The following is a 117628-nucleotide window of genomic DNA, read 5'->3' as shown; positions in this document are numbered from 1 at the left end:
TTGTTCAAGTGACACATCTCTTCAAGTTGAGGCAGCGTGGGAAATGTACATCTAACTAGGATGATAAAAGTTATTCCACACAAAACAGATATAACAAGAGACATCATCTTTAGGGCACGGTCACACAATCCCGAGAATACGTCTAATAAGTAAACATATGTGAGAATATCTGCAGTATAGAAGCTGCAACTTTTATTGTTTAGATCAAATAAAAATTCAAAGGCCTTATTGGTATTTGTAAAAGCATTTGCATGTTTTGTTAACTCATAAATTTGTCAATTTGCGTTTGGTTGACTAAATGTCCAATGAATTATGTTATTAATCAAATTCTGTAGAAATATTGTTATACACATTCGCTCGACATAAACAAAAAAACGTAATCTTCAACTTCAAAAAAAAATAATCTATTTTTCTCTTCTTTACAAAATTGCATGAAGGAGGTGTATCTTTTTTATGTGTCTCAGAGGAGTCAGATGCTCTTCTCTCTGAGAATGAAATGCAAACAATCCAAACCATGATGAAGGTTTTCTTTACACACTCCCTGCACCTTCTAATGTAAGCACTGGAGCTATAGACGTTGTACTGAGGGAAAATGTTTCTGGTCTTCATACTGTCACTTCAAAAAGTTCACAAATGGCTGACAGGAGTGATCAAATGAAAAAAACAGCAAATCTATGATCTAAGAGAGTTTACAGCACAGATCCGAGTCACTTTAGAACACTTCAACTACCTAACAATGAAAAAAGAATGTATTACTGAAGCAAAAACTTAAAATGATCAGATGCATGTTTACTAATAATACAAATCTGTACATTAGTTTTTGATGGAGTATTTTCACCTCATTGTATTGTAACTTTTACTTAGCAGATCTAGAAATTTAAATGGTGTAATTTAAAGTAGTTAGGTTGCAATAAATAAGAGGACCTGCTGAAGTTATTTTTTTAATGCAAAGATAATTGTTAAACATTTCAAAGTTCGCTCGTCTCGACAGTGAGGACTTATAATTCCGTATTTTGACAGAGTGGAAGATGTATGCTTAAAGATCTTCTGGCTTTGTGATTAACAGCCAGATTTCTCCCACATCAGAACTGCTATATGCACAAACACATTTTGTGTGAACTGTGCATTGGCCACTTTTTTTTTTTTTTTTTTTTTTTTTACAGCTGATTAAAAAGGGGAAGGGAAAGGATTTTTTTTTTTTTTTTTTTTTTTTTTTTTTTTTTTTTTTTCAATGAAAATAAAGAAGTTAGTAAGGAAAGACAGAAAATGAAAACATGTTTAACTGATTCTGAGTAAGCTGTGGCAATCAGTGTTAAGTCCGGTGAAGAACCTTGTTTTCTGCATAACCCTTAGATTTAGATGACAAGGCCTCATGATCAATAGCTCACCCTGCAAAATTAGTTACACTCTACACATTGACATCCTAACTTCATGTGATTAATAGGTCCTGTGAAAGATGTTCTTGTTTTTGCTTTGTGCTCTTATTATTCATCTAAAAAAGGAAAAATATGTTGAACCTAATAGTCTGGGCAGGCCATGAAAAACCGAAGCAGATAAATTAACTGCATGACTCAGACGCCAGATGAGTTATATGTCCAGTGCAGCTTTTTATTACAGCCACTGGATGGTAGCAGTTCACTACTGGATCACTGGTTTCCCTCCAGTTTGACACTAACCACAGGAAATATCACCCCGTGATGCCTTGTATCTTAACCCAGCAGCCTATTAGTGTCTACACGGCTGTAATTCTGAATTAACAGAGTTCTCCTCTGTGTATCTAAATTGACTGTAATTTAGGAAATTATGTAAATATGTTCTGCACACAGGCAAAGCCATGTCACTTAAACAGGACCTGAGTGTCTGTAACACAAACAACAGCTTTTTCCAATCTGACATTTGGATCAGAGTCTCATTCATCATGTCCTAAACAAATATTCCTCTTTGGGAGCTGCACTTGGCTGAATTTCAACAAACACAGTTCATCTTCTTCCAAAAACCACAGTATGAGGCTGAGAGCAAATATTTCAGTCGCAAAAATTTTAAAGATAAATATGCAGAAGTAGCAACAATAGAGATGATTATATTGCATCAATACACAGTATTTCTCATCAACAAGTTCATCTGTCCACTGCCTGTTTTAAAAGTACACTCTGTGCTCACCCTGCAAACTAAGAGAATGTGGAACTAATCAGCAGATGGCATCAGCTCTCTTCCATTCGTCATGCTCAGACTTACATGCGATTTAAGGAAACACCCAAATGGGAGACAGAGAAGTTCCATTTTTAGATTTTTACATATTAAGTGCCTCTCTTGTAAATTCATTCTATGTATGTAATCTAATTTCCTGCTTTGGCCTGTGGTGTATTTGTACCGTGGCGTGTGTTTGTAGTAGTTCACGCACAGTAAAACGATATATGGGGTGTAGTCAGGGGTGAACTCATGGCTTGCTGGCTCTTTTCTGTATGCTCCCACCAATGAAGTGGTTTGCTGCTGAATAAAATTGAGTTGAACTGAATTGAAATGGATGAGTGGGTCAAAATATTATCATTATGAACATGAATACTATTATCACAAGTCACAGACATTCCCAGAAAGTGAAAGTACTGATTCTTGGTTGTAGTTTGGTACCGTCTGCTGCTGTAGGTTGGCTGAGAATGCTCCAGATGAGTCTGTGTTTGAAGACATTTCTTGTTGGAAAGTCACAAACTGGGGTCAGATCTTTTTTTTTCTCTCTCTCTATCCTCATTGTAGTGTTTTATATTCATTGTCTGCTCACCATTATTTGTTCATGTTGATCATTTTGCTTCACATATTACAGCTGCACAGCAAACTGAGGGTGCAGCTGTAAGTCAAGCTTCAGAAACACTGAATCCTACATTTCCCACAATACACCTCAACAGAACATTTTGATTGGTCAGGTTTTCTATAAAAATAAAAAAAAAAATCTGTTGTTTCCAGATAGATAATAATACACAGTGTCAGGGTTATTTTCTGAGCCTTCAGAAAGATCACTTCAAATTTACAATTTATATAACACTTCTATTAGGTAAAAAACATGTTTTTTTTTAAATTGTTGGAGTATCCCTTTAAGTTGCACAATTCCTGCTTTTGAAGGTTGTGTGGTTCACCATGTTTGTATTGTTTTGATATAAAAACCAAGCATTGTTTCTGAATTCCCCACATTTGCCTCTTTTTTTTCTAAAATCCTGGATCTATGTTCAAACACACATTTGTCTGTTTACATTTCAGCATGAACATCTGGGCAAAAAAAAAAAACGTTATTCCCATAAAGGCAGCAGCTGAGAAGTCTCTCTGAGGCTCTCTGTTGTATTTTACCTCAGGCAGAATTCGGTTTCAAACCCTTGGCCAAAAGTATACTGTGTGCTGCTGTACATGTATCCAAACCAGCACAGAGCATTCCTCAGAGCCCCACATCTAAACGAACTAATGTAACCATGAAAATCTCCTCTTACAGAGACCTCAGGAGACCGAGTCATATTCAAACTGCTATCAAATACAATGTGTTTCTAGTGCTGTCCATTTTAGATAACTTCATGGTCTTAGAGTTGTCGTGCATCCTCCAGGTCTGTGTTCGAGACACTTTTTTTTTTTTTTTTTTTTTTTTTTTATAACTCTTGCAATAAATAAGAGAAAAATGCTCCTGCTGCACATACTTCCTCCTGCCAAATAACATTCACCGTTCAGTCTAAAAAAAATATGAGGCTTCTGCAGGAGACTGGAGAGACGACAGGACAGGAGTGTGGAAATCATCTTGTTGCTCTGTGTGTGCACAAACAATCAAATCATCCCAATGCACTAACTGTGAAGCACATAGCGAAAAACTAATAATATTCTCATTTTTATGAGTTTAAAGTCTATATACCTTTTGCATACTTTGTATCTAATTACATGTTACACTCATTATACATCTTTTTGTAACAAACTAAGATGGAATGTGTTTTAAATTGTTGTGGATATTCAGTGTATGATAAGAGGAAAATAAGTAAATATACAAACACCAACAAGAATGTATAAAACTATAAACATTTCAATTTAAGCATTCTAATCAATATATTGTGAGTCGAGTAGGGGAACTCTTCCTCTGTAGCACCAGAGCCTTTTAACTGGTTTGTTGGAGGAAACACTTCACCTATTACCACTGCTGACGTCCCCCTGAGCAAGACTATTAACCCTTTTAAACTGCTGATGAAGGACACCTTAATTGATGCTGCTTAGAGAAGCAAGGAGAGCGGTAGCTTCAGGATACCAAAGAGCACCCTGCTGAGGTATTTTAACATGTACACACACGTTCATTAGATAGATAGATATATATACTTTATTAATCCCTCAGAGGGAAATTTTGTCCATTATTGATGGACAGAATAATTAAAGCATTACAAGTATCACATAGTTTATTCACGAACAATGTGTGCAAATGCGAGACTGTCCTCTTATAATAAAGCATTTGTTCAATCAGCTTACTATGACCCAGGGACCCACAGTTACATGTTAGTGTTGTGACATACAGCATGTTTACATTCAACATTGACGTCGCCCTCTAGTGGCCATATTACTTATGACGAGAGCAGAGTTGGAAGTGAGGTGTTAAAAAAGCCACAAAGTCTGAGTATGGCAGAGGTCTGGGTGGAACGATGTTTATTATTGTAACTATAACAATAAATGGCCTCTAACCTTAAAATAAACATTTGTCCTAACTTGAACCATGATATTTCCTAAAGCTAACCATGTTGTTTTTGTGCTTTAACCTAACCAAACCTTTTCCATTGCATTGCAACGTCATTAAAGTGTTATTAATTTTCAGTCTACTACCACTTTTACACTTCTATGGATTATATCTGATGGTAGGGACAAACACCTGTATGCCTGCTCATTTCAGGGGCTGTAATATTATTACCATAATTCATAGTAGGGAAATCTGTAGCAGAATGGGATGTTGAATGTGAGGCTGATTTTATCACGTGCGAGCTTTTAATGACATATAAACATTTGATGTTCCGATCAGATTTCAAATTTCACATTATGCACTCAACTTATTGTTTTTTACTTTATTACATTGTATTGAATCATTACATAATGTGTAGTTATTACATGATGAGGTTTTTTCACACCAGTAGATTTTCAGTGAACATCACACTCTTCCACATGCATAAACAGAATAGTCGACCGAGATCATCTGAGGTCATCAGTGGTTATAAGTCTCATCAGCCTTCATTTGCTACTGATTAGTGCTGCTGCAGCCGCAGCCACATATGCTGCTGTTTTCTTAATTTTCCACTGGATGGAACAACAGAATCAGCCGTCTGTTTTCGTCCTTCTATCTATCAAGAGCAGAAAATCTTCAGTCTGTTACACAACATTACAAAAGAGCGTAAAAATGTCACAAAAGTCTTCCGTGAGGCCTTGTCACGATGAAGTCATATGTTTCCTTTATAAAACTGAGGATGATATATTTCATCCTCAGTACTTAATTGCTCCCACATGTACAAAGTGAAGCAGACTCTTGTGAAGGTACAGTGAGGTTCTGGATTCACTTTTTTGCTAAAGTGCAGAACCAAGACAAGAACCTAAAAAAAACTCCCACAATGCAGCAGACTGTTACAGCAGAGAACCAAACACCCAAGTGCTTTGAAAAAAACTTTGTTTAAAACCCTTCAGAAAAAGCACTGTGGTCTTTAGTTTGTTAGATTTTGCTTGGATGCCTTGCCTAGTATTCATAACGTAATGCTGTACTGTCAAATAAAAAATAAGTAAATGTAAACATACAATCCTAAAGTTGATGTTAATGAAGGTCTTTTTTTCTCTTGCCCTTGGCTTTCCTTGAGGTAAATGACTCATTTAAATATTCTGTATTTAAACTGAAAATTCTGCTCCAAAAACTGTATCCAGACAGAAAAGCATACAAGCCAGCTGGTGTATTTTTTCTTTGTTTGTGTTCCCCTTTAATTGTTTTACGATGAAAATGTGGATGATTTAGCAGGACATAGACGTGGCAAGCACAACTGACCTCCAGAACTGCAACAACCGATTGTGAAAAGTGTTCTGGACGCACTCCAAAACACTGTAAAAAAGGCTGGGTTGAGATTTTGTATTACACTCAGAGCACAAGACAGTGAAGGAATTATTCATCTGAGTTCATCCTTGTTGTTTAAAGAGAGGCAAAAGGTTGAGAAAGGATCTGGCAGGATTGTCCAGAGACACTGAGATGGCAGTGGAGGATTACGTTGTAGCAGCAGGGGAGTTCCTCGACCTTGTCTGTACCTCCCTGTGATTACATCAGGAATTCACTGTCATAGCAAATTATACACTCGGGGCAGCAGTGAATTTCTGCGAGTACCTCCCTGTGAGAGCAGATTGAAAACAATGAGGAACGTTTGCAGCTGTTGTTTTAATTAATAATTGTTTTGTAATATAACCAAATAGTTTTAAAGCTGCACTCATCAATATTTATGTACAAACAATTGATAAAATGGCTAATTGTACTGTTGAAGGTGTAATTTTGATGACACCACCTAGAATTTTCTTCCAACTGAGTTTCAGAGAAATTTTCAGGATCTTTTAGCTATTTGTTTTGGTTCTATGGCTCACGACTTCACCATTTTGGTTCTCTCTCACTGGAGTTGTTTCCAGCTGAAGCAGGCAGCTTTTTTCAATGAAACAACATCTAAGAACACAGTCGACGGACAAAGTTTGCATCGAGCTGGTGGAGACAGTGAAACATTTAACAGCTGTAGAGCCAGATGTTTTTCCTAGGAGTTGCACTTACATTCACACATGATCACAAATAACATCACTATTTTTCAATTTCTGCTGGAAGTGCAAAAACGTAAACGTTTGCTAACATATTAGCCATATCAACCTCATAAGATGATGGTCTGATGGTTGTTGCACTTTGTCTAAGTGGCCAGAAATGTATTAATACACAATTAATAATGTTTTAAAGTTTTCTGTGATGGTCAAGCCTGCTGACACAGCTGATTTAAATGTCAGTAACCCTCCAACAGTTTACTTTTAACAGTTCAGGTCATTTCGTTTTTTCTTTTACATGGAACAGACATTAACAAATAACAAACACATAGCTTTTGTTTCATAAATCATACTCATAGCTTCTTCTTTTTTTTGCCAAGGTTTCAAATAATGAGCTAAAAGTTGTGTGTAAAAGCAGTTACTTTGAGAGATTCAAACTGTTGGTTTCCAGGGACACACCCATCCATCCACATTCAGTCTGTCCATACAATACATAAATATTCGGGGTTTTTTTTAAATATTGGTCTTTTTTTAAATTATTTAATTATTAAACATTATCATTATTAAAACAAACCACTGCATCAACATAAAATGGAAAAAAGAGATCTTTCCACTAATAATTTTCATGCTATTCTCTTAAAGGTCAAATTTTCACCATTATCTTAGATTAGACTTTTCATGGCATGCCACTTAAAATATTACTTTTCACATTTTTCAAATATTTGCGGTTGTTCAAATTATAGGCAGCTGTTTCCAATGTCTAAGAAGATTTCTTCAAAGTAGTAACTGCATGAACACACAGTCTTGATCCAGATTTCTAGATACATCAGGAGTTGACAGAGTAACCATGGGAATACAAATCAACAGCAGCACAGCTGGAACATGTTTCTGACTGGTCTCATTGGTTGAAACATCCCATTGTACCAAATATGAAAACCTCCTGAAGGCCTGGTAATAAAACTGATGACCTCATCGTGCTCTGAGCCACAACAGACCAGCTAAGCGCTGCAGGGTTTAAAACCAACTGGTTTGGTTCAAAAATAAACTGTGAGCTAACTCCTAACACAGGGAAAACATGTGCATTGTTAATTCTCTAAAAGGACCTAATCAGAATATATTACTGGTCAGCACAGCTTTAAAGATCTGAATGATGTGTTCCTGTAGCCTGCATAATAAACACTGATCTGCCGTGGGAGCCAATTGCAGTCAACTTGGTGAACCTATGTATTGTGAACTATAAGGTATACGATCAGTATATACAGTACGTCAGTCCTGCAAGTTTTCTGAAATCCAATGATGAAAAAAAATCTTACTTTTTGGTTTTTACCATCTGGCAACAATGATCGTCTTCGGTGGTAGCAGCTCCAATTAGTTCAGTTCTTCCCGCTCAGCCCTTGAATCAGCTGATTTACACCCTTACATCCATCTCTAATCTGATGTCAGTAGTGGATTCAGTTTTGCCAGACCTGAATTTGTTAGTTCCCTTAAAAGCTCATCGAAAAAAAAATTGTCGTTGTCAGCGGAGTAGATGACCCTCAAATGTGGCTCTGGACTCAGTTGCATTCACACGGCTAAATGTGTCCAAGACCAACAACGATTGTGGTTTGAGCAGATCTGACCTCAGTGCACCCTGGGTGCGTTCACACCTTCCTTTTCATTCATTCATTACCTGCATGCCTTTGGTATGTCAAAGAGTAAAGCAAAGGAAGTGTGAAAAAATAGTTATTGCTTCTTCTACAAATATTTATTTTAAAATGGGCTTGACAGAATTGTAGCCACTGCCAGAAAACTATTACGAATAAATGGGTTATAGTGATATTTTAAACATTAAATGAGCTAAAACATACAGTTCAGAGAAGCGCCTCTCAAACCTGAGACAGCTGCTGCAATTTGCTCAAGAAAAGTGGTCCAGAAGTAATTGGTTTGCAGTGATTGCTTCTGAAGGTCGTGAAACAAAACATTAGGGTGCCATTAATTTAGTCATTGCCCTTTTAACTTCTTTTATTATTTCATATATTCTGTTGAATCAAAAATCAAAAACCTAAATTTGATTGACATAGAATATAAAATAAACGACGATGGAGTTGGATTACTTTTGTCAGTTTCAAATTCGGGTTTCAATTTTTTTTTTTTTTTTTATGGAAGAGTACCAACAAATTCATCTACGACTGTATGTCCCCCTGAAAAATGTGAATTCCTGTTCCCGATATTCAGAAATGTGTAGTAGGGTGTTTAAACTAACAAGAACAAAGACCTTTTACTTTATGTAGATATGATGGCGTGCAATAGCAATCACAAGTTGAGAGAGAAAACCACAAAAAGACGGCCGTCCACATAAAATCAATATGAAATGGGACAAATCGAGCTTCTTGGGATTTTCTGTTATTTGTATATGATCATCATGTCAGAAGTCACTGTCTTTATACAAATGAAAAGCCCAGACTTCTAATATTTGGTGTTATTTCTGCTCCCCAGTTAAATTAACGTCAGACCTTGAGCACATACACACATCGCTGTCTCTTCCACAGCCTTTGTATCTAAGGTTGTCACTAAAGTTGGTCAGCCGGTTGCTGCTGTTGTCAACTTACATACTTCGGATGAGATTCGGTCTCAAACATGTTTTCGTATTTGAGATGTTGACATTTTGAGAAAATAATGAAAAAAACAATTGAAATCTGACTACGATTGTTTGTTTTTGTGGCTTCCGGTGCCAGCAGAAGTCCGCTGCAGGGAGGTGACCAATCAACAAACTGGAGTCAAAGTGTGTGTGTGTGTGTGTGTGGGCGGGGGGGGGGGGGGGGGGTGCTCTCAGCACGTCATGGGTGATCAAACAGGTGGCCAGCTTTAGGTACGTCAGTTCACACCCTGCATTGACATACAACTGAAGTGACCACTTGCGATTGGATTCACTTCCCCGCTCTCTTATGCAATGAAAGAGTACGTCATGTAATTACACAAGCAAATACGCACATAACCACTGACAGAAATGAGAGGAGAGGAGTTACAACAGAAGTAACCTCTTTGCTCACTGCAGCCTCATTTTAATGTGCCTTCAATGAAGATGTACGAAATGTTTCACATTTGTAAATGTCTGAACACAGTCCAGTGAGTTTTGTAATTCACAATCTGAACCATCAGGACCCGAACATGTCAGGTTCCACTAATTCTTCTCTGTTGGAATTTTGATGAGATAAACTAAAACAAAAAAAGCTAAACCCAAAAGAGGCATCAGGGAAACAAGCGTCATGCACTGCCTCTGTTTTTAAAAGTCATGAAACAGCTGCTTTATAACCACCAGTTCAGTTTGCTGGTAAATCAGCTGCACTCAGCAGAATCACGCAGGATATTTTTTTTCTGGTAAAAAAAATGAAATTAAAGCGCATCAATTGTAGTGATCAATTGGTGTAAAATGGATGGAGGGGGAAAAAAACATCCAAAACCATCGAACCTTCAATAACATGACAGTATCTTTATTGCTTATTCAGACAATATCAGCTGAGTAAGCGGCCCTCCAGTGTGACTCTGGACACAGTTGAATTTACACTGCTAAATGAATGTGATCATATGTGTCCGAGACCGGCAATGGTCATTTGTGCAGAGGTCCTAAGAGGCTGTTTGAAGGGCCAGAGAAAGATAAATGAGGAGTAGATGTCAGGATAGCTCAGCTTCTGCTGCTTCGATTTGGATAATTGTTTTTTACAGTATCTGTCTCTCTTACAAGTACCCTCAAACAATATACAGCAAATGATTGACACTATTTTTCTGGAGCACCCTTCTAACTGTCACATTTAGAAACTCCACCCAAAATCAAACTATAAAGTCCAGAACTAACAGCTATATGGTACGTTGTATATCAAAAAAAGAAAAAAACATGACAGATAGTGTTTGTAAAACAAAAAAAAGTGGAGCAATAAAGAAAAAGACGAGCAGTTTTTTAGATTTACTAAAAAAAAAAAAAAAAAAGAAAAAGCACAACTAGCTGCAGAGCAGAGAGCTCCAGACTTGGACTCAGCTGTAGCGAGCCACGTAGCTGGTTCTGCTGTGTGCCAGGGTCATGACATGGCGATGGTGAGAGGTAAGTGAAAGCAGATGAGAACACGCTAGCTATGCAAATAGCACTCTCATCTGACACTTCCACATGTCCTTCATGCCAGGAAATGAGAGAAAGTGTGTTTATATTTGTGCGTGTGTGTGTGTGTGTGTGTGTGTGTGTGTGTGTGTGTGTGGAGGGTGTTTGTGAATGCAGGGATGAGCAGGGAGGGATTGTTTCTCTTATTAAAGACGGGACTGTGAGTTGTAAGTCTTTCAACACTAACATTTCTGCCTTTTGAATCCAATAATCTTCTCTTTAAGTGCAAAAAAGGCTGTCTTAATACACTTTTTGTTAAAAATAACAAAAGACCTCACATCCTGCTCTGGAGATTTCTCTTATTCCAAACTAACTAAAAACAACTGTGGATTTGGGGTTATTTCCAAGACTGCCTGCAGTCAAAATCTGATAGTTTATTGAACCTGGGGATTCCTGCCAGCAGCACCAAGGATATTTTGCAGAGATGATTGCTGAATCTCTGCAGGTGGATCCGTTTAGCAGGCAGAGCTGTGTGCTTTTCCTCAAATGTCTCATGATTTTAGCCTCCTAAAGCCTCCCCTCTAAATTCTTCTGTCCTTATCAGAATTCTGGATAATGTAACCATCTCTGTATCTGCAGCTACAGTTCTTAATAAGTCTTCTAGAAGGGATTTCCAAAGATTAAATACTAAATACTTCACTAAATTAGCCTTTTACTAATACACTGCCAGAAACAGTGGGGATTCTGGGAGCAGACCTTTAGGAGGGCTTAGCCCCTCAGACAGTTTGTTCCCAAGCTTCATTTATTTATTGTCCATCAATGTACTGTAGATATAGCTTCAGACTGGTTCAGTGAGCTAACATCAGCCAATAATCTCTGAGCTAGCCACTTAGCAACTTCAGCTAACGTTCTTTGACACTATTCACAACTACAGCAAGACACGTTCTAAGCCACTGTGTGAAGAACCCAACATTTTCTGTCAGAACATTCAGGAGTTTTATTTCCTGACATTTCGATTCACTTGTGTTTTTTTAAGTGCCATAGATTTACCTTCTTATCAACATTAAAGGAGCATGTTTCCGCCTGCTGTGTCACATTGTGCAACATGGTATTATAAGGTATAAACCAATTGTTTGTCTCCTGTCTGAAACAGACAAGTTTGCAAAATCTAACGTTATATGGTTAAAAATCATTTCAGAAAATAACAATACTTAATAATTAAATTATAATGAGCAGTGGTGGGCTAAAACCTGGGTGTGTTTGAGCACCTCGAAAAAAAAAAGTCTAGGTGGGACTTAGTAGTCAGAGTCCAAAAATAGCAAAAACTGCTAAAAGTGACATTTGGGATTTTTTTTTTGTAATAATGTAGTTATAACCTCCTATTTATAGCCCCTGCTTTGTAAACAACAAAAAAGCCACATTGCTTTAATTTACACTCATTTTCCATGTCTGGAGTTGTGAAATTTCCCAACGAAATTTCTTTCCCGCTCCAGTTTGATAAGCATTAGTTTCCATTTCAGCATTACATTTTAAAAAGTAAATGTGTAGATTTTTACTCTTTCTTTAATGTGTTTTTCAAGCAATCTTTCACTGATTTTTGTGCATTAAATATGTAAAAATGTATGTGCAGTTGCCTTCGTGCAACCCATCTATTGCAAGACATTTAGGTAGGTTAGGTGAAAATATCATCCAAACAAAAACCGTGTGACTCTCTTCCCATGACAGTAGAATTGGATTAGATGGAATCTAACAGACGGACTTCGCTGCCGTCTACAGTTCAATTCAAGAAGCATGTTCTGGCTCTGCCCTGCCAATTAGCCTTGACAACATTTTTCCTGGTTCCAAACAAAGAGTCGAGCCACTTCTCTGCTTTTGGCTCGCAGATTTCATGGAACAAAGTGAGCTCTTATCAATGGATGTGAATTAGGGAGTTAACATTTTTCACGGCTATGAATCATTTCTGTCATCAGCCACGAATTTAACTTTGGGAGTCTCGGATCTTGTATTTGTTGGCACAGTCGAAGGGCACAGTGATGACACAGGACACATAGAACGGAAGCTCCACATCTGGTTTTTAGGCATTTTGGATCACACTGAGTGGATGTGGGACCGATGTCAAAGACAGTGTTGGCTGATTCCAGTCTGGTGAAGCTACAAGTGCTGGACAGACGGCTGTGAGGCGGAGAGATGCTGTGCTCTGAGTCATCGAGGGGAGGAGTGTTTGATAGCAAATGGAGTGTGATTGATGGCAGGGGAGGAGAAACAAGGATGGTTTTGTAAGTCGTGGTGGGTGAGATCTTTAACGATGAAGGTCAACACTTGTGGAAACAAGAGGGGAAAAATAAGGTTGTTTGTTTTTAGTCACGGTTGCCATAGTGTCCAGCGTCCAGTCATCTGTGCCTGAATAATATAATTCTGATGCTTTTGGGTCTTATTTTTGTAGTTTTGGCTACCGCTATAATAACATTGTACTCACTAATTGCAATGATGTGGTGATGTGGTGAAAAGGAAGAAACAAGAAGCATGAGCATTCAGACAAGCAAACAGGTTTTAAACAAACCTTCAGCTCAGCCAGAGACAACTTTCTGTTATAAACATCCATCAGGCTGATGCAAATCTGACCTACTGTACTTTAGGAAGTTGGGTCCACTATATTCATTCTGCAATGTGTCTTACCTACTCAGAATCATCATTACATGTGAACTCGGGTTGCATTTTGGACTGTTCTTCTCAGAAAAAAATCTGTTTCACTTGTTTCAGAAAATTCATACAACATTCAATATATACTGCTCAAAAAAAATAAAGGGAACACTTAAACAACACAATGTAACTCCAAGTCAATCACACTTCTGGGAAATCAACCTGTCCAGTTAGGAAGCAACACTGATTGTGAACCAATTTCACCTGCTGTTGTGCAAATGGAACAGACAACAGGTGGAAATGAGAGGCAATTAGCAAGACAACCCCTATAAAGGAACGGTTCTGCAGGTGGTGACCACAGACCATTTCTCTGTCCTCATCCTTTCTGGATGATTTTTGGTCACTTTTGCATTTTGCCAGTGCCCTCACCACTAGAGGTAGCATGAGGCGGTGTCTACAACCCACAGAAGTTGCTCAGGTAGTGCAGCTCATCCAGGATGGCACATCAATGCACGCTGTGGCAAGAAGGTTTGCTGTGTCTGTCAGCACAGTGTCAAGAGCACGGAGGAGATACCAGGAGACAGGCCGGTACACCAGGCGACGTGGAGGGGGCCGCAGGAGGACAACAACCCAGCAGCGGGACCGCTATCTGCTCCTTTGTGCAAGGAGGAACAGCAGGAGCACTGCCAGAGCCCTACAAAATGACCTCCAGCAGGCCACTAATGTGCATGTTTCTGCTCAAACTGTCAGAAATAGACTCCATGAGGGTGGCATGAGGGCCCAGCGTCCACAAGTGGGGCCTGTGCTTACAGCCCAACACCGTGCAGGGCGATTGGACTTTGCCAGAGAACACCAAGATTGGCAGCTTCTCCGTCAGCGCCCTGTGTTCTTCACGGATGAGAGCAGGTTCACACTGAGCACATGTGACAGACGTGACAGAGTCTGGAGACGCCGTGGAGAACGTTCTGCTGCCTGCAACATCCTCCAGCATGACCGGTTTGGCGGTGGGTCAGCGATGGTCTGGGGAGGTATTTTTTGGAGGGCTTCACAGCCCTCCATGTGCTAGCCAGAGGTACCCTGACTGCCATTAGGTACCGGGATGAGATCCTCAGACCCATTGTAAGACCAGATGCTGGTGCAGTGGGCCCTGGGTTCCTTCTGATGCATGACAATGATAGGCCTCATGTGGCTGGAGTGTGTCAGCAGTTCCTGCATGATGAAGGCATTGATGCTATGGACCGGCCTGCCCGTTCCCCAGACCTGAATCCAATCCAGCACATCTGGGACATCATGTCTCGTTCCATCCACCGACATCACGTCGCACCACAGACTGTCCAGGAGTTGACTGATGCTTTGATCCAGGTCTGGGAGGAGATCCCTCAGGAGAACATCCGTGGTCTCATCAGGAGCATGCCCAGGCTGTTGTAGGGAGTGATACAGGCACGTGGAGGCCACACACACTACTGAGCCTCATTTGGACTTGTCTTGAGGAATTTCCACAGAAGTTGGATCAGCCTGTGATCTGATTTTTCCACTTTTATTTTGAGTATGATTCTGAATCCAGACCTCCATGGGATAATGATTTTGATGTCCATTGATCATTCTTATGTTATTTTGTTCTCAACACATTCCACTATGTAATGAATAAAGATTTTCAACTGGAATATTTCATTCATTGAGATCTAGGATGTGTTGTTTAAGTGTTCCCTTTATTTTTTTGAGCAGTATATATATGTGTGTTCAAAGAACAATACCCTGTAGTGGCCATGCAAATTATGACTTCTGTCCATCAGTAGGGAGTGAGGAAGTTGGGGTGGATGGATGGATCAACAAAACATTACTAATGGTCAAGATTATTGTCCCCTAACCTTAGCACACGTTTTGATGTTGTGACCTTGACAACATTGGTCTCCTGACAAAGTATTTAAATCTAAACCATTTCCAAAGCACTAATTCCTCCAGCCTGATCTCATAGAAATACACTGAATGAGTTACAATCCAAAAGAGAAAAAAACTCAAGATGCAAATGTGAAACCACATCAACCCATTATGTACAGTTACAACAATAAACCCTTAACTACCTTCATATTTGTCCCTGGAATAATCTTTTATTTGCATAGTTAAGATAAGGATGATAAAGTAAGTGAAAAGCACAATACAGACAGATCCATTTCTCCAGATGACCATTAAACTCTTACTGCGTATAAGAACGATGAGGAAACACAACACACTTAAAAAACTGCCAGTTTGAATAAACGGGTGCTTCACTCCAAAGCAGGCCATTCAACCAGCGGCACTTGGAACAGATATGGATGTTTTTCCATGGCTCGTAAGAGGCTGCCTGCAAATTGTGAAAATCGTCAAATCCAGAGCGAGTGGACTGGCAGGTAATTATTTATTTTGCAGACACAAGTAATAAACCAGTGTTCTGGCTGCTATCTCAAACTGATTATCATGATATCATTAAAGTGAAACAAAATGGAAACGTGTGGCTGATTTATTTCATATACTAATACATCTATTGACAATACACTTTGTTATTTCTAGCCATACATTGACAAAGTATTGTAAATGGCCCACGAGCCCTCAGTGATTTTCTAATTGGCCTCCTTGCTACTGAAGTTGAATCGCCCTGCTGCAGACAATCGTCAGTGTTCTATTACATTACATTTCATTTAGCTGACGCTTTTATCCAAAGCGACTTACAATGAGTGCATTTCAACCATGAGGGTACAAAACCCAGAACAACAGGAATCAAGTAAATACAATTTCTTCAAGAAAGCCAAACTACAAAGTGCTATCAGTAAGTGTCATTTTAAGTGCTACTAAAGTTCTACTGTTCAAGGTAAAGTCTGAAGAGGTGTGTTTTTAGTTTGCGGTGGAAGATGTACAGAGTTTCTGCTGTCCTGATGTCGGTGGGGAGCTCATTCCACCATTTAGGAGCCAGGACAGCAAACAGTCGTAATTTTGTAGAGTGTTTAGCTCGCAGTGAGGGAGCAACAAGCCGATTGGTAGAAGCAGAGCGGAGGGAGCGGGCTGGGATGTAAGGTTTGACCATGTCCTGGATGTAGACTGGACCCGATCTGTTCGTAGCACGGTACGCAAGTACCAATGTTTTGAAATGGATGCGGGCAGCTACTGGTAACCAGTGAAGGGAGCGGAGGAGGAGCAGAGTAGTGTGAGTGAATTTCGGGAGGTTAAAGACCAGTCGAGCTGCAATCCAAATTGTTTTGAAATAAATTTTTCAAGTCAAGCCTGTCCTGATTGCAGCTGATGTGACATTATGAATTTGATAATAAGAATGAGTGTTGTAGCAGCTGGTTCCACAGGCATTTTATTGGTATGTTTAGAGGAGAATCTTCCCACAGTCTGAGCAGACAGTCAGAGGATTACTGAGGAAATACCAGCTACTGCACGGCACAGCAGGAGGTGGCCAGTCATTGTGTGTGTGTGTGTGTGTGTGTGTGTGTGTGTGTTATTTTGTGTTTCTAGCCTGATTTGTGAAGAACCAGAGGATATTCAAATATTTGTCAGAAACATATCTCTTTCAGTTTTTGAATTTTGAGGTGAATTTTCTTTATGAGGCCTCACTTGTCTGCTTCCTTATGACACCGTTTTTTTACACATTGCAGACATTTGAGAAAACACCTGTGTGTCAGTGGTACATTTCCTGATTTTGACACAGCCAGCTGAGGTCAGATAAGGTTTTATGCGCCAGTCAGTAAAGCACCACAGAAGTAAACACTCAACTGTTGCCATGGTAAACACAACCCAGCTTCAAATTTATAGATAGTGTTTCAAAATATATGGCCAAAAATGTTTCACCCTCTTTTGATTTGCTTTATTATCATTAAAGTTCATGTTTCCTTCAAATGAGTGAGAAGAAAATTCACATTTTATTTTGATACTTCAGCTGTCCAAATCTTATTAGGGCAGGTGTATGAACAGTATGTTGTAATTCTATCCCATAATATAAGTACAAGTAATAGAAGTGAGATGATTGTTCAGGACAACCTGGTTTTTCATGATCATATCCTCCATTGAAAATTACAATCAGACAAGTCAGACATAGAAACAGAAAATATTCTGAACAGAAACAACACAGATGAGCTGAATACATTATCTTCTGGCTTAATTGTTCATGTATTACTGTAATGTTTACATTTCTGTGTAACTACTGTATATATTTTGTATTTAACAGCATATATTTATCAAAAATAAAGAACACTGAGACACAGATTAAGAAGAGAAGTCTTTAAGCAGTGATTTGATTCTAAACATTTTCATCCTGTGTTCTCGCTGTTAAAAGGAAGAGGACATCAATAGTCTGAAGAAACAGGGAGGACCAGCTATGAACTGGATCATAACTCTGTGGGCTGGACGACCTCCTGAAAACCATTTCTGGTCGTGAAGGCAGAGCCAAAGCAAAGGAATGCTCACTGTGATTACAGGCTTTGGCTGAGGATTAATTATCACCCCATGAATAATTCTGGTGAATGCACTGACACCAGGCCAGGGATGGAGACTGTTGGTAATAGAGATTAGACGTAATTTATTTAATTAGATATTGCTTTACAAACTGCCCGAAGAGACAGACATTTTGCAAGCATTTTAAATATATCACAAGTTTTTGCTGAAGTGGATATGTTAAGGATTTGGGGGTTGGCAATTACAACACTTGAGCACATCAGATAACTCAGCAGAGTTTGGAATTTCAAAAAGTAAGCAGAAACACACTCTCAGCCTCTTTTTGAACCCTCAGGCTGGTACTACGGTATCCATGCTCTCTTCTGTGAATTATGCAGCACATTCAAAGCTGTCCAGCAATGCAAACCATGTGTTGATGTGATTTTATGAGGCTGGGTTTTTATATGAGCCTCTGAAATGTGCAAAGCAACCGAAAGTAAAAAACAATAAATTATCCGCTGCTTGTTGAATAACCTCGGACGACAAGTCAGTGAACGTTTTGGCACATTCACAGTGCAATGTCTGTTGTTGTGCTGTTGCTGAGCCCACTAATCTGGTTGTTTCCATTGGCCAGGCTTCAGGCTACGTGCCCACACCCCAAAAAATGATACAGACCCATGGACATTACCACTGATTCCCCACATGTTTTGAATCTGCTCAGGTTGAACACTGAGTAACGTTGAATCACAGAGTTCCACTATTATTGAATCTGACAAGTTTCACGAAGGTCACCCAGAGAGGCAGAGAAAAACACATCCTGTTGAAAAGAGAAAATAATTAAGAGAGAATGAGGAGAATGGAATTTTATGAGGGTGTTTACAGCAGCATAATGGATCTTCTGTCCTGTTTTTTCCTCTCTTTAGTTTGTTCTCTCTTCGCTGGACATCATGCCAGACTGCCAACCGCAGCTGCTGTTAGTGTCACACTAGCACTGAATGTTCAGGACTTAGAAATCCAATTAATCATTACAAATGAAAATAAAGGAAAATACAGCAGGAAAAATGAAAGATATTTCTATTGTAAAGTAAAAAAAAAAAAAAAAGTCATGCTATTTTTAATCAATTACCATGAGGACTATATTCACATGCGTGCAGTGACCCAGCTGCTGGCCACGGTCCAGTGAAGGAAAGTCTTATTCGGGTCAAGTTGTTTACATGAACCTTTGAGTTCATGCACTTGACTGCAGTTGCTTTGAATTAACCACTCAGTTATTGTGTACATGTGACTGTAGCTAACTTGTTTATATATCAATGAGGATTTATTGATTTTGTCATCTTTTAGCTCTATTTTGTAACCAAGATGAAATATCTAACTTATCACCAGCCACATGCTCCACTAGCTATTTGTTAACTTTGTCTGTCTGCTGGTGCTGAACGGGAAGCTCATCAGAGCTTTTTCACTGTAAACTGCTTCGTGCTGCATCTGGAAACAAGTCTGAGAGTGAACCAAACTGGAAACTTGTGGACATTAAAACTAAAACAATGAGCTGAAAGGTACTGAAATGCACCATAAAGCTAAGGGAATGTCTGTGAGTAATTTTATGTTCATTTGTCACCATGGGTGGTCTATTTGTTATTTGATTCAATATTAATATAAATACATATTAAGTACACAGCTTTAAACTTTTGGAAGTTTTAAATGATTTTGGAGTCATTGACTCAGTGACTGAAGATAGTACAATCCAGTAGTAAACCAAACCAAAAGCAGACACTTTTCTTAGCAAAACAAACCAAAAAAAAAACAGCCCATTGCAAGCAGGTTAAAGGTTGTGGTCATGGTTAAGGTTTTGGAAAAACGTCTTGCTGTTGGTAGGAAAGTGAAGCATTGTGTGTGAGAACATACCTTCCTGGTTTGGCACTGATCATACACAGAGGTCATTTTAAGATTTTACTGCGAACCTTGTAGATATTATCTATTTGCTTTGCAGACATGCTTGGTATTGGCTTATATGTGCTATATTCTTAGACTATCTGTGCAGCAGTGATGAGTATGCCATTTATTCAAAGACTGCATTGCTTTGCTGTGCATATAAAATAAGTTATTTTAAACAATAAACTATGACTACTACAATTAAGCATAACTATCAGGCTGCTGATGTGATTGAATAAGAAGAAATTGCTCCCATTTGTCTTAAAGGTCCCATATTATATATAGTGTGATTTCTATTTATTTATTTATTTATTTATTTTATATCTTATAGCAGGTCTAGATCCCATAAATACTGTGAAAGTGTCAATGGAGAAATTTGCACAGTCTCTTTTCAGCAAAGGTCAGAAACTCAGGCTCACGTTGTATGTCCGCCTTCAGTGCTTTCCCACCTTTTATTAAGAAGAAAACTCTGTGGAGTCATTTCATTGCTAAGTTGGGAAGCTTCAAGCCTAAAAAAACTTGTGGTTGGCCTGGATGTGAGTCAGAGAACAGAGTCAGCCAATCAGAAGCGAGGGTCAGTGGAGGTCCAGAGAGAAACTCTTTGGGCATTTCTGACTTTATTTGACAGGGACAGGGAGACAGGAGATGTGGGAAGAGAGCAGGAGAATGACATGTTGAAGGTTCGGCCAGCCTGTAATCGAACCAGCGACTTGCTGCTAAAAGAATATACACCCCCGGTACTCAGCTATCGGATTTGACCCTGTCTTCATTTATCTTCAAATAAAGGTTGGACCATGCTGCTAACATGTGGCTTTAAGGAGATTTTTGCAATTTCAAAAGGCTCCTCTGACTGATTTCTTTGTTCTTGTATGGTTTCACCGGGATTTAATTAAGTTTTAACTTTATACCAGTCCAGGGACAACGCAGCCTTTTCCAAAGCTGTGGTGTTCTGGGAAGTTTTATAAGAAGACTCATGATGCCAAAAACCTGGTCTTTGGAAGGCTCTGGTTTTTTTAAGTGTTAATCAGCACAGCACTTACTTCAGATTATTCCACTAAGTAACTTTAGCGTGAGGCATCTTTTATTTGCATAAATCACTCTTTTTGTGGTTTGTCTTGTTATATAGACATTATGGTGGAATTATGGTCTACCTGAGAAAAGTAATAGAAAAACAAAAAACATCCAAAGGTTGACGTCTCTGAGGTTCCAGTAACAATGGCTTTTGGGTGTAGGAAGAACTAAATCACCCCGCTAGTGCAGGAGAACATGCACTACATGGACCAGAATAAAACTGGCACTGCAGCAAGCTACCATCATACTAGATTTATGACTTGGCATATCAGTGATGTATTTATTATTATATCATTGCCACTGCAATTAAATGACGCCCATAGCGACACAAACAAGGCTGTTGCCAAAGGGGATGTGTGGACAAAGACACATTTTCCTCTCAAATCATCAGCTAATAAAAATCAGATCCAAGAGGTGCATGTTAGCAAGTCTGTGAGAATCGGGTACCTTTTCGAGAAAAGAAACAATTTCCCAAGTTCTTGAACGTGCTGACTAACAAGCATTGAAAAATTATTGTCACAAGAGCTGGCACACACTTACAGTGTCAAGGCCACTTAGGAGAAACAGTGGCTGAGAGGGTGGAACCTCAGCGGCTCAAAATAAAATAGGTCACACTTCTTATGGTTCAATGGGTTTACTTGACGTGCCAAAGAAACACAAAGAACATTGAGAGTGATGGCATTTATGTAATATTTGTAAAGATGGCAGTGCTTATCACTGTAACTCATGGAAAATAATAGTATACTGGAATTAACAGGGGACGGTGATTGCTTCAGGTCTGATTAGGCTTGACAACTGTGGAGGTCGTTATTCAAGTTTCGTTAATTTTAAAATTAATCTTAATTTTGGTTTTGTTTTATTAAAGTTCCATTAACTTGCCTTAAGCATGGTTAATGGAATAAAGGTTTTTATTGGTAGGCAGAGACACTATATTCCTATTTTGGAAAAGTAAATTATATTTATAAAAAAAAGTCATGGACATGCAGGCGGCTTTTCATTACTCACTAGGAAAGGTGGGATTTGGGAGTCTGGTTCTTTGGAAGATGACTTCTAACAGGCTTTTCCTGAGCAGCTTATCTTTTAACATTAGTTTTGGAAGCAATCCACAGTAATAATATCACCACGTTCTGAGGTCTCAACACTTCGGTGAGCGTAAGACATCCGAAGCAATACAAATGTTGGCCAAAATTGAAATCATCCTTGAGAAATTCCAGTTTAGCGCATTTACATTTCACGTATGATTACGGGCCAATCCTGGCGAGGCTAGTTAGATTTCGAACCACTACAAGCTACGGCTTCAGTTTTTGTTGGAGGGATTGTTGCCAGCAGTGATGCTAGCAGCATCGGCTTAGTTTCAGCACCCGGGCTCGGACCTGATTGCAGCTGACTCTGGGCATTCATAGAGAGTTTAGCAAGAATATCACAATCATACTTATGTCAAGTTGTTTCTTCTGGTCTTTAGGACAAATCCTGAGATGATTTTGAGGCCACACTTTTATGGGTACCTGAGCTGTTATTTTTTTTTAATTTGTCATGTTGTCTAGTTTATTACCCTGTTGAGGTATACATCTTGCACATTCATCTTCAAGGTCTGCCAGTTTTTCATGTTTAATAATAAGATTGTCTTTGTTTTTATTCTGTGCATTAGTGTATTGAATCATTTTGTGGTATGTATGGCTTATTTGTTGATAGTTGAATGTAATTAGCCTTATCTTCCTATATCTTTATGATACCCACTTTTTGTGATGAGTGTTAACAGAACTAAAGTCAAACTTGCTCTGACTTGCTGACACTAAATTGAACCGTCGTGTTGCCAGTACACTGGTTTCCCAGGAAAATCTTCCCAGGAAGATGCTCTACTATTAATGTTTTAACTTTCTTGATTCCAAGGTCAAGAGAATCCCTTGTGACAAAATGAGCTTTTTGTCTTCATTATATGTGGAGTGGAGAATTAATCATTAATTGTCAAAAAAAAAAAAAGGCAGAGTTCTTGAGAAAATGTCCCTCATCTCTGTGGAAGTTTATTCCTGTGAGTAAAAAGGAAGTGCGTCCCAAAAAGATCATGATTTAGTTCATGACGTCAAATCATCAATGAACTGTTAGTCTTCATTGACACTCCCTCCACATGCAGACTAAACTGCCGTTCAGTGACGCACTGAGCAGTTATCCTGGTCAGTCAGGAGCAGCGCGTCACAGATGATGCTGAACGCCTGCCAGTAACACTTTCACACAGGGGACTCTCTCCTCTCACAGACTCATTCATTTCATTTTTTTTTTCCACTGCTATCACCAAGAGGGGTGGCAGCCAACTCAAATACGACTCGCTGTCCAGGACAGCAGAACACCATGCACATGGAAATGTTTATGTTCACAAGGAAAAAGCCAAACATGATGAAGCCAATTGCGCATTAGTACTAAACCCTGGAAATACAACACTTTCCTCGCTTTGACAAACCATCCTGACTTCACTAATTAAATATTCTGTTCGATTAAAGATATTACACATAAAATCTGACACTAAATTCGCTGCATGTATTTAAAAAGCAGGACAATATTGGTTGAACATATCACAGGGTTAATGAGACAGAAGAGTGTCAAACTGCAGATCCAGTTAGATTTATTAGATTCTGTGGCCAACAATGGAGCAACACTGAAGAAGATTTGTCAATCATATCATGACAAATATTTGTATAAAAACCATGAGGTATACAGGATGACTCTCAGATAGTGACGTTAATACACATCATAATAAGTCATGGAAACCGAAGATGTCACCATAATATTTGTTCTAATGTCAGAGTTTGTAACATTACTCAGAACACTGGAGGAGAAGATTCCCCAGGAACAAGACTTTTTTTTTTTAAAAGATGAAGCATTAAAAGAAACTTTATTTGAACTTAAAAAAAAATGATAACTAAGCCAGGTCAAACTATTGTGTTGTACTAAAAATACAACAATATTTAATGGTTATAATCAGTAATCTGCCCAATTGCCAGTATATCATCATGCTACCTTTTTCTTTTCTTTTTTTTGCAATTTGGCATTTTTTAAGATAATGTAGTGTATTCAGACAGGAAATGTGGGGATAGAGAGCAGGAAATTGACATGCAGTAAAGGTCCCGCCGGCTGGGAATCAAAATGGGGACTCACTGCTGACAGCACTTGCACCTATCCGACCTAAATACTCGACTATCAGGTCACCCTTGCTGATTTTAACTTTTAACCTGAATAATTATATTTTAAAGTATTTCGAGAGCCCTTTATTGGTCAGTGAAAGTTGAGAGCTCATCGAAGCTGGAAGGGAGACTCTACATTTGTTAATTTTCTCATCAAATGTAGAAGGGTGTCATCAACCTGCCACCGTCTGAGTGTTTCAGTCGACGTCCAGCAATATACACACTGAAAATGGCAAGTTTGGATATGGATGTTAATGTCAGGGCTTTCAATGTGCAAATGCTCCACCAAAACAAGTTCCCCCCTCACACTGTTTTGCAAAGACACTGTCTCTGCATCCTCCGCTCAGTGAAACCCAAGACGATTGTGATTAATTTAAAGAAATACAAACAAGTGAGATTAATAAGTCGGTGCAGTCAGACCAGCGCTGGCACAGTGTAGCGCAGAAAGGTCTGGCTATGGGAGACTACTGTCAAACTGTCACGTATGTAAATTCCTTTTTCACCACATTGCATTCAGTAACGAGCATCAGTGAGGTGGAGCTGGGCAGCCACCCTTATGATGCTTTCTGTGCAGCGGACTGACTCCAGACATCAGCTGAGTCATACACACGTCTTGTCGTACAGTCACCTAACAAAACCAACCCCTGCGTCACAGGGGATTTGTAGTAACGTCACAGGTCTCCTAGCAACCATGTCTGACACCATCACAAAGGTCTGTTAGTGAAATGGCTTTGTCTCAAATAATGACCACGAGCAGTACATCACAATTCAAACATGACTTCAGGACGCTTCATGTTTTGACTAATGGGTGGATCCACCAAAGCCCGGCTGCACCGCCTGTCTCTTACAGCTTCAGTTTTCTTTGCTGTGAATACAGTCTGGTGACTCAGCTCACATTTGCTCAGCAGCTCTGAAGATCGGACCAATCAGTGACAGGTGTCGGTGGTTAACCGCATTTTTCCTGCCCCTCCATCACTGATTGGATGGCTGGTGACAGTGAGGAGCTCAGTGTTAAAATTTTGCAACTCTCAAAAACGCACAATGTGTAGCGCTCAATACAGAATAAACTCTCATCACATCGTCAGGCTACTGGGATTAATTAAAACAATCTAAAATATATGCTGCAATCAGGAAAAAACACTTTACTGGACACAGGCCGTGTCCAATAAAGTGTTTTCAACTTTTCACATTTTTGTAGGTAGTTGCAGCGGTGGAAGAGTTTCGTCACATGCTGATTGGTTAAAATGAACCATAGGTCGACGCCCAGTAGGATGGAATCACTGCAAACAATTCTCTGTGGAGGGTACACAGACCCGTATTTACGGTGTGAAATTGGGCCTGGTTTGCCTTATGTATTCTTTTTATTGAAATTTGAATACAATGTAAATATCTCCAAAGTAAAGCGCTGCTGTTTTATTTTAGCAGGCAGGTTGAGAGAAAAAAAAGGTGTATTGACTGCATGGGTATCTTACTGTATATGGTACATAAAATGTCTGAGAAATGGTTCTTTAAGAGCAGATCTCCATCACAGCCACTGTAGAATGTCTTACTTGAAATAAAAATTTATTTTTTTTGGTCTAAACTTGCAACAAGTACAAGAAAGATGCACTGGGTCTATTTAATTCAGATGAATCAGCAGCCTGAGTGTGTTTAGGGTGACCAGATCTCAACAAACCAGGTTACAGGTCAGGCTGTTAGCATGTGACAGATTAAACAAATGTATTACATTTGAATGGAACTTCCCAAACTCTCGAGTGAAGTAAATACAGTACGACTAAAAGGAAGGTGAAGTTTCACAGTAAATGGTTTCAAGTGTTGCCAGCTCACCACCACAGTCCGTTGACCTGTAAGGTTGAGATGCTGCACAGTGTGGTCAGCATGAATTCTTTCAGCTACTGTTTCCTGATCTTTCTGGGAATCATCTGTGGGTTTCAATGTATCCACAGTTTGGAACATCTCGTTTTGCACCACACATTCATAGTGAGACTCACTTGTACTGTGTCGCTTCACGACATGAATTTGAGACATAACTCAGGCAAAAAAAGTTTAAAAAAAAACCACACCTTCTACCATCTTCACCCAGTTAGAAGTAGTGTCCCAGCCGCTGAACTTCCTTTTCTTTCTGGTAGATTCTATCATAATCTGCAGTTTAGCTTGTGCCTCTGTGCTCACGTAATGATGGCAGCAAAGATGGTGACAGACTAACGTTCACTTGACCCACATATACATAGTTTGATGACATCAAACAGCCCCATGATAACAGCCTTCCCTGCTTTCTTCACAGCCTTTAGACAAAAGACAGATTTTAGGAAAGCTTCTGTCCAGCAGTGTTTACTAAAAATAAGAGACAATCAAAATGTGGGACACTGTCTTAATATGTGGGACATTGGACAAGGCATAAAAATGCTGTGCAGTCCCACATAAAGTGTGACACCTGGTAACACTAAGTGGAAGAAGGAAGAAAGAGGAAGGGACTGAGACCGACAGAGGGAGAGAAAGAGGTGTGTTACTCTATTGTTAACCAAACTCTAAAATCAGGAAAATATCTGAAAGTCACAAAGAACTGATGGAATAAAGAAACACTTGACTGCAGACCTAGAATGTGTTAATCTCCTGAGTCATAACTGTTAATGTTAATCAGTGTACATTGTTTCTCACCTGGGCCCGTTGCATTTATTACAGGGGCTCCAGTATCTTGAGATGTCCCAATATTGTCTGGTGCTGTGGGTCCATCATCTTCACTAGACATTGAATTGGAGATCCTGCAGCAGAAGGCAACACATTGTACCTGCACAGTTTGTTCAGTGCCCACAAACTGCAGGTATCTTTTCTTAGATGCAGGTTTCTGCAGCGTGTTTGGTTGCGTTGCTCTTCATGCTGTCTTGACAATGAACCTTGTTGTTGCGAGATGTTGTTGAGACCAGTTGGAAATGTTTTCTGACATTTATGAAGCCGTTCTTCTACTGTTCTGCTCTGATACTACTCTTCTGTGACATCATCAGATTCTCTTCTGTGACATCATCTGATTCTCTACCTTTAATTTCAGATGAACATTCTACTACAGAATGCTCTTTACAATTCCATGGTTTCTCCCAATACTTGAATAACACAACTGAATATGTGCACTTCACTGTGGATTACAATGTGTTTACAATGTGTTTGTAACACTAAGACGAGAAGAGACATACAACCTTTCATGTCCACATTCACACCTACAGGCAGTTCAGAGTCTCCAGTTAATCCACCCTGCATGTGTTTGGACTGTTGGGGGTCTGTGGCTCCATCTCTTCCTGCTTTTTCCTTGTGTGAAATTCAGAACCTTAATAAATGAGTAGACTCAGGCCTTACATGTGTTATGAGGTGGGTGTTTTACCAGGACCCAAATGCAGGCTCACAGACTCGGGTATCGGTTCCAAAATACAGTCTTTACTTCCATAAATAAAAACAAACAAACGAACAAACAAACCAAAAGGTGGCACCGACAGTGTCCACTTGCTTCCAAGTCGGGAGGGCAACTCCACCGACTGGTGACTCCGACAGGTAGCTCCGCAGGTGGAATGGGAGCCGGAGGAACGGGAACGGAACGGGAACGGAACGGAACGGGACGGACAGAGGACAGATGGCAGACAGACGGGTGACTAACTAATGAACCGACCACAAGAGGAGTGCAGGGGCAGGGTACATGCGTGTGTATATGCGTGTGTGCTTTCAGTTACATGATGTACAATATGTGGGACATTGTCGTAACAGGACGTAAAATGTTGTGTCGTCCCATATCACTAAGGTATACTCGGGTCGGCTCAGGCTGTTTTGGGGGTTTGAGCAGAAGAATCACTCAATGGAAGCACAGGATGAAAAGAGAAATAGACCTGTCTGTTTTAAATCAGCACATACTTTATTACTTTTTAACAAAGAGCCTATTTACTCTATTAATAATTGTATACATTTACTTTTAGTACTCATTATTCTATTCATGTATCTACTTTCAATCACTCTTTATCTCAGAGAGCCTTTTCATTATTTTAAGATCAAGACATTAAGTCTCGAGAGAGTTATTTTTCAGGAACCAAAACCAACAGCTCTGCTTTACTTCCATCTACATTTGCAGTTTTAAAATGCTTTGTGTAAACGACCATGAAAATAAAAATGTCTCAGCATTTTTATATCAAAATTATGATTTATAGGTAAAAGGATGGGTTTCCAAACATCTTACTTCCGTAAAAACAAGTGCAACCAGCTGAAACACAGGCTTCCTCTATTTAAACTAAGATGTCATTTCAGTTTTTAGCAAAATGTGTTGTTTGAATAGTAAAGCCTCACAGGCAGACAGCATTGAAATACAGTATGTTTGTCTTTGAGCTGGACCATCATACTGGGGAGTCCTATGAAGTTTGGATCAAACACAAAAGATGGATAATTACAGGTTTTGAGTTGCAAAAGTCAATGTGGAGTTCTTTTAAGTCTGAAAGTAAGTTATGTACATAATGTAACATATTTAACTTGCGCAACGTACTTTAAGTAAATTTGTGATGTTTTTAGTCCTTACCCCTGACATAACCGAGGTCAAATCACTTATTTCAACCCAAACCATGATGTTTTCCTAAACTTATCCATGTAGTTTTCGCTGCCTATACCTGGCACCTCACTTTTCACGTCTGGATGAGGCAAAACGTGACACTGACACTTTGTCCTCTAGTGGACTGACCGTGTATTGCACGCTCTGGCATTAAATTGGTTTGGATTTTTAATGGATTTAGAATTCTTAATCATATTAAAGATTACATACAGAAAATGGAAAATATAGTTTGTAATTATCCATCCACTATTCTGACAGTCCTGTTCCAAAATTCAATTCACCCTTTCTTTTATGAGTTTATGCTTTAAAAATCCTCTCTAAACACGTTAAGACATCTAAAAAATACTCTGACTGGAACAGAGGCGTGTCTGGTATGTTTTTTCTTCAAAAAAGGTTCCATTATCTCATCAAAATTCTGTAGATTAAGTCTACCTCCATCCAGTCCTCCATTCAAAGGAACTGTATATACCCATTAACCAGACAGCTGCTGAGTACTGAGGTCTGTCTAACCCAGCCAACTCTTGGAAGCCCACAGCAATCTCAGTCTCCTGTAGCCCTCAGATAGACGTGACAGCATAAATAGAAGGAAGTACTACCAGAAATCAATGTGTTTACCAGACTAGATGAGAACTAGCCTATACATTCAAACAGAGGATTACGTTTATGTAGAGGCTCAGAAGATGAGTTGTTAGAAAGCCACAAAGGTGTACTCTCAGCTTGTAACATGTATTATGAACACGTCACGACAAGTATAGGCTGGTAAAACAACAAATTACGTGCCACAATAATATTTAACAAACATCATTTTATTAAGTAATTTACTTGTCAGATCAAATTTACTGGACTTTAACGGTGCTATCATCAAGCTTTTATTGAAACAATTGATCAAATGACTTTGAATAAAGTGAAAGGTGTCAGTTGAAGATAAGAACCAACAGAGAATTATCACCCAAATCTGTAGTTCTTTTTGGAGGAAATGTGGCATCTTTCAGCTATTTGTTTTGGTTTTCCAATCTGTAGCTTTTTATATTTTGGTTCACTCAGGTCTAAAAACCTTTTGTACACTACCTGCCTGGCAGCAAACAGCATACACAGTTTGAACCTGGTGAACAAAGTGGAGCATTTCACTACAAAAACGCCTTATGGTTGGTAGTGACCAAAACAGAGCCCAAAAAAAAGTCAATATTTGACTTGGATTCATCAATTGGACAGACCCACCATTACAAATTCTGCTAGTTAAAAACAAATTCAGTTTTGTTTTTACTACTGAAGTGGACAAAAATTCAGTTCTTGTAATCATCAATGAAAAAGCAAAAAGGGTTCCTGTGAAGTTTCCTTGGGTGATTGTGTAGAGCGGCAGAAAGAACATTGCTCCTCAACTCTCATCTGGCTTCTACAAAGAGTTTAGATGACCAAAAAATTGAATCAGCAAAAAAATACAAAAGATTCATTTGGGAAAGTTAAATCACACCTTATAGCAGTTAATAAATGCCTCAAGATGAGAGAGCTGCAGCCTCCTGCCAGATGTGTTGCATTGAAAGGAAAATCACTGCTGTTTAACCAAAATGAAACTCCATAGTGTAGCTTAAAGTTTAATTCGCAGCATATAACATTTAGTTTTTCTGACATCAAGTTAGGTCTACTTTTAAAATTTTACAGCTGAAAAGCCAGAAGATATGTAGGTAGGTAGGTAGGTAGGTGGGTAGTTACTTTATTAATCCCCAAGGGGAATTTTTTTCCCCCTAGATAGATAGAAGATAGGTGAAAGGAAGACTTTTCCCAGAGGCTATTATTATTTTCACAAATTCTCCCTCCTTCTCCATTTCTTCAGGGACACTTCAGTATCCAAAAGTTGAAATGGTTGTGCAACACACTATCATAAATCCTTAAAATCCTCAAAATGCTCTTGAGTATAATCCAACTATTCAATCCAAGTATCTGTTTATATTCTTAGTGGGTTCAACAAGTCCTGCACAAAATCATTTCATTATCGATTCTGTTTTGCAGGTCGAACAATGATCCTCCCAACCTCCATCCCTTTACTATCACATCATTACATTACATTACATTACATTTCATTTAGCTGACGCTTTTATCCAAAGCGACTTACATAAGTGCATTTGAACCATGAGGGTACAAAACCCAGAACAACAGGAATCAAGAAAATACAATTTCTTCAAGAAAGCCAAACTACAAAGTGCTATCAATAAGTGCCATTTTAAGTGCTACTAAAGTTCTACTATTCAAGGTAAAATCATGCCACTTCCAGCATGACTTCACCATTCTTCTCCTGTGACATCAGTCTATTTGGGGTGTTCAAGCACAAGTCTGATTCTGCTTTACTTCACTGTGCTTCAACAAAGCCAAAGCTATTGCACAAGATTTCCATTTCATAATCCCCACTGACTGTTGTTGCTGCCACCTTTGAACCTGGTCGAATGTTTTTGTAAGAATACACCCATTTTATCAGCAAAGTAAAAGGAGATTAGGATTTATTTTTTTAGTCAAGCCGCCTACGTGCTTCTTTTTCTTCTTCTTGTCCTCTACCTTTTGTCTTCACAACTTCTAAAACCATTTATGTTGCATACACCATCAAATATATTAACATATTCATATTTAAATGCATTATTTTGATCATTATCCCTTAAATTGAACACAGAAGACCTGTTTCTGTATCTCCTCCAACTTTGCTGCTGCTGCTGCTATGTTTTTACTTTTGATAAATATAATACTTTTTAAGAAACATCCATTGTTTTTACTATTATGTAAAGTACAAACTCATTGATATTTCAATATGCTCCAATTGATCAACTGCACATGAGCTCATTATGATGACATGCAGTTATAGAATAAACTGAAGTCTATGGAGGCGCATTTATTCCCATTGTATTTATGATTTAGAGCCTGTACACAGAACAAAATCAAAATTTTCAAAATGCTTCACATTGTTTCACAATTTCACATTGATCAACTGCGTGTGAAGTCAATATAATGGCGTTATAAATTACTGCTCATTAAATAATTAACCAGATATCCAGTGTCACGTTTTAGCTACTGCCAGAAAAATATTACAAATAAATGGGTTATATTGATATTTTAAACATTATAATCAGAGAAGCGCCTCTCTAACCTGAGACAGCTGCTACAATTTGCTCAAGAAAAGTGGTCCAGAAGTAATTTGTTTGCAGCGATTGCTTCTGAAGGTCGTGAAACAAAACATTAGGGTGCCATTAATTTTGTCATTGCCCTTTTAATTTCTTTTATTATTTCATATATTCTGTTGAATCAAAAATCAAAAACTAAATTTGATTGGCATACAATATAGAAGAAACAATGATGGAGGTGGATTACTTTTGTCAGTTTCAAATGCAAAGGCATGAAAAGTTTAGGTTTAGGAAACAATTATGGTTTGGATTAAAATAAGTAATTTTACATAAGTACCGTTCTGTAAGTTTTGTTCCATAAGTTAAATTCATTACGTTACTTAAAAGAAATCTTCATTGACTTTTTCTTCCTCGTAGACTCAAATACCGGTCAGCCAGGTGAAAGTCCTGTGATTGTTCCATCCAACTACCCCAGACCTCCTCCTTGTGTGGACTTTTTCCCTCTGTACTTAGTCACATGACCTCCATACGGTGGAGCAGCAGGTGTAAATATTCACTTTTGCGTGATACCTAGCACACATGCACTCTCTTGTTTGCTTCCTCGTTCCACTAAGAAGCAAAACTTGGGTTGAAGGATTTCAATGTCAGAACAAATTCTCTGGCTGATAAAGTTTTTCAAACCTGGAAGATGTTCACACTGTATGTCTTAACTTTGATAAAATGATCACTCGAAAACATCTAGTCATGTTTTTTGATGGACCCTCTTATACATTGCAACATATTTTCAGCTTGGAGAAGTAATAAATGCATTCAGGGATGGGATAGGGGAGTATTTTGAAGATATTTAGACATTTTTGTATTTTTCATACTTGACTGAAATGTTAAGGAGGCACATTGCATTAACAAAGGAAAATTCATTCTTGGGCCATTATCTTTTAAGTGTTACATATTCTTTCATCATAATAACAAGGTATTATTTATCATAGTTACTGAAGATCCTGATCTTGTAAGGGGCACCACTGCTACCTGATTGACTGTAATAGATATGAGTTTGAATATAAATTTAAGGGTTTGGTTTTTTGTGCAATAAGTATTTTGGAAATTGTTACTTTAAAAGTCTTCACTTAGATAAAAAAAAAAAAGTACAATAAACTATAAGGTATAATGTTGCAGTGGATAAAGTGATAAGGTCACGTGATTTTTGTTTACCTTCGTACAGAGCGAGACAATCATCACTGAATTATTTTGACTCTGAAGAAATCATAAAAAAATGAATTGATAAAAGATGATTTTTTTTTTTCCGATTTTACTTTTTTCTTTTAAATATTAAGTAGTTTCTGTGCAATATAACCTGTTTTGTGTCTACATTCTCTACCCTTAATATTCCCTACAACTCACTTTTATATTCATTTGGTTTCAGTTAAAGTTTGTTGCTTTTGTATATAAAAAAAATATCTCAACACACTAAGATGAAATGAAAAACAGTTTCTTTACAGGTGTTACCAGCTGAATTACCAGCCTCCAGCTTTACATTGCATCACGATACTGAGTGACATATTGTGAGTGCTTCAATTGCAATTTTAGAGAAAAGCAACATTTATTGTCTGATGTGTTATAGGAGGCAAAATAAGTATATAATTCAATCTTTAATCTTCCCTCAAGTTTACATCCTTTGTAAGACTTTAACGCTGCCGGGATCAGAATTATGACCTCTGAGCTATGCAGCTGGAAGGAAACAGTTTCCGAACAGGGCCTGTGTCTGCAGGTTGCTTCCTTGCTGCTCATATTTGTTTTAAACTCATGCCATGACTAAAATTTATTCCAAAGCCTTCCCAGAAAGGTCTGTGACCAAATCTGAGTAGGTCTGAGCATTGGGGAGAAGGTTGTTTTACACACGGGGATTATGGGAAGGCCTTGCTGTGTGGGAAAGCCAAATCAGACCTCACAAATGAATTGTGTGCAAGTAAAGATTTGCGGGAATCTCAGCCACTTTCCCATTTCAATCCCACCATGGGTGCATGCTGTTTGTATTTGTTGCCGCTGGGGCTCTGGGGGTGAAACCTTCCAAGGAAACTAGCTTCCCCTAAAATGTATTGGTCGACAGATATGACTTCAGGCAGCTTGTTGTGAGTCAAATCCATTTATTTCCAATCAAGATGAGGCAAGAGAGAGATAAGATAAAACGTATTAATCCCACAGTGGGGAAATTTGTTCGTCACAGCAGCACAGAAACAGTTAGGAAAAAAAGGTCAGAATAAGAATACATTACAAATACTTATACAATAAAAATAAGATAGATACAAATATTTTCTTTAAGAAAAAAGTATGACCAATGAATAAATAGACACAAACTATATACACAAAAATAAATATCAGTAAGTATCAATATAGTTGTCCTCCCTCATCATGCCAAGCATTCTGTACAGTGCATTTTTATGAAGATGTATAGTATCCCAAGGACAACTTGTCTGAATCATGACACAACCTTTTACATGAACATGAACTCTACATGCACTGCAGTCATGGAAAAAAACCATTAATTAGTTCAAGACCTTCAACCTACCATCTCCACCACACGCACACACTCAGACACACACTCCAGACCAACAACAATAACACATCCAGAGTCAAATATAAGGTTTCCAGTGGAGTCTGTTGAACTGGAATATGAAAGCCACTGGTTCTCAGCAAAGAGCCTCTCTACATATGGACTCCTTTTCCTCTAAGTGTCATATGTTCTTGCACATGTGCACATAGCTATGCGTGGGACTGAACACTGCTCGGTCAAGGGTTACACAAATAGCCGTGCTGTATTTGAAGAGCCTACATATTTCAAAAGAGGGGATGGGAAACAGTTTAACATCCTCCAAAGCTGGGCTATTCAAACCTTGGCCCGTGGGTCAGATATGGCCACTTTGAAATGTACTATGGCCCACAAAAAGATGCCTGACTGGATAGTTTCCCTTTTTTCACCCTAAAACAAATATAAATATGAACCTGCTATAAGCACCTTAAGTCTGCTCGGAACTATTTTGCTAGCATCATAAACAGGCTTATACTGTTTTACTATGTCATATTTTGCTGTCTGTAATTGATACCATAAAAGAGATGCATGTAATTATTATATTCCATGTACTAATATATCTTTTAATCTATTTGGAGTTATTTGTAGCCATTAATTGACAAAATATTTACTGTGGTCCTCGAGCCCACAGATATCTTCCTATCTGGCCCTGTTGCTGAGATAGCAACCAAGTATAATGGTAAAATGTGAGATAGCCGCGCTTTGCACTGTCTAGGCGCGCAAGTTACACGTGGTGGTTTGGTGGACGAAAATGTCCTGCTGCATGCTTGGAGCCATTGGGTTTACAGGGAAATTAAACTTTTAGCAAAAACACATGGTTGGGGTCACTAAATAAGCACATGGCTGGGGTTAGGAGAAAGAACATGGTTGGGGTTATGGAAAATAAAAACATGTTAGGGGTTTGGAAACAAAACACAACTGAAGAAAAATGTTGCCACCTCATGAATTCAAACCTCATCATCCCACATGGCAGTCTGTGACTAATGCCACCAAGTCAACCCTCATGTTTGCTAATGCCGCCAGAAAATGTCCCTTGCACTTGGTCTCACTGCCTCTATTGTGGGACCCTGGTCACATGACATTTACGTGTGTAGGTTTTACACTTTCACGCCTCGACAGACATTCCTGTGTCTAAGTTTCACAGTAAAAAAAAAACTGTAAGTTTCTCGCCTAGACAACCCAAAGCGTGGCTACCTCACATTTTGCTGTGGTGGACCAGCATTTCTATTTCACACTCTGCCATGATACTGGGTTGGAGATGGAATAGTCCTGCGCTAAAATAAAGTACTGTTTAATAAGGTTATGTTTTTTTTTACAATATAGATCTTATTTTTAAGTTGTAACCATCAAACCAGTCAGCAAAAGTAGAATAATATCCTGTAAATAAACTTGATTGTTGGGATCTGACACCACCAGACCCTGGACTGTTGTTCGCTCGTGCAAAAATAAGATACAGGTTGTTAAAAAAAAACAAAGAAAAAAAGAAGAGGGTATAGTCTGATGTGACTCCAGCAAGCAGCATAAAAAAATAAACTGGTCAAATGTTATTATAAGTCGATGTTGACTTTTGTGTTCCATTGTGTAGAACAAAAGGCGCACAAAGAGGCGGAAATCGAGTGTGTGCATGCTCTGCAGCCAGAACATGGAAAGTGGAAAGAAAGAAAGTTGGCGATAACATTTTATAAAATGAAAAATGAATATGTGTGAGAGGGAGAGGAATAGGGTGACTGGTACCTACACCTGCCTTTAAGGGCTGTTTGTTCTTGTTTCTGGGGTCACAGGAATTTCAGGATTTTCCAGTCAGTGTGCCAAGATGGCCTCTTCAGGGGGGCAGTCACATTCACCACAGAAGCAGAGAGAACAGAAGAGGGGTGTTCCTGCCCATTCCTACATGTATCCATCTGTCACTGGGCAGTGGGCTTCTAGGTGGAACTGGGAACAGCGGAGAGGAAAGCTGAAAGGAAATGCTGGTGTAAGTGGCCTTCATAAAGAGACATTGGGGAGGCTGAGTTTGTGGTGCTACAAACACAATGAGATTTTCCTTGTTATCAATCTGTCAAGATCAGCGTTTTTGGGAAACAACGCACCAATTTAAAAAATTTCCCCTCGGGGATTAATAAAGTAAATACCTACCTACCTACCCTACCAAAAAAGAGCTACAGTCCTGTTCTTGTACAGGCATAATGCAAAAACGATCAAATAGTATTACTTTTCAGCGAGGAAGCAGAACGTTAAAGTGACTTCTACAAAGGTTCAAATTTTCAAGCCAGTATTTGAGAAAAATCACAATTATCAAAACATGAAGAAAAACATTGCTCTCATAAAGACACAAAACTGCAAGATTAAACTTTGCCAAGGAACATGAAAAAAAAGCCTAATGAATATTGGCAGCACATTCTTCGGTCAAATAAAAATAAATGGGGTCTAGCATGTTTGGTGTGGATTTGGCCAAGACCACCACTGAGACTAAACAATGCTGTCTGTATAACATGGTGGTGGGAGTGTGCTGATATGGGAGCAAAAGGTGTGGGGGAGATGACAGTTATGGATGGTACAATAGATGCAAGTTTTTATACTGTACCTGAATAATGACTTAAAAGACAAAATAAACTGGGCAGGAGAAGACTTTTCCAACATGATGAACACTGTACACCTTTATTAGGTGCTTTAAAGTGGATCGTTGAGTCCTCTGTGAGGAATAGCAGAACTTCTCTCCACAGATTTGGGACAATTTGTCATAAAAAATACCGACATATTAAATATTATAAAATAATTGAATGCCATTGATGATGCTGATTGTTGCATTGGTTCATAGATATGAGTCTTCCATTACACTTTAATCTGTTTAACACAATCAGCGTGTTGAATGAATGACATGAAAACACATGAATTTCTGGGTAAAATAAATTAAAGCTGCAGATATTTTGGCGGGTGATGTGTTCACATGCTGTGGTTATTTCCGGTGAGTGCAGAACGGCAGTGTGCAATTTGAAACAACACAGACCTGTAGAAATCACAGAACAAGTAAGAGTCCTAACATGTAAGAGCAATATTTGTTAGTGCACTAAGGAAAGTATGTCGTTTGGAACACAGCATTAGGCCGATGCATACATGCATGGAGGAAAATGTTGGAAAAACTGAGTGGTGACGGTACCAATGGTCAATCAGTCAATCATAAATCATTTATGTAATATATGTAAAGGAGTTGTATCAACCAATTGTCTACTGAGACCAAATTTCCACAAACTAATGTAGTAATGTCGCCATGTTTATTGTTTACATTATGCCAGACAAGAAGTTTAATTTATATGCTAACTGTAGCTGTCTGGTGTGCCCTGTAGTGGAATCACTGATGCATACTATGCTAGCATGTTTGTGGACACTAACGTCCATGATGCAGCCATCACAAACGCCTGGTTAACGACTAAATATCTCCACCCTCAGTAATGTTGTAGCAGAAAAACTGCTCAGTCTCTATGAAGGAGGACCATTGCATTGTTTCTTCCTTCCTGTAAAAATATGGATTCAAACTGGATAAAAATAGGACCATCCTTCTTCATGGTGTTTCTAAAGAGAGGAACAGCAAGAAAACCCTGAGGTAAGGTCTTAGCTGAGGCTCACGTAGCTTTATCTTTAGTGCTTAGCATCTGTCATCACTTTACAGTCTGTGTAAAAGGTTTCTTTATGTTGCACAGAACATGTGTCATAAACCACCTCCTTATTTTGCTCTTTTCTGAGACGTAACACTATAGCAGGAAATGGAGTGAATGGTGACATGTGCCAATAAATCAACATTTTGTCTGAACACACCCCTGCACTGTTTTCTGAGCCATAAATGAAAAAAAGACAATAAAACGCAACGTCTCGCTGTGATTTCCTGTTCAAGGAGGGAGTGATGGCACTGGGACAGGAACTCTGGTGTCTCTACGAGAACCTATTTGGCTCGTCCAATACTTTTCTCAAGAACACCCAGACGGAGGATAATCTGGCTTTATGTGAGGCGAGGCCTGTTCTGTTCAGGAGATTCCAGCAAGTAACTGTGGCACAAAGAGAGCGGCTGCAATATTCCACAAAATAGAGTAGTAGGGAATGCTACCTGGTTAAACATCCACCACAGTCCCATTATGCTTTGTCTGTTTTCTATCAAATATTACAGGGCCAGTGTTTCCAATCTAAATAAAAAATAAAAAAAATAAAAAAATGTAACCATTAACAATAACCAATCCCAAAACTGATTGTATTTTTAATGGTATCAGCCCTGATTATTCACAAATCGAAAGCACATAGTTTGATAGCTCGTAAAATTTGAGGGTAATGTTATAACAATACTACAAAAAAAAGCAACAGCAACAGTTCCTTATTTTTAAAGGTAGTTTAAGGGCACCTTAAAGGATTAAAGAGACAGTAGTTTCTTACCTTTTCTGTCGTCAATAAGAGCACATAAGTCAGCCAAAGTATGTAAAACCTCTGTCTGTCTACAAAAGGATGACTTGTCAGTGTCATGTTATGCCTCACCTTGGCAGGAAAATGACATGCAAATATGAATAAGGTCCTGTGATGGAGGTCATGTGACAAAAGTCATGTGACAGAGGTCAGTTTGATGGATCAAACCCAGGATTTTTACCCAGTAGACTATGATTTGGGTCCACGAGAAGCTGATGTGAATTTCTTTAACGAACTCTTTTCATAACTCTGACATAGTCATTTTTTCCTAGACTTAAATTACATGGTTTTTGTTGGCTAAACCTACAGTAAGACATTTTACTTTTCTAGCCTAAACGAGGCAAAAGGTGACACTGACACTGTTGTGGGATGTCAGTCCATTATCGTGTTTATCCAGTATCCTGTGTACACTATAGGGTATTATACACTATTTTATGATACCGGGTTGTATACAGTAGTGGTTGAATCACTATGTGCTACACTCTATTTCCACCATAGGAGTCACAAAATGCTTTCAAGCTTTGTCTTTTTTTGTAAAAAAGCGGGAATGAATATTTAGGGATTAAAACTGCATTCATCAATAGTTTTTTATGCTGACAATGGACAGACGACCACTCTGCTGTTCTTTCAGTTTATTTTAAAACATTTTTGTTGGGTTTCTTTTATGGCCCACACACATCCATTTGTTTTCAATGAGAAAAACAAAATAAATAATTGTGGATATGCATCAGAAGACCAAGGACCAATAATGGGACCCAAAATGTACCATTTAAACTGTATAAGGCGTTAGTATGTCAGTGTTGTGTTATAACTTGTTAGGCTGCCATGACATGGTTAAAATACTAAAATGATAAAGTGATGAAACTGAATAGTAAAGATTATGGAAAAATTGGTGTCATGGTTAAAACATACATTTTGGTCGTCAAAGTCACAGCATTCTTAATAAAGTTACACTATTTTGGCCTGTTGAACAGCAGTTGTAAGAACTCAACAGGAAAATATAAAAATAGGTCCTTTTAATTGATTTGTCAAGCGATCTTTTGTGTTTTCAAGGTGGAACAGTAGTGCAGCAGTGGACAAAAGGGTTGGGTTGTACTGTTTCAGAGAAAGTCTGTGTTGTCCAACTCCACCAGAAATCAGAAGTGTTTATAGTTGTTCCAAACAGCCACACATGTGGGGATCATTTGAAGACAGCGTCTCAGACAGTGTTGTCTCAGTTTTCACACAATCAAATTTATTTTTGGGTTACTATTATTAACTACTAAACCTTTAAAGTAAATTACGAAAACCTTCAGCTTGATTTATGCAGGAAATCCCAAGCTAGTTGTTTTCTTGCAATCATTTCTTGTGTTGAGATCAAAATGTCTTATAATCTCTGGTAGGGTTTCATTTCCAGAGCCAAACAAATCCATCAGTGTCAGTTTTACAAGAAACAAGAATGTTATCCTCATTGCTAAATCTGTTTTGTTTCACCATTTCAATTCCCTGTGCAAAAATAAAAATCTCCTTTTGATTATTAATATGATACTAAAATTGTCCTGCCAAATATAAATACAGCTTGTTCTTCTTTTGTCTTGTGTTTCGTTGTGTTTCAAGGTCCAAACAGAGCCAACTAGGAATGAAAACAAAGATGTTGAAGATGACAATGCTGTAATGCATTTTGCTTATTTAACCTGAAGGGGCATTTCCTGCCACTGAGGCGGTGGATCTACCCCCCCCCCCCCTCCCCCTCTGTACCTCAACAGAGGACATGATTTATGCTGTGAATATTTATCTGTGTGTCTCAGATGGTGAAACATAATATCCTCACAGCAAGTTCCTTACAGGTCAGCGAGGGTCAGAGAAGGAAAGCAAGAAACTTCCCTGCCTGAATTTCAAAACAATGTCTAGCTGAGTTTGGTTGGTTTGTTGGGTGGCCAGAATATTTTTGTGGAACATAAACCTGGAAATAGAACCTGATATGAACCTAGTGGTGCAACCTCTAGTGGCTTTATGACATGCGAGGGAGGAAGTCAGGTGATGCGATAAAAGCAAAGACCTTATGTAAAAGTGAACGTAGCTTCCAGCTATGAAAATTAAAATCAACGCCTTTAAGTGCTGTACCACTAAGGGCCACAAGGGGCTGCTATCAAAGAGCCTCCAGCTCCATAGATTTCTATTCAAACTTCTCATGAAATACAAAGTCGATTATTTTTTTCCACAAGTTATTAATGTGTCATTCGCTAAAGTCATCCTTCTGATAAGTTTTCTGCTGGTCCATCTGTAAATGATCCCATCATTAATTAGATATTAGGCCTCAAAAAGCAGTATGTTTGGGGGCATGCCTGGTTTGATTGACATGCCTGGGGGGCAGTCACGTTTTGGGAAGGCATGGTGTCCTGCAGTTCCCAATCAGATTGAGTCATATATCTATCACTAAGGAGACTGGTGTTTGTGTCCCGTTTGTATCCAATGTAAAAACAAAATGAACATTTCCTTTCTTTAAAGTGACATATGTAAGTTAACAGTTGGGATGATTTAAAGAAACCAAATGTTTTTCCCAAAACCAATCAAGTAGTTCTGAGCCTAGACCTAACCAAATTGTGACAATGTCACAATGTAAACAACATGTTTATTATTGTAGCCATGACAACAAAGGTCTGGTATGCCTGTTTCTGGTACTGTCCAACAGTCATATACACTATGTAATTGATAACTGTCTCCTGAACCAACCAGCACAGGTTTACTCAGCCTCTGCTGGCTCATATGTTTTGGACAGATTTGCGATGACAACCATCTATTCAATAGTCTGATAACATTCATAAAGCGTAACATATTGCTCCACTGTGTTGTTCTCAGTTGCCGCTGACAACATTTTCCCAATTTATTTTCTTTTAGAATTTGTTTAGTTAATTGTTTTTACATGCATCAAGAGGTGAAAAAAGTCTCTTATGGCACAATAGTACGAATCATAAACCACTGATCGTGACAGCACCAGATGGATTTTCCTGTTTTAATGCCATCATATCCTGTGAAAAAGTCCTGTTTTCACCACAATTACAAATAAATAACATCGTATGCCCCAAGTTAACAACTCAGATCTGGGAATGTAAAGACACCTAAGAGAAGTCCAACATGGCAAGAAACACAAGCAACAGGCAATTAGACAGAATAATTCAAATTTAAGGGTGCCCTGTGGAGATTTCTTGATAACAAACAGGTTTTATTTATGTTCGCTGTGTGTGTGTGTGTGTGTGTGTGTGTGTGTGTGTGTGTGTGTATGTGTGTGTGTGTGTGTGTGTGTGTGTGTGTGCGTGTGCGTGTGTGTGTGTGTGTGTGTGTGTGTGTGTGTGTGTATGTGTGTGTGTAGCAACAGAGCTCAGTCAATTCCTCTGGGATTGGGTGGTGCAGGACGACAGATAAACCAAAATGGCACGCCTATGTGTGTGTGTGTGTGTGTGTGTGTGTGTGTGTGTGTGTGTGTGTGTGTGTGTGTGTGTGTGTGTGTGTGTGTTTGCGTGTGGATAAAAGCGCCCACACACACTGTGCATATGTATTTGTGCAGACAGTTGATTTCTATGGCTTTTTGTGTTTCTGCATCTGCATGTGCAGTTATGATTATGTGCATGTCAGTGTCTGTGTGTGTGTGTGTGTGTGTGTGTGTGTGTGTGTGTGTGTGTGTGTGTGTGTGTGTGTGTGTGTGTGTGTGTGTGTGTGACTGGGTGTGTGTGAGGCCATGGGTGAATTAACCTCAGCTCCCCTTCCTTTCATCCTCATCTAGCACATGGAAACACCTCTTCTTTCCTCCTCTATGTCGCTGACGAATCCCATCAACCTGACTGCAGGTTGAAGGTTAGGATAACTCTGTTCATGTCAGAGCTCGAGTGGATGAGGAGGAGACGGGAGCGTGAGCTCAAAAGCTACTCCAGAGGAAAAAGCAATATCAGGACAGTCTCATAGGCAGGAAGCCTCTCAGGTCCAAGAGTCTTTCGTTTTTCCAAAGTGCAGGACAAACACTTTGGTGAGGCAGCTCTCACAAACAGTCGCTCGGAGGATCTGACAGTCTCATAGACAGGAAGCCTCTCAGGTCCAAGAGTCTTTCGTTTTTCCAAAGTGCAGGACAAACACTTTGGTGAGGCAGGTCTCACAAACAGTCGGTCGGAGGATCTGACAGTTGAAAGTGTTGACATCTTTGAATGCAAACTTTAACCCGACTTTTTCAGTCTGACCTTTGATAAGAATGTTTTATGTCCCATATTTAATCATTTATTGTATTGTATTCATGTTTTTTTTCCCTTCCTTGTCATTTATTTGCCATTGTCTTTTATTTAGTTATATTTTTATAGAATTCTTTAAATTTTGTCTTTATTTATTTCTTTAAACTTAAAAAAAAATGTCAGCCCTTTTTATTGATTTTATTTTTGTTGTTATTTTTTGTATGCATTAGTCTCAGATTGTTTCAGTGCTTTTCATTTGAGCTGTTATTATCTGCAGCTCAGTCCCCTGTAAAACACTTTGAACTCCTCTATAACCTGTGCAAAAGGTGCTATTTAAATAAAGTTTGGTTGGTTGATTGAATCTCTGGGAGCCAAAGAAACTGTTCATTATCATTACACTGAGGTTCTGTGATAAATAAGCTTTTTTTTTTTTTTTTTACAGTAAAATGCAATCTGGGTCAATTACATAAACATTTAAGTATTTATTTGAGTATTTATTTAAGCTGCTGCAAAAGACTGAGTAGACAACCATTTTCCTCTTAGTCAACTGGTTCTGCGCTTCTCTCTATTTTCGCTCTACTGTTGACTTTTGTTCAACATCAAACCGCATTTCGTTCAATGAATATATTATTTTAAAGGTAAAAAAAAAAAAAACTAGGCTAGTTCTTTGCTAACAAAGATACTAAAGTTAAGTTAACAAACGTTCTCCACCATGACAATAAATTCACACTGTTTCTTCAAAACACATTTGCAACAATGGCGACTGTCTCATAACTGTTGTACAAAAATGGTGTAGTTTACTCTGCCAGAGGAGGTTTGATTAAAGCAAATGGTGAAACAGGTCAAATAAATAATTAAGCTTCAGTAGCTTCCTACTCCTTTGTCTGTGTTACAGGTTAGAGCTGTAAAGTCCCAGACCGCGAGTCTTCTTCTGCACTTCAGGACATCAATTTAAATGAAAGCAATCAATACAACATTTAAGTATCAGCTTCAATGTGAGTAGCATTACATCAACAACTGTGTGTGCTTTTAACATATGGTGCCCAATTTGCAAAGACTCAAAAGTAATTGGACACTATTTACCAACTAAATATTTCTTGGGCATTTGGGTGTTATGAATACATAAAAGAGCTGCCTGTAAACCACTGATACATTGTAAAAACAGAAAAGGCCAGGTTGCAGTTGCAAAGAAAAAGGTTATGAAAAAAATGATATCTCCCACTCACTTTCTTTCTAATTGCAAATACAGTCTGGACTGCATATATTTCTATTATTTGCAGGACAAACAAGGACAAACTCATGTGAATTTTCTCCCCCAGTGAATCCACTTAATGTGTGACTCTGCTGGAAAGAATGAAAAACACTGCGATATCAGTCATTTTCATGGATGGTGTGACTGGTGATCTATTGTCTGTGTAAAAAATGAGCATAACTAGCTCTGGAATAACTACAACCACTTCACTGCTTCCAAAGCACGCATGATCTCAGCTTAGCTCGACAGCAGAAAACATGAAATATTGGTGATCTCATAGTTTTATACCACTCCCTACAATTTCTGTCAGTTTGTAAAGCCAGAAAATCCAAACTGTATTGTATCAGTGAAGCTCTTAAGCCCCATTATCAACACCTAAGAAGTTAAATTAGCTGTTAAAAAAAAAGAACTTTTTGCATTTGCATTTGTTTTTTAACTCAAGATGCCACCAAAGCGTGCAACACAGCTGTCAGTCCACTACAGCGTTCTGTGTCAGTGTTCACGTTTTACTTCGTCTTGATGTGAAAAATCACAGGGTGAATTAGGAAAATAAAAAACATGGTTAGGGTTGGTGAAAAAAACTAAAGAAACCACTTCTTTCTCTCGCAGACTCAAACCCTGTTCTCCTGGGTTAGAGTCCTTAACTACCGTCAACATACGTCCTTACTTGGACATCTGCACTGTGGTTCTTCGTCACGCAACTTCCGTCGTCAACCCCGCTCATACGTGCGTGTACTTTTCACGCCGAGGTGAGGCAAAGCGTTGCACTCCAGAAGACTGATGGGTACTACATGCTTTGGCGTGACACTGGCCTGATGTTTTGTTCTAGATTTAATTCTCTACACATGATATCAGACTCAGTTACAGGGTTGGCAGAGAAAAAAAAATCAGAGAAAAATGTGATTATAATGTTTTTACGATTGAACAGCAGAAGTTATGTAAAAGTGTAGGATAAAATATGTTGTGATTAGGTGGCAGTTTTTGGTGTAGCATGCGCAGTAACTTCTGTATAAGAACATCAGACTGGAAACATGATGACTGTGGAGGTGATTGCATATCACTTTTCCATTCAATAATCTGTGATTTCACCACATTGTTTCTTCTTCTCTTGCGCTTCATCAACAGGATACAGAAGTCCACCTCAACATTTAGCAGCAGTTACTGGCAGCAGGACATCAGCAAATCTTTCACAGTTCAGTTGAGGTCAAACAGATACACTGAGCAATGAAGTGATGCCAGAAGTACTCCGATCTTTTACTTGACTGTAAAACAACATACATACAACACTGTATACAACAGTGTAAAAGTACCCTGTTACAAATCCTGCATTTTAAATATCTCTTAAGTAAAAGAAGACAAATATTAGCAGCAGAATATACCCAAAGTATTAAAAGTAAAAGCAGAATTGACCATCTCAGAATATATAGCTTATATTATTGGATGCATTTAGACCTGGAACAATTAGCTGATTTATAGAAATGGAATGATTTGATTATTGGTTGATTATTCTAAGTAACCTCAAACATTAATCAAAATTTCCAAAAATGTATTTCACAAAACTGATGATTTGATGCATATGATGCCATTTAAGTAAACGTAATCACCCTGTGCTTTATACTGAACTGTTATACTGTGACATTTTACAGACAAAACATTAAGTTAAGAAAATAATAATTAGATGAATTGATAATGAAAATGATTTGTTACGGCCTATTGATGAACGTCTCTTTAATGAAGCAGCTGGGAAAGTTGTAGCTGGGTAGCCTCAACTCTATTATACAGTATATAACATATACTATGATTTATTATTTAAATTAGAATATGGTCTAAAAAAAAAATTATAGAGTTGTAAATCATACAAAAATATATATATTTTAGAATGTAGCATGAAATGAAAATACTCAAGTAATGCAGAAGTGCCTCAAAAGGTGATTTAAGTTCAGTATTTGAGTAAATCTGCTTGGTTAACTTCTACCAATGTTACAACTATTGAATTTAAAACAGGACTGTAGCGGGGATGTTGTTCATGGCATCGACACCAGACCTCGTCAAAGCGAGAGCATCACTCGGTTTGACTGTGAAAACACAGTAAAAGTCAAAGACTGGAAAGACCAGGCTTTGATTTAGAAGAAACAAAACTGTTTGGAGGAACATTTTGAACTCTGTCCTGAATAAGTTCGGTGTCGGGGATGAGAGATAAATATCAAACAAAAAATATTTACGGATACCAATTTTCCTGGTTTTTGTCGCCAAGTTGTCTCGTTAAGATTACAAAGAAGTGTGTGTCACTCTTGTTGGACCACATCCACTGCGAGGTGCCAAGGCAAAATCAAACATTCGCTACTCAAATAAAAACACTGCTGATTATTTTGTTTCTACAGCATGAACAAAGAATTCCCTTCCCTCTACGCCTTTGTCACATCCCCTCCACCCCATTCCATCCCACGACACCCCTTCATAAGGGCAAATATAGAGGCACTGAAACAGCGTTGAGCCTACCATCGCTGTGAATTATGGGTAATTCCCTTTGTCATATACGCCTCTTGTCAGTGTCAGTTTTCAGGATTCTGAATACAAATTCAGTTACATCTGAATTTCATTTCCTCATGATTGAGTAATAAATATATTTCATAACTTATTGCATCCACTGAGTCATAGTGTGTCACTTTAGGAGAAAATGAATCGGACGTGATCACATTCAAATCTGTCTGATCAAACCGCCACCTGGAATGTGTAACGGGCTCACATAATGTAATCAGGTTTTGTTTCTGCATCCTGTGAGTAGAAGGAAATCTGTTCAGCCCTCTTTTTCCTTTTTCCTCTTCAAACTCCAGGCACCCCACCCCACCCACCACCCTGCTAATCTGACTGTTAAATAGATTGGCCATAACTGACAATTGTGTCTTTACCGCTTCTGTAGTTATTTATGTACCTAAAGGATGTCCATTCACCTTCTAAGTCAGCATGAGTCAGCGTCTCTCCTGGAACGATGTCTTTGTGGAAGGAAATAGTGTTCCTATTATTAAGTACATTTTAAATTGTAAGACAGTTTTCACAAGGTAAAATTACTCAGGTAAAAATAAAACTCTCAAATTCAAAATTCTCTTTACTACTGTAGTGATTGGTCTTTTTATTTGGCCTCTAACATGCAGCAGCCAGCTGCTGATGCCAGCGTTCAGTTCATCTGCTTGTTTTGTTGGGAAAACATGCTGCCATCAAACGGAGCTTCTGAGCTCGTGGTAACGACATAGGGAGTCGTATGCTTGCCATTCAAAAGTCATAACAACACTGTTGCTAGGCAACAGCAAGTTAGCAGTTGGGTAACAAATGCAGTAATTCAAAAGCGTAATGACAGAAGCAAAAGCTGCGGCCGTTGGAACATTAAAACGGATACATATTAAGTCATGAAGAAGAACTTGGTATGACTCAAATTACAATATATTAATATCCAACAAAAAATAACTTTCATTTCTGCCGCCATTTCCATAAATGTCAGCAAATACATCACAATTTGGGATCTCTGAGTTTTCAATATTTCAGGATGTCATGAATACCACAAGAGGAGCGTGTTCATTTCAACACAACCCATTTGAACACAGCAACAGATGCTGTAAACAGTAAGAGTGAGGCTGAATCAAAACAGTAAAGTTTTGGGCTGTGAATCCAAAACGATGAGCTAAAAGGTGCAAAATCACTCCGCATAACTGAGGTTGGGCGATAAATTTCTGTCATTCTGAGCGACTGCTTTCACATTTCACTTAGTTAGTTGTTCATGTTAAAACACTGATCAATGCAGCTTTATGGTTTCAAAGGCTTTTTATAGAGTTCTGACAAAAGTTTGTATATATATATATATATATATTCTATATTGACAAACAACATGCAGTATCTTTCTTTGCTATTTAGAGGCTGTTATTTCTTGTAGCTCACAATAAGGCAGTTATATTGTATATGCTCAGTGAATGTGTAATCTCTAGCTGTGTAAGAAGCAGATTCAATTCTTTCCCTCTGGTAGAAATATAAAACTCAAATATGTGCAACTCCCTCAAAACTGTTTTCAGTACATTCCGGTTTTGTTACTTTGTTTCCAATATTCAACTTATTTTAATTGTTTCCATTTACTTTTTCTCTTCAGGTTATACAATCAACAGAAAAATAAATGAGGGTCGAGATAACGAGTAACACTGGAGAGAAATATGCAGATTAAAGTCAGATTAAAAAAACAAATGGAATAAAAATGTTCCGTACAAACAACTGGATCAAGATAAACAGGCACAAACTGATAGTAATCACCATGAGGAGACACTATAGAGCAGGGGTGTCAAACACATTTTAGTTAAGGGGCCACATACTGCCCACTTTGATCTCAAGTGGCCCAGACCAGTAAAATCATAGCATAATAACGCATACATAACGACAATATTTCTCTATGTTTAAATCATTGGTGAAGGTTTTTGGATGATAAACCCTATTTTAAGGTCTTTCTACAATAAACCAGAAACATAAAGACCAAAAACTCAGACATCAGCCCACTGTTTATCTGCCCCGGCTCTCCTCTGCAGATTTTCTGTAATTTTCACACTTAGCAAGGTCATCCAGCGTGCTAGCTGGACCCCCTGGCGGGCAGGATGCGGCCAGCGGGCCGTATGTTTGACACCCCTGCTATAGAGCATTTAGCAACAAAAAAAAAGTCCTGATGTTTTTTAAGGATGTGTAAATAATAATAATCGCTAATAATAATAATACTAATAGCAAGCATTATAGATGTGTATCTGTTTGGTGGAAGATGGATTTTGGCAGAGTTTTCTCCAGTGGGAATTCAACTTTAATTTTATCATGTAAGTGGAGACAAGGAAGAGCCACTCATGGGAGAGGATTGTGGGATTTGGTTCAACCTCCTCTCATTAAAAGGTCATGTCCCGCAAGCGCGTGTGTGCGTGTCCGTGTGTGTGTGTGTGTGTGTGTGTGTGTGTGTGTGTGTGTGTGTGTGTGTTTTGATGGGCCCATTTGTTTGATATAAGGCTGCTGGACAGCGTGGGGGTTGAGCAAGCAGACCGGGGCTTGAAAACATTGGCCAGGATGAAACTTCCTTCCTTGCCTGGACCAAGAGAAAAAGAAAAAAAAAAATCACTGCTCCTTTATAAATGAGAACTATGGTCAGCTTTCAGTCGCTGTATGAGCTTCGGATCGTCAAACACAGAGTTCTGTACCATCAGAGGTCCCAATCGGAAGCCTTTCTAACATCGACATCATGATTCCTCCGACACAAGCGCTGCTCTTTTGCTTGGTTTTCCTCTGCGGGCTGGAGGAAGCGGTCCTCTCCAGACACGGACGTTGCTCCGGAAATCTTTGCTCTTTCCATGTTCTCGGAGACTTCAAAAGCGCGAAGGAAACCTGCACAAAATCGGGCGGAAAGTTATTTCCGTTCAGCTCTTTAGAACAATTTAAGACATTAACGAATCTACTGGGCAATCTGAGCGGTAGATACTGGCTGCACAGCACCGACAGGACGACAAATAAAGCAGCGGAGGGTCTACAAAAGTGCCCCGCCGTCTCCGTGACGATGGGCCGGAACGTCACGGTTCTGTGGGAGCCGTGCCGAGGCAAACTGGACGGCTTTCTGTTCCAGTTCGATGAGAGTTGCAGTCCCATGCAGGCACACGGAGGGACACGGGTGACGTACACCACACCTGAGGGCTTTGAGCTGATCGACTCGGAGGCGATTCCATCGGGAACCTCCGCTTTGGCGGGAAATGCTAGCGCTAAATATCCGGACTCGATGCATCTGTGCGTCTCCACGGTCTGGCTTCGAGGTCCCTGGAACTGTGAGGTGCTGCGCGGCGGCTGCGAGTACAACTGCAGTTCAACAATAAACACCTGCATCTGTCCCGCCGGGGACCTCCTTCATCCCAACAACATCAGCTGCACCAGGAACCCGTGCGCCGACTGTACGCAAGGGTGCCAACAGGAGGGAGACACCTTCGCGTGCAAGTGCAACAAAGGCTACAGGCTGGCGCAGGACGGGAAGAACTGTGTGGCCGTGAATGAGTGTGAGGAGGAGTGCGTCAACATCCAGAAAGGATGCGAGTGCAAGTGCAAAGTTGGCTTCATTGAGGAGAAGGGAGAGTGTGTGGATGTTAGAATCTGTTTGGACTGCGAGCACAAGTGTGAGAGGTTCAATGGGGTGTACCAGTGTGTGTGCTGGAAGGGGTACAGGGTGTCAACCAAAAACCCCAACAAGTGTGAGCAACACTGCACCGAAAGAGTCTGTCCGGCCAGGTGCATCCCAAACCCGGAGCTGGAGAAGAAGGACATGCATCAGTGCAACTGCCCTGACGGCTACATCGTAGACATCAGGAACGGTACAGCCCGCTGCACTGACATAGATGAGTGTAAGAACCAGAGGATGTGTGAACACAAGTGTGAAAATTTATTCGGTGATTACAGGTGTTTGTGCAATGAAGGGTTCGAGCTTCAAGGCAAGGACAAATGTGTACCCTTGAAATGGCAGGATGAAGAGTATGGCTCGAGCTCATCTTCTTCACCCTTCACACCTGCCATCACGCCAGCCAGCCTGTATCCAGCTGCGATGCCCTCCTACATCAGGACCGGCAGCATCCTTGGCATCACCGTGTTCATGATGCTGTGTGCAGTGCTGCTGTTTTTCCTGGTCCAATACATGGTCAAACGTTGTGGCAGATTTGAGCTTTCCTCCTTCAAACACCCAGATATCGATATTTTCTACCTGCAGCAGGTGACCACAGAGACGTACAAGAGATTATCCTTCGACAAACAGTTTAAAAGTGACTCGCAGAGACTTTAATCACACCACTGAAGACACACAGTGTTTGTAAGCCGTCTTCTCATGTCTAATGCACTGGTTTTATCTCCATATACAGCTATTGAACTTCTTAAAGCTATGATAAATCTTACACTGTAAAGGCAGTACTCATCACTGTAGAAATAAAGATGTAAGACTTTTAATAGAGGTATACTCAGAATTATATTCAATAGCCTTTGCGTTGCGAAAGTAGAAACAAATCCTCCTAATTTAGACAAATTTGGTCTGTAATATATAAAAGAAAAAGATGCTGTTACACAGAAAAATTTAAAATTGTAAATATACTAAAAGTTAATGTTCTAATAGTGCAGTTTCCAACAAGCCCACAGCATAAGCCATATTTTTTCTACAGTGTCAGATTAATGACACAGATCAAATTTGCATTTCTCAAGTAATGTAATATTTCACATGTTGGTTGTCATTAATACTGTATGTGAACTAGTTAAGTTAAACCATTTTTATCCTCCAATACAGTCACATGTTAAATAGCCCATTAAAAAAGGAAGATAAGAACTAAAAAAAGTTTTCTTTAATCAAATGAACATTATTCATGGTATTACGTAATGATTCAGCATTTAATAAGAGACCGTGTCAGTGTCACGTTTTGCCTGCTCAAGTGTGAAAAGTACATGCACGTATGACCAGGGTCGACGAGTGAGGCCAAGTGACGAATTCAAAACAGTGATAAAGTCTGTGTGAGAGAGCGGTGAGGGTGATTGAATAGAACACACAAGGGACTCGGTTTTGAGTCTGCGAAGAAGCAAAATTCAACCTGATTTCTTCAAAGTGATGTATTTAAGTTGTATAGAATAACATACAATGTGTTTAACTTACTGTACTGAATGTACATTAAGTAACTAACTTGTAATATTATTTGCATAAAAGTACTTCTTTTTTTTTTTTTTTTTTTTTAACCCAAACCATCTTTTCCTGACCTCAACCAAGAAGTCCTGGAGCCTAAATGTAACCATGTGATTTTTTTTTTATGGCCAAAACCAAAGCCAACTCACTTTTCACACCTGGGCGAGGCAAAATGTGACACAGTATCCTGTAGTGGACAGAGGAGTGCATCACACACTTCGGCATGATACTGGGTTGCAGCTTTGCCATTGAAATATTCTCATGTTTTGTGTTTAAGACTTTTGAGACACACAGTATCTCATTTTAAAGATGACCCCAGCCAGCTGCTAAGTTTAACTATACTCTGACACCCCCCCCTCCTACCCACTCAAAAAAAAACTAAGAATAACTGCATGACATTAAAACAATCTGCAAGGCTCCCTTAAAATGGGTTGATTAAGAAAATACATTGTATAACAAACGATTGTTGTGAATAGTATATAAAAGAGATCATTGATATATTTAAGTGGAGTTTGTCTATATTCATCAGAGCACTTGTTCACTGATACTGCTGAGGTGTTATAACTGCTACCACTGACATGTACATGATGTTGTTAAATTTACTGTATAACAGGCTGATCTTGACTGATTCTTAACGTGAATGTAAAACTGTGCTGCTATGGTCTAACAATCTGTTGTGAAAACACATTTGCGCCTTGGTTCAACCACAGGCTGACTGCAAGTGTTCACTTGTTGCAGTGTATGAATTTTTTTGGCTGTTAAATATTAAATGATGATTTACAGTGTGTTTTTGTGCAGTATATTTGTCCCAAGTGCAAACGGGTTACTGTCAAATATCCCATATTTTTCACTTTTAAAGGCACTGGGCTTTAAAACAGCAATGTTTTTGTGCAGATTGCAGTGAAAGAAGTTAATGCAAAAAAAAAAATTCTGTTCCAGTTTGATTTCCTTTTGTCTATTTCCACTTAAACTGTAGAGTCGATGTGATACCAGCAAAATTCTCTTTTATCATATTTACATTTATTTTTCATACTAAGGCGTCTAGCAGGATCTATGTTGGAGTTGGAGTTTGGGATAGAAGTTGCACAGTGGTGTGCCAATATATATTCCTTTCTTTGCATTGTCTGTTTCCTCCTTTCTCCATGTTGTAACATCATATTCTTCAGTCATAGAGGTGGCTGCCTGTTACATGGCAATGGAAGTCACAGGAATTATTCATCTAAATATTAAAAAAAAAATAATAATTATAATTTCGTCAACATCCTAAAATATTTCTATTGCATTACATATTTCTTATTCTGCCTGTTTTGTGATGTAGTTGATGACATAAATGTGTAAAAACTCATTTTAAAGACCCTTCGAGGAACACAGAAGTCTGACCACAGGACTTGACTAGCGTAGAGTGGCGGTGGGAGGGGCTACTGCGAAAGATGGGTAAAAGCCCTTTTACGTGCGCGCGGCTTCGATGCGTAGATGCGTAAAACGCGTGCGTAATTGGGGACGTGGTCTGCCATACAGAAGAGTGTGAAGCAGCGAAGCAGTTTGAGAGTGACTTCCTTACTCCGCTGGGACACTAATATGGATTTGGGGGGTTATAAATACGAGCAAAATAGTTTCTCAAACAAACAAGGCCACAGACTGCTGGAACGCACGTGTACTTAAAAGGACAGACTGGGGTTCAAAAATGAAGGATGTTCCGGGGTTGTTTGTCGTCGGGTTGGTTTTCCTGATGGGAAGAGCCGGCGGGATAGAGCCGAATAGCGGATACTGCATTGGTAACCAATGTTTCGCGGTGTTCAGAGATCCGGCCACTTTCAGAACCGCGCAAAAACTATGTAAAGGCCAAAGTAGAGACCAAAGCAGTCATTTAATGACTGTGCGCTCAACTGTATCCGATGAAATTCTTCCTATCTTGCTGGGAAACTTTACAGGGAAGTTCTGGATCGGTCTACATCTGCCGACCGGCTGTCCGGACATCGCTGCGGAGCTCAAAGGCTTCCAGTGGGTGACCAAAGACAGTGAAAGTGACTTCTCCAACTGGCTGCCAAGTTTTGACAGCAGCTGCTCTTCTCATCGCTGCGTGTCAGTTTCCCAAGAGGACGACTTTAAATGGACCCAGGAAGCGTGCGGGGAGCAGGCGGTCGGGTTTCTGTGTGAGTACAGGTTCCCTGACCCGTGCAAAAGTCTGGCCGTTGCACCGGGCGAGTCCGTCTCCTACATGACTCCCTTTGGGTTTGGGGGCGATGGTGTGCTGTCTTTGCCGCCTGGAAGCACCGCCATCCGGATGCCATCAGAGACGAAATACGTGTGCTTCTCCGAGCAGTGGCTGCAAGCGCCCTGGAGCTGCGAGATTAACGAAGGTGGCTGTGAATATAAATGCGCAGTGGACCCCAACAAAGTCCACTCTTGCTACTGCCCGCGGGGACAAACCGTCAACCCTGCAAACAAAGTGACCTGCGAGGTGGATGTGGCAGACGACCCGTGCCTGGCCCTGCGCTGCCAGCACATCTGCTACAAGGACGGAGACTCCTACGCGTGCACGTGTGACCACGGCTTTCAACTGGCAGAGGACGGCAGGTCGTGCGTGGACTTCAACGACTGCAAAGACGAGCGGCAGTGTCCCGGGGAGAACTTCATGTGCGTCAACAACCTGGGCGGGTTTCAGTGCGTCTGCAAAGTCGGATACAAGCTGATCGGCGGTCTGTGCGTTGACGAGAACGAGTGCGCGTCTGCTCCGTGTGAGCACGAGTGCATCAACACGCCTGGTGGCTACACGTGTTCGTGTTATGATGGCTACAGACTGGACCCGAAGTCACCGGACAAGTGTGAGCTTTACTGCGGGAAGCAGGAATGTCCCGCGGAGTGCGACCCCAACGATAAGTTCCAGTGCTACTGCCCTAAAGGTTACATCTCAGACCAGACGTCTGACGACGATGTTGTTTGCTTAGACATCGACGAGTGCTCCTACCTTTATTGTGATCAGGATTGTAAAAACACATTCGGCAGCTATGTGTGCTCGTGCTCTCCAGGATATACACTAGTTGACCATTACAAGTGCATAAGAAACGATGATGAGGATGTGGAGGGCTCCGGAATGACCACAGCTCCAAACATCCCCACAACACCATTTGTACCAGACCCTGGTCCAACACTGCTGCCCTCAGCGGTCACAGCAGGGGGTCTCGTGGGGATAATAGTTTGCACTGTGTTTTTTATTGTGCTGGTGGTGTTTCTGGGTCATTACATCTTCAGTCGCAGAGGGAAGATGGAGAGCACCGGTGCGCTCAAACCTCCAGAGGGCGAGGTTCACGGCTTACAGCAAGTGACGAGTGACGCTTAAAAAAAAAAGAAAAAAGGACAAGAAAAGCCATAGAGACTGTTTTAGCACGACATGTGAATGTACAGGTCAAGCCTCGAAACAGAACTACAGTGACAGTTTTGGAGAGGTCACAGAAAACAATAAGAACAGGGATGTAGTGATGTCATGGAGGATGAAGTCACCATAAACTCAATAGAAATACGTAGTTTTCTTTGATGCGGCATATTCCCTGCCTTGGAGGACTTATTTACTATTCAACCTACACACATCAGATCTCATATAACGAAAATGACAAAGAACTTTTCCTTTTTAAAAGTTTGTTCTGGGATGTTAATAAATTATAAGAATGTTAACGATGATGTCTGTTTTCTTTTCTTTTAATGGTTCTTTCAGCCTCCCGTGCTTGATACGCAGGCTGGATGCGCCACCTTGTGGAGAAAAAAAAGTGAGTTGCAGGTGCGGAGGCAGGGAGACAACTCCAAAATAATTACTTCAAGAAACTTTGCGGCGCACAATGCACACAATCCCTCACAATATCGAGCCACACAAAACCTGTGTGTTCCTCATACATTGCAAATCTGTGCCTGCAAAAGCCAAAATCAGAGCAGAGCGGTGGTGAAATGCGCACGAGCTGATGAAATATCAGAAGTAAGGAAATGAACAATTTCAAATATACATGGATTACACATAAAATATAATTTTCCTTAAATCTCTCTATATTTCATTCTTGCTACCTATTGTGTATATAAGGAGACTTTAGGAATATCACAGGATATGCATTGTTTGTAATATTTCCTTCAATAGGGAGCGGCTGTAAGTGTACAAGTTGTATTATCCGCGATCGCACAAGTACATATTAGTAATAGCAACTTCTACTGAATGAATTAAAGAAAGCACCTCTGTCCCCTGTGACTAATATAACATTATTGGTAATATTGATGCTTCAATATGTCAGAGCTGAGGTTGGATGTTCTAGTGATTTATTACATATTCAGTTTAATCCGGTTTTCCCCTCCGATTGCTCGGCCCCCTTTAAAGGGTCACAAGTTGAGTTTGATCTGCGGAGGGACAAAAATTCATGAGGTGGGAAAGAAGAAAAGACAAACACTCTGAAATTTGCCTCATTTCTTTTGACTCATTTCCAATCTGATTTTGTGAATTATTGGAGCATTTCTTAAATCTTAATCTAAAAAGTAACTACTCATTCCACCCGTCAGATGGATGTGAAGGAGTAAAACATGCAAGAATTCCCTCTGAAAGGTATTGGAGAAGCAACAGCACAAAAAAAAAAAAAAAAAAAAAAAAACAACAAAAAAACATTCAAATGTACGCAATTAAATTCCACTACAGAAAGTATGAAGTATTTTTAGGTATCTCATGCTAACTTTTACTCCATTGACTATTTTTATTATTAGACATGCAAACATATAAACTTGCTCCCCACGTGATAACACAAACCACTGCAACAACCGGGTGAAAACAGGAAAAGTCGAAACAAGAAGCAGACATTTGGACACTGGGGAAATTGTGAAATGTATCCTTTTTTTTTTTCTTTTTGTCAGACCGTTATCTAGGCCGTCAGTCAAACACAGAGAGTGTTAGTGGGGGCCGGTGTGCGCAGGGAGGGAGGAGGTGTTCCACCGACGAGAAGAACACCAGACAGGGGGTTTCCTTCTTTTTCCAGCGCAGGTAAGATTTCCACTTTATTATTTCGGTTGAAAACAAACGGTGTCAACATTATTTGTGCGCAGAAACACGACGACTGGCTTCATTTGGCTTCGTTTCACGCACCGTTCTGAAAGCGGGCAGAACGATGTTTGTTGTTGAAAGACGTGTGCGGTTTCGACTCATTTTGCTGTTTAATATAAAGTCATGTAACTCTGTCGTAAAGTTATCGGTGTGCTATTTTAACTACAGGGTGAAGATCATTTATTATTTTTTTTTTTTTTTTTTTTTTTTTTTTATTATTATTTATTTACTCGTTCTAAAAGCGAGCGGAGATATCACGGCGTGTCTGTTAACGCACCAGTGTGAAATCAGTATAAGGAACGCCCCGTTTTTAGTACACGCAGTTTATTCTACCACTACTTATATGCTACACCAAACAGGGAGAAAACTGTAAAATGATAGGCTGTGTATCTTCAACGGGGAATTAATAAGGAATTTGTGTTTTCAAATATAGTTAATGGGGCTGTCACTTCTTCAAAAACTTAAATTGAACAAAAATGACACGTCCCTGCAACATAGCAGGAGGAAGGTATAGACTAACCCTGACTCACTGGACGCACTTTTGGGCCGATGCAATTTAATCTATTGGCTAATTGATTGGGGAAAAAAAGTTTTACTTTATAGACCAGCCTATAAAGTGGCGACAGCAGCCCTTTGGTTTATTTTCTTTACTGACAGTGGGCTGGCCCAATCACATCTCTGAATCGACCTCAGTGAGCAGGAGGAGAGAGACAGGGAGGACGAGGAGGGACAGAGTGAGCAGGAGGAGAGAGACAGGGAGGATGAGGAGGGACAGAGTGAGCAGGAGGAGAGAGACAGGGAGGATGAGGAGGGACAGAGTGAGCAGGATGAAGAGGGACAGAGTGAGCAGGAGGAGAGTGTAGTCAGAGCGGTAAATGTTAACAGTCACTGACAACGAGCCATAATGACGCAGATTACTTTAATTAATGTCGATGATAATAACAGACGCTTTCATAAAGTGACATCGTTATGAATCTGCTAATGTTAGCAAGACTTTGCTCTACGGACAAGTAAATAAATAATAACAATCTGTTGGTTAAATATTACAGTTGTAATTATTAAAGTATTCCAGAGTTTATTACTGCACTTCCATGAAGTTGGGGTGGCCTCCTTCTGAAAAAAAAGTGTGCTTACTACCCTGTATACATTTCCCACAATGCAGCCCGACATCTATTTGTGCTTAGTTTTTCCAGACTTGTAAAAAAAAAAAGCGTCCTCCAGCTCCACAGAAGATAAAATACATCCGCTTTCACAGTCAGCGTAGTAAATGAATAGAAATGGACTGCCCATAATGTGTAGACTGAACTTTTTGTCTACAATTAGTGAACTGCCCCTTTAATATAGTAGTTGGAAAATAATTAAATGTATTATTGTATAATATATAATATCTACTTATTTCATCTTTTTTGATCGAACAGGACAAGAAGGCAAATTTAATCTCCCACTGTTTGCAGACTTGTGAATGTAAAGCATCCAATATTGCGGGCGCAAACACTTTTTATGAGTTTAATTAAATTGAACTTGGCGGCAGGTGGCTGGAGCTCTAATAATCACTGCAGTACATATTCCAGCTATCTGCTTAAAGCAAACATGTCCACTATTCAAATGCAGTGTTCCTATCAGAGCTCACATCAGGCATGACTGACTGTGTGCTGAACACTGGGACTGTAGCTGCACCGGTGAACCATGAACCTGTCAGAGCAAACAGTCCCTGAGATTCTCTGGCCCTGACGTACCTCAGTAACACACCGGCCTGTTAGCGCTGCTATTTTTAAACAATCTTTTCTGATGTCTTTTTAGGTCGAGGACAGGATGTGGATTCTGGTGCTCCAGCTGATTTGTGCTAGTTCACAGGTATGTTCATCTCAACTCATTAGTTAGCCACCAAAACAGCAGCCAAAGATTAAGTATGACAACCCTGTAATATTGTTGACAAAAATTAAAGAAATAGTTTCATGTTTTGGAAGTTCAATGTCAAATTCTAAATTTTTTTTTTTAATTTTTTTTTTACTGTCTTGCCAAGAGTCAGATGCAAACATTGACGTCTGTGTGGTGAATGTGGAGCTGCTGGCAGCAGTTGATTAGTTTGACTTCGTAGAGACTGAAAACGAAGACAGATCTCGTCCAAACATGACAAAATCTGTCACCCAGCACATTTTAAAGCTCATGAATTAATATGCTATGTCTCGTAAACTTAGTTTTTTGTACAGATTTAACAAAAGCTTAAGGAACTCTGTTTTCTCCTGTTTTGAGTCTTTATGCTGAGCTAAGCTAACCACCTCAGCTCCATATTTACTGTACAGACGTGAGAGTGGCATCTATCTTCCCATCTACCAGTCAATAGTTTGGAACACATACTCAGCCAAAAGTTTTTTGTTTTTATATATATATATATATATATACATATATATATATATACATATGTATATATATATTTCCTACAGTGTAGAACAAAACTAAGGTTATGAAATAGTAAACAAAAAAGTGTAAACAAAACACAGTAACTTTAATATTTTAGATTCCTCAAAGTAGCCACTGTTTGCCTTAATGACAGTTTTGCACAGTGACAGGATGTTAAACAGCTTCAGCAGGTCACCACTAAATGATTTCCAGTTTACAGATGAGCCTGGTTAAAAACGAACCGGTAGAATTTATGTTTAAACCCATCGGCCGTGTGGTGCCGAGGTCGTGTTGCTGTACAGCAAATCGTCATTTTACTGGGAATATCACGATACCAGAAATTTGGCCGATGATGCCAATACCACTCAAATTCTATGACTCTCGATACCGATTTTGATACATGTGGTTCTGAATTCAACACTTAACCATCATGGCGACCACAACATTCAGCGCAGTGACATCTGATTGGAGTTTTGTGGGACCTTCATTAGTTTTTCAGCAGGTACATTTGACAAAGAAGCAGTGATAGAGTTTCTGCATCAGATGACCTGACCTCCACAATTGTTGACCTAAACCCAACTCTGATGGTTTGGGATGAGCGCAAAGTGAAGGACAAGCAACCAACAAGGTGACGACTTAATGAAGCTGGTTGAGAGAATGAAGAGGTGCAAAACTGTTATCAAAATAAGACGTGGCTGCTTTTGAAGAATCCAAAAATAAATCTGGTTAGATCTTTTTTGTTTACCACATAATTCTACATGTGATGTTTCAGGATGTTGATGTCCTCAGAGTTGACTGATTCTCAGAAAGAAAGTGATGAGGAGCAGCGTTCAGTTACTTTTTTCAACTCACCAATAATGCAACTTTCCTACCTGCAGGTAACCACATCCTACCCGTCATGCACTCTGATAGGACAAATAGCTAATTGCGCAGGACAGAGACACTACTGGGTTCCTGCTCTGCCTCCTAACATCACCCACCTCTTTCTGGAAATGAACTACATCAGTGAGATCAACAGCACCTCGCTCAGAGGCTTGGAGGAGCTGCAACAATTAGATCTCGGGAAGCAGGGTGTAACGCTCACCATTAGGAACAACTCCTTCCTCAGGCAGAGAAAATTGACATGGTTGGTCCTCGGCTATAATAACGGCCTCAAGCTGGAGCCAAGAGCATTTGCAGGACTGTTCAATTTACAAAACCTGTTTTTGGATTATTGCAGTTTGTCAGACTCCATCCTGTCAGAAAGCTACCTGCAGCCACTCTTGTCCCTAGAGATGCTTGATCTCTTTGGTAACAATATCGTGACGCTCCAGCCCGGTCTGTTCTTTTACAATCTCAGAAAGTTCACAAGCCTAAACCTCAAATTGAATCAGATCAAAAAAATATGTGAAGAGGATCTTGTTGGTTTCAGAGATAAACATTTTAATCTCCTGAAATTGGATTCCAACAAGTTATACAAAACAGATAGTATCAATTTTGACTTTGAAAGATGTGGGAACCCTTTTAGAGGAATCACCTTTGGAATTCTTGACTTATCCTCCAACGGATTAAACATGAACAAAACCACAGAGCTTTTCAAAGCAATAGAGGGCACTCAAATTAGTCATCTTATCTGCTCTGATTACATTGGCAAAGGGTTTTCTCACAATAACCTCGCAGATCCAGATGAAAGCACATTCAAAGGCCTAAAGAACAGTGCAATTAACATTTTAGATCTGTCTAAAAACCATATATTTGCTCTGAAAAGTGCCGTTTTTAGTCCTCTAAAAGACACAATAATTATTGACATTTCCCAAAACAAAATAAATGACATCAGAACAAATGCCTTCAACGGTCTTCAGGGAAATTTACGAATGCTCAACCTGTCATCCAACCTCTTAGGAGAAATATATTCACACACATTTACCTATCTTACAGAACTCAGGGTGTTGGATTTGTCTCACAACCACATTGGTGCATTGGGATACAAGGCATTCAGTGGTCTTTCCAAATTACGAGCTTTATATCTGACTGGGAACTCACTGCGATCACTGGATTTTCCTGCGTCATTGCCAAACTTAGAGTTTCTGCTTTTGGGAGATAATAGGTTGAAATTACTCAACAGTATCTCTACCTTGGGCAACACCAGCATCCATGTGGACGTTTCCAACAACAGATTAACAAACATGGAGGACGTTTTTGATTTTTTAACTAATTTTAAGCATATCAAGAATTTATTCTACGGTGGCAACTTCATCAAGCATTGCACACTGAATAAGGGCATTACAGTACCTCGTAATAATAGTTTAAACGTACTAGATCTTCATGACAGCTCGTTGCAGGTACTTTGGGCGCAAGGGATGTGCCTCGACCTGTTTGATCATCTTGACAATCTGCTCGGTCTAAATATAAGCTTCAATTCACTTACAGCTCTCCCACAAGGGATTTTCAATGGTCTCAGCTCGATATTAGAGATGGATCTTTCGTCTAATGCCTTGACCTATCTACAGACGGATGTCTTTCCGGTCAGCCTCATAAACCTCCACCTCTCAAACAACTTCCTAGCTTCCCCTGATCCTACGACTTTTCAGTTCCTAAGCTTCCTCAGCCTGTCAGAAAATCGGTTCCACTGTGATTGCAATCTGGAGGTCTTCCTGAAGTGGCTGAACATGACAACTATAACCTTCCTCAGCCCAGTCAAAGACTACCGATGTGAGTTTCCACCTGCTGTCCATGACCTTCCACTTCTGGAGTTCTCCGCGATCGTCGAACCATGTGAGGCAGATGACGAAAAAGCTGCCCACGCTCTGAAGTTAATCCTCTTCATCTCCTCTGCCCTCCTCATCGTCAGTGTTACCCTCGGTGGAATTATTTATGCCCATCTCCGAGGGCACATATTTGGCATTTACAAAAAGATCGTCGGCAGGGTTCTTGAGGGCCCAAAACTAGCGCCTGATGCAAATGAGATGCAGTATGATGCCTTTTTCAGCTTTACCAACCGTGACTATGGGTTTGTGGAGGCGGCTTTGCTGAAGAAGCTGGATAACCAGTTTTCAGAGGAGAACATCTTCCACTGTTGTTTTGAAGCCAGAGACTTCCTGCCAGGTGAAGATCACCTCTCAAATATCCGAGATGCCATCTGGAGCAGCAGGAAGACTTTGTGCATAGTCTCCAAGGACTTCCTTAAAGGTATCGTTTTTCTGACTAGAAGGAGGGTTAGACGTCCTTTTTGGTCTTGAAATATACTTTCCTCTCTTTAATGAATATTTCTGACATATTGGGAAATGTGCTAATTTCCTTTTCTTGCTGACAGTGAGATTAGAAGCTCATTCATAATCCTCTATGTCCATTTCTGGGTAGCTTAACACCCACTTCTTGTTTTTACCGACCTCCAGTGGTCTAAATTATCACCATGGTGCACTTATTTATTCACAGGTTTACTCCAGGACCCCGTGACATTTTATGTGGTTACTAGTGAAGTGAAGCAGTCACAGATTTACAGCCCGTTAAATGACTCTTTAAAGAGAGGTACATGCAGCCACTGGTTAGCTTGGTTTATCTTAAATACTGGAAAAAGGGGGAAACAGCTACCTTGGCCCTGTCTAAAGACTGAAAAAAGACTTTATAGCTCATATGGTAAAGCTCTATATATTAGTGGGATGTATATAAATGCTAGACTGTTTCTTGGCCAGGTGTGGTGACTTCTTGTCATTTCTGTGATTATGCCGTATAGTCAGCAGAGACCCCTGGTAGTCTCACCGACCCCTGGAAAACCACAACTTCTTGCTTTAACAAGTCAATTTAAGGTATCATGTTATTGATAACGTGCTTTAAATTTGCTTGAAGGCAGATTTTGTTAACTCCGTACAGAACCAAGCCAGCAGCTTTCCCCTTGTTTTCAGCCTTTATACATAGCTTAACCACCTGCTGACAGTAAAATCATGGTGAACAAATAGAAATGAGACTGTAGTCATCAGATCCATATTTATTGATTATTATCAAAATTTTCCTTTATGAAATAGCGCAAACTCTGCGGCCATGATTTCTTAAAGCTAGCATATCAGATAGCATATCAATGAACAAATTGGTGCTTCTGTATGCTGCTGTAGCGAAAAAAATTCCCCTCGGGGATTAATAAAGTAAGTAACTAACCTAACCTAAATAATTGAAGCTAACAATGTTGTGCCTCTTTGTAGATGGCTGGTGCTTGGAGGCATTCACTTTGGCTCAGGGCCGGATGCTGGAGGAGCTGACAGACGTCTTGATTATGTTGGTGGTTGGGAAGGTGTGTATTAGCAGCTGTTTCCCTACTTACCACTCATTCTGTAGCCCTGGAAACAAGCTGCACAACATTTTTTACATTTTTTTATATTAATACCTTTACTATCTCTGTTTTTATTCTGTAATTTGTATTGCTTTTGTCGTATATTCCATGCTGCTGCCACAAAAAAAGATGTCTATCTATCTATCTATCTATCTATCTATCTATCTATCTATCTATCTATCTATCTATCTATCTATCTATCTATCTATCTATCTATCTATCTATCTATCTATCTATCCATCCATCCATCCATCTATCTATTTATCATATTATTCCCCCTTTAAATTCATGTGCTATCATGTCCAGTAGACAATTAACATCATTAGCATAAATTTGGAGTAGTGTTTCTGTCCGCCTGACAAATATAAGTCCAATATCCACTCGACTCTTAGTTCTAATTTCAGTCTCCTCCAACCTCAGTGACAGAAACTGTTTTCTTGCTACTAAATGCAATTTTTTTCTCTGACAATGGGAAATGCCTACTCGATGGTTTATGATGGTAAATGTAGTCAATTGAACCAATAAATTCCTCAGTGCTATTATATTGACCAAGGAAGCTGAGTTTCCCTGCTTGCAGAGCCACGCTGGCAGTGCCTACATGTACCAGGATGCATTGCATGCAAACTTCTGATCCCTAACCCATCAACTCCTTCAGCTCCCTCTGCCAAGTCTCTCCTCTTGTTGCACCCACTCAACAAAAAAGTGATTAGCGGCCAGACTGTAGTGTCAGGAAAGAAGATGTTTATTCATCAGCCAGGCTACTGGTATTAATCATACACTTTGGCGGGCCATGGCGACGCAGTCAGCTCAACTGGCCTGTTGCTTTTCCATCCACCAACTGCGTCACTGTACACATCGAATGAAGGCGCCGGTGCTGCAGTTGCTTCCGAGAGACACAGGGAAATTTACTGGGGAATTTATTGCTTCAGTTGATTACATGTAACATCAACACCGATCGGGCATCCACGCAAAAGCAAATTTCTTTTAAGCTGCAGGTTCGAAAACCAAAACAACAAGCTGAAAGATGTCACAAAGCTCCCTATGGCTGAGCAGAACTGCTCAGTCTGGTGGTCATTGTCTGTGGGTTCGGCAGTACTCCTGCCATATATGATAACTTTTGTGATCCATTATTATTATAAAAACATGAATTATAGCTTATTTAAAGAGTAACCAAACCTACAATTTTAAGACTAAGAAGCACGAGTGAAAACAGGTCGCAGCATTTCCATCTGCTGTCGGCTGGTGTTTTGTGTCAGCTGACTGAGTGTAGAAAACGAGCAGAACCAGAGATCAGCCGATGATAAATAGTTCTGTACCTGCTTTTCACCAGTAGATGCCAGGTCAGGCTTAACACAGATTTAAATGATATTTTCTTTACACAATGCAGAAAACTTGGGGGGTGTCTATTTTTTACTGAAATGAAACTGGAATATTTTTATATATATATATTTATATATATATATATAGTTCTTGATCTTTGGCGCTGACCTCAATCTACATTCTGGTGCAATACATCCTAAGGTGGCTCACTACCAGCTGATGAAGTGCAACGCAGTCAGAGCTTTCGTCCGGAGGAGAGAGTACCTCGTCTGGCCGGAGGACCCTCAGGACCTGGAGTGGTTTTATGAGCGACTCGTCTCACAGATGCTAAAAGACACAAAGTTGAAACGGTTTGCAGAGGACAAGCCTGAGCCTGCGGAGCCTGAAGGTCAACCTGAACAGATTCAGCTACAGAACATAAGAGCGATTCCCATGTAAACTCTGCCTCCATGTTGAAGGCCCCTCATTGTACAAATTCAGATTTCCATTTCTTTTTTTTTTTTTTATCATAAAGCAGGTGTAGGAACTATAAATACTGTGAAAGTGTCAAAACGATCAGTCCAAGCAGAAATGCACACAGCTCGTTTACTGCCGTTTGGACTTTGGTAAGTTTGTGATGTCACAAACTCACGCTCCTGCCCAGGGTCCGGCCTCTTGTCCGGAAGAAAAGAAATACCGGTCATTTCATCACAGACATACCAAGCTACAAGAATGACAAAAACTGTGGTTGATCAGGGTGTATATCGCTCAAAAACAGAGTCAGCCAATCAGAAAAGAGCATCACTGATATCAATGTGCCTTGAAGACACAGACACAAAATAGGCTGTTCCCGGTAGAGCTCCAGAGAAGTTTCAGGGAGGTTTTTGGTACTTAAAGCCACAAACATATCTTCTTATGGATATCAAGACTGAAAACAAAGAGGGAAAAAAAGTATATTATGGGACATTTAAAGGGACCTACAGCCAAGTGAAAAAGGAAGTTTGAACAAACAGTGGATCCTCTTTTAAAAAAATAATAATAATAATTCTCTACAGACAAAAGTCATATACTAAATCAAATGACTGTTTTTCAGCAATTTTCATAATACAATTTTTTAATTTTCAATCTAATGGGAATATGAAGTACACCCTATAAATCAATGCAAGAAAATCCTCAACCATATTTCAACTGAAGGAACTTTGAATGGAAGAGTGGTTCAATGTGAGAGCCCGATGGACCATCATGCAAAACACCTGCAGGAAGTTATATCTGCTAAAGGAGGCAGCAATAACTTCTGATGTGAAGGTCACTTTTAAACTGAAGAACATCACATCTATTGATGGTCTTGATGAATAAATTATTGAAAAAGCTAACGTTCCTTGTGGGCTGTAGGCGTGTCTCAAAGTGTATCAAATGTTTGCTTGTCTAAATATTTCTTAAAGCCAGTAATTTACTAACTTTTTTACACAACTGTACTTAAACAAAGTCGACCTGCTGATACCAACATCTGGGTAGATGTTGCTGAAGTGTTTCCATTAAACTTGTACTCAGACTCTTACAAAAGCCTTTCTGATTTCCCTTTTCATCCAGGCAGCAAGGAAAAATATCATTACCAAAATGAATAAGTAAAAAGAATTTTTTTTAAAAAAAACCTTGATACTTGAGACAGAGCTGCTGTTCTCCTGCTCTGCTGTGGACGGTCCCGAACACAGGAACGTTTTAACAACCTTGACTGTGGTGGTTTGTGGTGTATAAATGTTCAGTTCGGTGTAATATGAAATAAGTTAATCGTGTGTTGAACTGTTTTTTGCTAGTATTAAATGTTTTGTGTGAACACAGTTCACTGATCACCAGCTCGATGAAGTAACTCTCCATCACAGGCATGAGATTGAGAATCCCTGCAGGCCAAAGGAAACACAGCTTGATGTTTCTGAGCATGAGATTAGATTACAGTATCTGATCGCTGACAGAACGAGTAGGCTGGTAAATGGTTATATAAATTCAGTAATAAAGGGAAAGCCTGAACGACGATGTAAACTGCACATCAGCTGAAGAAGATGAAACCGATGTGAATGACCAGGTTTCCCAAATTCCATCATAATCCCATATTAGATCAAAACCTGGGTTTGTATTAATAAACATTCTCAGCGTCCGCTCACCTAACTGAGCCTAAAATATTCCAGCAATGACTCTTATTTTAGGAGTGATTTAGAAAACCTCTCAGAGCCACACTGAGTAAAGAAGGACAGAAACTTTCATCTCAGTGAGGTGTGGTTGACCCCGTTACCACAACGCATCCTTTTAAAAGATGTGATTGGTTGATCAGAAAAAAAAGAAGCCCTTCATGTGATAATTAGCACAGAATGTACATGAAGTGACATCCAGTGGAAATTAAATGAACTTTGTCCCAATACGAGGCCTTTTTGTGTTGGTGTGATTGTTACATTTTTACAGTTTCCAAATATCTCGGTGTTGTGATCACTTTCATTTCTGCAGTTGTTGTGTCATTGTGTTGAGTGGGAGGTGAGCGCGTCTCTGATGAGATTGACCACAAACATCATCCCTGCTCGATATAATCTGTAACGTTTCACTAAATCACTCTCATTCAGACTATTTCCCCCACCTCGGTGTACTTCTGCAAGTTTCTCCTCTGCTCAAGAAATTCTTCAGCCTCTTTAAAGTCCTCCTTCATGCTCCAAACACTCTTTCACCTCAGACAAGAATCTGCAAACAACTTTTAATGGGAAATTCTTAGAAAAATGTCATAAGAATTTTCTTTGAATTTCGTCACAAAGCGAAACTTTTAGTTCTAAGAATCTTTAGGAATTCGGCTCCAGAATTCTAATGTGCATTTAAACACGCTCCTAAAGAGCAGATAAAACGTCCTGCACAGGTTTAAAGTTACAGAAGTCACTAGTTTAGTTTTCTATTTGAACCACTAGGTGGCGACTGTTCGCTGTTTTCCCGTCCTGCTCTTCTCCTGTCAATCATAAGTGATCAGTTCAAACCCGTAGTGTTAATTAGAGTTCAGCGATCCCCACATGACGACTGTTTCTAATTGGCGCGGGGTGATGACACTGTGTCTCCTCAGCTGCACGTGGCGTGTCCCTGTGAGTTGGTTGGCCTGAGAGATCAGAGTGAGTCTTCCAGAGGTCAGGCGGTTTCCTTTCAGTGGAGCTGTTTGTCTGAAAACAGGAAGCTACTGGGCAGAGCAGAGCTTCCGTCCTATTGGCCCCGGCCGCCTGCATCCTCCCAGCCTTTACGAGCCAGCTGCTGTGCGCATTAGAGCCCGTCTGCAGGCTCCTGCTGCTTATAAACTGCGGACAGTCCATTAATCTGAACCCAATGCAACTTTAACATCTGTCCGTCCGCCTTTTATGATGCACTTCTATATATTTTCAGAGATTTCTTCTTTCTTTTTTTTTTTTGAAACGCGACTGGATCAAATCCTGGTACATCACCAGACCGCGTATGAAATGCTCAGAATGACGGTGTTTAATTTGAAACGGGGACGGGAAGTGGCTGCAACCAATGGTGTAACGTCACTAGTCAGTCAGGTGACATTCAGCCGACCAATGGCATAAGAATTCATCAGTTAGGAGTTTATAACCAAAACGTTTTAAAGTGACCTTTTTGGGATTTTAAATATATGTTCGTGTTACAATACGTGTTCAGAATACAGACTCTATATCAAGGTTTGGAACGAGGCAGCAGGTTTTACAAGGCAGCCATAAAACACCAGTTTCCGCTTAGAGAGCGCCGGAGGGATTTCACACCCTCAGGTTAACTCGGATCTCCAAGTTTATCTGCTTCACATTTAATCATAAAGGAGGTAAAACCAGGAGGTCCGATAAGTTACCAGTATTCATCTTCTGGTGGCCATTTTCATTCATTCATATTTGTATGATAATACAACACATGAAGTGTTGATTGGTTAAAATTTCTACATTGTCAGGGACTTAAGGAAGGGTGTCCAATTCAATCAATGGTTTGTTTATGGTTTCACAGAGAAGTCATCCAGACACATTTCATAAGTGGTGTATTTTCTGAGTTTTATTTGTTGTTCTGTGGTGAGAAAAATAAAAAAGGAGTATGTCATACTAAATGTCAATTGAATTATGTCCAAACATTTAAAATAGTCCAGAACGGAGGTTTGGATTAAAATCTATCAGTCAGAGAAGAAAAGATCAGTTTCACTTTAACAGAGTGCTGTTTTGTAATTTCTAAATCTAAAAACCTGCATTTTTCTGTGGAAATTTTGAATGGGCGTTAATGAAACAGAGATGAGAAAACAATCGATGTTGGAAAAAGAAAAGGAGGGAAAACCTCTTTGATTTCCATAAATCTGGAGCAGTTCAGCAGCCCCACCGAAATCTAATTTGAAAAGTGGAAGCAAATGTTTACGTTGTAAACAAGCTCTGCAGCTCCACGGGATCTTCAGTTATTTCAGGCCTGCAGATTATTCTTAGAACACACACACATGCTTCTGAGATTTTCCCTTACGGGGAAATGTAATAAACCCTGCCCCATGGCCACAGCTAATATTTGACCTCTGTTTAAGCAAATATAATTACAGGGATTTTCACGCAAGCCTGAGGAGGGATCCTCTGGGGGAAGTGGACTCATCTTCACTGCAGGGATTGATGAGGAGGAAGAGGAGGAGGAGAAGGAGGAGGAGGAGGAGGAAGGCAGCCGTGGATGATCAGAGGCTGAGGGGAACACAAACTGAGCTGTATGAGCCAAAATAAGATCTTTCCTTCAACACAGAGGCATCAAGCGGGCCCAGTGTGGGCGCTCTGCTTATGTAATGTGTTTTATAGGGCTTGTTTGTATGTGCAGGTTTGGTTTGGGGTCGAGCGGCGTGACGGGGGTGGGTGCAAAGAGGCAGCAACAGCGTGGTGGTACTTTTCCTCCCTTCTCCAACACAGAGCGACTGGAGGAGCGTTTGTGCATCATCGGTTTATTAACCAGTTGTTCTTATGAGTAAGGGTTGCAGCGGAAACAAACATTTCACATTGAGCCTAAAAGCCTCACGATGAGTTTATGGTGTTTCCACAGAGGTGGTTCCTCTTTCAGCCACAAGGTGAAAAAGAAAACACTACGTTTGAGAATTCAAAGCAGCTTCAGAAGCCGGGGGGGAAGACCGTCTCTGGAATTCCACATCAAATGAAAAGCAGCAAAAATGATTTTGATTGAGGGCCTGAGAAAGATGAAGATGACTGACTTCAGCTTTGTGTCCCGGTGTGAGTTCCCCATCAGCAGTTCTAATGTAAAGCAAAAGTTCTAATGTAAAGCAGAAGGTATCATTCCAGAGACAGAGGGAAACCGGGGAGCAGAAGGAGGAGAGGCTTCTTCTCCGCACAGATCTCTGAGGAAACAGGTGACTTCTCCACTTGGTCGGTGAAGATTTAGTGGCAGGAACAAAAAAGGGAGAGCTGAAGAAGAGGATGTTCTGTCTGTCACCTGTTCAGAGAGGAAGCTCAACCATGGTACCCTAACAGAAGCTTCGTGCCTCTGGTACCCTAAGAGGACCTTTATACCTCTGGTACCCTAACAAGAGGTTCTTTCACCTCGTACCCTAAGAGGGCCTTCGTGCCCCTGGTACCTTAACAGGAGCTTTGTTCCCCTGTAACCCTAACAGGAGCCTGGTCCCCTGGTACCCTATTCAATTCAATTTCAATTCAACTTTATTTATATAGCGCCAAATCACAACAGAGGTTATTTCATGGCACTTAACACATTAAAGTCCTTACAGCAAGACTTTACAATATTATACAGAGAAACCCAACAATTCAACAATTCCCGCATAAGCTAGGAGGGAAAAAAAAAAAAACCTCCTCTTTAAGGGAGAAAAACCTCCAACAGAAGGAAGGAAAAACTCCCTCTTAACAGGAAGAAACCTCCGATAGAACCAGGCTCAGAGGTGGGCGGCCATCTGCCTCGACTGGTTGGTGGTTAGAGGAGAGCATAGAGAGAAAAGGACAGCATAGAGATAGAAGAGAAGAACTGTTGGTGAAGACGACAAGCGCAGGGCAGAGACATGCAGCTCCATGACGGGACATCTGCAAAAGAAAGAAGAGAAACTACTATGGAAACTACTACCATAAGAAGAGCTTAGTTCCCCTGTTACCCTAACAGGAGCTTTGAGTCACTGCAACCCTGAGAGGAGCTTCATGCCTATGGTACACTAAGAAGAGATTCGTGCCCCTGGTACCCTAACAGGAGATTCGTGCCCCTGGTACCCCAAAAGGAGGTTTGTTCCCTTGTAACCCTATGAGTAGCTTTGTGCCCCTGGTACCCTAACAGGAGATTCATGCCCCTGTTATCCTAACAGGAGCTTCATGCCTCTGGTACCATAAGAGGAGCTTCCTCCAATGGGGCTATATGACATATATAAAAGTCCTGAGAGTGTGGGAACAGCTTATGTCCACACCGCCCTGTGAGTGCGAGCTCTTGGAAGGAATGCAGGGTTGAGCTTGGAGCAGTTCTTGGATGGGAGACTGGCACTACAAGAGTTGATACTTTTTCAATTTTATTTCCCCCAAAACTCAAACTACCAAAATGATCGCACCTTCTTTAAGCCCCTGCTCCTTCATGATTGTGTTTGGAGGGTTAACCCTAACCCTAACCCTGCGGTGTCCCCCAGCCTACAACCCTAACCCTACACCAGGCTCCAGCCTCTCGCATAACCATAACCTAGCACTCTACCCCAGCCTACAACCCTAGCACTAACCCCAACCCCATCCCAGCCCCCAGCTTCTCACCTAATTTCGATTACAACTGAACAAATAGATTATATTGAATAAAATATTTTTAATGTCATGTGACTCATGGGAACGTTTACTTCCTGCTTGCCCCTCTGGAAGATGTCTTCCTCAGAGATCATTGCTGTGTTCAAAATGACATACTTCACTTAGTAAACTAATAAATAGTGCTCCTCCATGTTAGGACTCTTACTTGTGTAGCGCAGGAGTTTTGACAGGCTGGTGTCGTTTTAAATCACACACTGCCGTTCTGCATGTGAACACATCACCCACCAAAATATCTACAGCTTTAATTATTTTGCCCAGAAATCATCATGTTTTTGTGCCCTCTGTTTAACACACTCAATAAACACACTAATTCTTCTGTCCAGCAGCTGTAGTGAAAAAGAAACACTTTTGTGAGGTGTTCAGGAACAGCTGCAGCTTCCTCAGACGTCTTAATTTGAAAATTCTTCATGTCCATGGTCCCGGCGCTTCCTCTACGTAGCCAAGATGGCAGCTGTCTAGAGTGAAAAGTGTCCAGAGTTTTACACTTCTTTTTTGGACCGTTTTGAGCGTGTCATCCTGGTACTTGCAGTGTGCTGCATGTTTCCGTACTGACAGTGTAAACGCACTGATGCACTCAGAATAGTGAGTGTTAGTACACAAGTTCAACATCTGGAACACAGCAATAAAGTAACAGGGCCGAACCATGATACTACCACCACCACGCTTCACAGAAGGGATCAGGTTCTTATGCTGCAAACATAACACTTCTCATTTAAACCACAAAAAAAAAAAATCTATTTTTGTCATATCTGTCCACGAAAGCCTCCTGACTTGTCCACCTGTGTCCTGATACTCTTTTACAAACATGTTGTGAATCTCAAGACTTTGACAGATCGCTGTTCTTTAAATAAAACAAGGCGCCCACTCACCTGATTATCATCCCGCAGACCGAAAACACCTGCATCCAACTGCACCTTCAAATCAGCTGATCATACCTTCTACCACGCGGGTATGTGATATTGGACCATTTTCCTCGATAAATAAATAACCAAGTATAATATCCTTGTGTCATTTTGGATCGTCTTTATCGCATTTTAGGACTTGTGTGAACAGCTGATCATGTCTCGGTATATTTTTTTAACGGTCACTATCGTATAAAACTAACCGTTTAACTAATCTAACCAACGTAATATAAAAACCGGCAGAGTTTGCGTGTTTGGGAGACGTACGCAGTGAAATGCATGCGCTGAAATTACGAGGAGAAAAACTTGGGCGTGAACGGGTTAACCGTGTTAACGATGGTTTGGCGAAAGCAAACGTACAAACCACAGCCGTAAATAGGTCTCGTTTCAAAGAGAAAACGGGCACAACAGTCAGCAGATTTTGTTCCAGTGTTGCCCTGGACACGTTACAAAAAAATAACTCACTCAGAACATATATTTGTTGGAGCCGCCGCTGATGGCAGCTGGGCCGCTTTCTTGTGCCAGACTGTTGTCTCCCTGTAATTAAAGCTGTCTGCCTCAGCAGGCCTGCAAGCGAAGAGCACTTCTTTCACTTGATGTAATGATGTCATGTAATGAACCTCACAACACAAAAGGATATATATATATATTTTTTTTTATCCATCTATTAGCCCGCTTCTTAAAATTATTTTATGATGAAGGTTTTATCTCTGCGTGTAATTCCCGAACTCTTAACGCTTCCCGAGTAGAAATGCTGTCGATGACCACGGCGAAAACGAGATCAATATCACGACCGGTAATAAAAGGTGATCGTTATTCTTTGTGTAAATCAAAAGTCTGCGCGAGGAGGGCGGCCCGGACCGCTTCAGATGCAGCCAATGACCCCTCAGGCCGTATGTAACGGATAGCAGCGAAGGCGCCAGCAGTTATGAGACAATGAAACAGGTGTACACGGGTACCCATTAGAGACGCTTCTCTTCTTTGAACGGAGCCTGTTCTCATTTTATGGTCCGAATGTGTGTACACACAACAGCAGGACAATAGTGATTAAAAAAAAAAAAAAGACATTTTAATCATACAGTACACGTGTTATCTGAGCCGTGTGGCGACTTGAGCACGCTGACAATTGAGCATCGGTCGCTGTGAATACAAAAGAGTGACAGGCAACAACTTATTTTTATCAGCTTGTAAAAAAAATGTGGCAACGTGGTCGTTAAGATTGATGTGATCACATCTGACTGCTGCACACGATATCACAACACAAGACGCGGGACCTTTTCATGTCGGTGCAAATGGCTGCTGGGTGAGGACGTTGAACACTGACATTGGAGGCGTCTGTAGAAACAACACGAATGAAGGAGATTTTTCTTTTCTGTGTGTTTCTCTGTAAAAATCAGACCAAGACTGTGAAGAAGTGGTGAGCGCGAAATTAAACTGTAAACGGAGTCCGTGCTTCTTTTTTTTTTTTCTTTTTTTTTTCTATGAAACACACTGAGGCACTTGGTCAACAAACACATCCCACAGCTTGTATGATTGCACAAAGACATCGAATGTGCTGTTCAGGGTTTTTTTTTTGGACAATTTGCTCTGGATCGATTTTTTTTTTATCAAAACATCAATTTATCGTCAGCATAAGCTTTCAGCAGAGGGATTGGTGTTTATTGCGAGAGGAGACACGCCGGCTTCACTTTTTGGCACGTTGAACTCTGAAGCTGAATTGCACTTCACTTTCAACGTCCGGTTAAAACAGTAGAGCTTCTTTGGGGAGGCGGAGGACGCCCGCTCTCTTTTCGAGTTCTGCTTCCACTTTTTGACACTTTCGTCCCGTGTGACGGGAATACCTTCGAGGTTCTCCTGGTTGCCAGGGATTTTACAACAAGCGTCCGTGTGCGTTGTTGTTTGTGTGGTCGTGGCCGATGCGTGATTATCACCACAACAATGGTCACTGTCTCTCCCCCTCGACCTCTCGTGACAGGCTGTCTGTGGGGAGGGGGCGGGGCATGGAGGGTGAGGTTGTGTCGGGGTGAGGGTGCTGATGTTTCGGTGACTCGTTTCCTGTCTCTGAGGTTCTTCTTCTCCCACAGACTCGGAGCCGGAGCCGGGTCCTGGAGCTGTGTCCGGGTTGGAAGCCGGACTCGTGGGTCTCTGTTCTCGGACCGAACCCGGCTGCAGGTTTGCGGTGTGGACGCAGTACTTCCTGAGATGGCAGGTGTGGGCGGGTCCTTGCCTGGGGGTCACCACTCTTCCCTGGGAGCAGTGATGGAAATGGGTGAGGGGACAGTGGACGTAGTGCATTCGGCACTCCATGTGCGTGTAGACTGGGTCCAGGTTTGTGGGTAGGAGGGCCGCGTTCTGTTTGCTCGGGGTGTTTCCTGAGAGCGGGTAGAGCTGAGGGGTGGGAGGACAGGACGCAGAGTCCTGGGGAGGCTGAGCACAGGAGTGGGGGTTCCACTGCTGGAGCAGCTGAGGAGGAGGTGGATCCCCACATGTGCAGTTTGTGTTTTGAGAGTACTGGCAGCGGGACGGTGTGCTCAGTGTGGCTACCAGCCCGTTCTCTGGGCCGGTGTCAGTGCTCTTATAGTGGATGTGTGAAAAGGGGGCGGGGTGGTGGTGCAGAGCGATCCGGTTGTAAAGCTGAGTACACGCCTCGTGCTCCTCTTGCGGTTTATCTTCAGCTTTCTGACTGGACGCCAGAGGCTCCAGCTCGTAGCGCTCCACCTCCCCGCTCTTGCTGCCCAGCTGGTACTTCCCCAGGCCGGAGCTCTTCCCCTGAGGTGGGGGGCCGGTGGAGGTGCCCTCAGAGAAGGACTGACACTGCAGCTTTTTGGGCAGTGGTATCTGGCCACAGGTGCCCTGAGGCCCCAGGCAGCGGCACATGCACTGAAAGAAGAAGGTGGCGAAGGCCCAGCTGATGCACATGATGAGCATCATGAACGTGCCCAGCTGCGTGTAGGCTAGCACGGTCGAGGGCATCATCATCGCACCAGCGACGAAGGTGGTCAGCGCCGCCATGGCGATAGCGGAGCCCATTCGACTGAGGGAAAAAATCACCTTCCCCTCGCGGTCGGGCTCCGGAGCGAGTCGGTAGGCCACGCCGTAGTGGACGGCGAAGTCCACTGACAAACCCACGGCGACAGAAATGGTAACGGACTCCAGGACGTTCAGCTCCCAGCCCAGAAGCACCAGCGATCCCACCGTCACGAATATGGTCCCGGCGATTGACAGGATGGCGTACAGGCTGATGATGACGTTCCAGGTGGTCAGGAGCATGACGCTGAAGGCCACGGCCACCGACAGCGCCATGGCAACCAGAGTGCCGTCCGACAGACTGTCTTGGAGGTCGTAGAACTCCAGATTGCTGATGAACCAGCCGTGGCTGAGGCCTGCCGGGGCGTAGCGCAGCTCCTCCGTCATCCAGGCATCCACCTACATCACAATCACAGTCACAGTCAATCAAGTCAGAAACAAAAATGAGCCCGTATGTACAGTGACATCATAAAAATGTGAGATATATGTGTATGTATGTACCTCGCGGTAGAACTGGTACATCTTCTCATAGGCCAGTGTGAACAGATAGGTACTCTGGAACTCTAAAACTATGGCTCTGATTGTGTCGTTGATGTCAAATCGAGGTCCGGGTGTCTTGCTGTCCAGATGGTAGTTGGTACTCCGGTCCAGCTCCATGATGGCTCTCTTGATGCACAACTCAAAGACTTCCTGCTTGTACGGGAAGGTGGACTGACTGCAGCAGGGGTACACAGAGGCCTCCTCACAGTCCTGGTTCTCCATCCACTGTTAGGATCAGAAAAATTTGAGCTGCTTAGGTCAGGTGACGCTTGACGGTTAAGGTTTGTTGTGTACATATTGAGTACACACCACACACAGTACTGACCTGCTTGAACGTCTCGATGAAGCAGCTGGTGAAGTCCTGCTCCTCCGACTGGTGGACGAAGCTCTGGTTCCGCAGCTTCTGGCAGAAGTTGAGGATCCACAGCTGAGATGCCGGACTGGCAATATTGAAGCTGCTGTCCAGCATCAGCTTTCCCTTGTTCTTGGGGTTCAGGGGGTCTCCGTTGTCCACAGGGGAAACCCCCCAGATGATGGTGATAGGCATGTGGAGGTCCTCGCCGTGATGGACTCTCTCGAACATGAACAGTTTTTTGTACTCTGCGTCGTAACGCTCAAAAGGGTGAGAGGACCGGAACACCTGGAACTCTGCCAGCTCCAGAGATGGGAGCTTCATCTTTGGGTTCACACAAACCACGTAGGCCCCGCCCACCGTGATGCCGAGGAACCAGAAGAGCCAGAGGTAGCGCAGCTTGATGACGACGCAGGGCAGCACCTTCTCGAAGAAGATCCTGGACGCCTCCGAGACCGTGAACAGGCATTTGTTGGCCTTCTGGCACAACCCGGCCCAGAACATCTGGGTGCAGTAACCACTTTGCTGGTGTGGAGGCTTGGAGCAGGGCAACATGTTGGGCAGGTAGCGTTCGTGTAGCACCACCACAGCGGGCAGCCAGGTCACCATGAGGATATAGTTGACCAGAATGGCGGTACCGGCGTAGACCCCGAAGCAGCGTATGGCAGTGATGTTGCTGACGTAGTTGGCGTAAAACGCTGCAGCGGTGGTGAAGCTGGTGACGAACATGGAGAGGGCGGCGTGCTGCAGGGTCACGCCGACCGTCTCAGCCAGCTCAGCGTGCGGCTTATCAAACTTGGTGTAGTTCCACACATCGCAGAACACGAAGGCGTCGTCTGCGCCGATGCCGACCAGGATGATGAGCGCCGTGAGGTTCATGAAGGGGAAGAACTCAAAGTTGAAGACCATTCGGTAAAGGAAGTAGGACACGATCAGAGAGCTGATGATGGCTATGATTGTCATTAGGGTGATGAAAACGGAGCGAGTGTACACGCACATGACGAGCAGGACGATCACTATGGCGATGGCGGGGTACACCGTGTCCGTGAGGAGGTAGTCCTGGAAGAGGTCGTGTTTGATGCCGAACTCGATCCCCGTGACTGTGGTGACGCCGTCCGAGGAGTTCCAGTTCTCGAAGTTGTCCAAGTAAATGTTCATCATGGACTCTCCTTTCTCCGTGGGAGAGAAGAGCATGCTGTACTTGAGCACAGGTGGAGGATACTCCAGACTCTTGGGACTCAGGAAGTCTTTGTCCACCAGGAAGTGGAGGATCTGGTAGACGGCGTTGTACCTGGTGCACTTGCGCGGCACGCTGGCGCACTTGAGCTGGTCTTTCCTCCGCAGGGCCATGTCCCAGCAGTCCGGGCTCAGGGTGCCGTTGTGGTAGTACTTGGCACACGAGCGCAGGATCTTCAGCGTGTGCGACACGTCCCGCTCCGTGATCTTCTGGCAGGACGACCTGTTGGTGAGGACGGCGATGTAGTTCCCGAGTGTCCAGCTGGGGCAACAGGAGGCGTCGTTGGTGCGCTGACAGAGACTCCAGTAGTCACGGTGGGAACGCACCTGCGGACACGCAGGGATTATAAATACATACATGGACAGAGAAAGACGAGAAAGTCTGATGATGGCAACAACATCATTACCAGTTCCTGACCATGACAGAGGATACATACTCTGGTGTTGTCCAGATTGCACATGGATTTGATGGCCTGAATGCTCCACAGGTTTTTCCCCTCAGCCGACGTGAACACCAGTCTGGAGTAACTGTCACCTGCAGAAAGAAAAGAGTTTTATTACTTAAGTAGGAAACCATCCTTCCTGGATTAATACAAGTTGGGGAAAAACAGGGAAAAACAGTTATTCTACCATCTGACACACAAAGACTTTGTGTTTTTGGTAACTTTTCACCTTAAATCCGATCCAAAAGCATGTCCTATTGAAAGCTAAATTATTACTTACGTGTCTTTTCATAATGTTAGATTGGAGAATTTATTTTTTAAAATGTATTATAAAGCAAGTCTAAGTGCTATAAATATTGCGAACATGTCAAAGTCCTCACAGAAATGAAGACTGTGCTGAGCAACTGTAAGTTTGTGATGTCACAAATTCACATTGATGTCATATGTCCGTTGTCAGCACGGCCCACTGTCCGACCTTTTATGTAGAAGTAAACAATGATTGGTGATTCCATTGCAGAGATACCGCGCTACAACACTTAAAAAAACCTGTGGTTGGCCAGGGTGTACATCACTCCAGCAAGAATCAGCCAATCAGAAGAGAGCGGCACTCATATCAATATGCCTTAAAGACACAGACATAAAACAGGCTGTTCTTAGTACAACTACACTGAGAGTTTTTGGTACTTAAAACCACAAAAATATCTTCTTATGGGAATCAAGACTGTAAATACAACATCAGAAAAGTGTAAAATATTGAACCTTTAAGATAGCCCAGGATCTTTTGGGGGTTGTGTTAGTTTTACCCATCATAGAACATGCGAGTTCTCTGGTCTGTATTGAGAATCTCACCTGGCACATCACAGAAGAACTCTTTACTGAAGTCCCACTCAGCTTGCCGTTTGTCTCTGTCGAAGTGGTCCTCGGGCCACCGGGTTTCTTGGTGGCTAGAAAACAATACGCACAGATTAACATTGTGTACATGACCTTGATTACAGCACAGTACTGTGAAGATGTTTAAGGCACTGAAAGTCAAACGAGGATCCTTTTTATTAACATTAAGAATATTGGTAAGATTAATGGACGAATTATTAACGAAGAAATTGACAGCAAATTTTATTACTCAATTTAATTTCTTTCTTGAGCTTTACAGCACTTTGTAAGATTTCTGAAACTAATTTTGGAAAAATCATTGACATCATTTGTAAAATATTTTATGACTTCTTGAGAAGAAAATCCCCGCTGAGGGAGGGAAAGGGACCATTGCTCTTCTAATCTATCCAAACCCACAAAGACTCAGGAAGGACAGTGACGTATGATTTCGTGAGTCATGTGACAGAGAACAGAGACGCTGCTGTGATCGAGGCTGCAAAGTGACTGTGACACAAAGTGAAGGAAGCAGATTTGAAGCTCAGTAATTAAATAAACAGCAGTAATAGCCGTTCCCCTCCCAAATCAGATGAATGACTCACCACGGTGCGAGCATACTGCTGTCATTATTATAATAATCCTGATAGTGGCTCTGATTGAGTAGGGGGCCCGATGCCGACGAGTCTTTGGAGTGTGTATGTATTGTGTGTTTAGGTGAGGATTACGGATGAGACAACCCTTCTTTCTGTGTGTATGTGTGTTGTTTTTTTAGGGGCCACAGTCTCGACTAGAAACAGGAAGGCTGAGTAATCAGGTAGCTGTCAGAGGGAGGGGATGAAGCCTGCTGACAGAAGCAGAGCTCCTCTCGTACACGGAACGCACATAAGTACACAAATTACATCTGAGGACAGACGCGTGGAGCGAGACGGATGGGAAGACAAAGGCAGCCACAGACGCAGCAGGAGACGGAGAGAAGGTCCATTATCCAATCAGCGGAGTGGAGCTGCAGTTTTTAGAAAGTCTAATCTCAACCACATGGAGACGGGATACCTCCTCCTGCTCCGGACCAGAATCACAATCCGACGGGTGTCACTGTGTCATGTAGATGTTATTCAGGGGGCTTACGGTTTGTTTTCAATGTCATAAAATAATACAACAAAAGAAAACCGTTGTTGTGCATGAGCTCAAATAAGTGAGGGTGACCTTATGTACCAGACGTCAGCAGGAATTCGGAAGTGAGCGTGGAGGCGTGCAGAGTGAACGCAGTCGTGCAGACAGAGAAGTCACCAGACGGCCGTCAACGTGCAGAGGCCTGCTCCTGATTGGTGAACCGAGTCCCGCTGACAGGAGACGGAGGACGACCTTGTGGATGGACAAATCTCTACTTTGTTCCCCTCTTCTTTCAGGAGGGGATTCAGATGTTTCAGCGTGTCCGTCAACGATATCCTTCACCCCCACCACCCTCTTCCCCCCACCCCACCCGCTCTCTCAGCACTACCCCAGCCTCCGACCTGGCCTCCCCTTCAACTCCTGCTGTTGGCTCGTATCGTAAGGCAACATTTAAAACAGCCGCCTCAGAATATTTGGGTTTTGTTTGCAGAAGGCAAGTTTGAGTTTTCAGTTCCAGAGCAGCTCATCAGAGTTTGTTAAATCAACACTGAGCTTATTTGTTCGAGGTGTGTGTGTTGTGGGAGAAAAAAAGATTCCGTTACTACAATTCACCATGGCAACGGGTAAATAAAGAGCAGAGCCTCCATCTTAACCTTAACCTAAAGTATAGGTAGAAAGATTAACATTTGACGATACGCATTTATCTTTAAAAACTGAGCAGCAGCACCGAAAGTTAAAAAAAAGAGATAATTTTGCACTTGCTGGAATCTGTATAATATACCAACAAAATTAATTGGTGTATATATGTACAAAACAATGGTGGAAACAATTTCAGATGAACATATAATATTCCCTATCAAACATAGAACATAAGTTTACTGTGACTGTAAACTCAGTAATAATGATTTTAGGGATTTGCTGTTAAAACAGGATGTTCATTCAGTCCCACCAATCACAACAGGAGAAATGATTACTCAGAGATGATTGGCTCTTGGCTCAGCGATGACTGTAATGTTTCTGTGCCGAAGGTGCAGCAGAACTGATGGACAAGTTGTCTGCAAGATTCAAGAGTCAGCTGAGGATGAATCCACGACTGTGTAACACTTGTGAGGACGCAGATCCTCACGCTGTCTGCGTCATTAAGCTGATAACTGACTGATCATAAACGCTGTAACATCAGTAAAGAGATACCAAAGCGCTCTGATGTTCCAACGAGGAAATGAAATGCTTTATCAGACGTCTTCAGACTTTGGCAGGAGACGGACAGAAACTCTGCATTTACTGAAGAAAACATGCCGGTGAGCTGGTTAGTTTCATAGAGTGTGTTACCACGGCAACTGAATCTGAGTTAAAGTCATCTCTCTTTCTAAAACTTGAAAACTGCTGCACTGAAAAACTGCTGCTACACAGAAGCTCATCGGGCCCCGTGTGTGGAGGTGTACTGGTGTGTGGACGTTACTTTTTAGCCTGCTCGTCAGCGTATTTGAAAGGGTAGTTGGCCAGAGTGGCTTTGTAGCCTGTGTTCTTCACCATGTTGTTCCACGTGACCAGTCGCTGCCCGATGGCAGTTCCCCGAGGCTCAAAACCCTTTTTTGAAAAGAAAGAAAACAACAATAAGTTTTAATGACAGAAGTTACTGCTTCTATGATGCTGATACAGATTTACAGTATCTATGTTGCAAAAATGATTATTTTAGTTGTAATACAATGGGCTCGACAAACGTTTAGTAACATTACACAGTTCAGTTTGCTTGTTCCACCCAGGGTGAGCTAACAGAAGCATCTGGATCTCTTTCACAGGGAGCTGTTGTCAACATTACTCCTCCTAACACACAAAGAGAACAGGAAATACTCCACCCTGCCTCATAAAGTTAGTACTTCAATACTTCCAAACAGCTTCTGGGGTTCAACTTCTCCTTGTTACACCCACAGTTCATACATCCTGCTTACTCCAAATCTGGAATAATAAAGAGTTATTATTCATTATTCCAGAAAGAAGAGCATCATGGTCTCATCTGTACTCACCAGCAGCGGGTCAGAGAAATCAGGCAAGTCAGGCACCAGGACTCCCACCAGGGCACAGATCACGATGAGCACCGTGCACACCCCCAACACCACCACTGGCCAATCAGCTATTAGTTCGGCATAGCTGGAAACAAGACGGAGACCTCGAGTTAGTAAAAACACAAAAGAAAAACCTGGGACGAAATCTTATTTAACTAACAGGTGCAAATATGTACGATGGAAAAAAAGGAGACCGTTTATTCCATACAGCAGGGTGTGTAGAAGACAGACGATAAAAGTAAGAAAACATTGCTTTGACTTCTCAGTTTCCCTCTTCCTTAACAGTTACATCGAACCTGATGATCCCCGTTTGGCGGATGCGTATTTCAAATCAGAGATAAAAAGGAGACATTTTCTCAGAATTATAAAATTTGAAGGAAACGATCAGTTAAAGTCTCCTCCATCCTGGATTTTCTGAAGGCTGATTAGAAAGTGTAAGAAGCATTCTGGGGTCCTGCGGTGTTACTGAGACTCTCCATCCCTACACAAAAGTTGTCGCACTAGTTTCTCTGAGATTTTACTGCAGCGTAGTGGACAAATGAGGCGATCCGAGGTTGCTGGTTACCAGAAGCCAAGTACAGGGAGAAACGCACAGCTCTCATCAATAACTCTCATGACTCACTGCTGAGGAATGATGGCTCGGCAACAGCGGTGATGGATGGATGACAGGAATAAAGGGAGGAGGAGGAGGAGAGCATTGCGATCCAAAACATCAATAGGGGAGAAAGGCTTTTTGGCAGGTCTTACCTTTTGGGGAATCGAAAGGGCCTTGCAGGGCTGCAAAACAGAAAGAAGGAGATAAATCAGGTTTACATTTTAAAGTCAAAGCAACAGCCAATCAAAAACAGATCTGCAGAGACTTGAGCGGGACTGGACATATTTCCTTCATGATCTGCTGTCTTTTCTTTTTGCAGCCCGAGCGCTCACCTTCGGTACCGGACGGCTGAAAACATTAAAGCTGACGTGGCTGTCGGAACCCCTTCCCACTCAACTTATAATACTCTTTCTACTAGTCCCTCTCTGATGTGATAGACAGGCTTACATGGCTTGTGCTTAATATACTTGTGCCATTCAGATAACCCAAGACAGAACCAAGGTATAAACGTCTGTACAACAGAGGGACACCAAAACTGAGAGCTCCTGACTGGATCAAACTGATCCTGACAGATTTCTGTCTGAACCAGATCTGAAGAGGATATCAGACAAAGCCCCAAATGTTCCCAATAAATGTCAAACAAGCATTTGTGAGTCTTATCTGAACCAGCAGGAGGAGGCAACACATAACCTACGACCTCACATAAACCGGTTTAGTGTAGTCCAATCAATCAGTACAGAGCTCTAATGAACACCCAGATGTAGTGATCATTCTCAGATTATATACGCACACAGATAGACATATATTAGGTGTTCAGACTGCCAGCCCAAATCTGATTTCAGTCAGATCCACATTGTATCCAGATTGATTTTTGAAAGTCTGAACAGCAAAGACCACATGAAACTAGATTTTTGAAATCCGGATCCAAACCACAGTCGAAGGCGGTTTGAAATGTGATTCCGATCAGATTTTTACAGCTGCGTCTCCGTCCGGACGCTCTGCTGCTTCAGATCGGATATACTGCATCACTCGCCATGCGACACACAGCGACGGCGTCATTTTAGAGAGAGCAGAATCTACTCTACTGCTCTGTCGAGGACAACGATAACAACAGTCCGCGAACAGAAACGCAAATAAACTGTCTGCTGCCACTTCCCTGCCGTGTCGGAAACCCATGTCACCGGCGTCGTTACCACAGCAACACATGCAGATAGGTTGGTGATGTCTGGACACGCTACATCTGATCTGTACACTTGCAAATAACAGTGTGGCAGTCTGTCCTAAGGATGTGATTTGAGAAAAAAAAAAATCTGATTTACCTGCAGTAACTAGTTTTCATCTTAACTATCACACTCTGCAATCAGGCTTCCTGATAATGTTGGACTCAAACCACACACACACACACACACACACACACACACACACACACACACACACACACACACACACAGAGGCATACGAGGCCTTCAACTGTTCGGGATCTGTCTGGATTTCTCGTCAGCTCCCTCTGGGAGCGGTGGGGGAACGTCCGGTATGCCGGCAGCAGCAAACGCCCCAGGAGGAGGGGAAGAGGAGGGAAGGAGAGGAAGTGGGAGGATCAGATATGGTCACCTGATCACAGCGGGGTTGCAGGAGATAGATGATCTCGTCTGAAGGGGACCAGGGGAGATAGAAACATGGATAAAATACACAGGGAGGAGGGCGACTAACTTGGTGAGATTTGGCCACCTGGTTAAGACGAAGTTAATCATGGCGCCCCCTGGCGCTACACGAAGGTAGATTCAGTAGGTTTAAGAGTCTTCACTTCACTGTGACTCCATTAATAACAGACAGACTCCCCCTCAGACTGAAGCCACAGGGAGTGGATTCGACATTTTTAGACCAAGTTCTGTCAGAAAAGGCATTTGTAAAGATAAATGGTCGGCTTTAATAGCACTAAAAGGATTTTAAATACATGTCTTATCATCTCAGATTATATTCACATCGATACAGTACAGATCGAGGACTTAATTCACTCCTCCAATGGCCCAGAAGAACAGGAAGTGAGTTGTGAGGTCACCTTTCCTCTGCAGCCAGTCAGGTCAACAGCACTGTGGACATTAGAGCTGTGATTTAAGCAACATGGCCGGAGGGGCAGGAGAGGCTGCCGTCGTATCTTTGGCCGTTTCTCCGTCAAAATAAAATCCGGAGAATGTTATAATTAGTGGTAATGGGAAGCACAAATGAACACGAGCTATTGGCGAGGAATTTTACTCCACGGGGGCGGCTTGTAAGAGGGCAGTAAATCCCTTTTAAAGTTTCACTGCGCACGTTAATATGACAGCCAGATGTCAAGTGGCACAGGTTCAGAGCGCAATCTGCCAACACAAGTGCAAACACTCAAACTGGGCATCTTTTTCTCTGCTGCTCCAGAGATACAGAAGTCAAACATTTATAAATCATGAATTATACAGTAGAATCTATTGTTTGTATTCTAGCTTTGTCCATTCAGTTAAATACCATATTATTCCCTGTTATGATCATTTTGTTCCCTTTAAGTTGCACAGTGACCTTTGACCTGGTAAAAAAACAACAATGCCTAATGCAAACCAGCTTTCCCTGCCCTCCTTTGAACGAGTACCCTGTAGTGCTACTGCCAGTCCCTCCAGGATTTCGTGGAGGTTTTTTGTGTGATTATCGCCATCCAAAATGCTGGATTCTTGCGGCGGAGTGTTTCGCAGTAAAATTGTGGGAATTTGAAAATATTGCAAGTGGAGACAAGAAAATGTGATTGATTATTTACCTGATAAACAATGATATGTAAACCGTTCCTGTAATAATAATCATGCTGCACATGACAGAAATATTTTTGTTTTAATCTTTTTTGAACTTGGGGAACCATGGGGCTCAGTTACCAAAAAAAAAAATCCCATAAAAGTGAAGGTTTACAGAACAGACAGACTGTGACTGTAATATAAAATACAAAAGGCTACAACTGCTGTCAAAATAAGAGCTTTAGATGCTGTTTAATTGATGTTAATTCAACACACAGGTTACTGTATGCGCAAAATCAAAGTGCAGTCTCTTACAACTGGATTTCCTGTCTCTTGGCTGCAAGCCCTTGAACTGCAGACCTCAGGATAGAGATATGATCCAGAATGGAGGAGTGGGAGTTATTGGAAACACTTGGAACAGATTCATCAAAGCGCCGTCAGGCATTTCTGTTTGTCTACTAAAGGTCTGTTTTGAATTTTGCTCTGCAACGATACAATCAGCCAATTGGACAGATCCACCCTGGAGGACTTCTAAATGACAAATACAAGACAGATCAAGAACTCGACAGCGACAATTCATCAAGTTCTCATTAAGCTCAAGCCAAGCTGGTAAATTGAAGTTAATCTCTGTCCCTGAGACTTATTATGTTATTTTGAAATGAATCTAAATAAACCAAGGATATACCACCGTTACCATCACGCCTTCTGCACATGAAAGTAAATGAAGGGGGGGGGTTGAAGAAAAACGGAAGGAAGGTGGCGGCGGCAACAGAGAGCAAGTGTTGACTGATGATCACAGAGGCTCTAAATTCTCCAAGATGACAAGCCACCGTGTCGGGTTTCCTCAGGACGATGCCTCCAAAGCAAACTTCCACCGCAGACTCCGTCTCTGTCCAACTTTCTCTCCATCAGCTTCTGCCCCCGCCTCTTATTTTCCTCCTCTCCCCCCTTGAGCCCCGAGTAACCTTTCAGTGTTATTGTATTTACCAGAGGGAGAGTGTTTCGGGATCACTGGGCTAATTAATAAGGTAAACACAGACCGCCGGCCGCTCACTCAGCGCAGTGCTGATAGAGGAGAGACACGGAGAAGCAGCTGGAGGCCGAGTAACACCGAGGCTCGGCGTCACGGCCCGACACTCGCTGGAACTTTGGCCCGTCCCGGACGGACGCTGAGAGGAAGTCTTTGGCCGCTGATCCGAAATGGAGGTCCCGGAGCGCACCGTGTGAGGCGTACAGCGGCGGCCCCGTTTTGACTTTTTTAAGGGCAGGATATGAGTAAGATGAAGAAGTTTAAAGTGTGAAGTGTTGTTCCATCATGTTCAAAGGAAAAAAAAAAAAGGTTTCTACAGATGTTCTATTGCCCCACTTGAGGCTGAGATGAATAGACTGCCACCTTAGAAAGAAGCTAACGGGTGATGGGTGATGGGTGCACGGGCCGACAGCTCCTTTCCACCGGTTCCGTCTCCGACCTGCTGCCGGAGTGAATCGCTGTCATTAAAGTCAATGCTTCCCAGAATCGGGTCGCCGTTCTTGTCAGAAGCCGCTTGGAGACTGCGGGACGCTGAACAGAGCAGATCAGCCGAGCAGAAAGTCAGTCGGAGAAAATCAAATCAAATTCCGGTGTGCAAACTCACGATGGTGAAACCCATCACTGCATCACCGTCTACATACAAGCATTCTCCTCCCGCTTCAGATACGGTGTGTGAAATAGTTACGCAATAAAGAGGATGATTCATGTTTTTAATGACTAAAACACAGCAGGCTGCATTAACTTTGTCTGTAGGCTGCAGCACAAAGTAGGAAATGAGAACAATAAACACACAACGGACAAAAAAGAAGCTGTTTAACAACGTTTACCCAAAATAGAAGCACAGAAATGAAGGAAACGCGACCAAATCAGGAAGGAAGGTAAAACGGGCTGACAAAACTCTCCACGTCTGACACGCCGCCGGTGGGATACGAAGTCGTGCAGAGGACGGAACGACGTGACGGGCGCGTGTTCAGGGGAACGTGCAGGTGAGCGGTGAGTCCCCGGTTCAATCCCCGGCTGGGGATTCACTTCATGTCCCTGCTTCTCTTTCGAATGAAGGCTGAATGAAGAAAAGGGCGAGACACGGCGAAGCTCCGATCGAGTCGCTCTTTCTCTGTCCGTTAACGCTGCAGCGATGACAAAAAGATGTTGTTGGACTCAACGCGTATCGGTGAGAAATGAGCTTCTTCATCTGCGCGTCGAGCTGCAACAGCTTGTGTGCAAACAGTATAGCGGGAGAAATCGTCCAGGAACTGTGTGGAAAATCTGCCTGGTGAATGACGACGACTAAACGTGTCCACGAATGTCTCTGTGTGTGTGTGTGTGTGTGTGTGTGAGAGGCTTCAGAGGCCGGGGTGGGGAGCGGGGGGTTAGCTGTCACCAGACGGGCGGGTAAATATTTCATGAACAAGGCCTTCAAGTCGGAGCAGGAGCAATTAGTGTCAAGCACTGGGCTGCCCGGCCCGCCTCGCCCTGATTAGTGCCTCGCCGGAACGCTGCACACAATTAGAGGCTCGACCTAGCCGTGAAATAGGTCCCGGCTACCAGCGCTCCCGTCCCAATGACATCATGACACGAGAGAGGCAGAAAAAACACTGCAGCGGGGCTGATAAGTAGGCCTGTGTGTGTATATTTATACAAAGACTCTTGTGGCTGGAGTGCACCCGGATGGATGACATTAATACGACTGTAAATATCTAAGAGGCCCGTAGGAGGGAGGCGGGGGGGTAAAGTGACATCAGCGTTAACATTTTGTGAAAACAGTAAATCATTCTCATGTCTGAATATCAACTGTTTAACTTCCGCATGAGGAGACAATAAAGTCTAAACGGAGCATTTTAGGAAGCACGTGAGAAGTGAGTTCTGTTCAACGAAAAGGCCTGAAAATGAATGAGAGTGAAATTGGCTGCGCAGCGTGTCTGTAAACAGATAATAAAAATCCAACTGTGGAAACACTTTTAAAGCTGTAACTCGATACATTAAATAAAACAACCCAACAACGGGCATTTCCCCAGAAATGTGACGAGTAAAGATACGCGTGAGAGAAATCGTTCATTTGTTTCTCAGCGATGAAAACGAAAGAGCGCGTGTTGTAGCCCGAAGCAGGGATCAGTGTTGACAAGGGCTCGATGTTCTGAGGTGCATTAGCTGCAGCCGTAACACACTGTGATTCATCGGGCATCGTGTTTCTTAACAGGCCTCCAATAAACACTGGAACAGGCCTACGCTGTTTAAACACAAAGTTTAAACGCAGGTCAGCCGAGGACACTCGGCTCTCGTTATCACACGGGAGGAAACACAAGCAGACCCACAGGGCACGTTCACAGCAACAACAAAAAAAACTGTTCAGCACTGGAAGATCTATGAAGCTTCTTCTCACATATGATATCAAATATGATTTTTTTTTTTCTAGGATAAAAGCAACAAGCTTTGACTTCTAAACATTTTTTCACGTTGGGATTTTTGCTTAAAATACTCGCAGATTCGTTTTCTGTGTGTCAGCTGATCATTTGAAATGTTCTTCGATTAATTAGTCTCTACTCTTGAGGAGTAAAAAGCAGATGTCAGTGTGTCTGCACCTGCCATTCCCCTGAATTCTTGGAAGTGAATTACAGCCGCGCACAAATTCCAGGCTTACAGGCGGGATTGGAGGACTGTAGCCGATAGTTACGAGCTGTCAGTCAGCGCGACGTCTTTATTACGGCCTCATCCTTAACACTTGAAGGCTCACTGACACGGAGCGCGGCGAAGTCTCCCCGTACTGTGACGAGATCAGTTCCTGGCTGAGAGTATTCTGGATCCTGTGCTGTTCAAAAGCCCTTATTAATAAAAAAAATAAAAAAAATAAAATAAAAAAGCCAGTCGATATGTGGACGCTAGCAGGAATCTCTGTTCCAGATGAACAAATGTGCCAGGCCAGAAAACCGGGCTCCAGAAATCCTTCTTAACCTGCCAACCTTACACTGCGTGGTTGACTGCAGCTCTAAGCAAGCCAACTTCCAGCTGGTATGTGTGGTCAGTGAGGTGGCAGGCTTTCCTAGAAGACCTCCGGGGGGTTGGGGTGGGGGTGGAGGAAGCGATGGTTTTCACCTGCTGCTGCATCCCTCAGCTTCCTACCGCAACCATCAGACCTGCACTGAAATGACCGTGGATCGGGAGGTCTTGATTAAACATGGTCACCGTGCGAGAAACCAAAAACCAAAGAACGACATGAACTGCAGCGGGCACATTTCAAAACCGGACCCCACCCCTCCAAAAACAAAGCTGGTTTACTCCAGACCGCGGGGAGAGAACTTTCTCCTCCGCGCTGAATTCCCCCTTTTAAAGCAAAAGCTCCTTATTAAAACAAGATGAGTCATTTAAACCATTATTTAACAAAAAGCTTGAAATAACAGACGAGGGTGCGGGTCCAGGCAAAGGCAACGTCTCTCATTTGAATGCTACTGATAATGCTGTTGGCTTCTGATGTGCAAATTAACTTCAACATGTGGGCAGCACAGCCATCATCTTGTATTAACGCATAAAAATGAATTAAAACACAAGCAGCGAAGCAGCCTAAAGAAACTGTGAGCCCGTTTTAATCTAGTCTCACCAGAATAACGAAAATATGATCTGATTAATCTCACTCATCTGCTCATTTTTATATGAAATCCAGCTCATTAGAGGCAAAATATGAATAATAGGTTTGTAGTGCACTGCCATGAAATGTTGCTCGTACCCAACTCCTCTATGCTCTGCTGACATCTGATCTCCTGATGACTCAGACGCCACCTGCAGCTTCACTCTGACGTTCTTTGATCTCCTTCATTAGTAGACGAGGAAGAGAAAGAAGAGCGCGATGTCGAGTCCATTTTTTTTTTTGTTGTTGAAGATTGATTTTTCACCCTGCACTACTATTCCTGACTCTCCACACCATTAATCTGTTTCCCTTTGTGTTCGTTTTGTTTGACTCGGGGTCTTTTGAGGACACGGGGGCTGAGGGTTCATCATTTCTCCCTTTCCCCCCCCCCTCTATTCATCTGTCTTCTCAGCATTTACTAATGTTTATCTGATAGATTTTGTTCTTTTCTCTGAGTGGTTGGTTTCGGAGCAGCGCTGTGATATCTCGGGTTTGTCCGGTGATGAAGACACCCATGTAGCTGCTGCGTGCTCCCGCCTCGTCTATCAGCTGTAATTTACACAAAGATCAACTGTGCTGTATCTCAAATAGAACAAACATGGCGTTGGATGCTATTTCAGCAAAGACGATTTTAGGAAACCTGGCCGGAGTTCAGGCACCGAGGCCAAATGAAGATCTGTCCTCCTGACTTCTTCAGACAGTCATTGTGTGTGTGTGTGTGTGTGTGTGTGCGTGCGTGCGTGCGTGCGTGTGGGAGAGTGTTGCGGTAGGGTGGGGGTGTCTGGAAAATTCCAAGCAAAAGTTCACAAAGTGCAGAGGAGGAAATAGAAGCGAAGGGAAAAGGTGGTTCATAAAGAAAGCTGCTGTTTATCTCCCTATTCTGTTAGTTTCAAACAAACATTAATATATGAATATGGTGGTCAAATAAAATCTATAGCATCTATATGTAGTAGACAATGTAGAGTATGTAATGCGTACTATATATTCAATTGAGAAGGAACGTCAATTCAATAGTGTTTATTGCTGTGTCAAATATCCACCTGGTGATATTAGGAGATAATGAAAAAAAAAAAAAGCATAATTGGAGTCTATTTTGATAATTGGTACCCATCATTGTCAGTAATCTCTTTGTATACTTCACTAATAGGTTTCGTAATATAGTTATTTACACCCTGTGTATTTTTGTTTTCAAAGCCTGAAGGGGAATCTTACATATTTCGATATTCAATGCAAATAAAAATCTCTTCGTTATGAGGTGTATCATTAAACAATGATTAGCCATATATTATAATAGTGGCATAAAATGAACAAACAAAGACAATTGAATTGTTCATCAGTTATTTGGATGATAATTAATCCTCAGCTAAAATTGTGTGATTGTCGTCAGAATGAGAAGCAGAGAAAAACTACGAGCTGCTTTTGGGTCCAGATAACGACACTGAAAAATAAATGTCGGTGCAGATGGTATGTGTCCAACATTATGCAAATATTTGGCATCTGGTATTATCACATTTTATTTTTTGTTTTAAGACACACCTATGAGCACAGTGACTCAGTATCCACATTATTCTGTCAGCTCCTGCGTCTGCACAGCCTCTACTAAATATTCTGGTATCCATACAACAGCGAAATAAAATGCAGACTAAACAAATGATAAATTCTATCAAAGAATAGAAAGAAACTATCAAAGAAACTGTTAGAACCAGGTGGAGATTTCCTCCTCAGCGTCTAAAGAAGCAGCAGTTCACTCACTGGACTGTCATTGCACTTAATAACTGATTCTCATGTGGTGGAGCTGCTCCGGTTGTTTTAGTTCGCTCATATTTTTCTGCAGTTCATTTGGAAAAAGAAGTAAAGGCTGATTCGCACAAGTCCGCTTTTTTTCCAAATATCCCCCGCTCATCTGTGAGCCGGCTGCAGCCACAAGGACATATGTTCAAGTCGTGTTATTCAACGCCATAACTTTGGTTGTGTAAATGATAAACTGCAGTAAGAGAAGTTGTATTTTCTTGAGCTTCCTGCTGCCTGGTCAAACTATCATTTTTTTTTCTTTTTGGCACACAGTATGTTCTCTGCTTACAGCGTAACATTTTATCGGTTGTATTATAAATATAACAAGGAACAAATATGATCGTTGATATGCACTATTTACAATTTAGTACTATTACAACCATTTATTTAATCTGTCTATAAAGTTCCTCCCCCTTCCCTCCCAACAGATCAAAGAAGATAAAGGCCTTCTAACTTAAATACATTTTGCTACAGTCTGGACACATGTAGTATTTTATCCCCCTCAAAGTGCTCTGATCATCTGAACCAGCCAGCAGCAGCGAGCCATAGTTCTCCAGCTGAGGCCCAGCTAGCTGCTCAGCCAGCTTATCAGAAGTTATGACAACGTCGGGCTTTGATCCTGCTTTTATGGGACAGCGGGGGCCTTTGAACTGGGGCAGCTATCTTTATGGGCTTTGCTTCATACTCAGGAACTATACCGTAAGACTGAAGGGGGGTGCAGGAGGGGTACAGACAGATTTGAAAATGGCTGCAGGAGAGAACGAAAACCGAATAAAGCAGAACCGTGAAGCAGACAGAACACGAGATGGAAAGAGGAGCGCGAACAAGCAGAGAGCACTGAGGGGAAGAGGGACAGCAGAGACGTCCTCTGCTTCACCTCATCCCGTCCCTCCATCTGTTTTCATCTTATCTCTCCTAACCTGCATCAGCTCCCACGTCCAGCAAGCCAAAAAGTTTATGAAGAGTCGTTTCACCTGACGTCACAGTGCGTGGCTCCTCCGCCACCACATAAATCAGTGAGGTCAAAGGAACCCTGTGGACTCTTTGGTTGCTCATGCTTAAGAGAAACGTACACAAGCATGGATCAACACAGCTCTAGTGGCACTCGGTGGTATTGCATCTTAAGACACTTCCGTTACTTCCACTTTTATGTAGAGTCTATGGCAGCAACACAGGATGTCAGCAAAGCCAGGGAGAGGAAGTGAGCGAGCAAATGTAGTGCACGAAGCTAAATATTTTAAGGGAGGCTTGTAATGAGGGAAAAGTCTTCACTGAGTGAATATAATGTACTTCTTGCGGAGCATCACAGCCTTGTAATATTGCTGCATATTCAACTAAATCTAAAGCAATAAGGCTATTATACCCACTGAACAAGGTAATGGTTTCTCTATACACGTTTGATAACATTATTATCAATATTAATACATTTTGTTCACAATACACATTTATTTATTGTATCAGTTATTTGGAGAGAAATGTGTCTATTGCTGCATTTTCTATTAGTTAAGGGCAACTCAGTGCATGAGCTGTGAAACAGATGAGTCCACTCTACTCTGAGCCAAGAGGAAGGCAAACTGGCCAGGAAAGACGCACCTGTGGTTGCCACGACAACAGTCCATCTGATGAGCTCGATGGTTTTGTACTCATCATGGCTTTTTTTTTTTTTTGCCTCGTTTCCACAGACCACGGCGTTCTTCCACCTGCTTCAAACTATGAGCCGAGCTGATGTCACTGAGCAACAGGAAACAGGCCGGTGCATTAAAAACTCTGATATGCAAGCAAACTGTAAAATACAGACCGTCTCTCCAAATGAGACTTGGACGGCACTAAAATCTCAGACCGGCGCAGGACATTCAGAGAACTAGAGCTCAAGCGGATTTCTAATGTGCAAAGTAAAAATGACCAAATGTTACGATTGTTCATACAGTATGTATCCCGGGATAACCTTGTAGCTGCCAGAGCTTCTACAGTACAGAGGATTAGACATGCAGGATGTCAGTAAATCTCCCCCATCCATCACAGAGCTTCCACACACAACCCAGGAGACACAAAACACACACACGCACGCACGCACGCACGCACACATACACACACACACACACACGCGCGCTATCTCCTCTCTCAGTTGAGATTATAAAGGCTAAAGGAATAAAAAAGGCTGAAAACAACAAATCAGGTAAAACTGCAGAGTTGAACTGAACCGGACTGTTAGCTTCTCCGCCAAGAAATAATCTGAGTGTAAAAGGTTCATCTGAAGATTAAATCCTGGGTATATAAAGGCTAACCCACCGTATTAACATACGCGTGTGGAGGAAATGTTCATCAAACAACACTAGCAGGCCCTTATTTGGATGAGACAACTGACAAAGCTCAGCTACGCGTCGGCCCAAAAGGCCTCCAAACAGTTGTTATTCTTAATAATGCGCAAAGCCTCGTCAGGCTGACACCCTGAAACGCAGAGCACACGGATCGCTTTCAGAGGAACCCTCGCCGGTCGAGGCTCGCAGCTGTTCAACGGAGGGAAAGATAAAGGGAGACAAAAGCGAGGAGGTAAAAAAAAATATACCTCTTCGAAAAGTTGCAAAATGAAAAATGATGAGCTGCTCTGCACTTTGGAGTCGTCGTGTTTTCATGCAGTTTCCCGCGTGTCGTAGCAACCGCAGCGCCAGCAACGTTGCTCAAGAGCATGAACGCTGACCACCCCGGAGACGGCATTCGGAGGGAGTGAGGGACGGGAATTTTTGCCGTCTGACGAGGCGTGAATCTAAAGCAAAGCAAGCGCACGGGTTGCCGTAAACAACAAGAGCTGTTGGGAGAGACGTCGGTGAGCTGGGAAAAGGTTAAATACCCGACGTGACCCTGGATGCTTGAGCGTCAGCGAGCCGTTTGGTGGCTGCTGCCGGGTCAACAACGCAGGTAGACGCAGGTTAGCTGAGCCCCGGGTGCCCCCGAAGCTACACGTAACACGTCTTATGCTCATTCTCCTACGACGCGGTCACTGCATCTACCGCCGTCGTGTACTCATCCCCGAAACCGGCCGACACTCTGCCACCGCTGCAACTACCTACGGCCCGTCTCCACCTCAGTGTTTCTTCCTGAGTACAGAACATATTTTTTTTTAAATTGTTTTAATGAACAATTATTCTGCGCTGAACGCTCGGCGATGTATTCAGCGAGAGATGAAAAATATTAACGTTTTGGACAATTGGGGTTCGACCGTTCCCCCCACCCCCCGACTGCAGTGGCTTAAAGAGTTTCACCTGCTGGCAGGAACCGAGCTGACTGAGGCCAAACAGCAGCAGACATCCCAAAGATCCTCTGTTGCCGTCCCATCTTAAATAATATACATAAAACGGTTGTGATAGATAATCTTACAGAGGAGACACAAACATGTTCCTGATGTTTCAAACAGACCCGGAGAGAGAGAAAAAAAAAAAAAAAAAGAATTAAAGGACGGATGGATAAATCTGGAGTTTTCTTTTTGACATTTTGCGGAACTGCTGAGTTGGGCTTGAACCTTGCCAAACTTTGGTTTATTTTATACATGGATAAAGACCCAAAAGGCTTTTGATCGTTCTCAAAATAGAAACATTAGGAAACAAAGCACGGGCTAATCATGGATTAATGTTTTTGTGAAGTCGAGAACGGGGGCATAAAAATCCCCGTTGTGTAACGCAACATAAAAAGGTCTGCTCGAAAACCTAATGTTACAATTTACCAGTGTGTGTGTGTGTGTGTGTGTGTGTGTGTGTGTGTTTGTGTGTGTGTGTGTGTGTGTGTGCGTGAGACGCAAGTGTGCTGTGATCATAGGTGTAATCCCTCGGCTAATCTGGGAGATCACGGCCCTGAGGCAGATCCAGTGGATATTTGACACCATCTTGTCTGACTCCATCCCCTCAAATTATCGAGGGTATTAGGAATATGTCGTGGCTTGGGTTACGAGTGAGCGAGCGAGTGTGTGTGTGTGTGTGTGTGTGTGTGTGTGTGTGTGTGGAGGTTATTTATCTGGCACCGAAATAAAGCAGCCAGAGGAAGAGGAGGAGTGGCGACAAGGTCTGAAGGTTTTTGTTAGCGTCTGGGTTGAGAGCAAGCAAAACTACACAACTGAGACAGGTATATCATTTCCTAGATTTAATCTCACCATCTGACACTCTGACACTGACACACACACACACACACACACACACACACACACACACACACAGTACAGGAAAAGGGGGGAGCCTGGGATGCAGTTCTGGAACAAACCCAGGCTCTGTAATTCAAACCTGTCATCGCTGAACAAGAGAGACCTGTTTGGTAAATAAGAGAGTTTGAACATTAAGAGACGTCCTACGCCACATCTGCTCTCCATTCTCATGTGGAACGAGAGACGGGTGGAGGGACGAATACAGAAAGACAGAGAGTGTTAATAGAGTGCGAGAAAAACTGAGAAAGAAAAGAGTAACACAGAGCTGGGGAAAAAAAACTAAAAAAAAAAAAAAAAAAAAAAACTTCTCGGAGGCCAGTGGATGCATCGAGATGCCGGCAACACAATCGTATTTCTCTTCGCTCTGCCCACCCGGAGTTTAATGTGTGCACACCAGGTTTCGGTGTATGTACCCAACTGTGGCTAAACACAAACCTCATCTTTCAACGCCACCCACAACGCCTCTCTTTCTAATGAAACTTATGACGGTGGGAGGTTGGGTAGGGAGGGGAGGGCAGGGGAAGGGAAGGTGGGGGGGGGGTGTTGGATCCAACTTTATTTGAGGAAGGAAAATTCCATGTCGAGAAGTAAGACGGAATAAAGTCTCATGCAAATCAGATTCCCCACAACGATCCGCTACCATAAAAAGGAGCTGACATGAGTAAATAATTACTTCTGCTCTCTCTCTCCCCCCCCCCCCTCCTCTCCCTCTCCCCCCATCGCTGTGGAGATGGTAAATATAGGATTATGCAAATGATTATGCAAGGCATTAAATGGTTCCAGTTTCAGATGCGGTGGAAGGCCTGCGGTTTGGGAGCAAAAGGGAAACTCACAGAATCGGGTTCGGTGGAGGAGGGGTTCGCCAACACAAGTTCAGGGCTTCAACTGGAGAAGGCATGGGCACCACGTGTGTGTGTGCGTGTGTGTGTGTGTGTGTGTGCGTGCTTGTACGCAGGTTCCCTATTTAATTAAGAAAAACTTGCAGAGCTCCCGTCTCTGCTTTGTTTTGGCTGTTTGTATCCCGACAGTCTGGCGAACACAAGACAACCTGTTTAAAGTACCACAAGGAAAAGTGCTGATATCAGCACACGGGCGGCGGCATCTCAAAGATGTCAGCTGTGGCCCAAGAACTCCGCTACTGTACGCCACCGATTGGCTGCAAACATCCACATGTCGGGGCTTCCAGTAAAACTCTGGATTAAATGAGAATCGGGATTGGGGTTTTTTTGGGCGGGGGGTTTAAAAACTGAGATCACGATTCTCCCTCATGATTATTTTTCAGTTTAATTCAGTGTTTGTTGCAGACGTTTACGTGATACAGAAGGAAATTCAAAATATGCTGGGGCCCGACACAGGACCGACGCATCAACTTTGGACGGCAGCGAGGGAGCACTCTTGTTTTTAGCTTAAATGCAGCAGCTTCACGAATCTGAAATTGATCCAAAAAAATAAAAAAAACATCTAATTTCGTCTCATCCGCTCTTATTAAACGCGAGTTTTCTTCACTCTCGTTGGGTTTATTTTCCATGCTGCCGGTTTCAGCTGCTCTACATCACACGGTGCATCACAGTGTTGTCTTTCTTTAAGGGAGACAGTGGCAGTAATTGTTTTGAAGCAGCTGATGTCTCGAGGGAGAATCGTTGCCATTTTAACGATGACGACTCATCGGGACATGAATCGAGATCCGTGTCTTCGATGTGATTAATGGTGCAGCCCTGGCATCCAGGAGTCTAGTGTTTGAGGAGAGAACTTCAACATGAATCCCAGACTTTTGACTATGACGGGTGAACAACAACAGATCCGTCAAGCCATTGTAGCCCAGAAACAAAACACACATGCTGAAGTGGACAAGGAGCGAGTAAAATGGTTTTCAGGGAACATTTCAGTTCAGTCAGAAAATGTTTGAAGTGTTGCTCTGAGCCGTTACGAGGAATAATCTGACCATTTTTAAGAGGGTGTCAATAAAAACTAAAGTTGCAGCGTTTCTTTCATTCTTAAAGGACGTGACAGCTCGTGGAGGTCGGGGTCTCAGATGGGCATTATTAAGTTATGTTTTGCTGTATTTGGGGTTTTGGACTGGATATTGAACCTCCATGTTCAGAATTCAGGCTGAAATGTAAAAAAAAAATAATAAAAAAAAAAGTATCAAAAAGTGCCAGAAGGTAAAAGAAATTCTTAGTTTACTTATTGATAAATTAAGATAGATACTGGTTTAAATGACGTGTTTATTTTGGAGTTTGTCTTTCATCAGTATTAAGCAGGACGGTGCTTTGTGTTATGGCAAAATTAAACATGTTTAGAGTCCTCAAATTGAAGAATCAAAATATATTCTTCTATTATCAGAACAGAAACTCGGGTATTCTATTGGGACCGGTATCTAACCATTTAAACAACACTTAGCCGTGTTGTTGGGAGTACCTGTTCTTGTGTCTGGGATTTTTTTTTTTGCCTCTTCACATCACAGCTATGAAGTTCAAACGCCTCCAGTTGCTCCAAAACAAACTGTTGTTGCTGTTGTTTTAAACCTAAACCTATTTTTTCAAGGGTAGATAAATGACCTGAGGTACAAAGGGCTCGTTATTAAGTCCCATCAATCAAGAGACTTTGACTTGTTTTCATTCCTTCAACATGCTTCTCTGCTCCGTGTAACCCACTGGTGGGGACATTGTGTGACGGGCCTCTATTTGGACAAAACTGTTGGTGCAATCCCCCCCCCCCCCCACACACACACACCACCACCACCCCCACCCGCCCCCCCGGCATCGCTCCTAACAGCCGGAACCACTTCCTACTGCATTCCAGCTAACATGATCCCTGGATCCGACATGTTAGTAAGCACAAGGAGGCGGTTACAGGGGACTGGAGGAGTTGGCCAGACTGTCGGTATGTTTGGGGTCAATAACTGCACAGTTAAACATTCATAATAACATACACACAGTCATGCAACAATATTTTGAATGCTTAGTGCAGGAAACACTCTTAAGAGCAGGAAAGAAGTAGATAAACACTCCAAAACGTGCAAAGAAAAAAAAATGTATAACGTACTCATGAACTCCCCCCAAAACAAAAAAAGATTCCCGTCCTAAAAGCCGAGAGATTAGAGCCTCAGCCACTTTAGTTCATCTATTAAGGAAATAAAAACACCGGCGTACCTGATCCTCGGTGGGTGTGTCTGGCTCTGGAGGTGCTCTTGCCAGCGCTGGTGATGGTGGTGGTGCAGAGAGAGGGGGGAGGATGGGTGGAGCGGGTGAGAGTACGTGCAGGCAGAGAGGCAGCACGGGCAGGACGGAGCGGCGCCCGGGTGGGGGACGGGGACGGAGCCGGGGACGGGGATGGGGTTCTGGAAGAGCGGGCACTCCTGCTGTCCACAGGGGCAGCACAGCGCGGAGTGGAAGTGACAGTGCTGGCAGCAGAGCGGCGGCGAGGAAGAGGAGGACGGGGACGGGGCGGAGGGAAGGTGGCGTCTGGCCAGCCGCTGGGAGTCCGTGGCGGCGGGGGGTGGGGGGGAGATTCCTCAGGGAGCCGTTCTGTTTGACCACGCCGCCGTTCTGACTCGGCCTGTTTGCTCTCTGGATGACGTGCGACCTCGGCTGCATCTCCGACGCTGCGTCTTCGTCCCCGTCGGCTGTGAGACAGTTGCCGCCGGAGGCGGCTGCGAGAGGCTCGAGGCTGCTGCCGCCGGCCGGCGCGCTGCTGCTGCTGCTGGAAGGTGCGTTTCCGTTGGCACCGAGAGGATGGTGCCCTCCGTTGCTGAGGGCCAGAGGGTCGCCGTTAGCATCGCTCAGGGCCATGGTCCTCTCCCGGTGGGACGCCTGGCACGGACACTGTCACTCCTCTGGGGAAGGAGACAAAAGAGTTTAGGTTCCTTCCTTCTTTTACAGCAATAACTCAATATAGAACTCTAAATCAGATCCCATCAAGGGAATGAACACGCGGACTTGTTGCACTTTTTGATTATAAAGCACCAACTCGTGTTTTATAGAAGTTTAAATTGCTGTTGGTGGATCAGTGACAGTCTTTCCATTTTCATATTAAAGGAATAGTTCAATGTTATGTCAAATACACTTGAAAATTAGAAGAAACATGAAGCTAGAGGAGACGGTTGACTCTGCATACAGACTGGAGGCAGGAGGAAGCAACTAACTGTTCTTGTTTGCTTGATCCTTTAAAATCAGAGCGTAAACAAGACAAGTTGTGGTGTAAACACCGAGTCATGTGCTGGATTACTTCTTGGCCACGTGAAGTCACTTTCTGGAGTCACAGTGAGAGTCCCAACAATGACAGTCGGCTCCAGGAAATCACCGTTCCTTGGCAAGAAATAATAAGTAGACTGGAGTATCTCTTCAAAACCCCAAACAGTCCGTCATCAGCAGCTGGACGGAGGAACCGTTTGAAATCGAGAGGAGGACGGAGAACATACGGGAAAAATAAGAGGGCTGGAAACTCGTTTTCAGTAAAAATCTGTCCACTCAGCAGAAATAACCGAGGAAACACACTAATGACATTAAACATGCAGAAACCTAAAAAGTAGCCTTCTCTCCTTCTCAGAAGAAGCTGTGATGTGTCAACACACAGATGAATGGTTGGTGAGCAGTGTCCGCCTCGGACCTGAATGAACACACACTTAATGAAATGCCTGTTCAAACACACACTTGACCAACCAGGCTGAGCAGAGATGCATCGGAGAGGCTCACATTTAATCTACCGTGGGAGAAACAGAGGGACTTTCAGCCCTCACCAAGAGCAGATACAACTTTTTCTCTTTTTCAGGGAGTTGGGTGATTTCTAAAAATCAGACAAGTCAAGTAAATGATCACCGATAGCGCCGTCAATCAAAATGTAAAAGGCCGTCTGGCAAATCAAAGAAAAGCAAACAGACGCCTGCCCAATAAAGTTAACTCATGAGGAGTTATTTATTTATTTTATAATAAACTGAATCACGACTGCAATCCTTGGCAAACTGAACCGATTTTTTTCAGTCTTCTTGCAACAGTCACATCAAATAGGGGTCCATTCAGATCCACGTGATTTACTGAGCGTGAATTGGCAGCGTTAGTATGGCTTACAAAACAAGAGTAAGAAAAAAACAGAAGGTTTACGTTGTGCTACAAGTTTAAGCCCTCATGTTTGAGCTTAAATGACAAAATACTGAGAGTGAAAATGCGTAGCGTGTGGTGATTGTAGCGCAGCGGGGAGGGGGGGAGAGAGAGAGAGAGAGAGAGAGAGAGAGAGAGAGAGAGAGAGAGAGAGAGGGGGGAAAAAAAAATAGGTGCGCCATGATATGCTCGACACACTTCAAACGCAGTAGAGTTGTGTTTCACAGGTGATGTCGGGTCAAGGTGAGCCGCGCTGCTGGAACTGAGCCCAAAGTAGAAACCCCACAGGAGCCCGGCTGGAATAATCGTACTACAAGACTTTAGTGTGTGTGTGTGTGTGTGTGTGTGTGTATGTGTGTGTGTGTGTGTGTGTGTATGTGTGTGTGTGTGTGTGTGTGTGTGTGTGTGTGTGTGTGTGTGTGTGTGTGTGTAAGACAGAGAGAGGGGGAGAGAAACTGCCACAAGAATGGTGTGTTGTTTTTAAAACAACCAGATGAAGTGAAGAAGAAAAATACTTTTTAACAAAATCTAAATTATACAGAATGTTAAAGATCAGGGCCGAAGTGATTTTAAATGAGTTGATCTTTCACTAATTAATTGGTGACTTGAAAAATCATACGTTATTTAACAAAGGGGGAGGGGGGGATCTACATATTAATATTTTTGAGTTTTTATGATATTTCACTGAGCATTTGGGGGTTTTGGAGGGTGGTGGGATAAAGTCCTCACTTTTGGCACGATGAACTATTTACCGACATTTTATAATGTAAACAATAAACTCATTCTGGAGAAAATGAACAGTGGATTGATCGAACAGGTTAACGCCCAACCAATACTGGCTTTCTGTGGAAAAATTCTAAACACATATATCAACTGAAATGTTATCAAACACGTATCAAGTTTTCATATCAGGACAACAATATAATACATCCAGATATATTTGTGATAAGACATTATCAGCTGATTAAATGGGGCTCTAGTAACACTGTAAACTCTGAAGTGAGGATGGAGCTAATTGACGCTCAGTGGTCCAACGTTTTCATCGGTGTGACTGTTATCCAGATGGAGGAGTGGATAAGATACATACGCATATTCCAAACATGATAAGTACTCAACATCTGTGGTTCCGTTTTGACAAAGCACACACAAGTCAATAAAATAAAATCATCTTTACAGGAAAAATAAATGAAATGTGCCACAGTTCTGGAGAACTATCCAACGACGGCCATCGAAAGTTGCTTGAAAGTCGATTTTTAAAAAAAAAATTTTTTTAATGATATTTTGCTACAAAACGCAGGAAAATAGCAAACCCTCATATTTGAAGTTGAAACACCTAAATATTCGTCACATTTGCCAGACGACAAACAACTCAAAACAAACACTCAGCTTGTGACCCACTTGAAAAGATGATGCGTAAAAGGATAACAGCTGACACACCTTTCGTTTGAATACGTTAAAACCATTACTGCATTTCAGTTCCCACAGCGTCCGAGTTTAAAACATCACATCTTTGAGTGCGCATCAGGGCGGATTGTGAATATCTCTCACTTGATGCGTGAAGAACGAACCGAGACTCTCCAATCTGTGATGCCGTGGAGAGATAAAACCCTGAACGATAGAGGCTGGTGACGTGGAAAGTGTTTCAGACGCCGCGGACCAAAACTGATTACTGTAGTGCTTTAATAATGCACCCGTATACTGTGAAATGTGATTACTTTGAAGTGGCATAATGCCACTCAATGCTACTGTGACTGAAGCCACTTCAAAACTGCAGTGACGTCTGTTAGTTTGACAATTTAACAATATCATTAAAGGATCTAAAATCCCATCGTCTGCACCTTGAGTTTTACTATAACTATTAACTTGTACCTTTCAAGAAACCTTAGTACACGCGCGCACGCACGCACGCACACACAGGTTTTCATTTCCCTCAAACCTTGACCCCAAGAAATATTTCACTGCAAAATGGATGTGCTTGCATTTGAGTGCCGAGCGATACATCCCACTAGCCCGTCTTCTCCCATTCGACACCGTCGCGCAAGACATGCGGCGCATGCGACCAATGCGCTCTGTGACACCTCAACATGAGTGAGCGGCGAAACATGAGCGCGGCGGCCCCGGTCGGGTCAGGGGTGGCTGGGAGGACGGGGTTGCAAAAAGGGGAGGAGAGGAAGAATAACCCCAGAGCCCGCAGAGCTCAGAATAGCAGAGCGCTGAGGGAAACCCAGATGAAGTCATTAGTCTGTCTCCCACAGCTGTCAAAAGCCTGTAATGACTTAAAAAGGCTGGATGGAAGCAGCAGAGTTTAATGGAGATTAAATCTGGGAGAGAAAAAAAATTAAATCCTGAGTATACAGAGAACACAGTTATACTTAAATATGAAACAAAGTCTGTTGTGTTTTGTTTGCTTTTTAAGGAATTTTGCTTCAGCTCTGTGTGTGTGTGCGTGCGTGCGTGCGTGCGTGCGTGCGTGCGTGTGTGTGTGTGTGTGTGCGTGTGTGTGCGTGCGTACCAACGTAGAGCGTTGACAGGCAGGTGAGACATCTGGGGCAGACGGTGCGGACACAAGCAGGGTCTTGTGTCCCTCTTCAAAATAAAAGCTGACAGCCGAACGAAACTGCACCACCAACGACTGGAAGTAAAGCTTTAAAAATGCATCTGTTCATGGTGGAACTTCTGCCGCCGTTCTCGATCGAAGAGAAGCCAGAACAACTGACTGAAAGTGCGCTAGTGTTGCAGGAAGTGTAGCAGAAAAAAGAAGGCAACACTTGCAACAAAGGAAAGGATACAAAAGAAGTATTAAAAAGTGCAAGTAAGATTTCATCCTCTCATCCTATGATTTGTCTCAAACTTATTAAATCTGTCTTGCTGATTTTCAATGAGGCTACAATTAACTTTCGTTTACTTAAGTGTGGGAAAGCTTAAGAAAGAGGGAAAAGAAGTTGAGGGCATCTTCAACTGTCATACAAGTCCAGGCTAAAGGTACGATGTGAAAATTCAGCCCCCCCCCCCCACACTATAATGAGTTTAAACTCTTTGATTTTCTTTGGTTCACTAAATGTACAGTTGCTCTGACCGACTTTGAGCTGGTATGTAACGAGAGCATGAAACGAAGTGACCTTGAATCCTAAACCATCACTCCTACTTAATCCAACATGTCAAACTCTGTCTAGACTCAGCAAACGTGATGGAAGTGTCATTCCCACCTCAATTTCACTGGCAAAACCTTCAGCTTTAAGGGATTACTTGTGCCATTAGGGATAAAGCTCCACCGAGTCCCCTATGAACCGCACAGGTCCTGAGTCAGAGGAATTATCTGCTCCGTTTAACCTCTGAATAAGCAACAACAACAACAAAAAAATGTCGACCGAAAACCAGCGTGCATAATGATTCCCAGCGCGAGTGGTTTGGAATAACGCAGGTGATGACAAAGCGCTTCTTCTGCCTTCTTTCATGTGAAGTTTAAGATTATGGGGTGTGAGAGAGAGGGAGAGACCTTGGGCGACAGGCGGCTACACAGCACAAGGCATCCTGCATCCCTTTAATTAAAGCTAATAGGCAGCAATTACCAGGAATCAGTCAAGAGACGGTTAATAGCAACATGGCTTCTAATAATAATAACATCAGCAGCAGGCGGTCGGCCCTGCGAGGTGCACACATGCTTGACCTGCCTTTAGGACACGTATTCCCTGACATGTTTCTGGTTGTCAGGAGAGATTCAGGACATGTATGACCCCCTCAGGGCGCCTGCTCACAGCTGGGCTGGTAGACGCACAGGTTGGCTGCGGTGCCGGTTCTCAAGGTAAATTAAGTGAATGCAGCGAGTCAACCTGCTGCTTTTATCATGTCATCGACCCAAACGTTTTGAACTATGTTTAGGATGAAAACTAGATAAAGAAAGAAAAAGAGAAGAATTATCTTTTTGTTTTCTAATGGTCACTGCACATATAAAAAGGTTTTAAAATAGCGTGTGTGTGTGTGTGTGTGTGTGTGTGTGTGACATGCAGCAAATTCACTTCAAGTGACTGATTAGTGTCTGTACACCTACAGTTACTATTAGATATTGTATTTAAAATTTAAAAAAATTTAAAAAAAAGTGAAGCAATTATCTTCCTTCCAGCCAACAAATAAAACAATGAAAACATGAGACAAATAATTATGAATTATTCACTGGAAAGTAAACTCTCTTCAATTTAGCTGAGCTGGTTTTCAAGGGCTGGCATGATTATTAATATTAGTTGTACATCGTGGTAAATATGTCAAACTGAAGTTATATTCAAGTTGAGTTACTCTGACAGACAAGGGCAACAATGAAGGATGAGTACAAACAACCTGGTGACAGCCACGTTAATCATCTTTTGAGGGTAAAAAAACATGAATTATTACGTTACTGGAACAAAGTTTTCCTGCAGCTTCTGGGTGACCTGACCTGCCGCAGACTCGTTTTTAAATCAGCTATTTATTTACAATCAAAACAACAGTTTCGTAGTAACACCAGCTGAGTACTGGAGAGGCTGAAGGGATGAAGTAGTGCTGCGGTCCGTCTGCTCTGCTTCCAGCCAGACTTACTTGGACAGACTCACTGACGCTCCACAACCGCGACGCATGGACCCGAACGCACAACTCCCACTCCCGGTTCTCTCTCCACCTCTGAACACATCAACGCGGCTGAAACTCACCGACTGCTCGTCTAAAAGGTCACGGAAGTGGTGAGAAAACCGCACTGACAAGGCGGCGGACAACAACTGTCTGAAGAAAGACGGCCAGTACTCGTAGTGTCCTACCGTGTTTTTGTGTCTCCCCGGTGCTTTGCGTTTCTTATCGCCGGTGGGCTCCGCACCACGCGGCACTTCGTTATTACCAAGAAAGAAAAAAAAAAAAAAAAAAAGCCTCCTCCGGTGTCGTTAAGATATCCGTAAGCGCCGCTAAACAAACAATACAACCCGAAAAGGCAGCAACAAGTCTCGGGGAGAGCGGGCTATTTCTCGGGGGAGCGTGTCCTGCCAGAATGACAAACAGCTCCACACACACACACGCACGCACACGCGCGCACACACACACACACACACACACAAGCCCCGGCTCTCTGCTCTCTCCGGAGGGACGGAGGCAGGAGGCAGGAGGCGGTGGGCTGGGACTGCGCCGAGGAGCACTGATAGGACGGTCACACTGTCTGCGTTAACCCGCTCGCTGCCGCACCGGCGGCACGCGCCACCGGAGCTACCGCTCGGGCGCGCGCTCCCGTTAGCTTTAAGAAAACTTAAAAAAAAAATAAATAAATAAAAAAAAAAAAGATGCACGATCAAAAACTAGAAGTTAAAAAATATGAACTAGAAGCTTAAAGTTTAGCAATAAATGAAGGAAACGTTTGGCACGAGTGAGCTTTCACTTCATTTTCCACACTACTAATATTATATCTGCGGAAATCAACAGATGGACTAAATAAGTATTCACGTTTCTAAATACTATAATTAAAGCGGTGGATAATTATTGTTTGCTAATGTTTTTAAATTGTACAGGTGGAGAGGGCCACATTTAGTTTCAAAAACTCATTCCTGAAACTGCAGTTGTCACATTTTTAATGTAACTAATTTCAAATTGTATTTTACCTGAATGATAGGCCTATATGTTATTTTACCCTTTAATTAAAGCTCTCTTGGTTCAACATTGACCTGAAAAAGCAGTGCCACTGGACACCAAGTTACTGTAGCTCGAACAACGATGACATATTTAATGAGACAGTATTCAAACACAGACATCAAGAGTCGATTTTCTAAATCAAATGACCAAAGTTGGCTTTCATGACTCTTACTTACAGAGACAGTAAACAGCCTTTAATTATCTGAAATCCTGCCACATAATTCCTTAATAAGGCCGCACCCATTCGTAACTCATCAGTTCACTTAAATTATAGATTACTGTTCAGATGTGTTGGCTGCTCCTCTCGGTTTATTTTAATTACTACTTTAAAAACATCTCTCTCTCCCCACCCAAGGATACATAAGCTCTGAGTAAACTGCGGTTACACTGAAACCTCAGAGAAAGGGGAACTGTCCAAATCAATACATCCCAAACTTTATATTTCCTCCTACAATGTACAACAACCTCTCTGATCCAGGGTGTAGACACAGCTTATGTCAAACTTGTGATATTTCATGAACTATTACATCATTTTGTAAAGGAAATAATTCAGCCTGCTGGCAAAAAATAAATGTATTAATATACAAAATATTAAACAGTTTCTGTGTTCACTTGTGTGACACTATTGCAGTTTTGAAGGACACAAAAAAATATTAATTAAATGAAAAATGTAGGCTTCATACAGGTCAGATTAATGTGTATTCATTTTATGTTATATTTATGCTTTGTAGTTTAGAGGGAAAAAAAGATATCTGCTCGGTCTTTGATTAAATATCATGAAAAAAGGAGTCTACACGAATACAAATTCCTGATTCTATTTAAAACCAGGTTTGTCATACACAGACGCTGGGCACAGAATTCAAATCATAATTCATCAGAGCATGTTATCTTTATCTTTTGGTTTTATCATTGCGCTCTGATTTACCTAAAAGATGTCTCGTCTTTACCGACTGCAGACCGGTCCAGAAATGCATTTCGCCCCCAAACAACTGATTCTTCTCAGCAGGGGAGGAGGTTTATCACAGGGAATGCTGGGAAGTCAGAGGACCGTACCTGGCTTTAATTTCAGCTGTCCACTAGGATTAGGACACAGTTCATATAGCATAATCATCTGCAGTACTGAGGCGCTCATTCACAGTTAGCCCCGGGGCCGGTCGGAGCCGAAACCATTTAGTGCTTTGTAGTTGTCTCTAATAATAATACCTGGTACTAATAAGTTTGGGTCGAGTTCATTTGGTTGTATTTTGCTTATCTGTTGCCTGAAAAAGAATACATTTTTTGTGCTGATTTTTTCTGTGTTACGCTTGTGTTTTGTGATATGTATTCCACATTTTTGTAATTACTGTATAGTTGGTGTTGATTCCAAAAATATCTTCAATCAACACATCGCAGCAGCCGTGTCTTCGGACCACAAGCTCGAAGAAACATCTCTGTACTGTCGTTGTCATGTCTCAGTCACACTCCATAACATGCTACTGAGGCTCTGAGCAGTGAGGGAGTTGCCTGTCAGTTACTCCACAGCCCATCAGCAGCCCGCTGATGGTGGTCATGCCGACAGTCAGTTCAGGGTAAGGACTAAAACAGGTTGGTTTTTTTTTAACTGGTGGGTCAAACACTTATTTTGAATTAGAATTTATGATGCTGCGCTCTTATTTTGAAGGACATACACAGCTTGTGCGCATCCAGTAGTCGCTTGCTGCAAATACAGTCACGACCAAAATTGTCCCTTTAATAGTTATTTGAGCATTTGTAAACAAGATTGTGTGATTAGGATTAAATAAATCTGACTTTTGATTTAAATTCAGATAAATCTGACTTTTAATTTAAGTAAGGATGAGTCTGCCTTTTGATTTCACATTTCATGGATGTAGATTCTTGAAGCTTGATAAGCATCACCAGTTTGAACTTGTTTGAAATGCACATGTAATTCAGGATAAGTCTTTTTTATTTCATTGTGTTTTCAGGCCTCGTTGTTCTTTTGTTACACTTTTCTGGTTTCTTTCATGTTTCAGCATGAGGGCGTTGTGCAATCTTTCTCTGAAAACAATTTGAATAGCTCAAAAAATTGTGTCGCAACTAAACGACGAAGGGAAAAAAGTTGGTCCTAAAACCGGACCAGTTGAGAACTATACTGCTCTGAAATAACAACACAAAGACAAATCAGCACGGTAACCACAGCTTTTTACTTCGAACCAGGATCAACAATTGAACTGATATTTGGAGTTAAAATGATAAATAACAGAAGCTGGGTTTGGGTTCAGCCAGCCGGGGCCGAGCTCTACCCGCATGGAGCTACAGAAGGAGCTACATCAAAGAAGGTGCTGCTGCACCAGGAAGGACGGAGGCCCTGGTGAAAGCATGACGACCCCTGAGAATATTGCACACAACTCATCATAGTGACAGGTTTAGCGGACAACAACAAAAAAAAAAAGGAGGCAGAGAGAAGGAGAAAGGACGGGAGGAAGTTTCCAAAGCCTTCAAGGCTTTGGCATGCCATGTCAAAAATAACATTTAATGCGTCTTAAAATCATTTTTCCGAGAACTAATTCCACATTTTGGGGTTAGAATAACTATCATTCCCTCTCATTGTGGATTTGTTAACTGAAGGAAATGCGGCACACAGAGCCAACATGCAGCCCAAATGGCAAATTGTTGTTTTTCTCTCTGTGCCCAACATAAAGAGAAAGACATAAAACCTCAAACAGCTGCAAAAAAAAAAAGAAAAAAGAAAAAAAAAGAAGAAAACAGGGAAGGGAGGAAAAAAAATTCTCCGCAAGACTTTGTCCTGTGAGTTTAAACATGATCCGACTCGTGTTGATTTGAAAGCACATTAACAGTGATCTAATGGCAGAGCGTTCAGATGCCAGGTCGTAATGTGCTTCGACGTATACGCAGGAAGGCGGCAGGTAATCCTAGAAGCCCCCTGAGCACTGCAGCTACCTCTGCGTGTCATAATGTCTGGCTAACAGGAAAGAGAGGCGGAGAGGGAGATGATGAAAGAAATATTAAGAACTGAAAGAGTGCATTAAAAAAAAAAAAAAAAAGCTGTTGCTGGAGTTTGGATGACAAAACAAAGACCAAAAAAAAAAGAAAAAGGTGTGAGTGCAACTGACTGGGTGAATGTTACTGTGAGATAAAAGGCGCCGTCGGGATGGAGTGATCATGTTGCTCTCTGTGCTTCTGTAGGTCGGAGTTTCGGAAACCGGGGGAAACCCAATCCCTTCGACACGTCGGTTGTGAGGACGGACATCTCCCACCCGATCGGCGCTGAGCCCCCCTGACTTGTGTCCAGCAGGACCCAAAGGGGCCGAGGAATGACCGAAACCCAAATGAGAGCTAACAGCTGAGTCACAGCGCCCGGCTCTAGTAAGGCCCACGTGTTCAAATTTAGGAACAGGAATGAGGTTTCATTACATTTCTGCCCCTCTGCTGTTGGGTTGAAAAATTCGTGATCCAAAAATTCATGAGGAAAGCTTGTGTGATGTAACACTCATGACGAACAATATGTCTCCCACGCGTTTGAGTTTGCTGTAAGGAGACGGTCTTTGTAATGTTTCACAGTAAAACGGCCACTGAAGCTTTACATGTGTGTGTATCTGTTTAACGTAGAGTTATATAGTCTATAACTGTCTAGAAGGGTGGAGCTCAGCGTTAGGAAGACCTGCGGTCGGTTTAGTTTGTGGTTTATTATAAATGTCCCTATGTGGATTCGTGTCCTAACATGTAAAGGTCAGCTATGAAATAATGGAATTTCAAAATAAAATCAGTTCATTTCAGTGGAATCTCAGCAACCAGTGGATTTGCGAACTGCAGCAAAGTAAAAACACAAATTTTTCAAAAGTTCAATTTGGTTTGAGTTTTGAGATCTTATCAATATTTACCCCTTCTGATGTTCATAGAACCACAGAATAGAATTCCAGAGAGAGCAAGCGGCCAGGAAATAACAACATAGAAAAGAAATTCATAAAAATGCTTACATATTCCTGTCTAGCAGGAGTATTACTGGTAGGTTGACCTATGAGAGGTCACTATGTCACAAAGCCTATAGAACCACATATTTCTCAAAGACAATGGGATGAATTTGGCCGTGCCACTTCACAGTGAGACCAGCTCTGAAGTCCAGATCTATAATTCAACTCTTTTACTGAAGATTTTGAGAAATTACAGCTAAATATGGGACACTGACAACCCATTCTGTCACAGTAAAATCAATGTGTCCTCCTGAAGTAGGTTGTGCTGGAAGCACGGTGACATGATGAATTCTTGCACTGAGTCAAGAACCACAAACGATGTCAAAACAGTTCATTTGCAGAAACTCGGCTTCCAGGTCTTGAACTCTGAACTGCAGCATTACACTCGATAAAATAAAAAAAATAAAAAAAGCTGTCTTTGAGATGAATCATCAACCTGACATGCGATAAGCAGAGGGCTTATATTTACAAATACACCTGATATTGTTTTCTCCACAGATTTGAAAGGTGGGTGAGGCAGCCATGTTGCGGTGGGTGTGCAGAGATATGTTGCATCCAGATGACCTCTCTGTCTGGTTCTTATCACAACACCAGATAAAAGACAAGGAAAGACGCGAGTGGCGAGAAAAAAATAGGAGAAAAGCGAAAGCAGTTGTCGAAAGTCGAAGAGACCGGCCGAGTTTTTTGCTGCACTTTGAGTCAACATTCTTCTCTGAGGTGTTGACTGGCAGCTCAAAGGTGTGAATGACATCACGATGTGCACATGTCTGACACACATCGGTTGGCAGGTGCAAAAGGTGAGAAGACTTGTTGATGTGTGAATGCTGAAATGACATTAATGTGCCACGAATTCCAAACAATTTGAGAAAATGAACCAAAGTAAAAGCAGAAGGCCCGTCCATCACTCAGCTGACAGCTTCCACATCGCTCAGAGCCGACGGAGCTGCTCGGCTGTTTCTATCATGAACCGACTCAAAGACAAACGCCTACGTGATGAGAAGTCCCACAGCGAAGAACGAAAATTAAATCAAGAAAAACCAATAATCACTTTCCCTCACTCTTGTCATAAAATATAATTGCCATCACAGCTGACCCAAAGAATAACTGCTGGGAGAATTTATCCAGCAGTGAAAAATAAAAGCCTGCATCATTAACTGAAGACATTCACGGGCACAGTTTATGTTTGCCCAATAAATAACTGGAACTCGGCACAGGAGTTTATTTTTTCAGCTAACTTGATGGATCAGGAACAAACAACGAACCTGCTGGATCAGGAACGAACCTGCTGGATCAGGAACGAACCTGCTGGATTAGGAACGAACCTGCTGGATCAGGAACAAAACAAACTAATCACCAGACATTTTGATAATCCATTTCTCATTTTGATTCATTTACAGAAAAATAGATCAAATACGTTGATTGCAGCTTCTTGAATGTGACTATTTTCTGGTTGCTTTGGTCCTCCATGATAATAACCTAATAGCTTTGGACTGCTGGTCAGAACAAAACACGACATTCAGGCTGCAGTGAAGGCTTTGGAGACACTGATCTACAATTTTCACAACATATTAATCTATAATAAAAAAGAATGGTTATTTACAGCCTCTAGACATACAGCTGCGTTCTGTATCGGAGTCACAAACCAAAACAGGTCGCGAGGCTTGTCCTGCCTGCAACACATTAACTCTGAACGTAAAGTTAGAGATAGAAAAAAAAAAAACTCTCCATCTACGGTCTCTGGAAGATTTCCTTCAGTGTGAATCATTTTAGCCAGAAGATAGAAGATGGCCGGCTTTGTGTAAAGTTTACTTTTGGCTGTATGCTATTCTGAGTTTTCTTGGCCTGCATTAACTGTAACAGACTTCACTTTGATAAGACAAGCACTGATAGCGCTGTCAGGGGTTTTGAAATGCAGAATGAATACTGGCCAGGTGCTCTTTGTCACAGGAGCAAGAACATGTTTAGAATTAGACACAGAGGCCAAATGTTTCACTCCTGTTGCTTCAGCGTTTTAAAATATGAACAGGTTGGGCACAAAACTAGACTCAGCCTACTAATTATGGCTGTTTTTCCTGAGGATTTCACGCGGTGTCTGGAGCTTTGGAGCAGCCTTTGTCCTTTTTTTTTTCTGGTCTTTTTCCTCTGCACCTCTCACTCTTCCCTTTTCATCCGAGTGCCCGAGCTACTTCCTATTCTGGGAAAAAGACACAGTTCAATCAAAAGTCCTCTCTTTCTGTTGTCTCTCAGAGGCAGAGGGGCGAGCTGGGGGGGGGGGGTCGAGAGGGGTTGGGAGTAAAAAAGGGAGTGCGGTGGTAAGCAAACGCAAGGTAGTAGGAGGGAGGAAGCAGAAGAGGAGGAAGAGGAGAGATCCTGATTTGTTTGACATAAACAGGGCTGCAGTGAGCGGAGAAGAGGGGAGAGCAGAAGGAGGGAAGGACCAGAGGCAGACGGACAGACGTGCAGAGACATGGACAAGTCACACAAAGGGCTGCACGGGAGGAATTTGGTGGACAGATGTTTGTGTGTGTGAATTAATGGAAGAGAGAGTTCCTCTTTGAGGGGACCGAAGTTAGCGTTTGCTCATCAGGAGGAGAACAGCCTTTGAGGAACTGCCCAAACATACACACAGCCAGGTTTTACACTCAGCCCCCCTCAAAGCCCTCTACTCAACAAACAGTGTGTGTGTGTGTGTGTGTGTGTGTGTGTGTGTGTGTCTGTCTCCTGCTCTCAGAGAGGAGAAGCAGCAATTTTGGGGGGAATTCCTTCATTTACTTGTGCCAATAGAAGAGGGGGAACATCGAGGTAACTTCTTTTTTTTTGCCTTTGTCTTATTACTGAGTGGAAAACTTCTGCAATGCAATGATCACTTTTAAATTCTTTGATTCACTGGAAGAGAGGACAGCAAACGTGAGGAGGGGGTCGTCTGGAGGACAGAGGCTTTTCTGCAGGAATTTCCCGCTGTGGCATCACAGAATTGTAGAAAACACAGTCTAAACTGACCAATCACAGTCCTGAGGTCTCCATGTGACATTGCTGTAGCTGCCATAGCCCCAGTTTCCCGGGTGAAACGTCAGTTATGTTGCAGTCTACAGCGTAGCTACACGGTGACCCCTTCAAACTGAACAATAATAAACCTTAACTCTCTGATTGGTCGAGCTCAATGAAGCCATTTAGAGTCTAAAAGCTCTTTGAATGACAACAAATGAACACTGACTAATGTTATGGCTGCAGGCACGTTTCTATTATTTCGGGGCATTCATGCCATTTATTCAAAGTGTATTGGGATGAAATGTGGGGAGACGAATGGGAGGAACAGCATTAAATCAATGGCTGCGGTCCAACCTGGGACACTGTGATTTAGGCCACTGAGTGGTCTGCACTTATATAACGCTTTATCATCCCAAAGGTCTCAAAGCACTTTACAATTTGTCTCCCATTCACCCGCTCTCTCTCTCTCTCTCTCTCTCTCTCTCTCTCTCTCTCGCTCTCTCTCTCTCTCTCGCTCTCACACACACACACACACACACACACACACACACACACACACACACACACACACACACACGTACGGCAGCTGGACACTGCCAACCTTAAGATTAGTGGGCCACGGCCCCCCCTCCCCTATATGTGCCTCCCCTCCGGCCATTGTGACACACACAACAGATTTAATTTGTTAAAAAATATCTACACAGTCTTATCTTGTTCTTAGTTCTCAATAAATAAAACTATAACTTTCAGAAGGGTTGGTGCATTAATAACAGAGAAATGTATCCAGATTTTGTATTTCTTTTGTAACGCTTGGGGGGCAATTTCATTCAAATTAAGGCTGCAACTATTGCAGCACTTATTTACAATTCATAATTAATGTATTGTTTGTTTTATCAATTTATCTGATTCATTGTTTGCTCAATAATTCATCATACAATAACAAAAAAGGCTCAAAAATATTTTTTTTTAAATGGTTTGCTTGATCAATGAGGGATATAATCAATAGATTGTAATTTATTAATCAACTGAAAGTTTCGGCATTAATTATAGTGTGTTATTTATTAATGTACAGTAAGAATGGCTTTTCCATCATGTTGTTTTGACTCCCCCCCCCCCCCCCCCCAGCTCGCCCAAATATGGTCACTACCTGCTCCAAGCCGTTCGGGATTACTAAGATGGCGCCGGCCAAATTCCGAACTCGAGGCTTCATAACGGCCGTTCACAAACCAACGGGTGACGTCACTGCCGGTTGGCACTCAGTCATTCCCCTGCTTCCTCATTTCTTGTCGACCTCTCCACCGTCCCCACAATTATTCTTTTAAATTGTACGTTTAGCTGCTTCAACATGAAGTCTAGCCTACACCCTGGGACAGATGAAACACTTTAACAAAAAAAAATAGAATAAAAACTTCGTCATTTTAATGCAGCAGGTCTAAATGGTGAAGGACACAATGTCCGACAGAGAGCATCTACAGCAGAAAGGGGCTGACATGGCTCTGGAGGAAAACTGGGATAAAACTTGAAAGATCGCATCCGTGTGTCAAATTTCTCCGGTGGCCTCTGAGGGCGGCGGACTGGACGGCCTCGCGGAGGAAGGACACAAAAAAACCACCCAAAAAAATCAGGACATTTTTTTTGTGTGGTTGAAAATGTTGGTGGGGGTGTGAGATCACATCCTGCTGCCATAAACCTTCTGGCTGTCAAGAAAAGTCTGAGACGGAGGCGGAGGAGGGAGCAGCAGGATGAAATGAAGGAGAGTTTAGAGGAGATGAGGAAGGACGGAAACGCTTTAGGACGAGAGGGAGGAAGCAGCCGAGAGAGACGAGGCGGACGGAATAAAACACTCTCCCTTTTTCTTTCTACAAAATACAAACACAAGTGTCGCTCGAGTGTCACCGCAGTCGGCAGCTGGAACGCACGCGAGGCCGGTCAAGAAACTTCTCCACTTCAAAGCACCTTCCTCATCTCAGTCGTCATCTGCTCGCCAACGATCTTCCACGTCGACGAACCGACCTCATCTCAGACAGATGAGCTTAATATACGAGCTGACATCCATCACACACTCATTTCCGCTGTTTTGCGCGGGACTGTTTTCCATCAAGGTGTTCTGATGGTATCCGCCGCAGTGTTTTCAAAACAGTTCACTGTTATATTTGTGTCCGACCACGAGGATATCACACGGGGTCGCCGCAAAACACATTTCTAATCGCAACCGTCTCGCCTTGTAGCTGTCGGTTTCTTATTCCGCCCAGATGGAGGCATCACGGAGACGCGGAGGGAAACTCAGCGGGATGCAATCGAGAGTTCTGTTCCACTTCTGAGAAGCGTCACTGCAGGAGCTCTCTGTTAGACATGTCTGTTCCCAAACTGACCCCCGAAAATCTGGTTTTGTTTGATTTTCACCAAAGAATGTCTCTGACTGTCACTGAGCCGTCCGCAACAATCCACCCACTATGTGCATGTACCTTTCAGGTCGAGCGTGACGTCTCTACTCGTGACAGTCTGTCACTGACTGAGTGTAAAGCTCCACCATTGGTCAGCCAAATGCCACGACTTCCCGTATCCATTTCAAATTAAAAGCCCTGAAGCGTTTCATACGCAGTCCTGCCATAGCACCTGGTCTTGTCCTTATAGTGCAAAGATTTTTTTTGTATTTATTATTTATTCGTTTAATGATTTGAAACACATTGTGAATGAACGTTTGGGCAAATGCAGTAATTTCCATTTGAAGTACAACCCCTTGTGGCTTCCCCTGAAGGAAAACTTTGTTTTACTACTCATAGAACTACAGTTACATCGTATCTCACGGGAAAGTGGATAGCACCGAAGGTTTTCTCGTTTTTCTGCTGATCATTTTGTTTACTGAACTAGCGAACACACAATCTGATTAATCCATCATCAAGCGTCACAGTTTGTTTTCCTTGAAGGTGAAGATTCATAATGTTTAAAAAAAAATATCTCCGATGTCTTTTATCAGCACTGTCCGCAATCCACGAAAAACTGGGGGAATTTCAAGACTCCAGTTTTTTCCAGCTAAGGATGTGTTCTATATAAATCCTTGTTCATCAAGAAATAGAGAGAAACTTATTTGTTAAATTTGGGTGGAAAATGGATGAAAAAAATAAAATAAAGGCAATGCAGCTGAACTGAGCGATGAAGGAGCCCCTGTGAATAACAACAAGCAAAACAAAAACAAAAGTTTCCTGCCCTGCTTGACTTTGGCACAGTTTCTTCCACGCTGCAATTTGTTGAGCCACACAGAGGACACTTTAGTTTTTTTATGACCTCGTCGCTGTCAGAGAACAGCGGGCAGAACGCTCCGCTGGGAGAACACGGCCCTTGGCACATCACCGCCGGGCCTGAAACAGAGATGCTGCTTGCCAAGGCAAGCGCAGTGACTTCATCCTGTGTCGTCTCACTGAAGGACGAGTGGGCTCTCGGAGGGCCCTTTTTTTTTGGGGGGGGGGGCAACCGAAAGAGCTTTCTGGCTCCAGATAAGCTGCTCTGTACAAGAGGTAGAGATGAAATGTTTTTTTCGCTGTATACACAGCTGCTACATTGGTGCTGTTCTGATGCTGCGTGTGCTCAGTAAAAGCCCGTTAACTGCCGAGGAAGTAAGG

At 41.9% G+C, this 117628-nt stretch overlaps 4 protein-coding genes and 1 long non-coding RNA gene across 5 annotated transcripts; 4 read left to right on the top strand and 1 right to left on the bottom strand.

The window, feature by feature from the left end:
• The first annotated feature begins 49260 nt into the window (after positions 1-49260).
• LOC138203670 (thrombomodulin-like) lies at positions 49261-52699 on the top strand. The gene has a single exon (XM_069158688.1). The coding sequence runs from the start codon at positions 49464-49466 to the stop codon at positions 51033-51035; it is 1572 nt and encodes a 523-aa protein (XP_069014789.1). The 5' UTR covers positions 49261-49463; the 3' UTR covers positions 51036-52699.
• A 728-nt stretch (positions 52700-53427) lies between these two features.
• thbd (thrombomodulin) lies at positions 53428-55586 on the top strand. The gene has a single exon (XM_069158687.1). The coding sequence runs from the start codon at positions 53599-53601 to the stop codon at positions 55252-55254; it is 1656 nt and encodes a 551-aa protein (XP_069014788.1). The 5' UTR covers positions 53428-53598; the 3' UTR covers positions 55255-55586.
• A 5-nt stretch (positions 55587-55591) lies between these two features.
• LOC138203668 (toll-like receptor 5) lies at positions 55592-67395 on the top strand. The gene is made up of 6 exons (XM_069158686.1): positions 55592-55678; positions 56796-56922; positions 58783-58836; positions 60261-62550; positions 63558-63646; positions 65207-67395. The coding sequence occupies exons 3-6, from the start codon at positions 58795-58797 to the stop codon at positions 65441-65443; spliced, it is 2658 nt and encodes an 885-aa protein (XP_069014787.1). The 5' UTR covers positions 55592-55678; positions 56796-56922; positions 58783-58794; the 3' UTR covers positions 65444-67395.
• Positions 67396-73745: 6350 nt separating this feature from the next.
• On the bottom strand, positions 73746-106471 carry disp1 (dispatched homolog 1 (Drosophila)). Its single transcript, XM_069158691.1, is given in 11 exon segments — positions 73746-76124; positions 76227-76490; positions 76591-78180; positions 78291-78388; positions 79146-79240; positions 81733-81860; positions 82298-82421; positions 83084-83113; positions 99466-99810; positions 99812-100148; positions 106194-106471. Coding segments are annotated over 10 exon segments (4767 nt in total). The 5' UTR covers positions 100105-100148; positions 106194-106471; the 3' UTR covers positions 73746-74324.
• Positions 106018-110714, top strand: LOC138203679 (uncharacterized). The gene is made up of 3 exons (XR_011178736.1): positions 106018-106118; positions 108400-108617; positions 110236-110714. It is a non-coding gene; the product is annotated as an uncharacterized lncRNA (long non-coding RNA).
• Positions 110715-117628: the final 6914 nt, after the last annotated feature.

The sequence above is a fragment of the Embiotoca jacksoni genome, unplaced genomic scaffold (genome assembly GCF_022577435.1).
Source record: "Embiotoca jacksoni isolate LCO1_2020_lvr unplaced genomic scaffold, fEmbJac1.0.p SCAF_23, whole genome shotgun sequence".
NCBI classification, from domain to species: Eukaryota; Metazoa; Chordata; class Actinopteri; family Embiotocidae; genus Embiotoca; species Embiotoca jacksoni.
This window is presented reverse-complemented; position numbering and strand designations above follow the sequence as displayed.

What these genes read in the sequence shown, in the direction of transcription:
- LOC138203670 (XM_069158688.1), top strand. Translation starts at nt 49,464, where the DNA reads ATGATTCCTCCGACACAAGCGCTGCTCTTTTGCTTGGTTTTCCTCTGC.
- thbd (XM_069158687.1), top strand. Translation starts at nt 53,599, where the DNA reads ATGAAGGATGTTCCGGGGTTGTTTGTCGTCGGGTTGGTTTTCCTGATG.
- LOC138203668 (XM_069158686.1), top strand. Translation starts at nt 58,795, where the DNA reads ATGTGGATTCTGGTGCTCCAGCTGATTTGTGCTAGTTCACAG. An exon ending in CTCCAAGGACTTCCTTAAAG is followed by an intron (nt 62,551 to 63,557) that starts GTATCGTTTTTC and finishes GCCTCTTTGTAG; the next exon opens with ATGGCTGGTGCTTGGAGGCA. An exon ending in TTATGTTGGTGGTTGGGAAG is followed by an intron (nt 63,647 to 65,206) that starts GTGTGTATTAGC and finishes ATACATCCTAAG; the next exon opens with GTGGCTCACTACCAGCTGAT.